Source organism: Melanostigma gelatinosum, assembly GCF_949748355.1.
Source record: "Melanostigma gelatinosum genome assembly, chromosome: 11".
Lineage (NCBI taxonomy): Eukaryota > Metazoa > Chordata > Actinopteri > Perciformes > Zoarcidae > Melanostigma > Melanostigma gelatinosum.
The window spans coordinates 5,963,768-6,100,601 of NC_136644.1; the positions used below are offsets into that span (position 1 = coordinate 5,963,768).

Consider the following 136,834-nt stretch of genomic DNA (forward strand, 5'->3'; position numbering starts at 1 on the left):
TCGGAGAAGAAGTAGCCTCAGCTTAATTGATGGTCGACCTGCTAACTGGCCAAACCAAGAGAACTTCCTTTTGTTTTCAGAACAATGCCATGCACCTGTGCCTTTCACCTCACTCGGCATCTTTGTTAATCAGTCAGTGTGTTTCTGCTCGGTCAGGAATTGAAAGTGTTAATCAGGGGACATAATCCTTCTGCAGGAGAAGCCTGTCAATCAATGTCAGGAAATACTGTTACAAAATTGACAAAGAATCAACAAAGTGAAATACACACTCAAAGCAACAGCAACAAAAGAGAAGAAAAGTTAACCTCAAAGCTGTGAGATCTTGTCTCGATGTCCGTCCAGGGGGAGAGACGGTCCTTAGGCAAATGAGAAAAGCAGGAGACGGTGCAGAGCACGTCAAAGACTGCTTAGTCAACTTCAGCAGAGAGAAAATACACATTGGGATTACAGCCACCACTGAGAAAAGATCAACCAGGTGCATATGAAGAGAATTTGGAGTTCCATTTTTCTGTTTTCGTGGAGTCAGCTCTGCAGAATTCAGATGAGCTCCTGTCTCTGACTGAGAAACCGCCGGGGACCGCAAAGGACTGCCAGCGAAGCGTCGTGAATGTAAAGGATAATGTGAGCGAAAATGAATCGTCTCGGCTGGTGGGATTTGTCTCTTAGAAAGGGACGACGTTCCAATATTCATGTAACACCAAACCCAAATTCTGCAAACAGAAGACAACTTCCTCTTTATCTTGTGTTCTAAAAATCCTGTCGTGGTGGAAACCAGCTCTGAAAAATTTGAACTGAATGTCTCATAATCATTTTGTATGCAATTCACTTCATGTTAACAACAAGACGGAAACTGGGTTCTTTTGTTCCCTCAATAAAGCCTGTCAGGCAGCTGCCTACAAGGCTGTCAATCTTTTTCTAACAACAGGTGATAAGGAAACTGCACCACATTAAATACCCCAGAAAATATATTTTTGTTTCTATAATAACATGAATATTGATGCATGTGCCACATCATGTCTACTGAAAGTTCCCTCACTACTCCATGTCAAGGTTGAAAACCATGGCCTGATGGCAGACACACTTCAGGGCTCTGTTCCAGTGTTCCAGCTGTGGTATTATGATCACTGTTACTTTGAGAACAGTGCAATGGGGAAAGTACTGAGGAAACCCAGCAAGGAGTCCAAAACTGAGCACAGGAGCCAGGAAACAAAGCTGCGTGTGTCCTCCAGTTTGTTGTCCCCTATGGCGCCTGTCAGCTTTACGGGCCAAAGCTGACCCTGTACATCCTACCCAGGGCCATTTAACAGAAGTATGTGAGGAATCTGACAGTAGAAGGTCTTCTCAAACACATGGTAGCTTTTACAGGGTCAAAGCCATTCATTGAGATGGAGGCTTTCCCTGCTCTGAGAGAGGATCAGGGCTGGCCATAGAATTTTTGGGACACATAGCAGGATTTGGTTTGAAGGTTTGCCTGCTCATTGTGACGTGTTGCCAATTCACATTGCACTGAACCAATTCGTATATTGTAAATATTAATTTAAGCTCACAAATAAGAACGTAGAGAATAAAGTTCGACCTAATAGCGAAAGCTCTATTTCTAAATATACTACAATAAATACAATATTTGTCTATCATCCCCAAACAAAAGGGCACTTAGCTTGATCTAGTTTGATGCATATTCTAGAGTTATGTTCAGCCGTGAAACTCTGGTTCTGAGAAGTGAAGCCAATGCGGAAATGTCTTAAACTTGCATTCTTGCAGACTCTCCTGGTTTCAAAAATAAGTCCGATTTTATAGATGTCCAGGAGAAAAGGACCCAACTTCTGACTTGATTTATTACCTCTGAGTTAACATTAGTTTATGGGCTCAATTGCTAGTTTCAAGTCTTCTTCGAAACAGCATGATGTTTATTTCGTAAATTATAGTCCCATTTAGAGTAAAATAGACGATAAAGCAGGGTATGCTTTAGGGCGGGGCTACCTTGTGATTGACAGGTTGCTACCTCTACCAGATCAGTATAATGCATCTCTACGTCATTCCTCTGCAGCCAAAATATGGTGACTTCTGTTCACTGGTTGCAAAAAACCAAGATGGCGCAGCCAAAACGCAGAACTCGAGACTTCAAAACAGTAGTCCACAAACCAATGGGGGACGTCACGATAACTTCATCCACTTCTTATATACAGTCCATGGTTACTTTGGAAAGGGCTGAATCATTTCACCTGTCTTCATGTGTAAGATGTCAGAATATGACATTTGATGCACAAGGAAACCATATAGTGAAGCACACTCGATTGTGGAATGTCTGACATCGTGATCAATGAGAAAGAAATAAGCACTGTTGAAATGAAACGCTGCTACGTCAAACTACATTCAAGCAAACTCAGTTAAGCTTAACTGATTGATTTTCTGAATTTTTGTTGAGCAACTGCTGACATCGCTTAATGTGAGAGGATGACACAGAGCACAGGGTTAACAAGAAGCATCGGCCTGGAAATGGAATCACAGCCTCCTCTGTGTCCCTGCTTGATATCCTTTATCCCAAATCGACATAGCGACCAAAGTCTGCTGAGCCCACAGATTGAACCTTGAGAAGAGAGCAAGGGAGCAGAACAGAGACACAAGATATCACAAACACTTTTCCTGGCCTCACAGCAACTCACCCTCACAACCCACAAACCCTTTATAACATCCTTTTGAGATGTGGAATAAACACAGAGAGTGAAATCGTGTGTGAAATTTGTGTGCTGACAAAAGGTGGGAGGAAAGAATGAGTGATGTTGACGCAAAAGGATCTGAACCTGCAGGTCCAGTTGTTGTTAGGTCTGACTGTAGCTCTGTGACTGTTTCTCACACTCACTGTGACTGTTACAGCAATAAGTTTTAGTAAAACTGTGAGGAATCTGTACTTGTTTTCAGATAAATTGTTTGTTGCTCTGTGGGGTTCAGACTACCACCTGGAGTTTATTCATCAATAGAGAGAAGAACAGCAAAACACATTTCCACATTCTGTCAATATACAAAGACAGTTCATAGTGAGAACAAGCGAGTGTTTTATGGTTTATGGGAAGGATGAGATGAAGGGTAACATGCACTCATTTCTTGTTTTCTGTTTGTGGATTTTGCGTTGGCTATAAGTGGAGATATCATTCTGTTTTCTCCAGCACGGTCTCACTCCCAGGCGTCAAATCAAAAGTTGAGTTTTTTTTTTTTTTTACTGACGAGGTTCTGTGCTACGTCACCGAGTCACATGATGTTCCGTCCGTAGCTTAAGTTTTGTTATAAGCGTAACTTACTTTAATCAAAACCATGATGTATTTTTCGAACCCACCAAGTGGTTTTTCTGCTTAAACCTGACTGCCAACGTTTCACAACACTGACCACCTGTTACAACACTGTTACAACACTGTTACAACACTGTTACAACCGTTTGACCATTTGGTTTTCTCACTTTCTTGCATAATTTAAAGTTCAATTCAAAAATTAAACAAAATGAAAGCTGCTTCTGCTTATGTTATCGTGAAGTTTGCAGTCGGCAAACAAAAAGTTATTGTACAGTCATCATTTTATGATAGTAATGATAATAATATGATAGAAATGTTCTTCTTAATCTATGTGTAATACACATACATTTTGCAGCTACATACAGCAGAAAGTGAAACATAAGATGATGAAGTATGATTTCAGCTTCTGTGCTGTTGCATTATTCTCCACCATCTGCGTTGTTTGCTAATGGCCACATTGTACACGTTAACATTCAGTGTTGACATTTTTCACCGGCACTTTTTTAATGAAGAAAATGCTAATTCAGAGCAACCAGCTGTCCTGCTTTGCACTGAGGGAGAGGATCTACAAGGAGTATACGTGGAGTATATATAGCCGGAGGCTTTAACACATAAACTCGCTAATTGAACACTTACTATCACTGACGACGAGTCTCATTATTGTTTGTATCAATTGCAACAACTCTGTGCCTGAAGCACTTATGAGGCAGGGTCACCTCAAAATAATGTAAGATGTCAACTTTGAAAAAAATGAAATAAAAATGAACGGTTGTGATTAGCTCGGGGCCAACTTTTAGAAATTAAAAAGCAACTTGAAATCAATAAAAATGTGCAGCACTGGGTTTAAAAAGATGTGCTACTTAAATACAAACACTGGCTGTAGTTAAGAGAATAGTTAATAACCTGGTTGGGTTACAGTGTTGACCCAATACAGTGTATATATATATATATATATATATATATATATATATATATATATATATATATATATATATACACACACACACACACACACACACACACACACACACTGTATATGGTAACCCCTCACCCACATTCAGAATAGGTACATTCTTATCATTTCTGTTTGTCGTTCGGATTAAACAACTTCGCTACAACGTGTTAATTAGTGAGCTTTAGAAGTGTTGGGAGAGATGCTTTTAAACATTAGACACAGCCAGGCTAGCTGTTTCCTCTTCCAGTCTTCATGCTAAGCTAAGCTAATTGACTCTTGGCTCTAGTGCCAAACGCAACACAGACATGAAAATGATATGAATCCTCTCATCTAACTCTAAAGCAAATAAATACACAGCATTTAATTAATGCCGATAGGAACTATTCTAGCGACTTGTTTGTTCAGTTTGAATTATACTGGCTTCCTACTTACAGTAATCTCAGGAGTTATTTCCGTTTGCAACTTTAAATCAATTGGATTAAGTTTTTAACCATCTGCTGTTTTTCATAAAAGCAGCTTGAGAACAGAAAAGCCAAACAAGATCTTACTGCTCTTTAATGTTGCTGGGAGAGCGATCGACTATCGGGGCAAAACTATTCGTTTTAAAAAGACTTAAATGTGAGTTTTAACAGAGCCCAAAGTCAAACTGAGAAACTCAGAAATGATAAACAACAGATTGGATTTCAGCAAAGCACAAGTCCCTGAATTATCCCATCAGAGTGTTTTTTTATTTTTTATTCTCCACTTTACTTAAAAAGCCCTCGAAGACTATAATACTGTACGGTAAGTAAATACATTTGGCTATCATTTGGTTTGCTGCGTCCCTTGTGGCAGTTTGTTGCCTCCAAGCCATCTCCTCGTATCCATCTGTACCGTCATGTAGAGCTGTACAGCTGGGCTATTTGTGTCGCATCCAGTCGACACTATCTTCAACTTCCGTCACGCATCTCCTGAGGTTTACATAACCATGCTTTGATTTTGTAAGTTGAATGTACATTGTACACGGCGGGTTGATATGTACATTATTTCTGTTATACAGACCATGGCAACCCAAGGCTACTATAAGTATTTCATGTCGTGTTTCCAGTCTGACTTCATATACCCTCTTTAACATATTCCACCATTTTTATGTCCATGTTGCCTCTGGCTGATCAAAGCGCCTTTCTGCTGTAGAGGAGTCCCCAGCGTGTATGAATAATACCACACACACACACACACACAACCTCTGATTCATAACAATCCCAGCTCATAAAAGCCACGTCTATTTTTCAAGCAGCACACATGAAAATTTTTGGTAAACCTGCTTTCCTGCCACGTCGACTGCAGCTAGTTTGTCACCATTGGGTGATTGTTACACATTAAAAGCTTTTTTGGTTTCAGGTGAACTTTCTGTTGCAAGTGGCAACCGCTGCTGGCACAGTCCCGACTAAGAGGTTACAATGACAAGAGACGACAGCTGTTTGGCTGCCCAGATTAATATCAAAGTTAAAGCATAAAGCTTCAGTTGCGTCAGTCACGGATAAACAGAAGCAGTGTAGCTCCATTAACTGCTCAAACCGGAGTAGGAATATAAAGGTAGCTTTTCATTGGTTTCCCAGCGATGCTGACGAATCATTCGTTAACAGTGTTGAAGGTGCCATGTTGTTGATATACTGGAACAAAACGTCAACATTAGACGGGGCAGCAAAATGCTTTCAATGATTTATTGTAAAAATGGCTTTCGAGCTGAGAGTCAAAATGCAGGTGGGCAACAAGAAAACGTAAGACTCGTAATAGCAACGCAATGCACTGGGGGGGGGAACTAACTCAAGGAACAACTGGGCCGGTATATGTAGGGACTGATTGTGGAAGTGAAAACAGGTGAGCAGGTCAGGTCAGGCGAGTGCAGGACCAACAAGGGACAGGTGAAACTAATCAGGGCGGGGCAGGCAATCAAAAGTGGCGGGAAAACACACAAAGGCAGGAAGTAAAGCGATCTGAAATGAGAGGAGAGTATCAAAATAAAACAGGAAACACTAAACGTGAACGAATAACATGAACGATGACAAACTAAACTAAAAGAAGAGCAGATCATGACAGAGGGTTACAGCTTACTAGTAAAACATGTAAGAAGTAATGTAACTATTTTATTACTTTTCAAGCTATTTCATGAATTAAAAATTAATGTAACGTATTTCTTTTGACTACTTTTGTATCACATTTCTGACACATGTTTTAAACTGGTAAATAAAGGTGCACAGTCCTAAAAATATATTTAGGACATTCAGTTAAAATACTCAAAACTGTTCAAAATACACCAGTCAAATAAGCTGCTCATGTAACCCTTCTTCTTGGTTTGGTCAATACCCAGTGTTTCCCAAACCTTCTCTTCTGGGGACCCACTTTTCACAAGCGGCCTTATCTATAAATGGTCAGAAGAGTGAGTGCGTAGATGAACGTTCCTGGCCCTTTTTACTGCCATTTCCACATTACACATTACACTGCTGTACTGGCTCTACATTTGTCTTGCGTGTAAGAATTAACCAAAATGTGGGAACAATTTCATGAAAGCTACTACAAGGAACTTTCATTTTGTATTCATGTTGGCGCTCCCTGTGGACAAAAATGGCAATGTTTCCGTACACCAGAGTCCCTTTAGAAAACATCTAATCTTACCGAGTTTCTGGTGAACCTGCGTGCCATGAATAGTTTTGTCTATTTCTGAGTTTTTTTCCTGGCATGAAGCACAAACTTTGTTGATTTAAGCCAGCTTTGTATTGTTGCAGTGTGGGTGATATGTGCAAATGAAGAATGTAACCTCTTTCCCTCCGTTTTCCTCCCACAGTGCAACAAAAGTTTCCCCATAATTTCACAACTTATCTATACTTTTGTTAATCTAGTTTCTTTGCTACTTTAGGATATGTTCTTTTTACAGTAACCCGCCCTTGGTCTAATTGTTTAAGTAACCGAATCCATCAATTTCTGATTTGTAATCAATATCATTGAATTTTGTTGTTCAAAACTGTTCACACAGTTTTACACCTCAAAGGCCAACAGCTGTAGCTGTCTTAAAACCAAAGTGTGAAGCTACATGCAGTGAGGGCAGAAGAGTTAGCTTAAAGATGGGCAATTATCATTAAAGACCACATGACCTCATTTTCCTTTCAAAAAGGAGGAATTAAGAAAGTTTGTAAGACGCAACGGCACAGTCTGCAGACATCCACACAGTCCTGATGAGAGGTGCAATCAGGCACATTAAAGTGAAAACATCTGGGTGAATTTAAATCACCCGTGCAGATATACATCTTGCATTAGCGGGGCCTTTAATATGTATCGACTGAAATATTCAGGGAAGTGAAAAAGCACAAGGGACAAACTCTGTACCACAATAACCATAACAATAACCATGTGTCTCTGAGCGCCATGGTGCAAGTTTTTTACGCTTAAGCGAACAGAGCTGCCATTAACAGGATACAAAGTGAGACTCTTGGTAGAAAGAAATTCAAATGTTCCCTGTTCCTGATTGGGTTGTGCTGTCCTCATTAATGCGGCGTGTTGTTCCCTGTAGACTGTATTTTCAAAAAGGGAACTTAACGAGAGGCAACATAGATCTGAACACGGTCATCTCTTAGAAAACATGCGTGCGTTAAAGAAGAGAAAATGTACTTTGATTTAAAATCCAAGATGAAAGTGTAAATGCGGCATATCAGGCGGGAAAGATGAATGAAAGGCTGACATCATACAGTTTGATCAGCACAACTCAACATCAGGTCCTTGTTTTACGGGGGAATATTTTGGCTCACACTCCAGTTTTCAAATTTTCACATGACGGCTCGCTGTGGGTCGGTGTCTGGCTTGCTGGCTTCTTTGTGATGTGGTCAGCGTGTGAAGTGACAGGCGTTCAAGGTTGATTCAGAGAGGAAAGGGACAATTAGCAAAGGATCCTCATCCCTTTTTTCTCATTTTGTGTTGTGCCAAATGGCTACAATGATGCATTAGAAACGTTAGCAGCAGCCTTGTAGCAGTACAAGGAAAAGCTTTGTGTTGCTTTTGTACTGTTGCTCCTTCACTGCAGTGGGGGAGTAAACAGTATAATACTTCAACAGTATCTCAGCGACCAAGCATCAATGCGTAACCGGTCTTAAGAACACATTGATATGTGGTCACTGACGGTGTGTGACCACTGTGTGGCCTGGCTTCTCATTTAATACTGAAGGAAATAAATAAATAAAGAGGCTGGAGAAAGAAAAGAGGGGGGGGGGGGGGGGTTCGCTCACCTGGGGTATCTCTCATTGATTTGCATCCCTTATTGAGCGTCTCTTTTATTTACACGTAACTTTATTTATTCAGGCTCACGTCGGCGCTCAGGAGGAGTCTGCCAATTACCGATGCATTATTGACGAGGATGCCGTCGACCTCTTGTAGCTTCCATCTCCACCTCTCCTCTGTCCTCCTATTTCCCTCGTTCCCTCGCCTCCCTTTACATCTTCTTTCCTTTTCTCCCCCACCCCTCTTTCCTCTTCTAATTGCCTCATACCTCATCACCTCCTCCATCCTTCCTCTTCCCTTTCCTTCCTCCCCATCTATCTCCCATTCCCCCTGGAGGTATTTTTAGAGAGAGACACTAAGAAAGCAACACATCTGAGGGAAACCGGAAACGGGCTCCAACTCCACCTTGATGTGAAAAGCCCAGCGGAGCTCTGACCACATGACTGAAGACTCTGCATGCATCCTCCTCCTCCTCCTCCTCCACTTCAAAAGGAAGTCGGCTTCATTAAAGAGCTGGGCCAGGAAACCTGCTGATGAATTATTGTTTGAACAGCATAAATACGATGCTAGGATTTAAATTCCTTAACAGCCGACGGACCGAATAGGACTGATAATAAGCTCATTAATGCTGCTTCGCCCACGCAGCCTGGAAACACAGAAAACAGACAACAGTCAGACAGAGACTCACACTTGGACTTAGATAGAGAGATACACACAAGTACAAGTACATTTTCTTAAGTTCTGTACTTGTATTTTGCCTGAGTATTTCCATTTTTCGACTACTTGTTACTGCTTTATTTCGACTACTTCACTTCAAATTGTTTTCAGGATAAACTGCTTCACATAAAACGAACCACCTTTTAAACTTCACCAGCTACATTAAAATCTGACAGCATCAGTACAAATAATCCAATTAAATATCGAGATGGCATGCTACGGCACGCCACTACTCAACTCGCTCTCGATTGTTTTCTTAGTACAATATCTCAGTCGAGGCTCCGAGCTGAGCCGATTGGAAAAGATGGAGTTAAAACACTGCAGAGCAACTGACGAAGTGCAGACGTTCTCCTGTGTTTGGTTGCCGATGAACGGATTCAGCGAGCGGATGAAGAAGATGTCGCAGCGGTTTCACGCGGCCTCGCTATGGCGATTAGCCGAGTATCCGACTGAGGGAGTACCATCTGTAGTTGAAGACCATATAGAGAAACAGACCTGGTACTGAAAATGATTTGAGTCCAGGCGGCAACGTCTGTGCTTTGAAAAGTGAATGCGGTACTTGCATTATTTCTACTGGCCATCAGGGGGCGACTCCTCTGGTCTGACTGTATAGAAGTCTGTGAGAAAATCTCTCTATTTCTCACTTGATTTATTACCTCAGTAAATGTTGTGAACATGAGGGTCTCAATTGCACAGTTTGAAGTCGTCTAAAATCTGTTTCCTGTTTGATGGACAGAATAATTAACGAGCAGAACAATGATCAAATTGGTTGCCGATTAATTATCTGTGAATTGACTGATAGATTAATTGACTAATAGTTCCAGCTCTACACACATGTACACACTCTCGCTGTCGAGAGGTTTCCAAATAAAAACCATTCGTGACATCTCCTTCTACACATCGACAGGCGAGTCCTCGCCGCGTTAGCCTGCGCTGCGCTGTCCTGCCAACCCATCTTCATAAAAAAGAAATTGTAAAATCAATGTATCGATGATGAATCATGTCTGTCAGTTTGCATGTACGCTCCTCTGAGTAATTGTTCACTGAGAGCCTTCGTCACGCCTGCGCCTCCTTTAAACAGGAGGCCGATGAGCCGTTTCCACTGAAGGAGGCTTGATTAGGCGTCTCCTTCAGTGATCTGCTATTTTCTGTGGAACCGTTTCCCACTGCGGATCTTTTCTTTGGACTGAGCAGTAGACGTTACCATGATGAAGCTGATGTTCTTAAGGTTTTTAAGTCTTGACGGCACAATCATAATTCTCCTCAATGAATCTGAATTTATTTGTTTTTATATGGACCAAACAAAGCGTCTGGCACTGACATTTAAATCCACTCGTGACATGTTGTCTGTGCTCTATTTGTGTCTTTTGCTTTACTGGTTTGGTTTGTATATTTCTGTTTGGATGGAGCATTGCCTCAAAGTAAATCGTGGCCTGAAGGCATTTCGGAGACTGTTTAGGCTCAAGCTGTGTGGCGTATCTTCCCAAACGGCACACACACACCACACAGTCTGTCTTACGGAAGAAAGTCAAGAGGTGTTGTGATCGGGGGGGGGGCTTCAACAAAAACAGGAAATACGCAGCTGTTGGTAAAATGTCCCATGTTGTTCCTCTGCAGCCATGTATCAAGTGTGAAAGTCACCTTGAGAGCAGATAGACAGACACGGACACGACCGGAAGACACCGACACATGAGGCCATAAACCTGGTCTCCTATGGAAATGCAGTCATATTTAGCTAATTTGCGTCAGTAATTTAATTCCATTGAAAAGCAGGAAGTAGCGTGAGATTCAAATGGTGCAGTTCAAAGTAAAGGTGTGCAGGTCAGAGAGGTACCCAGAAAGCATTTCACTTCTTCAGTGCAGGCCTGTGTTCAAGCGCTGTGTCGTACTGAAAGCAAACATTTTCATGTCAGTTTATGTGAGAGTGGTAACAATGGTCATCTCATCTGCCCCATCAGGTGATAGGAGAGGAATAAACGGTTCCCCTCAAAATGTCTAGCTAATGCAACATGTTCTCAGCTTTTAATCCAAATGAATTAAGATGTGACATCATCACACATTATGCCCATTGATTTGATATATGAGCCTTTCTATTGGCTGCAGCCTGCTCTTTATGTTTTCTGGGTTCATGGGGAGAAAGAAGTGATTTTCTGCACAGGGCCGAAGTGCTTTTTTTATGATCATTGTAAATATTTCAATCAAGAAGCTGGATGAATCACAGAGATGAAAAGTATTCACTGCAATTTGAATTGCCTCTGGTGTTGAATTGAAATGACATTGCGCTGGTGAAAAGGGTGATTTTTCTCCCCCGTGCTGCTGCAGGTCAATGAGGATTTGATGAATCTACTTTGGCATTCACAGTTGTGATTTATTATTCATTTAATTCTTCATTCGCTGGGATCCAGACCAAGAGCTGCTCTGTTTTTCTAACTAAAACAAACACACAGTCTGTGCGAAAATACGGTGTGGAGGGATTAAAGCTAACGTGCCTGAGACGCTACCCGGTGTTTGTCCTCTGGAATATCGGGATCGCACTCTTTTATAATCTAAACAGCATGCTGGGGCTAAATCCAATATTCACTCTCTTTTAGCGGTGTTCTTGGTGCCAACAAGACTTTACAAGTGATTCCCTATGTTTCCCAGAATGCCGATGGACAGCCTCCAGAGTATAAAAAAAATGTAGTTAAAGTAAACCCATATTGTTGCCTATCAGGAAAATACCAGACGGTAATCTGAAATCAGATTCCCCACCCTGTCTCGTTTCCCCCTCCAGTTGGATTGATGGAAATGCAGATGAATGTGATTGTGACAGATGGGTGTAGGAGCAGAAACACAAGATAGGAAGGGCCCGAGTGAAGACCAGACGGAACATAAAACCCACCTCAACACTTTGATCTGTTCGGAGTTTTTTATTTTCCACAATAAAGCCCGAAGGACTCTTTAAAAGACTCTTTAAATAAGCTCTAAAGGCTTATTTATTGAAAAATAATCTTGCACTCTTTACTTTTGTACTCTATCCTCCTCCTCCTTCTTTCCTTTTTGCGACAAGAGGTGATTGCATTGACCGATGCTGCCTCAGACTTTTGGTTCAGTCTGATAAATGACTCTGTCCATCATTGGAGGACGAGAGCAAAAGCGAGGGAGATAACCTGGTTGTCCATCATCCTTTGTCCAAGTGCAGAGAGGAGATTGGATATTGACCCGAGGTTGCCTTCTCCAGGCCAACGTATTTGAAGACTCTGTCATGGAATGACACAATAGTCCCAATACTGAGTTTTTCTGCAGTCACAAGCCTCTTCAAGTACATACTTTCCAACTTAAACACCTAACTTTTGGTGAGACGCAGCTCCAGAAGATGAAATGTCGTGTATTATATCACCAGTAAACCTCTTGTATTAACTCTGATCCTGTCGTCGAAGGTTCGTTGCCGTGGGTAAGCCAGCCTCTTCCTCTGGTTATAGTGACACCTGCTCATCACTGGAGCCCTGTTCTACGAAGTCTTACTGCTTTTTTAACTCCAGCAAGTTACAGTACACAGCTGTTATAACAACCAAAGTCCTCACTTACAACCTGGCAGCTATTCCAGCCTGCTTTTAGCTCTTCAAATCCATGCATGCCTGTTCCTCACAGCTCTACTACGGGTGCCTTCCGGTGTCCCTCCCCCTCAAAACCCTCCCGCCAATCGGAATCGAATTCTTTTGTGTCTGTCCTTCACCTGTCCCGTCATTATAGACAGTCTCTGCACAGCGCCACCTGGCCGCGTCGGAAGTCCCTGCACGGGCAAAGGCGTCTGTATTTGGGGGAGTATCCTGCACAGCTGAAGAGGAGGGGCTCCCGCTGGAGGCTGCACTCCCGCCGCACCACCGAGAAGGCTGGGAGGATGTGATTGATCTCGGAGTCTACCACGTCGCACTGCACCGCCAACCTGAGGGGTGAAAGAAAGGAGGTCTGCATACACCCTAAAATAACAGTTCACCGGATTTAAGTTCTGCCGTGTTCTTCAAAGACTAACTTATAAGAAGTCATAAAAGCTATTTCTTATTTGAGACAAGTAACAGGAAAGTGGAATTGGCGTAACCTCAAAACACATGGAAGGGGAGATGGGAAACAAGAGACATTTCTTCGCTTTCATCACACTGCAGATGCCGATTTAAAAAAGAAAACGACGAAATTTGGTGGAAAAGTGACAAGGAAGTTGGATAAAACGGCGAGGCAAGTATGAGGTGCCAGTGTGAGGAAGATAACTTCTGTCAGAGAACAGACTTGAGCTTTGAGGAGGAGTAAGAAAAGAGAAACAAACGGAGAGCTGCACTATAAACCGAGACCCGAGAAGTAAACACAAAAGACTCTTGGAGGATGAAAAGAGCAAAGCATAAGAGCCGGAGCTGAGAGCAGTCGGTGGAGGGGTTTTTTTGGAGGAGAGACTCAAACACCGGCAGGCTTTCAGTCTCAGAGCTCCGGAAACTTAAGTTTGTGGTTCAGCAGCTTGGAGCTGGTCCAGTAAACTAAATAAGTACCTGGTCAGATGCGGCCCTCACCTGTTCTCAGTGTCAACCAACATTAAGATACAGGTTTAGATGCTATACATTTATGTGGATGAATTGTAACCACCAGGAGTCTTTTAGCTGACAGAGCTGTCAATATTTCTTGAGGGGATTTCGATTTTTGTGCTAGAAGATGAAAAAAATATCAGAAATTGCTGATTTGTTTCCAATTCCTATTTATATTCCATGTAGACATGACTGACAGTGTTTTGATGACATAAGATGTTCTTCAGGAAAAAGCTGAGAGAGTGAATACACCAGACACAGGAGGCCAAAGACTGCAACTGAGGACTTGTCACGATGTCGAAAAGTGTGTACGGATGCAGCTTCCGGCCCCGTGGGGTCCACGTAACTCAGATGGACTTCGGGCTGACTTACCCGCGCAGGGCCTCCTTGTTGTTGATGAAGCGGAAGTGAGCGGGCTCACAGATGAAGCCATCCGACTGGCACGCCTCCACGCAGGACTGCCCCTCTTGAGATACCAGCAGCCTGAGGGAGCTGAGAGGAGGCCAGGCGGGGGGCGCCGTCACATTGGACGCCCAGCCAAGGGCTGTGGAATTGGGCAGGGGCACAAACAGGGCTCCTGTAATCCTGCTGCCACCAGCAGACACCTGTCTGGAGAGGTTGGCTGGAATGAAGGGAGCCTCGAGGGCACAGAAGTCCTTGAGGGGAAAGATATCGTAACCTTCATTTGTGCAATCGTGTTATTTTGTTTCCAGGCAGAATGGTGAGGCAGTTCAGAGGAAAGCAAATGAAAGGATTGGCACACATTTTTGTTGACATTGAACAGTTTTTTTCCTGCTTTAAACATTCCTCTTGTCCATATTGGCATGATGCAAGTGATGGGAGACAAATCCACAGTAATTATTTTGTGCAAAGCTGCATTCCGAAGTTGATATGAAGCTAATAAACAGGCGTTAGCGCTCTGAGTTAGTCAAATCGAGTGGGGATCCTCCCTCTGCCACGGTTTAGCAAGGAAACAGTAAGGGAACAAAAAAGCTCTTCTGAAACATCATATTAGCTGCAGCTTACTTTTGTATTTTTGCACCCATCACATTCAAAATCTCCAAAAACAGGAGCAACCATAACAGCAAGTAACTGTTTCTATGCATACGGACACCGAATTATTGTGTTAAGAGACTTGAAAAATGTGTGAATCTATCCTTTAACAGTAAAGGTCTTGTCAGACAGCGAGCAGTTCCTGGTGCTGTTCCTGTTTTCCTTTTTCTTTGTTTTGGTTTCTGGGGTTGCCAAAAATCACACAACAAGCTGTGGTGGCAATTGAATCGATCAATTGAAATGGCAGCCAGCGGCAATTCACAAGAGCAGCAACTGCCCTCTGGCTCCGTGCTGCTGCTACTTGAACGTCGGAGGCACAGCTGACGCCGTGTCTCCATTGGAAAGAACGACGGGTGGTGAAGCTACGACGACATGGAAAAGCATAGCAAGGAAAGTTGATTCATAAGGCACCTTTAAACAATTCAAAGAGTTGAACAGCACTGATTTACACAGGAGTGAATCATTAAAAAAACAAGAAAGTGTGAGGCAAAGTAAAAGAAGGCGCTAATTGAAACCAGCCTTAGCTGCTACAGCAATGCTAGTGCATAATTATTACGAATGCATATTTGCATAAGTAACACGGTTTATGGTCAATCATGATGAATCAGTTTCTCCTGTTCCTCTTTCAACAGTATAAAGGCTGCAGTAGCGGTTTCTGTATCCAAACCAGCCGCCAGTCAAGAGCAGACGAAGGTTGTTGAGAGACACTGCTGCAGTTTGTCTGACATCTAGGGTGGGATTATAAATACAAATACAGATCGTTCTTTCGTCCCAGTCCTCCATCAAGCTCATGCCCACACTTCTGCTCTGTCTCCTTACTCATCCCTCCTCATGAGTGTCAGGAGACCTTCTGCTTTAGAGCTGGAGGGCAGATATGTGGTTTGTAGTGAGAGTTAGCATGTAGATTAATCACACGTCTACATATGTGGAGTACAGGGATAATGACACACACACACACACACACACACACACTGTGAAGCAGAGCTACACAATGTTCTGGGTGTTGAATGCACACACTGATGAAATATTGAGCAGAGTGGGGAGTTTGAGAGCTGGTGAAAGTATGAGAGAACTAGCGTGTAAAAGAGAGGATCTCTGCATGTGTGCGTGTGTGTGTGTGTTTCAGCGCTCTTTGTACATTTGTCTCGACGTGGACTGAACCTCACCTGATTCTGTATGTAGGCATGTACTCTCTCCAGCATCCCCTCACAGGTGTACTCATAAGGCAGATATGGCTCAACCTGAAAATGACAAAGAAACACAGTCCGCACCCCATTCATATTTCCATAATTTGCACGTCGCAAAATGTACTTTTTGTTGCTGTCAATTCATTGTTCACAATAATTGCAATAAGCTGTCTCTCCTCTTTGTTCATTTCAGCAGCTGGATGTTTCTATTGTCAGATTTCTGCGAGGGCTGCTTGGAAACTCATGAGGCATCATTTGCATACCAACAGATCATCCCCTGCTGTGATGTGCTGGCTGTATCACTGAAATAATACTTTTGATTGTCCTAATTTGTGATGAGCTGTAAATAAATAATAATTAAAAAAAAAAAAAAATACATATATATAGACATATATATGTATTTTCTTCACGCAAATGCTGGACGAATGTAAAATAGCTCCAACGGCAGTGCTTGGAATAATACAGATTCAATTAGCTGATGTAATAGAAGTGCTTTATATTGTTGATATCCTAATTAGAAATCAGCCACACTCCTACAAACATCAATCATAGTGCCGTGATTGACTTAAAGGAAGTTGTTACAAAAGTGTAACAAATGGAGAGACTTTTCTCCACGTTTAAACGCTGCCAGCCGAGATCGAAGCGGCTTGTCTTTATGCCTCAGTAAATGATACACGACTCACCAAATTGCATTTCCAATCTAAAATCTAAGCAGTCGTGATGTTCAACCATGTGTGAAATCAGACTTGGCCCATTTCAAGAGAAAACCACTGAGAAGCGAGTATGCAGGGCTGATGCAATTTACAAAAAAGTTCCGCAGACATGCAAATCTGATCAAAGCCTCGTGTTAATTTACTTTGTAAACCGGAGCAGAAAGTAAACATTTGCACGGGAGGGACAGAAACTCTAACAATCCACTGTAACAGACTTCCTTCTTTTCTTTCTGTCACAATTTACTGAAAGGCAAGGTGACTTTAGAACATGTTCTCATTTACAGGAGCAGCCTGAGGAAGAATTTTACATCAGCAGAGAACAAAGAAGTTGCACTTTCCTCAAAACCAAAACTTTTTACACGTCGTTTTCATCTTCTATCACAGAAAGTATCAGTTTAATCAACGAAAGCATACAATATTGAAACCATAATTTGGCCAAAGATTGTGCAAAGGGGTCTTCAACCGGATGGAGGGAGAAAGACTGAAGGTCGGAAAAGGAGGAACACATAAAGGAAAGGGAATAATGAAAGCACGGATGACAGAGAAAGAAAAAACACAACGAATGAGATGAAGAAAGGATTTATTGGAACATGAGAACTTGTCAGCGAGCCAGAGATTGCTTTGTCCTGCATGACTGAACATGAGCCTCTGCCACACACACACACACACGCACACACACGCGCACACACACACACACACAAATTGTAATGCGTGGGTAAGGCTCTGTGTGCTGATATGCCTGATTAGTGGAACTTCAGTGTCTCTCCAAATGTGTTTATAAATGCAAGGAGAATACTAATATTTGTCTGTGTGTGTGTGTGTGTGTGTGTGTGTGTGTGTGTGTGTGTGTTTGCTGGGGCATCGTGCCTCCAGTGAAGGGTGAAGGGGTCCATCAGCTCTCTCTCAGTGGTCTGACAGTGCAGACGGAGACGGAGCAGTCAGCCAAGGCTGCTGAGCTGTATCTTGTCTGACAACACAGATGAGATGCAAGCATGCACGCATTACCTTTCCTCTCATTTTCATGCACACTTCCTCTAATCTGCTAAAGGCACAAACTAGTACAGAGCCTTTTAACAGATCATGGAGACAGTGGTCTTCATACCGCAGATTATCAGTTTAAATTGATGCTTTCTTGGAGCATTACTGAGGATTTTTCTAACTACAATATGAAACTAGAAAGGTGCACCCTGTAGAGTGCAGATCTAGATGGTCGAACCCCCCATCTAGACCCCCCCCCCCATATCAGACATGTTTTTTTTACTCGCACCTCTCACACAACAGATATGCTCTCATTTAAATTCATGCAGATGTCTGCACCGGCTCTGTGCGGGTGTGCGTCTCAACTCGGTTTCTCAGGCGTAACTGCGACTTGAAGTGTTTTAATTAGGCTTCAAAATAAATCTTCCCGACAATACGCAAGGTTGAAGCCCAATAAAAAAGGCACAGAACAACTGTGCCTCGACACCTCGGGATGTCTTTGAGTGTGCAGCTATAGCTGGCCATCCAAAATATTGTGCGAGATTAGCCGTGTGGACAGACACAAAGGTGCACACTCACTCACACACACACACATGACGGGTTCACATTTGAATGTTTCTCTGTCTCTCTCTCTCTCTCGCTATTCTTTTCCCATTTTCTCCCCCTTTGTCGTGCTTTCCAGAAAGATGTAATCTCCCTGGTTGACTCCCTAATTAACCTCTCCCCCACACTTGGCAGCTCCTACCATCCTCACATTCTCTTTCAGCCCACATGTCCTGCGTGAAAAAGTTCAGCTCTCTGCGCTATTAGACCGCTACCTACACACTGGCACAGTTTGGAGAGCACCACGGTGGCAAAGCTACAGTTCCGTTTGTCAAGTTTAATAAAACGCCTACAGCGCCGACAAGAGGTCCAGTACTTTATTGTAACTTCATCGCAGCTCACTGATGGTAAAGGCAAACGAAAACGAGAAAACAGAACAAGGGCATCGACAAATCTAACCTCAGTGAGTAAAATAATAGTGGTTTGTTATCTGATGTTGCAAAATTGTATTTTCGTTTTTTTTTGCTGGTTTCATGCCGAATTGATTCACATCAGTGAACTGACTGATACAATCCCAGCTAGCCGCCAGTATTAACATTCTAATCAATCAGGAGGATTTCATGAGGTGTCAGCGCAGAACACCTCCTCACATCTACGATGCAGATGACTGATTTGAAGCTGAATGGATAGAAAAGGCATTTCACTTTCAATTTAAAGTCATTGCCCGACAGCTTCGCTGCCTTCAGAGCTAATTGAAAGCTCCGCCACACAACCTACACGTCTCATTTTCTATCCTTGCAGAAACCAGCGGGTTGAGAAGACTACCTTGGTCCTCATGATTTCCCTGATGGCAGAATCGAACTCCAGGGAGTTGTTGTAGTCCACCGTCATGACGTGAGGTTTGCCGATGTACTGCTCTGCATACGGGTGCTGGGAGGACACCTACAGCAACATAGACAGCAACATAGATTGAGTTGTAGAAGGAACGCCATGTTCCAGCCTCTTAATTAACAGGCGCTAACATGTGCTGTCCACACTTACAGTTTGTGCCAGTTCTTTTCAAAGATCTACTGATGAATAAAGTTACTTGGCTGGCAATGGAAACAGCCAAAAAGCGGCCAAAACTATTCTCATCAGTGACTAATGGTGGGGGAGTAATGGACGTAATGAGCTTACCTCTCTAGATGTGGGCTTGCCCCTGAAGAACTCGTGATTGAGTGAGCTGTGAGGCGGGTGGAACTTGGGCTGCAGGAAGATGCAGCCGTTGGCTATTGCTTCCAGAGGGGCAGGGCCTTCGTAGGGGAAGCCAAAGCCAATGAAGAGCTAGAAGAACAATCAGGGATGTTATTTTGTAATTTGCTTCAAAATGTCTTGAGATCAGTATCGTAATGTGGTGTTGAGTGTGTATATCATTATCAGTTTCTGGATGAACGTGAGCGTACTGTTAAAGACAGAACTAATGCAGCAGATGAAGAGTCTGTGTATGACACCAGCAGTGAGAATGTAAGTATGAAGGGAATATTTTCCTCGCTTTCTTGCCTTGGCCTTGCGCAGCAGTTGCTGCAGCTCATGCTGAGGCAGCAGGCCGTGGTTCTTCACGAAGGCCGGGACCTCCGGAGGTCTCTGGGTCTCATAGTACACTGTGCCGTGGACCTCCATGTACCTGTGGAGAATCTGCAGGAAACCATCCTTACCCTGCTGGAGGAGGAAGGGAAAAAGATGAGTTGGTGAGATTGAGGGCGGAGGGTCAAGAGAGGAAGGCGTATGGAAAAGAGTGTGTCAGAAAAGAACAGCAGATAGAGGCATATGATTAAAGAAGCTGTGTCCTGTGCTGTGTTTGTTACATCTCTGATGTTTGTGTGAGCTGTCTGTGTGCGTAGCTGTCAGACTTTGTTTGTACAGTACATCCATGTTTGTCGAAAAAGACTGCATGCGTGTGAATACGTCTTTAAAACAAAACAAAATCACCTTTCACCTTTGAAATATGAACACAACTTGTGTGTATAATAGAGTTTTCAGGTCATTTTTCACAGGAAACAGGAAAACACCAAAGCGCTTTATTTTCCTCCCTTTTCACTTGGAGAACAACAGATCTGGGGAAATCTCAGCAGGTTAAACCACACCCGCCAAACTCATCATTTAGTTGTCATTGACATTTTTCTGTTTCTTATTCGGTTTCTGTCAGACGTGAACAAATACCACACGATTTCCCGCGCTGCGCATTGAAACGGCGATCAAATCTCTTTTTTACGTCCCGCAAAATGCTCTTGACAACCAACATAATCCAAAAGAAAATATTGGCCCAACTGTGTGTGTGGATGTGGCTTACTCAAATTGTTAGGCATGTTTGTATTTAGATGTCCTTGTTCCATCTACTGAGTGTGTCTGTGTGTGTCTTTGTGTGGCAGTCCAACCAGCAAACAATTCCTACTGATATAGACTTCAGAGAGAGATACAGAGGAGACACTAACAGCTGCAGGCTGTGAATGACAAACACTCACATACATGAAAAATACTTCTGTCTTATCCCGGAACCACTCTTTACTACTGCAACTACTCCCCTGTTTTCTCACTGGTATTCATTTTAAAGACACCTTTGGACACAGTGGATACACATTGGATGGTTGGAGCCTGCTTATTCTATTACCTAGTGAGAGTCTTCCCTGCACATGCTTGACCCTGAATATCTGAATAACATTTGTGAAACCGAAAGGCTATTTCCTAAAATAAAAAAAATAAAATGTCATTGAACTCAGCAGATAGGTATCTCCTTTGCAAAATCATTGCGCTAGGTCTTGTTTGGGTGTGAGAGGTGCAATACAAGCATTACTTTCTCTTACTCATAGCTCTGCATTCATCGCTACTCATTATTAGTAGAAAGTCGAGGTTGAGCATTGATGATTGGAAGAGCAAAAACCAACCAGCTGATCAGTTAACAAACAAAACTGAATCATGTAAATGGAGCGTGACCCTGGGCCAGAGTATTGACTCGGCTGCCTGGTGTTGAGGAGCTTACTGTATCCCTGTACTCTGGTCTCTGGTGTCTCTCCCCCCCCCCCCCCCCCACACCCTAATTGGAGGCTGTAGCGATCAATAGCTTCCTCTGTGAGGATTTTCTCAGCCAATTAGGAGATTAGTTCAAGCGGTAAGTGCAGCAGACAACATGAATTAGTAGAAGGGAAAAAAGCGGGTGTGGAGGAGTGCAGATTCCATAACCTGCACTTGCAGCTATCGCTCTCTGTGTGTGTCCAAGCTAACTCTCTCGACTTGCATTGGATTAGGCCTAATAAGCATGTTCTGCTGTGCTGGTTTTAGTCCCTCACCTCATTTCTTGAAATGTAGTAAAAAAAAAAATGAACACGTTGAGTTATTTTTGCACGAAAGGGTACGATGATAAAAAGGAAGCTTTTATACCCCTTAGGGTTAGGGTTAGTTTTTTATTATGGCTAAAGAAAATACGAGTTTATCTCAATGTGTAAAGTCACTCACTGTCCAGCAGACCACAGTTGGGCTCATTATTTGTAACGTTAACCAGTGTAGCATGAAAGCAGGGTGGAATTAGCAAGGTAGCTAGCTAGCTAGCCAGATTTGTACAATGTTATTAATTGAATGCTTCATCCACACACTCTTGTCTCAGTGTAGGAAAGCACATGGCTCACGCCAGATAAGTGACAACTATGTTTGAAACATTTTCAGTAACCGGTGTTGCATGAAAGCATGGTGGAACTAGCAAGCTAGCCAGCCAATGAGTTATCGTGCTAATTCCAACATGCTTTCATCCTACACCGGTTACAGAGAATAAGTCACAGTGCGGACCATCTCTCAATCTCTACAATGATTTAGCCTGCTGAGGTGCAGCAGCCGTGATGGCGGATGCGTTTCGTGGGAGGATAAGCTAAACTATTTGCAACATTTTCTCTCCATCTCTGAAACATTTTGCAGATAGCTCCCTCGAGCCTCGGATCAGAATTTACCATCTCAAATGTATGCAATATTGATTCTAGCATCCAGCACCACAGCAAGATGACATTTCGGATGTGTAACTTTAGCCTACTACTCTAAAGGTGATTTGTGTTTGCCTCCAGTCTTTCCTTTGATTGGCCTCCAGCTGAAACCCTGATGTAATCATGACGTCAGCTGTAAACGGGTCAATTTGATGAGCCTCGCCCTCCTTACTGTTGACACACCTGTCAAGCTTCCCTTTCCCGCATGTCCAGTATGTTGTTTACGAAGAACTGTCCGCACAATATTCTTGTGAATTTAGGAACCAATGGGTCCTTGATTTCAGACAGAGGTAGACAAAATCAAGCTTCTCATTTGCAGTCGGCGAAACACAAAATGCTGATATAATAGCTGTGAATGAGGTGGGAGCCACTTGAGAAGACCAACACCATCATTAGTGCTGCGGTGGCCACATTTTCCGAGGTATTTTCTCAGTTTGAATAAAATTGAAATGAGTGTCTGAACTGACCTTGTGCCTTCTGACAAGTGAAGGGGATGAAAAGATATGCATGTGTGTAGGCTGTGAGATGGCCTTCAGAGTAATATGTGGTGAAAGTAGCAGGCTCTTACCTGAAGCTAGTGAGCATCCAGCCGGATTCGCCACAAAAGAAAGAAAGAGATAAGAAAATGAAATCAGACATGTATTTACATTTAGAATAGAACAATGGGGAGAACAAAGAAGAGAGAGCAGAGAAAATGAATCTTTAATGGTCATGTTGTGCCTTTTCACCAAGCTTTTGTAGATTAAGTTAATGTACTTTTATAACCCCCCCCCCCCGATCTCGCTTTTGTGCTCGTCTCGTTCACAAGCCACAGCTATAAAGAAATCCAGAGAATTAAAAAGTCACACTGTGGAAAGTGCTGCAAATAACATCTTTTATAATCATTTTTATAATGGAGGCACAACTGTGCGGCTCTACAATATGCAGAGGAACAAGCAGGCAGCTTTTGAGAAAATTGCCTGTAAATTAAAGCTGTACAATTGTATGTATTGAGCCGCATGAAGCTGAGCTGTAATGGTGCAAAGCAACGGGGGTGTGCAAAATGCTGTGATTGTATTTTTCCACTGCAATATATTGTGGGGGGCATTATGTGTGTGTGTGTTTGTGAATGAGTCTGTGTGTTTCTACGGTGAAAGAGACTGCCGTTTGAGGATTCAGAGAAATCTTTTTTTTTAACACAGTATGTGTGTATTTGTGAGATGTTGCAGAACGTGTGCATGGCTGTACTTGTACATGATTATATATGCATACATAAAAAGTCATGGTTGCCTATATGTACAGTGTGCGTTTTTGTGTTTAATTGCTATATATATATATATATATATATATATATATATATATATATATATATATATATATAGTATACTTTGTGGCCCTCCAGGAAATTCCTTTCCTTTGTCCGTGTAAACATTGAAAAGTGATTTGTTTCCTGTACCTTCCACATGCTGGCCTCTTTCCCGTACACCACAGCCATGTTGTTGACTTTGTTCTGCTGGATGCTCCTCTTCTCCGTCTCATTCAGCTCCTCCGAAACGAAGCCCATGAATGAGTTGTCTGGCGTGTGTGCTGAATGTGTGTGTGTGTGTGTGCGTGTGAGAGAGAGTAGTAAAGTGAGGCAGGATAGTCGTGAAGCGAGAGAGAGAACAAAACAGAAAGAGAGAAATAAAGTTTCGTTGTTAGAGAGAGACCGTGAAGAAAGACAGAAAAAACAGCACAACATCCTTGTTTGCTTCAGTTCACTGGCTGAGTCGGGGTGATTGTCGACCCCCCAAGTATTCTTAATAGAGATTGTCATAAAGCCAGCTGCTGTTGGCTATGTGAGGCTGCGATGGTTTTGGCAGTACTAAGGTGTACTGAAATGGTTTTTAAAGTACTGACTTTAACTTTACATCATCAAAAACAAGTACATTCATGAAGTTACAGCTTTTCATCGCATCCTCAGTCAATGCAAGTTTTTTTTTGTTGCCATGTGCATTTTTAGAACATGAATAAAAGTAATAAATTATGGCTCCTGCTGCTCTCTCAGGTAGTGAGTATGGAGCCATTTTTTAAGGCTGAGTCAGCTTAGGACAGTGTGAAACGTTGGCGGCTGCATTTGGGCCACGTATTGACGTTATGATGATTCTGCTGTGCCACAACTACAGCTGAAAGAGAGCGACAATGTTGAGTAGTGAATGTGAGCAGAAATTACATTGTCAGTGTTTCAGTCGGGAGCAGTGAGGAAACAGACAACAATGAGGCCTTTGAAAACAGCAGATCAGACATATTGTGTAGCATGGATCAGAAAGAGGAAAGCAGACGTGATGAAAAACAGACACCGCTTGAAGCTGCGGTGTTGCTGAAAATAGCTGCATTAGACACATTTATCCAAATTAATGTGAACAAGCAGCCAGACCTGTCAAAAAAAGTGAAAACACTGTCAAAACTGGTGATAGATCTGTCTGTGTGTGTGTTGTGTGACAGTTTTAACTTTCATGTTTTGTGGAGTTATTAAGTTCAAATGCTTCGGTTTTATAGAAAAGATAGGTATGACAGCATATTCAGGCAATGTTTGGTAAAAAAAAATAATGAAATAAAGTATTACGGAGTCGGGGGGTGGGGGGGGGGGTTATATTTCAAGAAGGAACTTGGAATTTGCAAGATTGATTGAAAAGAACCTCACAATTTTTCGAGAAACAAACAGATTATAAAGCCATACTATATTTGGGAGAAAAAACTCAAAACAATTGTGCGTTTCTAATGGGTCAAGGAACCATATGGCTTCACTTTGGAAGGTTGGATCAACCTCATCATACCACAAATGCCACTGTTAAACACGGCAGTAATGTGAGCCGCCAAATGCAAAATATGTTAATTATATTCGTGTTAATAAAAGAACAAAGAAAGAAGATGAAAGAACACGCCTATATGTATCTTTCTGGACCTTCGCCTTATTCAGAGGCCATCCTTACCATCGGAACACGACTTTAGGCACAACCAAATTTACAACTTTAATCTTTTTCAGAATATTTACACCCTTCCCCCGGCTTATTTATTTATTTGTTTGACCTCAAAAAGCCCTAATATACCATTGTTGGTGGGAGATATGATATGAAAGTTAAAAAAAAGTGTGAATCAATATTAGCAATACTGTAACACAAGCATGACTATACTAACAGTATATGTAGTGTACTACAGAAGATGAAACACTCATGAAATGAATTTGTCCATGAGGTTCTGTTCTTACGGAACATGGTCATGTACTGCCTGGCGTTGAGGTTCCAGTAGCCCCAGTTGGTCCGGTAGCCGTGCAGCGTTGAGTACTCCTCATGATTGTAAGCTGGCTCCGTCCCGAACGTGTCAATCACTCGGATATGACATCTGTAAAGACACAGCACAACCACTTAGAAACATCATGTTCCTATTGTCTCCCATGTACAAAAAATATCAGGACATTGTGTGTAATCATATGTAATTACAAACACCTGTTTATACATCATTATCATAAATAATTGATGATAAACTAAGAAGCGATATAATAAATCAGCAAAATAATAAAAATAATAATAAGCGCTTAAATGCCCTTTTATTTGTTTTTAAGTACATTGTTCTACCCTGAAACTTAAAACCAGGTCTGACACTTCACACAAAGTGGGGACCGGTTAAAATGTCCTCACTCTGAGGTCTAAAACTGAAATTGGTCCTCACAAAGAGAGCTGTACAAGTACAAACACACACACACATTCACACAAAGCTCGATGCCCTTGTCTGTACCAGTGAGTGTCTTCAATCTGGCCAGTCTGTTCGCTCAGGGGGATTAACAGGAGTCCACTTTCCCAGCTCTGACTCTTTTTTGGCAGATAACTGTGTGTGTGTGTGTGTGTGTGTGTGTGTATAGGTAAGTGTGAAAGAGTGAAAGCCAGAGATAGTCCATTGACATTCTTCATTAAAAAAAGTCGCTTAACTGTTTCCTGGCACACCACTGGCCCTGCGGTTGTACATGAGGTATCTATTTTCACACGCTAACATTCTTATATATTTAGATATCTTGAATGAGTGGCGTACTGAAGCCACTTTTCTTCAACCTTGCGTGTCTTCTTGTATTTTAGTGCGCAATTTCCGATCTTTGCTTCAGCTACTAATTAGAAACATGAAGTTGCAATTACCTCCTGACTTAAATAATGTCTTGTTATCCTGTTTTATGGTCTGTTGATGCCGTATATACAGTATATCATGTGTTATTACATTCTTGTATTCCTGGCTTCACGAGAAAACCGGGATAAGATGTCATATTCTCGACATCAAAGGTACTTATTCTCTTGAACAAGCAATATCATCTTACGCGATCAAAATTTCTTCCTCACTTTCAATGTTCACAATTTCAAAGAACAACATTCAGCTTTGCATTTGCAGGGATCTGCTGCCCAGCCAGACACTTGGGTGATTCTTTATATATTGCATTGTGTAAAAATATTGCTCTCCAGTCTTGATAGAGAGAAGGTGACACAACAAATCTTGTTTTACACTTCCAAGATATTTCTGTCGATGACTGCAGCATCCAAGAGGCAAACCAATAAATTGACAGTGATTTATGTCGCAAAGGAGCTTATAAACATGTTCTTATCAGTAACAGAGCAAGAAAAAGGCACTTATCTGCTCAGCCTTGTTTTACGGCATTACGGTTGAGATTCTGCAGAAAAGGTTGTGTCTATTTTGAAAGGATCACAGAAAGCTGACGATGAATTATTAACAACAACCTCCAACCTGCGCCATCAAACATTGTCAGTTCTGAAATGGAGCAAAATTTTCTGTCCACAGAAAAGAGGTCCCCCAAAGGGAGGGAAAACAAAAAGGAGTGTCAGAAGAGGGGCTAAGCGGAGGAGTACAGCTGAGCTGCATATCGATCGGGAGATCAGAGTATGGGGCTAATCTGGTTTAAACGGCTGCTCAGCAAGGCTGAACAGTCCTCCGGGGCGAAGGGAATATGGCAGGGTGGTGTGTTGGCACCCGCAGTTGAGTTTCAGCTCTAAATTCAGGGGAGTTTTCTTTTACTGATGACACTGACGTTTCAAATGTCTGTTGATTTGATTTGGTTGCTGTGCAATACAATAAAGATAAAGAAAGAAATCCTCAAACTTGATCATATGTCCGTTGAACGTATTAACATTGGATTTGATACGGTGTCATCTAATAACATACTACTATGTGGGACTAAATTCTTTAATTCAAAGCTGTGAATAGTTTGTTAAATGGTAAATGGTACTCTAAGGGCACTTTCTAAAGCCATGGTCTGTTTGACTGCTCGGAATCAAAAATGATACTTTTGGTTTGTTTTATATTTAGTCTGGTTTGGTTTCACAGTGCACAAATTAAAGCAACCAAATATTAAAAAAAAGAATTTGCTGAAGGTTGTGCTGTGGAGCGAATTTCATCTTTTTCATTTGGAGAGCTGCCACTTCTCTGCAGGGATTTGCACACAACAATTGCCATTTTTTAATTTTTTTGCTTTGGCTCGGCACTGATCTTTTGTGTGCTCAATTCTCCTCTCCTGTTCATCTTGAACAACCATGAACCCCACTATTTGTGTAACTCACAGAGCGCTGTTCAAAGACAGGTTGCACAGGCATGTGAAGAAACACTATTGAGGAGTGTCACCGTTCGTTTGGGGAGAACCCTGAATGATACAGGCGCACAAAGCTGGAAAGAAGAACATGGAAGGGAATATAGATATTAATTACGTCAGAGGAGCTGTTGAAGTGTTGTCCAGAGGCCTAAAGGTTGTGCCCCTGATTGATAGACTACAGTATATATTACAGTATGTGTTGAGAAATGTGTGAAGTTGACCTTTGACTTTGAAATTAAATCACTTATTTTTTTTCATTTCAAGTGTACGGAAGTAGAAAACGGCCGTGCAAGCAATTGTCATCTCAAGGTTAATTTTAGATCTTTGTCAACTCAAGATAACAATATAAATCATTGCAAACACAAGGTTGTTTCCTCTCATTACTTATTCTGTTCATCAGAGATAAGGAGTACCATGGCAGCATCAATAGATGACTGTGGTCGAGCCAAGATTAGGTTACAACGTTGATGTAATTCACGGTAACTGCTTGGTGTTATTACTATCATAACTATTATAACAGCACTTTCCTCATTGTCTGTTTTTTATGGCTCCGCTCCGGGGACCGCCGTGGCCGGGGGCCTTTTGTTTTCAGGGCGTGCGTGTCGATGTCCGTCCCATTCTCGTGAGCGTGATATCTCTGGATTGCCTTTATGGGAATTTCTTCAAATTTGACGGTCAGGGTCACTGTGACTTCACAAAAGACATTTTTGACTTGAATTGATATGCTAATTATGTCAATTGCACATTGACAACTTGACTGGTTGGCGAAGGGATACGACCACAAGGTGGTAATTCTATTTTCCGTATTCATTATGTTAAGATCTGTACGTCACCTTGTTTTTCTTTTGTCTGTGTGTGTGCGTGTGTGTTTTATGTGTTTCCATCATTGTTAAAACATTTGGATTGTTAGTGAAGCACCAGAAAATGATTGTTGCATGAGGCAGCAAACAGGACCCCCAAGACATCAGCAACTGTTTAGTGGAGAATCTCACCTTGAAGAAATACTCTTAATGAGGTAAAGTGAGTTTGAGCGAGATGACCGTTTACCATAACCGCAACAAACAGCCAGCTACTGACACCTCGTCCTGAGTCCTACAGATTTCTTTCTTTCTTTCAGGCCTTCCCTTGGATATCTTCTCTGATCCGCCTTTATCAGAGCAGTAAATTCAACCTGCTGAGGAAATCCATATGCTAGTCCTGTTATCAGATGAGTGGGTGTGATTTAAGACTATCTTCTATCGGTTTTCAGCATCTTTTACGTGCAGCGGTACACCCTCGGCTGCATGCAATCACAGAAACACAACGACACACCGAAAAAACAGGACAGCATCGTGTTGTCCGGGCATAATGAATGATGTTGTTGACGTAAAACAAAAGTAATTAAAAGGAGCTGAAGAGCCCCGAAGCTCAGAGCACTTGATTAATAATGCCTTTCAGCCCAGAGGGCTCAACAAGAGAGAGAGACACGGAGAGAAAAAGAGAGGGAGAAACAGAGAGAGGGAGAGAGAGGCAAATTAGTCATGTACCTGTCCTAAACCTCTGGGGAGAGTGGAAGTATTGGGTTAAGATAAATGGACGAAGAGGTTAGGCATGATAATATACCAGAGAGGGGAAATTAAAAAAGGGAGTGTACTTTTCTTGCTTTACAGTCGATCAATACAAATGATTGGTCTGTGTGACACGTCATAATCCTTTGAAGCTTCTAATGCGTGAATAAATCTGCACCTGACCAAAGAATCGAATATCTCCGGTGGGCATCCTTCTTCATAAAATTGAAATCAGCAAAGATAGATGTTCCTCGTTCGAATCCGCATCGCCGCAAACATTCAGATAATTCCCTCGGCGTGAGCTTTCTGTGCGAATAAAAGAGCGTCTCGTACAAACACTGAAAGCCATGTTCTGTTCGGGAAAGCAGAAATCACGACTCCGCGCCATAATGACGGAGTTGGAGGATTGCTGACCTCAGCAAGCAATTAGGTGCAGACTGTTGGCTGACTGGCACCCTGTCGGGGGGAATTGTGTGTATGTGTGTGTGTGTGTGTGAGAAACAAATCACGAGAAAGACAGAGACAGCAAAACAGGTTGTGTGCTGGGAGAAATAGCTCCCCAGCCCACCTGTAATGCTTATTCTCTCTCTCATAATTGGATTTTAAAAATACATACGTGGAGCGGCCCTTTCTATGTGGTGCCAGGTCGACTCTAGACACCTTCCACTCCTGTTTTTTTTTGTGGTATCTCTTTTTTTTCCCTGTTCTCTCTTTTCTCCTCTGTTGCCGTCTCTCCACACACTTTCACTGTTTTATCTCTTCCCTTTCATTTGGCCCCCGACTCACACAGGCCCCCTCTCCCCCTGCTATCTTCCACTGTTGTTTCTTTACGCTGGTAGCAAGAACAAGGGGGAAGCAAAATGTCAATTGCATACAGCGAGGTAGACAGAGATGCCAATTTATTGGACAGGGAGAGATGTAAGGGGGACAGAGGGGGGTGGCTGCAAGCTGTTTTTAAGGGGCTGGAGAGGACAAGGCTCAAGCTGGACTTTCAGTCTTGTATATTATGTTCTGAGGAAACAACATGGAAGACCTCTGAAGACACAAGCTTCTATTGCTGTGCTCTGCAGGGTTGTGCAGCTGATGTTATTTTTGTAATTTTTTCCCAATGCACTGTGGCACTCTAAGTTCTTGAATTGGGTGCTACTTTACTGTTTTGTTGCTGCGGTCTCATGACTGTCATGGCCTAGTTTCCAAGTTGTTCCATCTTTATAGCAATGCCAAAAGCCATTAAGCACACTTTGGTAACAGCACAACAAAAAACAACAACCTCTTTTTCAAGTCTCACTAATCTTTCTCCTTTCTCACGAGGCAGATGTCTCCTGTTTTCCTTCTTCCTGTCTCTTCTTCTCTGTGTTTAATCGCCACCCTGCTGCTGACAGTGAGCCTCTGAGTGCGCTCAAACAATAGCAACGATACGCTGCGCAAACGGGGTTTGATTGGAAATCGGGCCACGCTCGAACTCATGTGTCCCAATGTGCATGCATGTTGAGTTGTCAATTTCCCACATGCATCCAATCTCGTACTACTTGTGATATTCATATTATTCTTGCTGTGAAGAGTAATGGTGCCTGACAGGTGGTCCAGTGCCAGTTTCTGTGTGTGTGTGTGTGTGTGTGTGTGTCTGACAGAAACAAGCTGAATGAATTATAATCAGACATCTGGACAGAGACATGTGAGGCTTATTACCGGGAATAATTAATCCATAAACGCAACCATTAAATCCACCGGCCTGCCTGGATTTGCTGAGGCACACAAACACACCTACATACAGTGAAAAAACACACACATATTTATTTATATATATATATATATATATATATATATAAATCCACACAAGCACAATGCACACCCACTAACTTGTGTTTCTTGAGCGAGAGCCCCATGTGCTGCTTCATCTGCTGCATGCCGTGGTAGTCGGTGTAGATGAGGTCAAAGGGCAGCGGGCCGGTCAGCGGGCAACTGCCTCTGCCTGGGGGCACACCGAGGAACCTGCAGCACACACACACACACACACATAAAGGAAACGCAGAGTTTAGACAAGCAGGGAAACATGACCGACAGAGAAGAGAGAAGGTTCACTCCGAATATAGTGTGAGCAAAAAGACTGTACCGCAAGCATTCATAGTCGACTTGGACGAAAACATTCCAGTTTAGTTTCAGAAAGAGAGGGAAAAGAGAAGGTCTTCTTCTGTTTTTAATAGTTTACCCCTTTTCTGGAGTATTTTTATGTGGTAAAAAACCTACCAGTGGAACATTTATCATTATTCATTAATGTATTTAAAAAATGTGTATTAGACCTTTATTATTAGTTTTTCTGCAAGATTACATTTTTCTATTCCGTGTTCACGCAATGCTGGAAGTCAATGTCCACCAGTCCATTATTCCATCACTGGTCATTCGTCAGCCCGGACTCTAATACTAGCGAGTCGAGTCACAGACTCGTAGCTAATTAACAGGAGTGGAAGCTTACAGTCCACATTGTCATTAATAACTGCCGCTGGGCAGTAATCAGGTAAAGGCCGATCTCACACCAATTACATTTAGATGTGCTGACAGTGTTAGAGATCTTTACTATAATAGAGACCCGAGATGTGATACTGTAAGGATGTTCTCTAAAGTTTGTCAAGTAGGGATATGTTGTCGTACTACTGCATTTTTATGGTCGATAATAACCTTTTAATGAGCCTGTTCTCTCTTTCTGTTGCTCTGGCAACTATCACCTTTTGCTGCTTTGTAAAATATGTAGCGGGTTAGTGTTCAACTCGCTTACCGTCGCACTGTAATAGATGCACTTATGACTCCTGGTGACGAGTAGTTCTCTTGAATACACTTATTGTGAGTCGCTTTGGATAAAAGCATCTGCTAAATGACTGTAATGTAATGTCATTTAAAGCTGACCACATGGTTAATTGGCTTTGCTGGCTCCAAGTTTGATGCTTATTGCATACGTTCAATAACAAGTCAACATCTCGCATATACGTAGCTGAATAGACAAAGAGTGACAACTCCAGAAAAATGCTTTTTGATTGACAACTGATCTCTTTAGGGCAAGAATATGGGCAGAACGTTTTTGAGAGAATCGCACCAGAAGTAAATATTTTTAGAAGGCTTGCCCCTTGAAGAAATCAAAGCCCTTAAGCCGGGAGCTGTTAAGCTCAACCCGCTGAGCGACACAAGTGAGAGAAACAGACTGCATAGATGGCTGCATGGGGCCAGAGTTGGAGCACAGCATGAAGAGGAATTCAAGCCCAACATGAACTGTAGTAGTTGCGCTTGAGGTAAGTCTTTGCATTGTGTGCCAAACCGATTAAGACCACCAGCAGCATGGCCTTCAACAAATCGGAGTGACTGCGTGACAAGGTAACCTAACAAGGCGATGTGAAATAATCAAATGCCCATGTTTATCTTCCCTTGCTCTGGGAAAGGGTTACTCGTATCAAAGAAAAAAAAATCGAATTTCCTGGAGCGAAGGGGGAAAAAAAAAGGGCTTTTGACTGGAAGTTGAATTAAAAGTGTGTCTGTGGATCAGATGGTATCGTATGGGTTGTGCTGAGTTCAATCAAAGTCAAGCCAGGGCGCACTGGGGAGGCCTTTGGCAAAATATCATTCAAACAAACAGGATGAAAAGAGCTGAATGCGTAATGACTTGGCTGAATTGAACGTTACAGCAACAACAACAACAGATGGTAAATGGATGGAGGGACAGAGAGAGAGAGAGAGACAGAGAGAAAACAGAGAGTAACTGATGTGTTGAGGTAGTGTGTGTGTGTGTGTCTGTCAGGTGCTTATCTGTATAACCGCTTGTGTGTGTATACCTGCTGTGTTGACACACACACACACACACACGCACCAGTATAAAACAAAGTAGAGAAGAGATGTTCTTTAAGTGTGTGATGTACTGTGTCCAGTTTCCCATCCTTGTTTGACTCAGTTTCAAGTTATTGATCGACTCGGGCCTTTCTGTTACCCTGCCGACAGACCTGCTATTGGATATCTGACCTGTGAGTGGTCTAGCTCTTACTTAGCTCTTATTTCTGTGACAGATGAGGCCAAAGGCTAATGGAGACCGTAATGCGATTATTTTTTTTTTTGGTAGTCGATAGTTGATAGTGTAGCGCGGTAGCACTTACAGGAGCTCTGCTGGCAGCTGCCAAACACCGCAAGACAGCAGTGAAAACACAAAGACAACTTGATGGAGTGATTGAAGTGACAGATGTGGGACTACTGTAACAGCTGCAGTGTAATGGCTCGGGGGTGTTTTTGTCTGGTGTACTAAGATGAGTGACGACGTAGAAATAGGACTAAGTCATCTTAACTCAAGGTCCACTTACTAGCTTTTTCCGGAGATTTGAACTCCATGTCTTTGTCTTCACCACTGAAGACTGTGGGCTGTGTTTGAAAGCTAGTAAGTGTTTTTAGTCAAATTGCTTTGTCAAAAAATGTACTTTCAGAGTCATGCAGTAGTAAGCCTATGAATGTAATGTCATCCAGGTACATTTTGTTCTGTATATATGTATGTGCGTGTGTGTGTGTGTGTGTGTGTGTGTGTGTATTTCTATATAATTGAATGCACCAGGAAGTTTAGACTATTGTTGAAATGTGTACAGAGGAAAACCTAAAGGCACAACTAACATGATCTAGGTGCATTACATCAAACTGTGAAGACTTGAGTACAACTTGACAAAAATAATCTAAAAATGCATGACTAAAATTCGACTAAATTATTTAACTTTTCATTGTGTAAAGCATAAAACTTTTGTCAAAAGTCGATTCGAACATCAGAATCATGTTTTTAGTTTAAAGGTGCTTAATATAAGATTGGGGGCATATCTATTTCCTCTCAATGGCTGTCGGCTAACTGTGCTCACAGCGCTAACAGTGCAAACAATACAAGAACAAGGCTAACAGTGATTACCTGAGGAGGAACCAGAGGGTGGGGGGTACGCTTTGGTGGAAACACCGTCGGTCAGGACGGCGTTATCAGCTGTAAGTGCCATATGAAAGCAGTGCAGAGTGAGCTATAGACAGTCACGCTTCCAAACTATTACATGCAACTATTGTTTTCAAAAAATACTTGCATGACCATTTGCACATTGAAACTGTAATATTCACGAACAGTTTCCCAAGTCCACGTCTCCTACATGTCACCCCTCAGCGGCTTATAAAATCACATCTGCAATGCTGCCTGCATCAGAGCGTTTTAGAGGCTAGCCGCTATTTGCGGTTTGAAGCCCTGTGACACATTATGGAATAGCATGATGGGATTTCAAGTGTGCACTCTGCCTGGAGTGTGGTGCCCCTCGTTAGTCTAGTATTTCCATTGGCGATACAATGTCTGCCTCCATCCTTATAGACAATAGAGAACCCTTATAGTTAGAGAGGCATAGTCAAAGACTCCATTCAATGACAACCAATCATGTTTCAGAAACGACTGGCAACAGCAGGCTTTCAAAAGTGTTATTTACACGCAAACACTTCCTGTGTCCAGATTGTGACACCCTTTGTCCTCCCAGATTGCATATCCCCCCCCCCCACCCATAAAAGAACACCTTTACCATCCCTCTCTCCTCCCCTCCTGTAAAAACTTCATGACTTTGGACTGGAAGGTGAGATTAAAAAGGGCTGAACACAGCCTCAGTCCCACACTGAAGCTTTCAAACTGAGGATGATCAAAATGTGGACGTGATTTATCTTTCACTGTAACATAATTTGATGAAAAAGTTTTGGTTTCGTGTTCATCTTTGTGATTTTACAGAAATGCTGTTCACGCTGACGTTCTCTGCTTCTGCAGTCTTGAACATTTTCTTTACACATTTTACATTTTGCAATATGGAGGTATTGAATGAAAAGTAGTAAAAAAAAATGAGCTTAGACCAGGGCGACAATGTCATTCTAACTGAATGAGCTCTGCATCGTCTAAATCACATTCTGTCTTCAAGAAATATTCTTCAAACAAACAGAAAAGAAGCTTTTCTTTAGGGATGTGGCGTCAAGCTGACGATCTGTGCTTTTGTTGATGTCAATGCGTCGACATATTGGGACGATTGACAATGTTACACTCACTGTCAGTTTATCGATGCCCCGAGACACAACAGATAATCACAAGACAGGGTGAGATCATTTGCTTGGAGTTGGCTTTGACATTTCAGTAACAGTCTCATTTAATGGTCATACTATATTAAATACAAATGTATCACACACCCAATCAAGGACAAAAACACTCAGTGGTCCATTGAAAGCAGAAACTGGAATAGTTTCCACCAACAGAAATTGTTGTAAATTCTTGAGTTATGGCCACATACGTGTTTTTTCAAATACTTATCAGTTCATCTTTGTGTGAAATTTGGGGGAAATTCGCGAAAGGCGTTCCTGAGACATCGCACTCAGGAGAACGGATTGTACGTGAGGTCACAGCAACGTTGACTTTTGACGTCCAAAGTGGAATTCGTTTATTCTTGAGTCCAAGAGGACTTTTGTGCCAAATTTGAAGCAATTCCTTCGAGGCGTTCCTGAGATATCACGTTCACGAGAATGGACCGGACGGACAAACAGAAGCAGGTAATGCCTCCAGCCACGACTGTCGCCGGTGCAGAGGGATAAAAAGCTGTAATTCATCATGATCCCGATTCCATCTCTGGTTATTCATTGCAAGCAATAACATAATCTGCACAATTCATTTTCATTACGCAGTGCTGCAGCTCAGTCAGGCCTTTTGTTTGCCTGCAGATGTCTATCAGACACTCCGTGCGTCGGTCTGTCTGAGAGGACAGGAACAGTGAGTCCAGTGAGAGAAGGCTTGGATAATTCCAGTAATGCTAGCCGGGATTCAAAAAGAATAAAGGAAAGAAAACCAGAAAAAAAAGGAACGAAAAACACAGACTGTACTAACAGCTGAGAAAACAGCAACACAGGTGTTTAGTTATTCAGGCGAATTAGACGTCTGCTCAGACTGAAGGTGGGCCGGAGCTTTGATGGGAATTTACAAGGTCACAAATCGTCATGTACCAATGAGAATGATAAAAGGGTAATTGGTTCCGCCCTAACGGGTTTAACAAAGCTAGCAGGAGACTGAGGAAGTCTCTACACGTCCACACAGTTCTGAGCAGAGGTCTCATCAGCCACATTAACTGTAAACACCTGTTTACGTGTTCACAGGCAAATTCAAGGTACTTTACTTGAGTATTTCCATTTTTTTTTTGCAACTACATACTTTCTAATCCACTACATTTGACTGACAGCTGTAGTTACTAGTTACTTTATAGATTAATAAATGTTATACCCTTCCTGTAAAGTAAAAGCCATGTATCTTCTTCTGGTTAATCATTTTTTTTAACTGAAGTAAAAAGAAAGAAGACGTTTTTCTTTATGTGTTGCGAAAATTCTCCCACTTCTTAAACAAAATTAGCTTTTAAAAAAAACCCAAACTAAAAAAACAACCTCTTGGCTCAGCTGGAAAATGCATTGCTGAAAACAGGGCTGTCTGAGCTCATGACAAGTTCACTTTTTAGAGATACGTGGGTCTCACAAACTACCCAAAAGTAGAAACAAATGGTTAAAATCATAAACATCTACTACAATGCAGAATAAATGCAGCGGTAATATTACTCCAAAAGCATCATAAATAACAGTCGGACAGGGAGCATTATTCTGCATGTACATTTATTTTTGATACTTCGTGGCTTCGGGTCGTCCACTGGTGTCCGGAGTGTGGTAAAGCGCTTTACCGCCTCCGTCACACGTTGGTGTCTGCGACTCTTGATCTCTGGGTCTAAACTTGCTCTTCCGGAGTGAGTTTGGGACTTAAGATTTCGTTTGAATCTAATTCTCTTTTTAGGGTGAAATGTCTTCTGATGCCACATGACTTTACCTGACTCTGACTTTGGGTGTGTCTCTCCGGCTGCAAAGGTCGTCGACTCCTGTGGAGTATTTTGCTGATAATACTTCCATACTTTTACTGTAGTAAGGTTCTTGATTGCAGGACTTTTATTTTCATAGTGTGATATTAGTACTTATACCTAAGTAATCGATCTGAACGCTCCCGCCACTGTTTGCTGCATCTGTTGCCTACATACCCAGATGCTGGCACAACTTAGCAATAGTTTGCAAATGTACATATTTAAAATGTCTTATTGAAAGACTGAATGTTGGGTAAACCAAATACAAAGTCAGTCAACTGATCACAACATTTAACCCAATAAAAAAATCTGGATATATAATTCAAATCCAGTTGGATTGTGGCTCAACTTTTTAGAGACGTAGAAGAGAGTCATACAGCATAAACATTGTACGTATCAACACCTTGCTGTAAATGTACTATATGAAGGCTGACAAGCAGAAAATACCCGATACAGAGTTTCAAAAAAGACATACACACACACACACACACACACACACACACACACACACACACAGGATGGCAGGCATCCCAGACACAATTCGAGTGCCATGCAGGGCCACACAGGAGTCCAATTACCCAAGGTTCTCTTGTCTCCTGGCTGGCGTCGAGTCAACAAGCGCTCAGAATGAACACACACACACACACACACACACACACACGTCATTGCCATGGAGTATGAGAATACATGGATGAGGGCAGGCAGGGGAGCAGCGTACCAATTCACAAATTGAAAGAATATTTTATTTCAAAACTACAAAACATATTTCTTCAAAAACATTGAACTCTCTTCTTATGTACTATGTGAACAACCAACAGTCTCTCGGTGAAATGCTGTGTATGCATGCGTTTGCAATTGTTCTTTGTGTGAGTGTGTGCTACTTATGTTTTCCTGTGCATGGTACTATACAGCTATTCCATTCACTACCAAATGACTGTATTGGTCTCCTAAGGAGCAATTTAGCGGGGTGTTATTAGACGCACAAAAGCGTATATATGTATATGAGCAACAACACACAGTGTATTGCTTGTGAGAGAGCAAATTTCTGTCATTTTGCCCATAGGTCTATAACTGTGTGTGTGTGTGTGTGTGTGTCTTTGTTAAGTGAAGCAGAAATACAGATGTTTGATGCTTTCTCACTCCAGCTATACCCATTCTATGATGTAATGCATAGATCTACGCCTCTCTGCCCATTCCTGTGTGTGTGTGTGTGTGTGTGTGTGTGTGTGTGTGTGTGTGTGTGTGTGTGTGTGTGTGTGAGAACCAGATGATCCATACTGGCCAGAGGGATGCGTGCAACTGACTGTGTGCATGTTATATGTGTGAGCAGAGTTTGTGAGTGCAAATGCATTTCCACAGAATTCAAGTGTGTGTTAAGTCTGCACGACACAGAAGTTGAAGGGCATTCCAATCAGTGCTGTCAGCGAACGTCATCCCCACTGTCCTGGCTGACAGAGGGCGAGACGGGGGCAACGGTGCAAAGAGGATGGAGGCAGCTGGGACTGTGACGAGCTCTGCACTCGTGTTGTCTGCTACAATACCCGGTCTAAATATCTCGACATCGATACTGACGCGATACAAAAGCCAAAACCTCAAACACCAGTAAAAGTAATTTAATAAGAGATTGTTTGAATGTGTTCGTTAAAAAGATTCACATGGTATACAGTCATCTGATGTCCCCGATACGTGAGTTTATGTGGTGTGTTTGAAAATGAATGTTGTAGTTGCACATTAAAAGTTGAAAAAGGCTTTTTTTTGTGTAAAAACAGCACTCCCACGCAACCATTAGTAGCAGTTTAGGCGGAGAGTGATACTGTTGAAGGGGAGACAGCGAGAGGCTTCGAATAGAAAAACCTACAAAACAAATAAATTCAGATGAAGCTCTGTGAGAGGTTGATGTGTAGAAGTGGTGTTTTGCGAAAGAATGTTGGTCTCGCTGCCAGACTGCTTTTCCTTTCAGTCTCTTTCACGCGAAACATGGTAAACTAATAATTCCAATCCATATCAAAACAATGTAATTCGCGGTACTAAAAAAATGGGACATATCGTACCTTTTTTAAACAAATTATCCTAAGATATATACCTTCATAGTCTTTGTATTTATCCTCCCATAAAATAAAGACAAAACAGAGTGATGATGATGTCAGATCCAGATTTTGTTGTGGCCGTCACTTTACATTTACTATTTTGAGCTTTGTACTGAGTTGAGTCAATGCACAGTTTCTTATTATTCTATTATCAACTAAATTGTTGATAATAGAAATTGAGGATTTCAGAACCAAAATAACAATTTGGATGGCGCATTTTCCACTTCATAAAGTGTTATTACATTCAAACTCATTCATGCGAGGAAAGAAAACAAAAACAGGAAAAAAAATGATGGCAATGACTTAGTGGTCAAGCCAAGTGACACTTTACGACAGTAAACATGTGAAGGTTGTAGAATTGCACGTATACAACTTTCATCTGGATTGTTTTGCAGATTTTAGCACGAAACTGAGGTAGAATGGAGACCTGGTATGCAAAGTGTGACCATGTTTACGAGTTTAGTTGACTGTAGACAATTTCAAAGAGGAGCCACGCAGAAGTAAAATAGTGAAACCCTAAAAAACCTCAGCGCTAAATGTCATGGGAATGTTGCCTTGGTGTTGCATCAGGTAACATCAAAAAGTTACTGCCTGAAGAATTGGTTAAAAAGTGTATCACTGTGGCACGATGACAAAATTGCGCAACACCTCTTATTTGCGGACCCCGCAGGAAGCTGTAGGCAGCAAATTATACCACCACTTTAGGGAGACAAGTCTACTTTACATGTCACCTCAGTGATGTGTGTGTGTGTGTGTGTGTGAGCATATATAGATAGCTTGAATATCCTGGCTGAAAAAGTAAATGCTGTTGTAAATCAACATGTTTTTAATTCTCAGTGCAATCAAATGATTGACTCAAACATCGATGTGTCATCAGTTTTCACATCAGCATCTGATTACACCCAGGGGATGCTTGACACACTCACACACACACACACACGCAGATATGTACATACCATTCAACACAATCTTTTACACACAAACACTCACACGCACTAAAACACACAATCACATATATGGCAGAGCGATAAGAAGCTGACAGGCCTCAGTTATCAGCCAAGGCAGGGTGCAGATAAGGGCGACGCAAGGCATCATACACACCAATACGAGAGGGGGAGGGGGAGAGAGAGAGAGATGGGGAGAGAGAGAGAGAGCGAGAGAGAGAGAGAGAAACTGTGAAGGATTGAGCGAGAGAAGATAAGAAAAAGGGTGAAGAGGAAGGAAGATAGAGCAAGAAAGGAAAACGAGACAAGGTTGAAACTGGTAAAATAGGGAGATAACACAATATCCAATAAAGAGGAAGTGTGTGTGTGTGTGTGTGTGTGTGAGTGAGAGAGAGAAAGAGAGAGAAGCAGCTGTACAATGATAATACGAGAGGAAAGTACACCTATTAACCTCCAAGCTCTGACTTTGATCTCTGGATCAACATAAATTTATGGATTTACATAAATGTACACAAACCCAAACACATGCCGACATTACCAACAGTGGACTGTAACACTCCAACCAACTGTGGACCTTTGCTTCTGGTAATTTTGAGAAAAACAACAATGGAATAGAAAATATACTTTTAAGATCCCAGAATAATGCAAAAATGTACCCATTATTTGACCTTGTTTACCATACAGACGTATTTGTTTCTTTCAAAAATAACCCCACCTCAATAACTTCCAAGCTCTGATTCTGATCTCTGGAAATGTGAATTTACATACACGCGCGCACACACACACACACACACACCCTTTGCTAATAAAGCCGGCTCCTGCTTTGTCTCCCAAGGCGTCAGGCAGTCCGCCCTTTTCTCTTTGTCAGCAACTTTTGATCTAATCCCACTAAATCAAGAAGAATAAGAGTCGGCATTGGTTGTGACGGAAAAAGTCGAGGGAATTGAAAACGTGCACACAGCCACACAAACACTCCAGCGAACGCACACGTAGGACCACACAACTCTCACACACACACACACACACACACATATGAAAATGCATATGGTGGGATACGGATGTGTAAATAGATACTTTGGCGCATTATGCTCTCACACATGGTGCAGATCAGATAAATCCTCTTTGCAACCTGCTGCCACCGGCACTCGGGAGGGAACGAAACAGAAGAAGAGAGCCAGTCACATGATACAGATGCCGTTCACTCAAGAGTGGAGCGAACGCACAAATATGGACGAATGTGTCGGAACAAACACTCACAAATCACCCAAAGTCAAGTGGACGTGTGGCTGCAAGCACCCCACACACACACACACACCCACACACACACACACACACACACACACACACACACACACACAGAGTATTCAAGTGAACTCATTAGCACTACCCCGCTGACACGGCACAGCGCCAACTGACAACTCATTTTCAGCGATGCGTGTTGTAGGCCATTGACCCTCTGAAGCCGCCTGAACTGAGCTCGAGGTCACACCTGAAATTCGACTTTCAAACCCACGCTGGCGTTGGAGCAAAACGTTTTTCCGTGGCAGTCAAACGACAGGGAATAAACGCAGCTCTCATCTACAGCGTGCCTCAATAGCACGCAGGAAAAAGTCTGCAGCTTTGTTTTTCGTCGGTAACCATCATGGCTTGACAAGCGTTAATAACAAGTTGCTTGTTCACACGTGGAGCTGATATGACTGGAGCAGCCACGCAAAAGGATGAAAAGTGTTAAATCCGATGGGGCGGTAAGAGACGGCGGCGCAGAGTTAAAGCGACACTGCCAATTTAGTTGCAGGCTGAGAGTTTCTGAGGCCGTCCTACCATGAAACAACGGCAGCATCGGCCATTGAAGCCCTGAATCGGTGAAGGAGCTGTAAAGATGTTAAGAGCGGCGTCTGTCTGCGCTGGACCATTGTCTGCATCCGCAAAAAGAACTGCCAGTGTGTTTTATAACTGCATTTGAGTTCAATATTACCTGGAATGTGCTGCCAAATCCAGAGATAGAGAGAGAAGAAAATGTTTGAGCGAGAGAAACAGACAGCAATCTCTCTCGATTTTGTGAAATCAACACCTTTCTCTGCTCAGGCTAATTTCAAGGCTGGCTGCCCTAAAATGGCCCAATTTTCTCCTCAGGGAGAGCACTGAGATATCAAGTGTATTGACATCAGTTGGAGGCCGTCTTTGACAGCCCGTAGCTTTTCAAGCCATTAGGAAGAGGAAACACAGACAGCATCATTGAGCAAAACGCTCTGGGTTCCCGTGTTAACTCTTAACAACTCCACAGAGGCCTAGTGAGGTACAGTATGCAGGCACCGAACCCAATTACGCTTGAATTCGCTCACATCAGCTGCATTCCCTTTCCAATGAACGAGGAGATAACAAGGGCTCTGATAGAACTAACAAGCACTGTCAAGTTTGCTCAAGGAAAAAGTGGATAATAAGAGATTTCTGACCCCATTTCCAGCAGTGCTTGGCACAGACGTGACGAATAAGTCTCCGGTTTGAATGTCATTTAAATGACTTTAGGTTTTACAGACACAATTATATATTCTCATATATTGTCAGAGTTAACAGAGACCAAGTACACAGATAAAGCTTTAATGCTCAAAACAAAACACTGACAATCGTCAAATGAAATGAACTTGTGGGCTCAATAAGGATGAGACGCCATCATGTACTGCATGGGATCAACGAACTATTACGTTTTCCGATTGCACATAATTGATGATGTAACTATTGATATTGTCCTTTAATGCATGACTGCAGATTTTCCCCATATCGAAATTGATGACTCTGTGCTTGCTCTGCAGGTGCTGCACAGCGATTTATCAGTTGCGGTCATGCACCATTGCACTGAGAAACAATTAGGAACCATTGATAATCCAGGGCTCATTATCTCTCTCAACCCTTAAATGAACTTAGTTCTTTCTGCGTCACGCTACAGTATCTAAGTTACTTCACATTACACCGTCAGTCTGTGTAAAACTGTGTAACTATATACAATACTAGCTCTGATAACCTTGTTGGGCAACACAAAGATTTGACTGGACACTATTCAAAGTACGGCTAATGCAGGTTTAGTGACACATCATCTCGCTGGACAACGTTCATATTTCACATGAGCAGTGCACACTTCTTTACACAATTACTTTAAGTGCAGAATTATTGAATCCTTTCAAAGATTGGGCTGGTGCTTAAAAAAACAACACTATTTCAATGACATTTGTTCAAACTATGTAGTGTGGGTTGCGTCCGCTGCCTCACTTGAGTGACAAGCCAGCAAATTCTTCAAAATATAATTCCTCCACATGTTAATTCTCAGATTCCTTGGTGTCGTTATCATCTGCTCGCCAATGCTTGCTATATCTGTCCACTACGTTTAAGGCCCTTTCCGGCAGAACCTGACACCCATTGTTCCCAATGGCTTGCGCCGCGTCACGGCGGCTTTGCCGATAAAACCACGTTCTGTCTTAAAGGGCCATTTAGCCACGAGAACAACAAAAGTCTAGTTTACTGAGGGGTCACACATAGAACATTTTAGGAAAAGCCAGATATTTTACGACATGCGATTACTCCTCCTACTTCTTGTTTTTAATGTGCTTTTCCTTATTTCCTTTTCTGTCTGCCTCAGGCGGCTTCTCGTGAGGAGTAAAGCTCGGTGAGGGAAAGGAGGTTGATGAATGGCTGATGGCGTTGGTATTAATGGCGCTCGGCTCAGTGTTTCCCCAGGCCTTGGAGTCTATTCAGGGATAAAACTCCCCTCCCCTGCTTCCATTCCCAGTAAGAGGAGATTGAAAAGCCCTTCGTGCCTGGGTCTGGGATGACGAACCACACACACACTTGTGCAACACACACACACACACACCGTCGCTCACACATCCCCTTGATGTACCTGTCTGTCTAGCCTTTTCCCCCCCGCTCACTTTATTCAGCCAGAGCCAACTGTTTTGGCCCGGCAGCCCGTAGAGGCTGACCTCCCTGAGCCTTTCTACACATCGTCAGACAACTGAAGCCACAGAAAGACCATGAAACTGCCTTTACTCTCCACTCCAACCACCCTCTTGGTCAATCGCCATTCTTTTTGTACACACAAGACAAAATAACTGAATGGGCCAAAATGGCTGACAGAGAAATTTGTTTCTCCACAGGGACAACAGACTTTTTTTTTTTTTTGAAATCACAGATATGTTGAAATGAAAAGCACCGGTGAAATAATAATCTTGATAATGACTGCATTCCATTCAGGATTATCAGGCAACATTTACACTTGTCATTTAATAACTTTTTGTTTACAACTTTCCACATATGTGTTAGTTAGGCTGCATCCGCATCAAATCAGGCGTCAGTCCCCGTATTCATTTGAATGTCGATGCAGCGGAAAAATTTGAAACATTCTCAACTTTTGGAGCAACGCAACCCAATGTCACGCTGCCGTGGTCAATCATTTAACCGGCGAATCAGAGCTTTGCAACTCGTGAGGGAACACAAAACGTTAACGGTGGCGCAGTCGCTTGGTGTTGACGCAGCACAACCCTGCAACGCTTTATTTGGTGTGAATGCAGCCGTTGCCAGATCACAATCCTTATTGTTACCCAGCTTCGTTTACCTGGGCTACATGCAAATCAGGGTGAGCACTGCTGCGGTCCAAAGCGTGTGGTGGTAATGCAGCAAAAGATCATACGCTACAACAATTAACAGTTAGCGATAACATTTAGCTGGCTAACAACTGTCCATAAACTCACGCAAACCCGTGGATCTATTACTTTCATGGACCACGAGCAATTTGTATCATCTCATTCAGGTTCTCATCCACACCTCGTTTATCGAGTTACATGCTAAACACGTGTCAAAATAATTGTTTTTATATTTCATTGTATTATTTTTAACCAAAATCTTTTTCCTCTTGTAAAATGAAAAAAATATTGTTGATGACTCATCTTGATCTAGGAGGTGGTTCTACTATTTTATCCAATTAATTGGGATGTGGGAATGATTACCTCACCCGTCCATCATATAAATGTACAACCACACTGTTAGCTAGTGGGTAGCTAGAGTGACATTAAGTAGAAGACATGTTTGGATTTCTTCTAACAAAACTTTACCTTCTTTTTAGTTTTTTTACAAAATATTAATTGATCAACGATCTTCCCCCTCCTGATTTACCTACAAACGAGGGAGGTGTGTATGGAGGTGAACAGTCCTACAGCTCCATATCTCTGCAAAGCTCTGTATCGCACAAGCGTGCTATATTCTCGAATCCCACTTTTTTTTTTATCCAATTAAATATCAGGGATTTGAATCCCCCTCGTTACTAAACCCCGTCCACATATTCATTTTCATTTGGATATAGGTCACATTACTTAAGCTAGAGATGCTTCAACTCCTGTTTGACTGTGATTTCACTCTGTAGCTTTTGAGTAAGGAAGGAATTGATATCACGACTTTATTCATCGTTTTATTCATGTTCGAGAACTGCTCCAATGGTAATGGTCGTTACAAGGGAAGACGTACAGACACAGTCATGTAAGTCCAGCAGGGATTGTGCTAAAGAAGCTAAAGAAGCATAAGCAGCAACTTGTCCCAGTTGTGTCACGCAGACCAATTAGAGGTAGAGATGTGAGTCAGCGCAAAACCAGTCACGAAAAAAAATTCACCCATGTACCACAACAACGGATGAAGCAAATCATTACCAAGTGTGTGGTGGTGTGCGTTTGTGTGTGTGTGTGTGTCTGTACGGGGTTAGAAGTAAGGGTAGGGGTGATGAAATGCAGTAAAAATCTGGGAAGTTGCTAACAAGCACATTGATTTCAGCTTAGAGGGGAACAACATAGAGACAAAGTGAGAAGGAGCCGGACGAAGAGCAAGAGAAAATAACACCCAAGGCGAGAGGGGAGGAGTGAGGAGAGGAACCTTTCAGCAGACAAAACCATGCAGACGGAGCATACCATTCATTTGCACGCTCTAGTGTTTTAACAGAGACAAGCTGACGCTCTATCTCGCATATGAAACACACACACACACGTACAAAAATCATTTCCCACAACTGATTAATGTTAATGTGCTGCAGTTTGTCTTATAAAGGGATCTACCCAGAAGTCTCTTCAGGAGTTTCACACACCTCAACAGCTGCTCTCCAATAAAGAGATCGGATACACCCTCCCTTCATTACTCAGAATTTGGATTTTTTTTTTAATAGGAGACGCTTCTCCCGCGCACTTACAGCTAAGTGTATAATGTTTTGAGTCATCTGCTTTACAAGTTATCGTCCCCCCTAAACCTGCATCGTTTTTGTTGCACAGCGGAGTCAGAAGAAAGAGCAGAATATTAAAGCTACGAAATGAAAATAAGAGAAAGTGAGAACGGCCTAATTGCCAAGAAGAAAGAAAAGCAAGATCGGGGTTTAGAGAAAAGAGGTATGCGTGTGTGTCTTCCTGTCTGCTTTGGGGAGGGATAATAAGGCAGCTCGTAGGCAGCCTGTGGGAGAGCAGCAGGTGAACCGAGGTCACCGACTCCAGTCTCTCTACAGGCTTCACTTTAATGATGGCGGAAAGGTGAGGGAGTCAGGTTGATGGAGGGAGAGGAGACATGGGGATAAAGAGAGAGAGAGAGAGGGAGGGAGAGGGTTTTATGGGGCACAGAGTCACACAGAGCGTGACTGACTTTTCATGGACTTCACAGAAAAACAGAAAAACCTCAGAGGAAAAAGCCGAGCAACTCCCACAACCGCCCACAGATTCACATCTACCCGCTTCTTCTTATGTCTGCGTCGTAGTTCTGCATAGTCGCTGCAGAGTTTGTCGAGCGCATACCTCTAACGTAAACCTCTTTTTTGGGGGGGGGGGGGTTGCCACACAAATCATTGAACAATGTCAGAACACATTTAGTCCACTGATGTTGACAAACGGATGGAAGCGAGACAGAAGACACTAAGAAAACAGAAAAGAGAATTGAGAAACCGATTAAAAGAATGTGAAGTGGCAACAAAGAGAGCTGAGAGCATGCACAAGACAGAGAGCACACACATGGATTGGCAAGCATATGTGAAGCCACACTCTTTCTGTGAAATGGACCCTCTCACGCAAGACAGACGGTGGAGAGGTCTGCTCGCCCGTTTAGGAGTACTGTGACAGATTCACCGGGAAATACAGACTTAACCCGACTTAAAGCAACTGAGATTGCTTTCGTCATGCGAAGGACTTCGATATTTTGACGCGCAAAAGGCGAAGAGAACTGGGATTACTTAAATGCACAGGTGACTATGTGCAGAAGCACATAAAAAAAGAGTTTTTATGGCAAGGATGAAACTTGGGAGTGCAAAAGATTTGTGAACAGATGGCCTTTATAGCAACTGTTAACTGTTACTAAGAGTGCTGTAACAACTGATCATGGTCCCTGCAGAGCACTGAACCATTATGTTGTCTACTAGTGACAAGGAAATGTCTGATGAGACATCATCTTTGTGATGAAACACATGATTAGAACACAGAAAACATTAACTGTAGCAGTAATTCAGAACAATAGCATTTCTATTGCAACTCATTCTGTATCAGGAGCACTGAACAGCAGCTGTACCGCATAACTGCACCATTAACCAAGAACGGCAACCAGTTGCGTTCAGAGGGGCAAAATGAATGAATGAATGAATGAATTTTATTTATATAGCGCTTTTCACAGACAGTACTATCACAAAGTGCTTAACAGAGCAGACATTTAAAAGCATAAAAAACACAATGTGACCCTACGGTCAATAAATTACATACACAGAGTGAATAAAAAATGTTAAAGAATAAAATAAAAATAAAATAAAAATGTAAAACAAATGTTAAGAGCAGGTCTAGGACATGGGTTTACTTTTACACAAACGCCAGCCTAAACAGGTGGGTTTTTAGCTGGCTTTTAAAAGTATCCACAGTATCTGCGAGGCGTAGAGTTGCAGGCAGAGCATTCCAGAGCCTCGGGGCCACTGCCTCAAAGGCTCGGTCACCACGGGTCTTAAATCGTGTGATGAGAGAGGGACAGATCAACTGACCAGAGGATTAGGTTTAAGTTGAGGTTAGTTTTAGGTTAGTCTGGGTTAAGGCTCTTTTACGCCCCAATGTGACAACAATGATGTGCTTTGAGCCGACCAATGGGGCACATAAGTGCTCCACATGCCCATCTAGTGCCCCTTGCAGTGCACTTTGGGACACTTGGACCAACTAGATCATCACCCGGGCACTCAAGTGCACAAAGGCCACTTTATCATCCCCCTTCTGCCTAAAATGTTAATTTTAAGCAGCTTTTCTTTGGAACAAACACAGCAGCATGTTTATTTCAGGTGTACATTAGTCTGTAGAGTTTGGGGAAAATAAATTGGCAAAGAAAAGGCAAGTTCAATTGGGCATATGCATATGCATGAGCAGCGCAAACTATGACATTTCATTGTGACTTGCATTCTTTCCAATAGCCATCAGGGGGAAACTCCTCAGGTTGCAAAAGTAAGTCTGATTGTATTGAAGTCTGCGAGAAAATGACCCGACTTTACACTTGATTTGTTACCTCAGTAAACATTGTAAACAGACGTTTATGTTCTCAATTACTAGTTTCAAGTCTTCTTCAATACAGCATGATTATGGTCCCATTCATAGTGAAATAGACGATACAGCCGGGTATGCTTTAAGGTGTTGCCATCTTGTGATTGACAGATCGCTGCTGTAGAGTTGTCTGTGTTTTCGTCGAAGAACTGTGACCATTGTCATGGTGTGTTTTGAGTTCATCGAAGTCAATTGAAACCGTGTTGGTCACCTGCAAGTGTCTCAATCAGTGTTCGGTTGTACTTAGCTCCGCCCTCGCTTTTCACTTCTGGTTGCGAAAAAAATGGCGGCGGGCAAAATGTTGACCTCCGTTCTTCAAAACAACAACTTAAAGCCTAAAGAACAAGTCCTAGACTGAGCAACACGGAGATGCATTGTTCTGTAGTTTTCAAAACAACACCAGAACTGAAAACCCTTCAAACATCAATGTAAGATTGCTGTAGACGTCGTGTCTGTCCAGTCCCACTTTCCAATTATCGGCTCATTGTCACGTCCAACTTGAAGGTACTGAGTGTAGATACAAAACGCCGAGTTCAGGAGCCAAAAGAGGTAGAATTTAATAAGATAGCCCACAGAGGGAAAACACAGGAACAGACGTGTCAAGAAAACATGAGGCTCGAACGAAGGGCAAGGTACAGACACGCCTTAAATACACTTGAGGCAATTACACAGGTGAACCCACTTAAGGTGAGCCAAGTCCAATCAGTCCACAAAACCTAATTAAGGCGCACTCTGCCACCATCTGCTGGATGTCCTGGGGTCCTACGGCGCAGTCCTGACAGTACCCCCCACCCGACGGCCACCTCCAGGTGGGCCAGGCTGGAGAGGGTGTGCACGGTGAAAGGCACGGATGAGGGCAGGATCCAGGACGTGCCGTGAGGGCACCCATGAGCGTTCCTCTGGGCCGTAGCCCTCCCAGTCAATCAGGTACTGAAGGCCTCGCCCCCTCCGCCGGGAATCCAGCAGCCTCCGGACGGTGTAGACAGGGCCACCAGCGACGACCCGCGGAGGCGGCGGCAGTGGGGCAGGCCTGGACAAGGGCGAGGAGAAGAGAGGTTTCAGCAAAGAGACATGAAACACTGGTCTCACCCGGAGAGTCCTAGGAAGTCTGAGTTTGTAAGCCACCGGGTTGATCCTCCTCTCCACAGGAAACGGACCGATGAACCGGGGAGTGAATTTGGAGTCCGTGCGCAGAGGCAGGTTCTTGGTGGAGAGCCATACTCTCTGTCCAGGGCGGAACGTCGGGGCGCGCCGTCTCCTGCGATTGGCCTGGATCCGATGGGTTTCGGTGGCGCGTGTAAGCGCAGCACGGGCCTTCTTCCAGGCCTGGCGGCATCTGGCCACCGCAGCATCCGCAGAGGGGACCGCTGACTCGGACTGCTGAGAGGGAAAAAATGGCGGGACATATCCGTACTGAACCTCAAAAGGCGACATACCGGTGGAGGACCCACTCAGTTGGTTGTGGGCGATCTCAGCCCACACCAGCTTTCGACTCCAGGCACCCGGATTGGATGATACCATGCAGCGTAGGTATTTCTCCAGCTCCTGGTTCACGCGTTCCGTCTGTCCATTACTCTCCGGATGGTAGCCTGATGAAAGACTGACAGACGTTTCAAACAAGGACCAAAATGCACTCCAGTACTTGGACATGAATTGGGGCCCTCTATCAGAGACAATGTCACTAGGGATGCCATGGTGACGCACCACCTCTCGGACCACCAAATCAGCGGTTTCCTTCGCAGACGGCAGCTTAGGTAGTGGGACAAAGTGGCTTGCTTTGGAAAAACGGTCCACAATTACAAAAATCACTGTGTTACCGTCAGAAGGTGGTAGGCCAGTGATGAAGTCCATTGAGATGTGGGACCATGGCCGATAAGGAACCGGCAGGGGGTGGAGCAGGCCCGCCGGGGCTTGGTTTCCTGACTTCTGTGTAGCACAAACAGAACATGCGTGAACATACTCCTCAATGTCAGTTCTCATGCGTGGCCACCAAAAGCGGCGGCTGACTAGCTCCATCGTGCGGGCAGCCCCAGGATGGCCCGTCACTGGTGAGTCATGCCCCCATTGTAGAACTTCAGAGCGGGCGTTGAGCGGGACATACAGACGGCCCGGGGGTACTCCACTAGGACCTGGATCCTCCTCTTGCGCACGCAGGACGGCGTCCTCCAGGGCAAGCGTCACCTGTCCCACCACGCAGCTGGGGGGAATGATGCACTCAGGGACAGGGTCAGTAACGTTGGCGTCATACTGGCGCGATAAGGCATCAGCCTTGGCATTCTTGGTGCCGGGGCGAAACGTGATGATAAACCTGAATCTGGTGAAAAACAGGGCCCACCTGGCTTGTCGGGGGTTCAGGCGCTTGGCCTCACGGATGTACTGGAGGTTCTTATGATCCGTGATGACTGTGAATGGGTGGCGCGCTCCTTCCAGCCAGTGTCTCCATTCTTCAAGTGCCCTTAGGATGGCCAACAGCTCCCTGTCACCGGCGTCATAGTTCCTCTCAGCGTCACTAAGCTTGCGAGAGAAAAAGGCACATGGGTGCGTCTTGTTGTCCATACCTGATTTCTGGGACAGCACAGCTCCAACACCAGACCTGGACGCATCCACCTCCAACACAAACGGAAGGGCAGGGTCAGGGTGCCTCAGCAGTGGGGCTGACGTGAACTGAGCCTTGAGATGCTCGAACGCCGCTTGCGCCTCCGGGGTCCATCTGAGTTTGGTTGGGGCTCCCCGGGCCACTGCTGTGATAGGTGCTACTATGGAGCTGAAGCCTCGAATGAAACGGCGATAAAAGTTAGCAAACCCCACAAAACGCTGTACCTGCTTGAGAGTGGCGGGAACCGGCCAGTCCAGTACAGCCTGCACCCTGGATTCGTCCATGATTACTCCATCGGGGGAGATGACATACCCCAAAAAGGAGGTGCGGGTAACGTGGAACTCACACTTCTCCAGTTTGACGAAGAGCTGGTTGTCCAGCAACCGCTGGAGGACCTGCCGGACGTGCTGGCGATGTTCTGTGAGGGACTTGGAAAAAATTAGCACATCATCGAGGTAAACGAACACACTGCGGTTGAGGAACTCCCTGAGCACTTCATTTACAAAGGCTTGGAACACAGCAGGAGCATTGGTCAGACCAAATGGCATTACCCGGTATTCATAATGTCCACTGGGGGTGCTAAAAGCAGTCTTCCACTCATCATTCTCTCTGATGCGGACCAGATGGTAAGCATTCCGCAGGTCTAGTTTAGTGAACACTGTAGCTCCTCCAAGAAGATCAAAAGCGGAAGACATGAGTGGCAACGGATATTTGTTCTTTACTGTGATGTTGTTCAGTGCTCGGTAATCTATGCATGGGCGTAGACCACCATCTTTCTTGGGTACAAAAAAGAATCCTGCTGACACTGGTGAAGTTGAAGGTGTAATAAGCCCGTTCTTAAGAGACTCGCTAATGTAGTCCTCCATGGCCTGAGTCTCGGGCCTGGAGAGAGGGTATAGTCGTCCCCGGGGGGGAATAGTGTTAGGCAACAGGTCAATGGCACAGTCAAAAGGTCTGTGAGGAGGAAGTGCTGTAGCTCTAGTCTTACTAAATACTTCAGCTAGGTCATGATACTCTGCAGGGACTGAAGAGAGCTCAGAGGATGAACAGGCAACAGAACACCTCATCACAGGTGTAACATGTTTGGCTGAGATACACTCTGGGCTCCATGATAACAATTCGCCAGTGGACCAGTTGAACTGGGGATTGTGTTTCTGAAGCCAGGGAAACCCTAGTACTACTCTATCATGTTGGGATTGGACTAAAGCCAAAGAAACAGTCTCTGTATGTGACCCAATCTGCAGTAGTAAGGGGTGTGTCATGAAGTCAATCTTACCGGAGCCTAGGGGTCGTCCGTCGAGCGCCTGGATTTTCACAGGATTGGGAAGGGCCTTGGTAGGTAGACCGAGGCGTGTGGCCAGAGCAGAGTCCATCAGGTTTTCCTCTGAGCCTGAATCGATCAGCACCGTGATAGGGATGTTCTCCGGGTTCTCTGGGGTCCAGGTGAGTCGAGCCCTCAGGCAGAGGCGCTTAACTGGGTTGGGGTACTGAGATTGGACAAAATTGCTCACTACGCTGTCCCCTCCTCCTAATGAGCATCCTCGTTCTGCAGGTGTAATGCGGTACCTGCCTACCTCCATTGCCTCCGCTTGAGCGGGCTGAGCAGTGGGGCCCGACGCGCCCAGTGGTGAATGCGCTTGGGGAGGTGCCGAATTGGGAAGCCTGCGCTCACGCCTCCTTTCGCGTATGCGCTGATCGAGGCAGATAGAGGTGGTTATGAGCTCATCTACCGTGACCCCCCACTCCCGACTAGCCAAATCATCTTTGACCGCCTCCGACAGGCCATTGTAAAAAGTGGTCAAAAGTGCTTCACTGTTCCATTTGCACTCAGCTGCCAAGGTGCGGAATTCTATGGCATATTCAGACACAGGTCTAGCTCCTTGGCGGAGCGAGCTGATGCGGCGTGCTGCTTCTCTGCCACTCACTGGGTGGTTAAAAACCTGGCGTAGTGTCTTGGAGAACTCTACTGCATTAGCACAAAGTGGGGAATTTGCCTCCCATAGGGCAGTAGCCCATACTAGAGCTCTACTGGTTAGCAGCGAAATCATAAAAGCGACCTTAGCTTTTTCTGAGGGGAACTGATCAGGCTGCATGACAAAACACAGGTCACACTGTGTCAAAAATCCCTGACAGGTCTCTGGAGTGCCGGCATACCGCTCTGGTTTCTGTAGGAACGTCTTGGCAGCCGGGGGGTTCGGCTGGTGCATTTGCTGGGTTATCCAGGCTTGGATCTGCTGGATCGAGGTTCCCTGGGATTCCACAGCGCCGCGCACCTGGGCTAGGCTGACGTCTCCTCCTTCGGCGCCTGTTACACTCATGTTGGTGGTTCGAGCCTACTGTCACGTCCAACTTGAAGGTACTGAGTGTAGATACAAAACGCCGAGTTCAGGAGCCAAAAGAGGTAGAATTTAATAAGATAGCCCACAGAGGGAAAACACAGGAACAGACGTGTCAAGAAAACATGAGGCTCGAACGAAGGGCAAGGTACAGACACGCCTTAAATACACTTGAGGCAATTACACAGGTGAACCCACTTAAGGTGAGCCAAGTCCAATCAGTCCACAAAACCTAATTAAGGCGCACTCTGCCACCATCTGCTGGATGTCCTGGGGTCCTACGGCGCAGTCCTGACACTCATCTCAGGAACAAAAGAGACTGGGTGCTTTTTGATTCCCCATATACTCCTCTTTCATTTACTGTTTCTGAGGTGTTGATTGGCTGTAACTTTGTGTCTTTCCACCTCAGACCCCAAAAGTCCCAAAGTCTGATCTCCATGGCAACTGAGACATTACCTGCAATCTGTAGGGGTGAGATTGTGAGACTTGACACCTCGAGTTGGGAGGAAGAGACGGAGAGGGAGTGCACGAGCGAGTCGCACAAGAGCACAGAAAGAGACTGAGAATTTAAAAGCCGTGAGTTTGAGAGAGGAGAGTATTAACTTCAGTTTTAAATCAACAACAGGACAAAATCCTCTTGGAAGAATAGAGACTCTAAGGACTAGAATTACAAGGAATAAAATCGATTTGAATTTGTTGCTGGCCAAAATACTCACATAGAATATTGCTTGTTTACACCAAACTTATAAAAAAGTAAACGTTTACATTTACAAAAAAAATAACAAAAGTAACTTAGGAGAAGTAACAAACAAATCATTGTCTATAGATGACAAGCATTCAAATAAACCTTCATTTAACCTTTGTTCATGTTCATAAATAATCCAATAACATCTGATAAATTGAAGATTTGAGCAGTTTTCAACAAGAACTACCAGACTACCCTTGATCGGATTCAGAACCAGTTTGTACGATGAATTGACCAATTACATTGGTCGGAAGTGTTTATAGTTATAGCTACACTGGAAAGTGGATTGTAAAGAAGATTGTCATCGAGAAAGGGTCGGCGCCATACTGGACAGATCTGGGGATGGCTGTCCACATTTTCTGGGAGGCAATCTTAAAGTTTCACTTGGTTGTTCACGTGAAAAGTGCCACGTATAGTCGTGTAACAAATGTCAGATCGCCGGTTTCGGAAAGTTACAGACACAGCACCTATCTGTAGAACGCCCTGGGTGGATTCTAGATGAAACCCTTAAAATATATAAGGGTTCTCTGTAGAACGCCCGGGCTGGGTTTCAGATGAAACCATTGGAATATAAAAGGGTTCTTTGTGGAACCCGATGGATTCTGGTTAGCAGACTTTGAAGATGAACAGCTTCTGGATAAAACCTCCAGAGAGGGTTCTGGGTGGCAGGGTACATCTTTTTTTTCAGGGGTTCTGGGTGGAACCTTTTTAAAAGGTTTCACCAGAAACCAAAAAGGGTGCTCTTCTGAGGACGAAGCCAATGAGCCCTAAAATGGTTCTAGTGAGCATCTTTAATTCTAAAAGTGTACTGTCACAGTCCACATGGCGTGTCCAGAGTGTGCTACACGGCAAAAGGCCATATCTTCCTCTCCTGTGCCGGATTATTAAATGTTTCAGTATTACGTAACCTTCAATAGTTCTCTTCACAGTAGTGATAGGATTAGGCACAAAGGTGCTGACCATCTGCACCCTTTGAGTCTGTAATGGAGAGCATACAGAGCCCCGTCTCTCCTCCTTCTCACACTAATACATTTCAGGTGCCTTGCCAATCGAATCTAATTGGCACCAAATTCAGCTTCATTCCCGTCAAGCTGCTCGGTTAGGCCACATTGTGAGGAGTGCACACTCAGCAGAGACGGGGAGATGCAAAAAAGCTGTATTGAATTAACTTGGGTTCGTGTGCTGTTGTGTGTGTGTGTGTGTGTGTGTGTGTGTGTGTGTGTGTGTGTGTGTGTGTGTGTGTGTGTGTGTGTGTGTGTGTGTGTGTGTGTGTGTGTGTGTGGGCAGGTGAATGGTGCAAAATGAAGGACAGTGCAAGATCCAAAACAAAGGGCTGGAAATCATCAGGGAGCCTTCAAAAAAAAAAGAACTGCTATTTGCATATTTGAATAACACAAGTCCCCGCCCAAACTGCACAGATGCCAACTCAGCGCTTTGCTCTTCTACTCCCTGCTTCTCTATTCACATTTATTTTCTCATCAGTCCACACAGTGACAGCCCTGAGACGGAGATGAATCACAGAAAAGAGATATTATAAATGAATGATTTCCCAAATCAATATGACATGCAGGACACAACATCAATATGACATTTTTTAGAATTCAGTGTAGGAGAGGCTTCACACATAGAAGTATATCGCCTCCCAGTTGAATCAATAGAAGTTGTTTGTGTCCGTATGTTCTGGTTCATTTTTCCCTCTGTATGTTAGTGAGTCTCAGTGTGCTCTGATCATGCAACTCTACTGAATAAGGTCCAGCCACCTCATAGCAGCACTGACTGGAAACTACAAATCAGGGTGTACGTTAGATACAGTAACACAACCCCAGACCAAATCATCCCCTCGGTGGCCAATTACAGCTACCTCCCGCTTCCTCCTCAGACAACTCCAACTCTCAGATGTGGCCATGAGAACAATGTAGCACAGACACAAACAAACATGCACACACACACACACACACACAAACCATTGGGAAGTTGTGGAATTGGGGAGGTGGACGGACGCTGGGAACTTTTTGTTCAGTTTTGTTTTTAATGCTGGTCAGTCTTGCCCCCAAGCAAAGCGATGACATGTTTCTAAAGCTGTATCTGGACTCAACTTCCATCTTTTGGGCAATTTGTGTCTGCGTGCCCGGTTTCCCATTTGTCACGGTCGGCCTGCTTGTCATTGCCATTTGTCTGTATTTGTATCGGTGTGTCAGGCTACATCTTTGTGTGTCGTTGCAAGCACATTATTTGGGACAGGGGGAAATAAGGAAGAAGTGCAGTATGTCCACAAAAATGGGCAATACTGGGAACAAGTGAGGTAGAGAAAGAAATGATTTTGAAATTATACAGGTGAGCTGTAAGAGCTCCTCTTTTCTTGTCCGTTTACCGATCGAACGCTGATAGAACGGTTGCATTTGCTTGATGTGAATACACACGCGGAGTGTGTGTGAGAGAAACAACATTCAAATGCATCACATTGTTTTGTGTTGAGAGAATACTAAAATGCTAAATGAAAAGGAAATCTATACTCGTGCTTTTCAAATCATGAATCACTTTGTGGTTGTGTGTGTGTGTGTGTGTAGCTTTGTGGCAGGAAATATGCTGGATAAATATGCATTTGAACTACAAAGTGTGACAGAACAAATGAGTGTCTTACAGATCAGTACGCCACAAATAGCTAAAAAGAGTCGTAGTATCATCTGTTGGCCCAGAATTGATGAAATGTTGGCTGTATGGTGAATGTTTAGAAAACCTAAGGTCAATAAAGACACCCCATATTTGTGGGGAACGTGAAAGGCGGAGGAGAGACTTTTATTTTTATAATATAACTCCATGACAGCCAAACTGCATTACCACCTTTGTTCGACCGTAACTCTCCATTTTGCTTCTCTTACTGAAGGCAGGGACCAAGGGAAATGGAAGGTGCGAGACCAAAAAGTTGACATGCCAACCATAAAAAAAACCGATTGGACACACTGCGTAACCCTTTTTCTATTCCACTTTACTGCAGCAAACCATGTGGAAAGATCGACATCAGGAGGCAAAGTTGACGTTGCCCTTTCGCACACCAGTGTTTTTTTTAAGGGCCGAGTCAGGATCCGAAAGCAGTTTGAAGAAAGATTAGACTGCTTCTCCGAGCAATCCAGAGCTCAACGGTATTTTTCCTTACCCGAAGCCATCCCATGTGGGCGAGGTGGATGAAATAACTCATCATGCTGGTATGTTAGATTACGCTTCGCAGTCGCCTAAAAACACGTCGTGAGAAAGTGCGGTTTCAAAAACGAAGGTCCCGAGACACCACAGTGACACGCACGGCCTCAAAACGGTCCCGTCATCCATTTCAAGTCTGGCAACTGAGCTCGGCCTTGCGGATGTCCCTGCCATCTCGAAACCCTTTTTTTTTTTAAAAGAATAAAATCCCTCGAGGTTTTCACGCTCTCTCCTGCTCCCTGCAGAGGTGTTATACGTCTATAAAATGACTGCCGAAGGCTGGGGGGGGTCAATACAATACTTCTTCTGTGATTTGTAAGTGTTGTCTCAGGCAGTGTACAGTGGAAGGAGAGTACAGCGGTGTCTCTGTAGACATCATCATATTGATCTATACTCCATACCCGTGTCATTGCAGTGATCAACGATGGCAGAGAGACAAAGGCTATTGGCCCAATCAAGGCTGAACAAAGACATCGCCCGTCTGCAGTGTGATTCAGTTGTCTTCTCAGACACCGTACCTATTCAGTAGTCTACAGTTCGACGTCAGCCATCCGTCTTGGCGGGAGCCTGACAGCCTGTGAGATATATTCAGCCTCGACCATGAAGTAGATATTGCATAGACTGGACGAAGCAAGCCGGAGGGATCTCGCCCAACAGGGTTGATTTACATCCATCCATCCACCCGTCTGTGTGTGTGTGTGTGTGTGTGTGTGTTGGCTCTGTAGATGTATCCGTCAGCAGAAACATGCAAGCGCGCTGACGCAGGGGATAGAAAGACACACGCCGACACAGTCGCACTGACGGGAAGCCATGGAGTGCGTCGATACGGGATCAATGCAGCAACAAATAAATCAACAGGACCTTAGGGCCCTCGTGCACAACAGGACTCAAGTGGGGAAGTGGTGTAATTACAGCGCAATGCACTCTTAAACATTTCGACTCCAATATGCGTATACGTACAAGAGCACATTGGTAACGGGAGGGTTGTAAAACGTCATTGGTTTATAGTCACAGCTGTCATCAGATTCATTTTGTAGGAGACATTTTGCATCCTAAAGAGAATGTGAAATACAGCCGTGACCGGACGTGATTATTACGCGATTATTACGTGATTATTACGCACCATCAGCTGCACAAAACAACAACAACCGCTGACAAGTCAAACGCAGTTAGCTCACCCCTGCAGCTCCTTGAGGGACATGGAGATCTTCAGGTTGTGTCCCAAAACGTGCAGCGCAGTGAGGATGTCGGCCCACTGGACCATCTCTCCCAGAGGACCCCCCTTCAGCACTTTGGGGCTGAAAACATCTCCGGACTCCTCGGTTAGGAAGCCTACGTGGACCAGGATCTGAAAGGAGGACAGGGACACAAGGTGGCAGAGAGATCAGATAAAAGTCTGCGTGGAGAAGCTCACCAACTAAAAGCTCCACTTGAGAAGAACGTCGGCCGTAACAAATGACATATTCAAGATCATTCAGATTTAAACGACTTTCTTTAGAAGAAAAAGCTAAAGTGACTGCGCCTGAAGTTTTACATCAGCTGAGAAATGTATGGAAAGTAAGGAAAAGTTGAACTTCAGTAAGAGGTTGGTGATGGCAATGTCACAAATCTCATTTATTTCCTTTGAGTACATGTCATTATTTTTGAAAACCAGGCATGAATATGTTTCTGAATAATTTCCTCTACATTAAACAAACCATTTAGTGACATGAACAACTCTCCCTGTAACATTGACTGTTTGTCAATGATGTCCTGCAGCTAAGTCGGCTTGACTTTTGTTTCTTAAGTCCTCAGTTGCACACCTTGCATTGTGAAGTGGCAGCTCTGAACTCAAAGATTAGATGCAGTAAAATATCCAAGGAAGCTGGAATTCAATTGATTTATTTACCATTCCCCATTATTTACACACAATGTGCATCTATTGAAGTTCATGGTGGTGCAGTAAGTTATACACACACAATGCACAATGTCATCAAGTACATTTGATTTAATCCGATTTATATTATACCATTTATGCATGTGTGCGTACTGTAAGGCAAGGCAAGTTTATTTGTACAGCACATTTCAACAACAAGGTAATTCAAAGTGCTTCACATAAAACCGTTAAAAGCATCAAAACATAAGGCAAAAGAAAAGGAGATTTAAAAACAATTAAGAACATTCATTGCATGAAAACATTTTTTTTTTAAACAGTGTAAGAAATAAAATACAGGAGTAAAATGCAGAAATGCAGGAAATTTATTAATATATTAATTGAACGTGGTTCAATTAAAGGCAGCAGCAAACAGAAAGGTCTTCAATCTTGATTTAAATGAGCTGAGGGTCTCAGCAGACCTGCAGCTTTCTGGGACTTTGTTCCAGATATGTGGAGCAGAAAAACTGAACGCTGCTTCTCCATGTTTAGTTCTGACTCTGGGAACAGAAAGTAGACCGGTCCCAGACTTTACTGTACAAAGCTAAGCTCCTTGAAAGTTAAGCCTCTGCAGTGCAAACTGTTTTAATGAGTTTGAGGATTAAAATCATTAGAATTTCAGACTCTTCCGACAGAAAATGATGGAAAATGAAAAGCAATTCTTTAAAATCCCCAAATGAATTATCGCCTCATGCTCCAATGGAACGGCACGCGTTCAAAATCCATCCTTATGGATGACTCATTCCACATGCACCGTACGCCTGCACAGGTAACTGCTGTGACAAATTCCCAGGCACTTTGTGTCAAGAAAGGAATTATCACAGTGTATGTGTTGCACTATTGTATATCTTTGCACTTACAGGCTGCAGTCTCGTCGTGCATGTCCACCTAGCTGATGCGTAATTAGTGCAACCCACCGAGACGTTAGCAGCACGTTGTCTTTCACAGCGGATTAGACGCAGCCGTGTCCAAAACGCTGCTCTGCTGGGTAATCCTGATTAGTCAGCGCAGCATGAACACCTTCATGCAACATATGAGTTGAAGGCCAACTGTGTGGAGTTTGCTAGAAAGTTCCCCCCTCTCTCTCTCTCTCTGTCTCTCTCTCTCTCTCTCTCTCTCTCTCTCTCTCTCTCTCTGCTTGTATCTAAGTGCATGTGGGTCCTCTGTTTGTACCCTCGCAGCTTTGAACTGTAGAGGTAATGATTAAAAGCCTCCAAGAGCTTTTCAGAAGCGTGCCGCAGTGCGCTCTTCTAATACTCTCTTCCTGTCTCCATAAAGCCACATGAGCCACGATGCACTAATGTTTGAAGGTTACCGTAGGAGCACACAACAAACAAACGGAAGCACACAACACATTCTATGATCCTTGCGAAGATTATGTCTGAATAACAGAAAGAGAGAAAAAAAAATATTTTATGTTTACTCCTTTCATATAGATATAAACATAGTGATGAAAGGTTCTTTTGTGATATAGCTGTAGACATCCAGTCCAACTGCTCAAGTCATCCCACTCATGTTAACATGTACAAAACGTGTGGACAATGGTGTGTACTCGGCAGAGTCGAGCTCCAGTGAGACTCCAGCTGGCGTGAAAAAATCCCCTGATTTAATAAGCCTGCTCTATTAACTTCTGCTTCATAAAAAAAAAGAAAAAGAAAAGATAAGTGAAATTTAATTACAGTTTGGGTGGCAGATGGCAAGAGTGAGAATTTGCGGCGCCAGTAAACTGCGCACTCTCTTGGCTTGGCGGCGGCGGCGGCGGCGGTGGTGGTGAGAGCATGTCGCGCAAACACTGGCAAGCCGCACGAAGACGGAGACAGAGGGAGGCAAGTTTCACATACTGGCAGCAGCACAGGAAACACTGCTAAATAAATATGAGAAATATCACACCGTGGCAGCAGAGCTGTGGATTGGATTCTAGAAATCTGGCATCCACACACAAATGGAGAGTTAATGGGGAGAGAGGTAAAGGGTGCTCAACAAAACCTGGCAACTTGCACCTGGGATCTAGACTGCTGAGGGGGGATTTCACTCCCTGTGTAATAGGCAGTGTTTATCTCCATTTGCAAATGTTAATTCCCCTGTATGGGAACCGGATTAGAGTGGAGCTCAATGGCACACATCAGAGCAGCGCTGGAGAAGTAACCTTTCCATCACAGAGTAGGAATCAAGAGCTAGGACGGAGAGGAAAACCAGTGCGGGTGGGTTCGCACTGTGTGTGTCATCACGCAGATCGCCAGCGACACGGTCGCGCATATTCGCTTGAGAATGAAGATGAACGGGTGGGAGGAGGAGGAGCCGCGCAATGGGAGGTCGTCAACTGCAGCTAAAGCTGCACTTCCCCATCAAGTCCTGTATCCCTGCCAGCTGCCTCCCTCAGGAATCTGATCTCACACGAGAGAGTGGAGCTCTTTATGCAGCGGACTTATGGCACTCCCAGATGGTGCGTGTCTGAGTGTGTGTGCGCGCCGATGGGTGTTGAATTAAGTTTGTTTGTTTGTTTCCCACTGACATACATCAGTGAACTCTGTGTGTGATCGCCGCGGAGGCTCGTTCCTCCTCCGTGAGCTCGGGGGATCTGAAGCTATACTCTCTGCCGTTACCGTCCCGTGGGGATCGAGCACAAAGGCCCGCCGAACCCGCTGAGACGCTGCGGAGAGGAACCATAACAACACTCTGCTCATGCTCACATCTCGTGCGCACCTGCACGACGTCCCGTCTGCCGCTTCGCGTGTTCATGCACCACCTGCACCACCCCTGTCGCAACACTTTTAAGCCACAAATCAAGGTCTTTTCACAACACCGTCCCTGTTCTGAATGCGTCTGTTTGAGTATATAACGAATGACATAAGCGGTGGAAAAAGGAAATGCATTGTCTTTCATGTGCTGATGTTAGGAACGTGTCATGCAACATGTAAAATCCTTGGAAAGTCCTTGGCGCGCCAGATCTTAAAAGGCAGAGTAGAAGTGGCTCTCAAGTATGTGGTCCCACTTGCTCTTCCCCACTCATCACTAACTGGATAACGACAGAGGAATGCTAATGCTCGCCTCAGCATCTGTTAGCGCAAGACACTGCATGAATGCATGTGTGTTAGAGTGTGTGTGTGTGTGTGACCCGGTTCACTCGTGCACTGTGGCCCCGATGAAGGTCGCAGCTGTCCGATACAAGGCCGACGCAAGCTGGCGCTGCCAACCATCGCTGCCCTACCCTTCATTTCACCTTCTCCGTCATCCTCCGTTTTTAACACTCTACACAGACTTGCTTTCCCCCTCTGTATCTCTCCTCGCGTCTTTCCTCCTCTACTTTTACTCAGGGCGAAATGAACAGTTTGGCAAATGCTGACAAACACACTAAATGTGCGCGCTCACGAAGTAGCCGCGGATGCACACGGAGTCGCTTTCTGAGGCACTTTAAGCGGCTCCAGACAGGCAGTGATGGCGCTGCACCAGGATAAGGTCAGCGTCCTTGAGTCTCTTAAAAGCCTCTGCGTCGTGCCGTGGCTCAGCTCAATATGTCCGCTATGATGTCTAGGAAAAAAAAAAGAAAGAAGGAGAGCTGCAATTTGCTCGACACAAATGATTCCATCAATGGCTGAATGGGTTGACCCGGGCGTTTGATTGAGTTTGATAACGGCTCAAACGTACCATGCTTTGAAAGTGAAGCGCGGCGAAAAGGTTGATTATATTCTCTCTGAGCTCCACGATCACAGAGGAAATAGGCCGATTAAATACAAAATAAGAGATTTGCAAGAATATTTAAGGCAGGGTTCTGCTTCATTCAATGCCTGCATATCAAATCTCTCAAACATCTACCTCTCAAATATATTTGACTGTACGACTTGACTTCAGAATTACATTTCTCAAAGTTTTCACGGTCACTCTCGTGCACACACACGCACGCACACACACACACACCTCCCCGTCTCCCGTCCTTGCGTCTGCCACTGAGAGTTCAAAAGAATCATCCTGCTTTTTCTCTCCCTCTCGATCCTTTTCTCTCTGCACGCTTGCCTCTCCGCTCTGCGAATTTATTCTTTTTCCTGAGTAAACATCCACTCCGCTCACAATCAAAGAGAAAGCCAAACAAGGAAACAGAACTGAACCAACAAAAACCCAGTTGGAATTGTAAAGACTGCACACTCAAGCAGAATGCTAAAGTTGCCACTGGAAGCGAGGGGTTCTGTCAAAGACAAAGGTTAGGCGAGTGCAGGGCCGCAGTCAATTCCCATCAGACAACGTTTTTACCGAGGTCAGAGTTAATTAAAATCAAACACTGTTCTCCTTCTCAATTTTAAAAGTGAGTTTTTTTGTTGTTGTTTTTTTTCAAAGTCAAAGTGAACATAAATCATCTCGCGTGTGAGGACGGAAACAGTTGAGAAATGGTACATTTTATACAGACTGAGATTTAATTCTCAAATAAAGTGTGTGAGATTCTGCCTTCGGCTTTTAGTGCAATGATATCCAATTATCAGTCATGCGCACACATGCACACACACTCTCACACACACACACACACACACTCACACATTTTTCCTCCCATTTCTAATTATTGTGATAAACAGCTTTTGACAGGGAAGGCTAACTCTTACAAACACCAGGACATCTACTGTTTAGATAGCTGCGGCGCGTTGTGAAGCTACATAGACTGTAGAGGATAACACAACCCCTCAGTGCACTGCAAGAGAGGAACACATCAATCTCGGAGACAGGGGACTATTTCCACCCTTGTTAGCTTATTTTAGACAGAGGTGGGGGCAAAGAGAGACATTTTGGGGAGACGGAACAGGACGTGTTGCTCAATCTGCCCCTTTAGATTAACTCATTCATTCGTCATTGTTTTCTTAACGAAGAGATTATGAGCCTATACTCGGAGCGGGGTGAGAAATGTAATGGGTAAGTATTCGGCTCGTGTCGTGACAGATTAAATGCGAAATTTTTTTTAAGACTTCCAAAGTTTATTCCATATTGCTTTCGTTGACATTTACAGAAGCCTTTAAACTTCACCCTTATTTTTATATCTTTAACCACATTTTTAATGAAAAACCCAGCATCCACAGGCACCACGGCCTTCAAGTCTTTTATTCCTTACACACCTCGTGACCCCCCCATCCACCTCCATCAATCATTTCCTAATCCATAATACCTTCCCCACTACCATTTAGCCACCTCTTGCCCATCCTTTTTTTTTAATCGTATTCTTCTCACTCCGGCTCTGGTGCACGCTCGCCATTTCATCATAATCCCAAATAGTTTGTAATCATCATTCCTCACCTTTTAAACCCTCTCTCTCTCTCTCTCTCTCTTTCTCTCTCATCTATTCCGGCATCTCCCACACTAAGCCCCTGGCACGCATGGCTACCAGCAGGAAGAAGTCCATGCTGCAAAGCTTCGGTGACAACCAAAATGAGGTTCAACAATGTAACACCATGATAACGCGATACATTCATATTTTAAAGTATGCAGCTCTGAGAACTATCTTTGAACGGTTACATAAAGACTGCAGTAATGGCTGACAACATATCATTACCTCCTCTATTATTTTACTCCTACCACCATTCGAAGTGAGAACCCTCAAGACGCATCTGAGAAAGGCCTTTTATTCCCATCTACTTGAGTGGAAAACAGTGCTTGCCATGCCTCGGATCTTTGAATTCAAATACTCTGTGCTTTTGTTGCTTTAGCTTTTTTGAACTGGACTATCACTTTTGTGCATTGGTGTAACACCCTTCAAGCTCTCGATCTCTTTCTTATCGCAAAGTCTTTCTGAGCTGCACTTGCCACTGCATGACAACAACAACAAAAAGTTATGAAAGTTCGTGATCACATCTGAAAGAATAAACACTTCCTCTGTCATCAATCGTCCTTTTGCTTTCTCACCTTCTTCTGGTCCCTCCATCGTTGCTCCAGCGTGGCATCCAGGCGGTTGGCGGCCGTCGCCCACTGCTGAGCGAGGCGGCGGATTCGGCGCTTCATGAAGCTGAGGGACTCCTTCCCTGCCCCGACCTGGTCCAGCAGCACAGAGAGGTCAGTGCGGAAGGCAGCCTGGGAAGGTAATGGATTGAGAGTGAAAAAAGGGATGGAAAGAAGTGAAGAGAAAGCGTGAGAAAGTCGTAATCAGGCAGAAAGAGTATACCACAGTGGATTGAAACTTTTGCAGCAGCACTATGGCTGTTAATCTCAAGCTTTTAGCTACGCTAGTGGCCTAACTCTAGGCATGGCAGTGTCAGTGGCTCCACCACTTTGGTCTCTAGACTGAAATATGTCAACAGCTACAGGATGGATTCCAATGACATTTGGCTGCAGATATCTATGGTTCCCAGTGGATAAATCCCACTGACTTTGATGACCCCTTGACTTTTTCTCCACCGCCATCAACAGCTGGACATTCTTGGTTCAGAGTGAAATGTCTCGATAACTGCTGGATGGGCTACCATGTGATTCGGTGTCGACATCCATTGTCTTTTTTGAACTTTGGGGATTATCTGATGTTTCACATCTAGTGCCATCATCAGTACAGAATTTCGTTGGTTTTCTTTAGGCGGTAGAGTTTGGCTTTTATCTTGTATTGACTAGCTTGGCTAGGTAACATTAGAGAAAACCAGCAAGAGTAAATTGGATTAAAACCACCCCAGTGATGCCGGCTCTTTTCCAATGAAAGTAGCAGCAAAATTATCTCCAAAAGTTGCTAAATGTAGCGCGAAAGTCACCACGTCGGCAGCCCCTCCCTTCATCCCTCCAAAGCCACTACCTTCACAATATCATAATGTTCGTAAACAACCAACATGGCTGTTGTTGGTTCATTAGCTAGCAGATTGTAGAAGACACCGGAGATACACAAAGAGCGCGTCCAATCATGCCATTCGTCCCAACACAGTCCTGTGACAGCCGGGGATACCGGAGTTCTTTTTTCTTTATTTTTTCTTTTCTATTTATTGATTGTTGTCAGGATGTAAAGAAAATGTCAAAAAATATAACAAAAATGTTTCCAAAATACATTATCCAATCTAGCTTTAAAACACACTGTACAGCCAGTAAAATAAAATAAAAGATGTGAAAAAAATAGTAATTTTCTGATTCAACACCAGTGGATGTAACCTGTGCAGGTAAACCTTCTACTTGTGTGTTGGTAATTCTATATTCTCTGCAAATGCAGGGAAACACTTACTGATAGTGTTTGTTTTTTTGAAGAACAAACCATTTTGCAGCACGATGCAGTATTAATATTTTACAGAAGTATGACAGAGTCCTCAGAGAACCGTGTTCACTTAGCCATTTGTCTTACTACAGTATTCAGAGGCTGGCTTTAGTTTCCCCTGTCAAAGAAAAATTACAACAGCATGCATTTTCTAACCAATGCTCTCAACACTCAATGCTGTTCTCCTCTGAGAACAACCTTGGCTCAGCCTTGTTTGTGTGCGAGATACAGGAAGACTGTAATCCGCAATCACAGGGTAAGATGGCGATATCAGTCTTCAGTTATCGTGGCATTTTGCAATACCGCCTGAAAAATTCACTGCTGCCAAAAACAAAGTGCAAAAAAGCGAGGTTAACCCATACACACAAGTACATAGTGTGCACACATCACTTTAATAACGACTTTCGCGATTGCGCTGCGTTCCCGAACACACCGTAGAAGGCTGACCACGCCACTGTAACTGGGAACTGTTTCCTTTCCATTTTCCTTATTCCATTTAACGAACATCCACATTCAAAGATCGCTGTGAAGGCCCAGAAGACGCCTTCACTTGTACTTGTGGTGAGGAACAAAGTAGTTCATATATTTTCCTTTCCTTTCTTTCAAGGACGGATGCGCAATATATATCAGGTCGATAAATTAGTGGCCGATAATGGAAAATGTTAATTATTATGTATTATTCAGACGATTACATTGTTGTTGATAAAATGTCGGCCAATAATATGTCGCGAATTGCTTCTACGCGGTCTGATACAATAGGTGGTGGTGTGTACCTTTAAAACATGTCATATCTTGGCCTTTCTCACCCTCAGGAGTACACACACAGGTTATCAACTTCTTTCTAAAATGCATGAATGTGAAGTTATCTTATCGCTTTTCAGTTATCGGTAACGACTAAAAAAAACAGTCCGTATCGCGCTCAAGTATTATTCCACAATTTTCAAAGTCAATGTTGAGGAAAATGGAGGGTGGAGGAAAACAATGAGGAGGATCAGGCCGGTTTTAATTAGCAGAGAGTGAAGAGGGTCAGATGAAGGTTAACTTTTATGTAGCGATGAGGGCGGACTGCTCCGATTACTGAAGTCTTTTGAACAGAAGGACTGTTAGCACTCCTATTCTCCCTCCTTTGAATGGTACTGTGGACATGTGACTGACAACTTAATGACAGCCATTCATCACTCTCTTCATTTATCATTTTCTGTCTTTCTTGTTGTCACAGGCTCCCTGTGAAAGCTGGAAATATAAAAGAAGGCAACAATTTGGGACTAATAATAGAGTGCGAAAAAAATATTCTCTTATGGTATTTGTCATTTGGTAAAACCAGAAAATAATGACAACAAAACATCAGACACAAGACAGTATTTGTCAATTTCAGCAGCTAAATAAAAACAACATCGCTTTGTCAAAGTCTTTTCTTTGCCTCACTCTAAATTAACATTTAAGGTCAGTGATTACTGAACAGAGGTTTATTTAGGTGCCAACAGCACAGAAAAGCGGAGCAAAAAGGGATTCTAAGATTCTACATGTTGGTAACATGTTCTATTCATGTCATGATTGTTTCTTTTACTCTGCACTACTTATTTGGTTGGTCTACAATGAAACACCTGTACTGTTTAAAACTATGAACGGGGTGAAATACAACAAAAGCTACTCCTAATAATCAGCTCTCATTTCCAAACTCACAGTATCATATGAAACCTAAAGGAACTGTTGCCTTGATTCCCCATTGATTTGTATGACTGTAGTATTTCCACATAACCTCTGTTAACTGAGCACACTTGGAAAGTCTGAGCTAGTTAGTGTATTTTATGTGGCATTTTTCAGCAAACGGAGGTGAAAGGTGAGGTATCCGTGAAAGTGGAGGGACCAATATCCTGCTAACAGAGCAGCAGGTCCTCCGCTGTCTTGGCAACAGATCCAACATTATATTTAAATGCAGTCTGTATTATTTCCCCTGAAAGATACTACCGCTGAGTCGGTTTAAATGATTAACTTGTGGTCATAACATGACTGTAATAGGCATTGTTTATGGAGTCAAGCTGTGTTTATGTGGCCTGTGTAAGTAGTTGCTAGCTGCTGCTTTCGTAGTGCATGTAAGCGGTGTTGGTAGTTGCTACGTTGAGGTGGTGAGCCAAACAAAATCACTTGTGTATTTACTGTACATCGTCACTGTCAACCGGTCGCCTTCATCCACTGTGCAAAGGGCTGGGTATCGGTCCAAAATAATCCTGTACTGATTGCATTTGATCCTTTTTCGTGCCTAGATCTAGACAAAAAATGACTATTTGTATGGTTTTGCTAACAGTCAACACCACAAGTGTTCTTCGATACACCCCATACAGACCCAGCTCTAACTGTGGATGTGCGCTCCTCAATATACCTGTATGTCTGTCCGACAGATTTGTTCCTCTCACCTGTCTCTTGGGGGCCGTTGGCTGCAGTACATACTGGGTGGGGAGGCTGCTGTGGTTCCTCCAGGCCAGCGGGGGGCAGAACCACTCCACCTCGCTCAGGTAGACGAGGAAGGAGCAGTCTGAACCGTCCACGCCGTAGAAGGCGTAGCAGGGGTCCGATGTCCAACGTGCACGCATCCACTGGACGGTACCAACAAAATCATAGAAAGGGATTATAAACTATTTTCTTTTGACAGTGGTTACAAATCCCCAGGGATGTGCACGGAGGATTTGCTACTGGGCTGCAAGGAAAATGTAAAACTCAGCAAAAAAAAAGCTACATAAATATGTTAAATTGACAGCTATTTTTGCTCTAATTACCCTAAACTTGGCACGGTTTGTCTCTAATGTGTCTTTCCTCATCACGCCATGTTAATAGCACCTGCTGTACCACCACGACTGAAAATAACAGATGAACACTCACATCTACTTTCCCTGGGCACTCAGGAAAGCGGAGGTCTCGGGGTACTTCACACTGGCTTGACGTCCCATCTCGCACTGCTGAAAAGACACAGTGAGGGAAATTCAAATATTGGTAATGAAACATGCACATACGTTTTTGTAGGCTTAACGCACCGGGATCCACTCCCGTTTTTTAAATATCCAGCTCAATGAAAAATCCATATATAACTCCTGTAAGTGAGATATTTTACTTCACCCACAATCACAATTAGTCTAGGCTTCGCTTAAGTCAGTCGGCTTAATTTAATCTGAAATAACTATTCCAACAGCAGCCAGTGTACGATCATCCATCAGCTCGTTTATCAGCATATGGTGCACGTCAAAGCCTCTTTCAAAAAAAAAAAATGCACATTTTACTTTTTTATTAAAATCATTTTCACAAAGTGACTGGAGACATGAACTCGTCTGACCCGCAGGCTCAACCCCTCAGAACCGGCAGGTTACAGTGCACATTAACGGCTTTGTTGCACTCGCCTGTGAACGTTTTTATGGCGATCCTCGCTTCCTCCATCATCATTAACATCATCGCTTCGAGCGTATGCCATATGCGCCGTCGGTGCCCATAAATCCCTGCGGTTTCCTCTTTCGCAACATCGCATCCGTATCTACTCTACTGCAGTGCACACTATTCACCGGGCCTGACACACACACACACACACCCCGTCTCCCCGCTGCTGCCAACCATCCTAGGGTTACGCTCGAAAATCCGTCTGCTCACTTAGGCTACACTCACTGCATTAATTGCTCCACTGACTTAGTTAACTGCTCCTCTGCTGCCGATGTGAGGAAAAGAAGGGAAGAGAGTGACAGAGATAGGAATTATGTCGTCCAAAAAGAAAACAAATCCAGGTTCAATTTCTCATTGTTTTCCTGTCTTTCAATCCTCCTCCCCCCCACCCCTTTTTTTCCTCTCTCTCTGGGCCAACACATTTGCCTTCTCTCTTAGGTTCCATTCGTTTCCATTTGCCTAATGAAAGAGAGACATTTCTCCACATAAGTCTTCCCCGGGGCTTCTCTCCAATCGACTGCAAACACTCACACACCGCTTTCAAATATGATTACAATAGCAACCACGGTAGGAACAATTGGAAACATGGTCGACTAACTAGATCAAAACTTGACTGCTGTCCCTGCAAGACAGAAAATAAAAGCCTAGTCGGTGCTTGAGGGGAAGGATATTCTAATGGCGTCCTCTTTCTCTCTCTCTCTCCTGTCGCTCCCTCTTGCACATGCCTGACCACAAGATAAATAAACCGCCACTGAGCCGTATGATAATAAAGTCTGCCGGCAGTGTTTCAATTCATCTGTGATTAGAGAAAGCAGCAGTGTTTTCATTTTCCCGTGTGCCGTCGTCCCTGCAGATGCAGTGGGGGGAAAAGAAAAAGGAGATGTAACGCTCATTTATTCTCATGTAAAGAGTTGGGCAATTACCCTCAAGAGAAAAAGTGAGGGAGGAGAATAAGTTGGAAAGAATGATCATAATGTGGGCTGTATTATTTCTGTGTGCAAAACTTAGGTTTTGATTAAGAAATGTGCAAGAGCAAGACAAGAGAAAACAACATGGGTTGGATGGAAGCAATAAAACAATGATGAGATATACAGAGATGTCCCACATGTAAAACAGAACAGTGCTGCCAAGGTGACTAGACTACTCACATTTATCCATCTTACTTTCATAAAAAATGAAATCAATCTGCGATCTGACAATAAGCTTTCCTGGTTTTGACTTGTGTTGAGCTAGAAAATAAATGCTACAAAAGGTGCAACTCTCAGATCGCAATGTTTTCAGAATGTTTTGGGGTTGATGTTTGATTGATTGGTTGATAACCTTTTTATTCTGTTAGATGTCTGAAATAATAATACGTGTCTTATAAAATGAGACGACAAAACGTCATCACGCTGACTAGTCGGCCTTCACAGCCTCGTTTTGTATACTGGCGCTCATGCGACCGTGATGTAGTTTGTTTAACGCGTTTTACTTCTGCTGATTTCAATCACGCTTCAAAAATCCTAAAAGTGGTGTTCATTTGTGAAGATTATCTCCCTGAACAAAACGTGTCAGCCTAAGCATCATAAACTTGTGTTCGCCGCAGATCTTATGGGAAAATCCCATTGGCTTTTATTTTTAGGGAACGAGTGCGATGCTAACTTCAAGCGTTGGCCTACAAAAGTCATCCCTCAGCGCTCTATTTACCAGTGTTGTTTATGGATTCAGTCAAGTCTGGCTGAAGTAACACAGACAAAGCCCAGCAGTTCCTGAACAGCTTTTTATGTTCTGTAACTGTAGCATGAACGCATAGTGGAATTAGCAAGCCAGCTAGCTAAAAAGCCAGCAGCTAAATGAGTGAACTTTGATTAAAAAACCAACAAAACTTAATGGTTCATCCACACATTCTTGTCACAGCGTGGGAAAGCACATTGCTATCACCAGATAATATGACATCAACACTGCTGACCAGATTTTGTAATCTGCTAATATCTTAATTTCAAGTCCACAGAAAAGAGGGAATAGGCTAATGCTACACAGTGGTTACAGAGAACGAGCCAACGATGGACACAACTGGGCGAGTCTTAGCTATTAGCTAGCTACAAATTTAAACTACGTGTGTGTCGCTCTTACTCTACATGTGTGTGTCTGCGTATCTACTTTATAGTCTCTTCTATTCTGTTGGGAGTAACAGCAACAATACAAGTTTAGCTCCAACACAAACTGACAGCTGTGCATGAGTCCAGCTGCGCTTCAAGTTACAACATTGCTGAAGAATAACACTTAATGTAACTTTGTCCTTTGATGGGATGTTCTTAAGTTTAGAGTACACAATGCACTGCATTGTCCTAGTTGTACCTCACTTTCAAGTAGTAGTTGGTATTGTGTTTCATTCTTCGCTGTTTTGGGGCCATTGCTAATGTTACTTTCTTATTCCAGATGTGTGTACTTGGGTAAGCACTTCAGGTTGGTGCTGTGTAGTATTGTGAACTGTTTATTGCTAATACCATACTGTTGCTGTCACTAATATTGGGTGTCTGCCATGTGTGGACTTTGTCATTTTTTATTGCGTGTTGCTTTTAGTGTGTTTAGTGCTGATCTATAGCACGGTGTAGTCTCTAAACCCCCCCAGAGTCTGTCAGATTAGATGCTCTATGTACCATATGTATTACACAGTCTTAGAGTCATGCAGTCATGACACTCGCTTCTTTTTTCAAACGTTATGCTTCCTAAGTCATGTCTTAAGTATACATAATGTAATGTAAAGTGAGGTGGTAAAGGCATTTCGCACCGATGATGATGATGATGATGATTGGTACCGTACCTCTTCCTTGCAACATGCTGTTTTGCAGTATCTGCTCCACCCTGGTAGCCATGTTGGAGACATTCTGAGCGATAGCTTGGATCCTCTCCACCAGGCCGGCTGGTTGAAACCTGCGCACACACACAACAACACACAACCGTAGAGGGAAGGGGGGACAAAGGCGTGCAGAAGTGAGAGGGTAACTCGCATTGTTGTCACATAATGGAAACTCAATTTGGCTAAAAAGTCGAACTCGTCAGTTATTTTTAGTTGCGTCTCATTGTTGTCCGTTCTTTTTTTCTCTCTCCCTTGCCCTCTCTTGCCTCTCATTCTCTGCTTCCCCTCCCTTCCCTTTTTACATCTCGACAGATGTAGAAGTGTTAGTGGGAGATGCAAATTGTTAGACACTTGGTTGGAGCGTGAAATAGAAAAAGACCTGCGCTGTTAATACCACTTCCTCTGCAGGGCGAGAGACTTCCCGTTCACATCATACGATGGGTGGGAAATGTGTCTGTGTGTGTGTGTGTGTTGGTTGTTTGTGTCCGTGTGTGCGCGCTCATTGTAGTTCTGCATATTTTCGGAGCATCTGACTGCATGATTCCACATCACATGAAGCCAAGGCTGCGCGTCCACACATGTCCATACGGCTGTGCCCATTATTCAAATGCCTTGATGTGCGTGTGTGTGTGTGTGTGTGTCTGAGTATGCCTTCCTGTTTCTCTGTTTTGTCTCATCAGAGGATGGTATTAACCCTCATTAAAATCAGAAGATGAAACACAGCATAATAACAAATCATCAGTGATGAGAATTATTAATTGTGTGTGTGTGTGTGTGTGTGTGTGTGTGTGTGTGAGAGTGAGGATGGAATACAAGGCTTAAGTTTTCTAAATGCCAACAGTAACTGCATGAAAAATGAACAAAAAAAAGGGAATAATGCGAGGAAAGTACGTTTGCTGCTTTACAAAGTGTAAACAACAAAAGGAGGCAGCCATCAAAGTCACAGGCACTCTCCACGCTTCATTAACAGGTTTGTAAGTATCACTTGGAAGAATCGTTGCGTGTGTTCGCATTCAGTTTAGTATTATACTACAACAAAGAAGTCATTATTCTCTAGCGCATGTATATTTCGGGGGCAACTTTGTAGGATTGTTTCACAGTTATTTTTCAGGAGTGTTTTTTGCACTTATTTTTTAGTGCCACGAATGGCCTTACTCTCACCTGTTAAAAGACACCAAAGGAAAAATCTCCACGCCGTGATTAAATCTCTCCAAACACGCTCAGCGTGAAAGCACCCTGCTACAGAGTTATCTCAATAAAAGCATCCGACAGAACTAATTATAATTTCACTCCCCCCATTGCGTGGGAGGGAAGCAAATACAGCATACGCGTTAGTGAAAGTGATTACCTTATATTGTCTTATAATGAGATCCAGCATTATATTAGGCTATAAAATGATATTAAAATCCTTATTACATGGAGCATTTCACAGACGTTCCCAGCTGGAGAGAATTACCGCTACTGTGGTACCTAAAAGTTGCAATGTATTTGGCCTAAAGGATAAAAAGCCTTTGCTCGGTCAGCGGAGTAACCCCGGTTACTGTACAGCTCTCTTTGTGTGTGTGTGTGTGTGTGTGTGTGTGGGGTAAGGGGGGGTGTTTCACTGTGACTTTGCAGTTTGGCCTCCGTGAGACGTGACCTTCTAATCTCACCTCCAACGTCTGCTACAATGTGAACTCATCCCCAGAGATGAACACAGCGTGAAGTCATAGAGGGAGAGGCGAAGGGCAGAGAGATGTATGAAAGGCTGAGAAGGAACAGAGAGGACTGCTCAATGAGATCCAAAGGGGACGAGGACAAGAGACAGACAAGAGACAGACAAGAGACACGTGAGAGTTGAGGAAAACTGGGGGAAAAAATGAAAAAGCAGGCGGAAAACTAAAGACAAGGAGATCAACCCGCCACAGCTAACAGAGCAAGAGTAACGGTTATAAGAAAGCATGAATAATAAAATAAAGAGATTCTCTGCGCCTTCGCGTGGAAGCCAACAAAACAGCTTGACTGAAACATCAAACAATGATTATGATCAAAGAACACAAGGATATACATATTTGATGGCCCACAGTTGCGTGCTACTTGCAATGAAGCCTCCTCCCGTCTGATGACTGTAGACAGTTGGCTCTTTTGCAAAGGAGGGGAACAAAACAGAAATGAGGAAGAGCAAAGAGGAGACAAAACGAGAGGAAAGTATAGGGGGGGAGGAGAGAGAGGAAATCCACTGACGGATGCGGGCAGAAGTAGAACGCTCTGAAGGGAGGAAGCTGAGAGGGGAGGCGGTAAGAGAAAATCAATGATCAGGGAGAATTTCTAAGGATACAAAAAAATGTGTTCTTGTGCTCTCCTTCTTTCTCCCTCCCTCCCTCTCGATCTAATGAGCTCATCCTCTTAAGGGAAAGAGTACAGTTCTGACAGCATCCCATCAGCCAAAGCTGTCTCGGGCAAAGAGATGCACGTGACAAGGAGTCGGCATGTCGGTTTGTGCGGTTTTTTGCCACCGTCCTGACTTCTTCCACCCCGTGGTGTGGTGTTAAAGCATCACACTCCGACGCTTACTTTCCACACGCTCACAAAGGCCAACACACGTGCATGAATGCACACAGACGCTCACAACCCAAATCTGTGATTTCATAAGATGGGAGACGTACGACAGCATTATATATAATTTAGAATTCTGGCTGAATAATACGACCGGCGAGGTACCGCAGCGGTCCGTCCCCGTAGCTGGCCCTGATCTGCCTCCCGGGGAAGTATTTTCCCAGCTGCGGGGAGCGAGGCGAAAGGGGCCGCAGGGGTGTTACTCGTTTTTTGAGTCTCATTTGTGGTCTAATAAACAGTAAAACCATCAAATTCATTGCCCCATGCCGTATCGCAATTTTTCCAAGCGGCCATGTTTGTCGAAGCCAGGTCGAGGCTTGCGACACACAGGAGTGGCCGTGGTTTCATCTCACAGCCTTTTTCTTTTTTGTCCTTCAAAAGCGATGCAGCAGGTGGACTCAGTCTGGGGGGTGAAGTTACACTTTAAGTGTCCCCTTTGCTTTGCTGCCTACTTCCAGCAAAAGTGCAGTATGACTTGAGTGCTGTGGACAAGAAGGCCGCCTGGAATAAAGGTTGCTGCAGACGGAGCTTGGATGGGTGCTTAAGGAGGAGAAATAGGTAAAGCCAAGCCAGGGCAGTGATCTTCAGAGAGTGAGCGCCTCAGGGGAGACTTACCAATCTCCCCTCTCATCCGCTGCACAGCAAGATGGAGTGAAACAACTCTGCATCCTCTCCCCTCCTTCACCCCTCCCTCTCTCTCATTTTCTGCTCTAACGAGTGGCTGCCCTGTGGGCGAATCACAGGCTGGGGCCTCAGACATCAAGTCCCATTCGCCGCTACACGGGAGTGTGTCACGACCAATGAAGCTCAAACAGAGAAGAGACTCCCGCCCAGTCTCTGTGTGTGTGTGTGTGTGTGTGTGTATCTTTCTGTGAATGCGTGCCTGACTGGCCTGGATTCGGGATATGTTTTTATAAAGCTCTCTCCTCCCATTTGCCCGTCTCGCCGCTGGCCAAAATCACGCTTTACCACGTCACTCTTTTTTCTCACACGCCCGCTCTCACTCTGTGTGTAGTATTCACCTGTAAGAGTGCAAGAGGAAGATGAGGAGCAAGGTGAGTAAAGGGAAGGCAGAGAGAGAGAGAGTAAATGTAGAGAGGAGACAGAGAGACAGAAACAGGACGAGAGGGGAAACGAGTGATGGAATGGAAAATCATTAGAGTGAAGAGAGACTTTGGTCGTCCCTATGTGTGTGTGTGTGTGTGTGTGTGCGTGGCCATTAATCCTGCAGGCTATGTCCTCGGTCAGGGGTCTGTGCCTTGGTCTCACGCCCATATGGTTTTAACTGGTGTTACTTCTAGTGAACTAATACATGGACAAACACACACTCGTGGAGCACATATTCTCCTTACAGCGGGGAGCTATCAAAGGAACACCATCAACACAAAACGTGTGAGTGTGTGTGGGCGTGTTTGTTCGCGGCCACCGGTTTCCTGAGTCGATATCCTTTTCATTTTGGCTGCCTGAATTAAAACTTTTACTCCAGCTGTTGAAGCTGCTTCGCTCTTTGGATCCATTCAGCCCAAACCCAACAACACTGTACTCAGAAAACTAAAATCGATTTTTTTGTTTTTTTGTTTTTGCATTCAGATTTTGTGATTTTGTTTACAGAGCGTCGCTGTCGAAAGTAAACGACTTTCAAGGAGAACTCGTGGAAGCGCTAATCAAGGATTGTGAACTTGGTGCAGGACGTTTGCCGTGGCTCGCTGAATCATGTTTGGTCTCTGTGGGGGGGTTTGATGTTTATAACCCATCATGCCTTGCATCAATTTGTACAAACACTATTTTAGATGCCATGTGTTGCTGTTTTCAAAGCTTGATCTAGAAGTAGCAGAGAAAATAATTCATCATCCCACTGCATGACAATGTAAACACAGCAAAAGAGTTGTGAAAATCAGCTGAATGTAGGCGTTTCAGGTGTGATCAAAGATTCTACAACAACCAAAACACTTGTCCATGTTGCTTCGTCCTTTCATTTCGTCACGTTTAAAGCTGTAGAAAACCTTTTTGAAAAATTGACCTTAACTTTAAAGTAACTAAATCAGCATTGCAACCTCTGCTCCAGATGTGGGTAATACTGAATGCCAGTTGTGTGTAATGGGGCGTTTAGCCAAGCTGGAGGCTCTGTTGCTGGGGATTAAACCTTGGTCTCTGCATTGGTAGCTCCCACTGTGCCACCAAGGCTCCCCAACTAAACCCTAATAGGATTCTATTTCCATCGTTCACGCTATATTTCTCCCCCGAAAGACCAATTCTGCTGTTAAAACATGCAGAGCTATTCATTGAATATGAAAATGAAACTCGTTAAGGCCACTGCAAACTCTGTCAATTGACATCTTAAATCATCCGAATGTCTAACTTCCGTCCCGTGCGACGTGAACTCGGCAGAAAGTGCGCCGGTATTTCTGGACGTTAATGTAAAAACAATAATAACTAATTGTGGTTTGTTTCGGAATAACGTGCAGCATATTGTGCCCCTTATGGTGCAATTATCATAAACAATGGAATAACAAATGAATCCGAGTAAGTCGATTTTCAATTTATTTAAAGAGACATTATATCTATCTGTTATTTATCAAAGTTGTAGGTTGACAGCATAGTCACGAAGGGCAAACAGATCACTACCCATATGCAGTAGTCCTGAATCCAGCCACACTGCCCCCGTCACGGCAATAACTAGAAATTGATTTCCGCTACAGTAACACATGCATGTACCATCCTGCTTCGACTCCCTCACAGTAGACTCCCTGAGCAGGACGCTTCTCCCCAGTCTTGCCCTCAGAGTTAAACGGCTCCCGCCACATTAAACAGCCCATTACTAGACATTGATTGCAGTTAACACCAACGGCAGACAGTATTAATCGCTCCATCCTTCCGCTCCGGCGCCGATCTGAACCCGAGCGTTTATCCGGGATCGTTTAACAAGGTTCGGAGAAGTGAGGGGGATTTCTGTCGGTGCGCATCACATCAGCCCTCCTGACCTGCGCCGAGTTTAGTCAGTCCGTTTGAAAACCAAAGTGGAGTATGAACGGAGGGAGCGTTCGATAGAAAAAGACAAATTGGATGTTTTTGGTACAAAACGGGGGCGATAAAAGCAGCCGGGGCGAGGTCGTACAAGACTCGTCTGTTTGCGGCAGCGATTTTAAGGTAATAGGCAGCAATTTCCACAAGAGACCGTAAGAGGGTGAAAAAATTGAGTGGAAAGATCAGAGCGAAATAAAATGAGCCGAGGAGTAAAAAGAAAAGAGGAGATAGAGGACATGACTACAGTAGAGACAGCGAGGTGATGTGCAGCAGGAACATATATCAAATATGATGTGTATGATTATAGTATTTCATGCCATAAAGGATAATTCATCTTACAAAGCTCCACCAGCTGCTCCCTGTATGTATCCAAGCCGAGCAAAGAACTCCTGATCATAAACGTTATCTCTCTATGTCTATATTATCCTTTTCCATTTGTAAGGGGACAAAACAATGCCGACACTATGACAGCCATATTATGCATGTTGTCTCTGATGATGTATGTATTTACCACAGCTTTGCTTAAAGTAAGTGAATCTGAATGTTTACGACGAAATATGATTTGGTGTTTTCAAAGGGAATGTCACATCTCACCAATAGCACAGTGACACATTGTTGGCCTTTCATGTTGCCGCTGTCTCAACCCATTCCGCACAACCTGATTGGACGATGCCTTTATCCGCGACGTGAGAGCTCAGGAAAACTTCACAACGTCACTTTTTCGCAGCGTGATATTTGTGTTCTGTGTGAAAGTGCTCATGACAAAAACAATGAAAATGAAAAACAACATGCAAATTGTTTGCCTGAAAAAACACGCCCGTAGGCCTGAAATGAGAGCATTAAGGTGATGTGTATATCTTAGTCGTGCACATGCCATACATTTACAATGACAAATTAGAAGCCTTGCCAATTGTGTGAAATACTTCCTGATTATTTCAACATCACAACCGATATTTGCAATTTGGTTAACATCAATGTGTTGTCAACAGATGAGGACCAAACTACACTTGTGTAATTCTGAACCATTTAAAGAAAGTTTCCAAATTAAACTGTTTTTGTGAAAAAACGTGAAAGTGGCCTTCGTCTCACTATAACCTGTTACATCTGCGGAGACTGATGAATGTAAATAGAATTTTGGCGATTACCAAAAACCAGTTAGACACGGTATCAAACTGTGAAACGGGACTTCAGCGTACCTGTTGATAGCAGAGCTGAGCTCATCCAGGCGCCGTGCGTCAGTGGTGGTGGTGTTGTCCAGTTTGGACATGCTGTCCATCCTCTTTAGAATCACCTCCAGCATGTCACTGATCTTCCTCAGCACACCGCGGGACTCCACGCCTCCCAGCACTGCAGAGCGGAGACACAAACACGGGAGGAGGGGACGGCAGATGAATGAAAGGCTGGACGGCGGAGCAAACTAGCGGAACAGCATGCACATGAATTACAAAGCCTGCGGCTCTTCTGGCGCGCCATGCCGCAGTTGATTTTTGGCCGTGCTCTTGTTTTGGACAACTGTCTCTGTGCACGTCACTGTAATGCAGATCCAAAGAGAATTCCCTTCCGTTTGGTGCCAAACGATGCAAAAGTCCTCAATTAGACGACAATTCATTTCCCCTCTGATTACCTGTTTTCTGCCGGCTCAAGACATTTCATGACTGAAAAGAAATGGACAGTTCCTCTGAAATTAAATAAATTCACAGAGTCAGGCTGTGATTTCTCAAACCTCCCTCAGGATTGAGTCGGTTCTCGTCAATATCCCAGTTTTTTGTTGACCACACGACCTGGAGTCTGATGCCCTGAATACGGGCGTACCTTTATATCCTTTGATACCCTTTGATATGAGAATAACCTCCAGCGAGACTATGAGTTATGAAAAGCAGGAATTAATTACGCCGAGGCTCTTTGGTTTTCTTCTTGCCTCTCTCTTTCCGTCGTGTCTGTGGGGTAGCCATTAGCTGTATTTTATTTTCACTCAGCACAGCAGAGACGGCTGTGTATGTAGGAGTGTGTGTGTATGTGTGTGTGTGTAGGGAGATAAATAAATCATTGACCACCAGAAATGAAAAGTGAGTCTTAACACATACGCGCAGACAGTGAGGGAGATTGAGGGAGATTGGTAGAATATACTCTCACTGGATAAAAGGTCGACATGACCTCATTAGGATAATTGCACCGGCACTGCCAGGGTCAGGGTGTCTGTGCATTCAGTCATAATGGCCCAGGACGGGGGAGGTGGCTGAAAGGTGGACACACAGAGGGAAAGCTTTCTCATTTAATGTCTTGGCAGAACACATCTCTCCCACATACGTCGAACTCATCATTTTTAAGTCTTCATAGTAAATAAGCGACAGGAGAAGCTGACGATTTAACAATCGCTGGTGACAATGAGCGGGACAGAACATTGTGGCTCAGGCAGTGGCGAATGGCGACTTCCTTTGAGCAAGACTGTGTTTGGTGTTTTATTTTTTTTATCCCCCCTCCAGCACATACAGTATACTGTATAATGACACTGCATAAAGGTGCTTTTGTCCTTTCAAGCACCAGAGTGACCCATCTCAATAACTTTAGAGAAAACCTTTCTTTAGCAGTGTTATTGTTTATATTGCTACAATTCACTGTGTCCTGTACACAGGTGAGGTTGCTTTCTGTTGGACATGGGGACATGAGAATGAAGGGATAACATGCTCAACTGTTACTTCACCACTTTCTTCCTTAAACCCTGAAAAACACATTTTCTCAGCTCTTACTCTAAATGATGGGGTCTCACATGGACACACCATCTTTAAAATTAGAACAGATTTGGTTGTTTCACATCAGAGGTTTTTGTGTGTATTTGTTTCGGCAACATATGAAATAGAATCTAAGGACAGCTGGGCTGGCTGCGCACGCCTTGAACTGCATGTGAGCGGGCGCCACTGGCTAGCTCCCGGCTAACGGCTCTGCACTGCGCTCATACGTTACAGCTGATAACGCCGTCCCGACCGTCGTCGTCGTCGTCGTCGTCGTCGTCATCATCGTCGTCTTTGCGGAAGTGTATCGCCCACCCTCCATTGCCCCTTTGGGTCAACACTTTCAACTCCGTCAGCACTGTTGGCGCTGTTTGCGATGTTAGCACTGTTTGCTGCTCAGCCACCTCCATGTTGAGAGCTGCTGACAGGTAATCAAAAGGCTAGATTTATAGATATGTATAATGCAAATGCAATTAGTAGGTGAACACAAACGCAGGAAATGAAAAGACTAAATTGCAAATGGTTGTTGGCTCATGGTACACAAGCCAAATGATGTGTTCAAGACTGCAAAAACAGAGGGAAGGGAATGCTGATAATCTGTGTTTTGGTAATGGCAATCAAATTTCAGTGTGTATACGGTGGATGCATTTTGATGTCAGTATGAATGTAAGTTGAACCGAGGTGCATAATGAATCCATATACAGTCACATTATAATGCAAAGTAAATCGGTCTGGGGGAATTTGTCCACTTCAATTTGATGCCATCATTTAATGTTCACAAATTGCAGTGAACGTCATGGGACACAAGGGACACACAGGTCAGGGTGTACTCTGCTAGCCTCCCATCAGAAGACTTGGCAGGGCCCATATTGACACTGCAAACACCTGGATTACGCTCTCCGACCACTCTGTCAAACCCCGTGTCTGCTGCTTGACAGGTAATTACGGCCAATGGGCTCCGGTGCCAACGGCGCCGGTGCAAGGTCATCGTCTGCCTCGGTCTCCTCCAACAGCCGAATCCCAAGTTCAGTGACTTATCTCCTCAGCGACAGATGTGTCTCAGACTGGCAGTGTCATGTCCTTTGCTCGTGATGGATCGCCGTGCCAGAGTGTGCCGGTGGGGCTGGTGAAGTCTTTGTGATAATGGATCTCATCGGTGTAGTAGGGCCAAGCAAATTGAAGCAATGGTAATGCTGAGAAAACGCTCATTTATTGTTAGGGTTGAACAAATAGGGGCTTGTTTGATATTCAGCATTTCCCCCAGAAATGATAGTCTTGGCAAAGCCTCTAAAAAGGCACTTAGATGACACAAAGTACACGCACTTTTATTGAAGTTTGTTTATTTTGCAAAAATCATGCAGTACTTGGATACTGTTTAATTTGGGTGATTCTCTTTGTACTTGGCTGCTAATGAATATCAGATAAGTCGAATTAGGAAAATTAAAATGACATTACAAAAGCCTTGCTGATAGATATCAGCCACAAACTGCTGTGATGTTCAGCAGTGCAGCAAAGGGGTAAAATGGGAGTCAAGAGATCCAAAAGTTAATGAATAGATCTTTGTTACAATGGTCTAATGTATCATATATAATTTCGAGTCAGGGGGCTAATTGTTCTGGGACTCTTTGTTTCTTGATGAATATCTGTGTCAAACATGAAGCCACAGAAGCCGCACTCCCATGGATGGCAAATGACCGGCTGTAATAAATGAGCTCCATCTTTGGAAACGCTGATCCGTGTTGCGATTTCATCGCGTACCTTGATGAAAGATATACGCTGGATCTCTTTTTAATGCGTTTGACTGCGGCGACCAAACACCAATTTAAAAAAGGACAAGCAACAATATTCCCAATAGCTTAAATGGTATCATTACTTAGAAAATGACCTTAACTGCAGATGGAACCTCATTCAGATCTCACTGGTGTAATTCATCCGCAGGTGAAGGACACTCTGTCAGACACAAACGGAAAGAACCTTTAAACATAGTTTGACTTGCTCCGTCTCAAAGGGCAGAGGAGTCAAAAGCGGGAAGCACACAAATCAAGATACAAACAGATAAGGACGAACATGGTCGAGAATCAAGAGCCCAGGAACAACCAATTCCTCCCTTTGAGTATCTGTATAGAGTCTCAGGATATTGTACGTAAGCTCATTCTGATCCGTCTCTTTCTGATCACAGATCCGATGGTAATTAACGCCCGTTCACTGTTCCCAATGGTTAGGCGATATATTGACAAGGTCTAACTGCCCGGTCCAATACAATCACCAGGAAAAGCAAAGAATCAGCTTTAAGGGGACGTTAAATTCACTCCATTGCTGATCAGCGCAATGCATTTTGATGCAGCACAACAGCTTCTAAATACATCTGACTGGTCCTGAAGCAGCGCAACTTACTGAACTCAAAGGAACCAAAGGTCAAAGGATTGCGATAAAAGGGACTGAAGTGTATTTAGGAGGTTCCTGACCTGCAGCAGCAATTAATACCTAAATGCTGTGAGGCAAAGACGTCTGATAATTGATGTCTACTTTGCATAACTCCACTTAAAGCACCTCTGATCTTGCAACAGATCAAAGGAGCGTAAACAGACCAAAGACCACAGTGTAGAGGAGAACAAGCCAGATGTTTGATCCATCCAGAGAAGAGCTGCCTGATGACAAAGAGGTTGTTAAGTCTGCCTCCCATTACGGTTAATGCCCAGAGCCGATGGTGTTATCTCTGCTCTCACCTTCTGTTCAACCTCGCAAAATCCAATTCATTCCCTGAATAAACATTTTAAAAGTACATTTGGAAGATTACAATTGCAAATGCGATCATAAACACGCATGATAAATATCCCATTACTTCTGAGCAAGGTGGCGAGTTCACTTACACCATAAACGCATCGAGGTTGTATTAAGGTCCCCGCTGAAGTGCGAGTTGGATCAGCTTTCAACAGTGATGCCTCAACGTCTGCCTCAAGGTCTAAAATAGCACATTTGGGAAGTTTGAGCAAAATAATATCATTAATCTTGCCGACGGCATCACCAAACGGACAGACGGCGAGAACGGTGTGTCGCAGTCAACCCCGTTTGTGAATCTTGCCAATTACAACACATTGTTCATGACAGACTTCGTGTTGAATTTGCTCACCTTTAATCAGTGCATGCATGTATTTGATGAAAGCTGACTGATGAGTCACTGCCCTGCAGTTCTAATTATGCTGCAGTGGCACTTTTGATCCCAACAGAGTTAAAAAGCGGAAGATTTAAAATGGGTTTAAAGTGTTGACTTTCAAAAACTGACAGAGTCAAAGCAGTGCGCTAATAGGACAAAGCTGCCGGCATACTAGTTCATGCCATGTTTTAGTTCATGCCATGTTTAGCCTCCCCCACTGGTGGGATAAATCACACTCCACACACACACACACACAGATACACACAGATACAAACTCACATCACACACACTGCCCTTCTTCATCCACCACATTGGACTGAATATTTAGAGTCACGGCACATCATATTTCTCCTGAGGACCGAAATGCGTGAAGCGTGAACAGAATTCTTGTTAGTGTCTCAAAACAGACTGCTGAGAGCTGAGAGGGAGGATGTTTGTGTACGGTATGTGTGTGTTTACTGTCCAGTGAATCTCAAAGTGGGGTCCGTGGCCAGTGTGAGAGGTCTTCAGATTCATTCATTTCAATCATCATTTTACTTCTGTTCTGTGATTTGACTCGTCTTGCAAACTTGTTGAATATTAAATGCATACAAAGTTGTCACTGGCCAGCCATGTTGCAGAAACTGATGAGACGGCTTCTGCTTTGTGCACGTACATAAAAAGTGATGTCATCCCCGTAAAAAAATGGGAAAAATATAATTTAGTGCAATTGTGGTTGTATAAATGTAATTCATGGCACTGTTAGATTGCCCCGTTAATACAGGTGTGTGCAGCGAGCGGTAGAAGATGTTGTTTAAGAACGGCTTACAAATATGGATTGAAGAGGAATACTTTGTTACATAAAAACATGTGAATTTTGTAAATCATGTTTTTTTTCAATAAATGATGATTTTGTTGATGTTGATGTTTGAGAGAGCGTAAAAGGAAGACTGTAAGATCACTTCGGTTCTAACGTCAATATTACTGAAGCTTTAAAGTATTGGGTACAGCCCTAGTTATGGATATGATTTGGCATATTATATAAAAGATAAGATAATAATGTTGAACGGTATATGATGTAGTGTAGTCACACCACGTGACAGACTCAAAGACACTTAAAAGTAATGTTACATATTTTAAATTGTGTGTGTGTGTGTGTGTGTGTGTGTGTGTGTGTGTGTGTGTGTGTGTGTGTGTGTGTGTGTGTGTGTGTGTGTAAAATGAACAGAGGTCACAGAGAGGGCTCTCTCAGTTGCATGAATGGGCTTTTGCTCTGTTTTTTTTTTGCATGGCTAATTGAATTAGGCTGAAATACACTGCGCAAACTATTGGTGGATTAGCAAAGCCACTGAACGGTTCAATGTTGACAGTCTAGAACTACAAATCAAGTATTGCGTGATACCATCAAAATAGCATTTAAAAAATGATCAAATCTGCTCTCGAAAAACTCCGCTGAAAGAAGTGATGGATGAGTATTCAGCAGAGCTATGGGGCTTTGAAAACACTTGCCTGTCTCGACATATCAAGTGCGATCGAGCTCCGTTATTGAAAATGAAACTGTCTCGAAGCAAACTCTCTATCATTTGACATGTGGGGGTTTGTGAGACAGCTATGAGCTATAATCCTTCCTATTGTGAGTCAGCCAATCATTTGTGCGTGTGTGTCGATAGCATGTACGTGCGAGTGTGCCTTACGATCCTCGCTTTAAGCGCGGCACACTGTAAAATGCGTGCATCTGTGTGCAAGAGGTTTCGTCTGTGCCAGAATAAGATGGTGCTCTGATTGGCTGGGGGGAGGTTTGCATATTCATGAGAAGAAAATCATTTGTGGTTTGATGAATGCTGACAGAAGGCTAAATTAACTGGAGAGCGATGCCATTTTGTCAAAGCACACACACACACAGAAACACACACTCACACAGACACACACATAATGGAAAACAGCACTGAAAGCTATGTAAATGGGAAAATCCACCCCAAAACAAAGATTTTGACATTATTCACACATAGTCAATATCTTAAAAAATTAATAAAACTGTCTCTCTTGACTGGAAAGCTGAGGATCGAGACATGACGATGTCACAAGATACAAAACGGACGTGTTTCATCAGTGCTTGATACTTTGGGCTCGTAAATGTTGTATTTGAGATATTCCACCCTGATGTGAACACAGGGCTTCCAGCTGTGGCTCAGAAAATGCAGCTGAAACCCAAGTAAAAATCACTACGGTGGTGCTGTGGTGGTTCCTATCAATCACCATCCGCTCCGGGATTTGTTTGAGACGACAGTATGGTCCCAATCTGCCTTGGCTCCTCGGATCAAAGAGGGACTTGTTTCGAAATCGGTCAAAGTGAGCGGCGCGACACAAACAAAATGCTCACGTAACGAGAACGGTGCAATCAAAGGAGCGCAGACGCCAGGTGTGTTTGCAACAACCTGCTGTATTGTGTGATTGAATAAATCCAACCCACAACTGTGGGTTGCAACGGGCAGACAGACAGACAGACAGACAGACAGACAGACAGGCAGACAGGCAGACAGACAGACAGACAGACAGACGGGTGCTTGCCCTGCCACCGCTCCAATCTCCAGTACATCTCCTCTCCTCATTTCCACACCCACATGCAATTACTACAAATGACATGCAGTTTAATTATGATGGCGCAGGAGCTCTTCTGTTCATGAGCTAAAGAACGGCAGGACTGAGTGCAGCCAGAAAGAAAAAAAAAAAAGAGTGGGATGTTTGTTTTTGAGCTGCACGATGAGAATGGAAGTGTACCGCGGGAGCGAGGTTCAGGCAAATGGGAATGCGGCGAATGAAGCGTGAAGGAAGTGAAACCTCCCGCTGGCAATAAAGTAAACACAATGAACGCCAATGATCTACAAGACAATTCAATAAGATATAAGAAGGCACGTGATGGGGATCAATAAGCTATTTTCTACCCTACAGAATAGAATGGAAGCAGCTGGGTATGGCGGCATTAAGCCCGCTTTGCTCCATCTTAATTTCCCCCCTCTTTGTTCGGCTTTTGAAATATTTATTGTCCATCTGGCTTTGACATTGTCTCACCATTTATCCAGAGATGTCAGGGCAAATTGGTTTCCATGAAGGGAGATGGGACAGATGAGAGGATATTAAAAGACACAAAGAAAGACGGACAGCTACAATGCCTATTAATGCCGACAGTTTCTGTCACTTCTCTTCTGAATGCGTCTCCGTTTCCAAGTGATCGAGGAGGGCGCCGCGAACGAGTCTGTTTGGCTGTAATCAAGCTCTTTGTGTCTCAGCAGTTCAGCTTCAATTCAACCCTCATCCTTCCCAAAATATGCTGATACAAAGCCTTTGTAAGCTGTTGTTTTTCGTTTTGAAGATGTCACACCCAAAGTGGACGAGATCTCTCCCTCTCTTCTTGAAAGGGTCCACCCTTTGTCCGTCTGCAATACCCCGACTTATTCTTCCCGTCTCATCTTTAATTCTCTTTAACTCTTTCTTTTCGCCTTGTGACGACGACAGAAGATGAAAAACCGGCACAGATGAGCTCGCAGACACACAAAGGGACTTGAGAGAAATAAAACTATATTTGAACAGAGACCAAATATCGCAGACACGAATCTGCAGAATGAGAGGACTAATGTGAAGACATGTGCGGCGCGTTTGTTTCTTGATGAAATTGTGATGAAACGGGGCAATAGCGTCGCCATCGCCATTTCAAACCCCCAATTTCAAATGGAATACAAAACAACGGATTCCTTCGTCAGATGGCAAGAATGCATTATTCCTCTTTGGAATCAGACACGAGCAATGCAATGTGTTTATCTCCTGAACAGAACGGTGACATTTACGACCTCCCTTAGGATTGCTAAGCACACACACACACACACACCAAAGGAGAGCACGCAAAGCACACTCGTCCTCATGCACCATCCCGACTGGCTTGACAGACACAAGCTCTGGCCCTCATTACCATTTCCAACACCTGCTGAGGTCGCTGTCTCTCAGAAAGCATTTCTCTGTTGATTTTCACTGCTTCAGCACTCCGCTGTTCAGAGCAGACAGACGGCCGTAGGGGCTCCTTTCACCACAGCCACGTCGATGTACGTTAGTGTGACGGGCCGCTGTGTTCTACACCCACACTGGCGGAGATCCAGAGCTCGAGTTTAGAGGGTGTGAGTGTGCATGTTAGATGGGGTGGGGGGAGGGGGGCGGTTACAAGAATTTAGATGGGGATTATGTGTGACATGACCTTTTCGCTGTTCTGTGTGACGCATTCTAGTGTTTTCATAAATGTGTGTGTGTGTGTGTGTGTGTAGGGCCCTACATGATGCTTAGTCTCAGAGGGATTTCCTGGAATTTGTTTTTGTTTAGATGAGGTGATGATTTGCAAATGTGCATAAAACTCAACAAACCTTTTGGAAAATGCTTCCTATTTAATGGCAAATAATAATAACTCGAACGAGACATGAATAGTCCGGTGGTTTAGATTTTACCCTCATCGTCGTTCTGGCCCTTATCGACTTCTATGTGCACAAGCAAAGCAATAGATGTCAAGAGTGAAAATCCCAGTTGGCGGATTAAACTGCTTCCATTGAAGTCAAAAAGAGTTTCAAAGTGAGACCAACATCTGTGAAGCTCGCTTGGCTTGAGAAAAACACTGTAAAACTAAAGTCTTAGTGACACACAAATAGATGCGTCGTAATAAGATGGTTCAGTAAGTTGGTGAAAGTGTTCATAGATGAAAGATGCTCATGTTTTGGACGTGCATAGCTAACCCCTCAGCAGTAATTGCATGTGCTGGATGGTCTTTGCCTCTCCATTATCTTTCACTACATCACCTGAAGGCCTCCCATCAATCAACATTACAATGGAACGTGGTTGCATTGTGGCCCTGAGGGAAGGACGAGGGAAAGATGGAAGAGCAAGAGAAGGACAGCAGTAAAACAAGTGGATTCCGCTGGTCAACCATCGGTTTTTCGATAAAATAACACGATACATGCCCGAGGCCAGCGTCACATTTGCATGTAAAAATTGGCATGAATGGGACTCTCCCCATTGCCATGGTTTTCTTTCTCTCCTCGTCTTCTCTTCTACTTGTAATAGAATTAATTTCACACAAGCACTCGCTGTCTATTTGTTTTTTTAGTCTCTAGAGATGAGCCGAGCTGCAGGCTTTTGTGATGACTAACAGGGGTTCATTCTCAGCTTCAACCTACCTTACACCGTTACTGCAGACATTTCAGACACTGAGTTTTCGCACCTGTTGTATAAAAGTCAGAAGAAGCCACAGGGCAGTTTCTATCGTGATTATGAGGAATGCATTCATCCTGTACAGATACTTAAAATGTGTAAGATCTGGCCAGAAATGTAGTTTAAAACATTTAACATTTAACAGGAAGTAAAGAGGTTACAGTGTTGATGTGACGTAAAAGACCTGTTGTGTTGCAGAGATATTTACTACATTGAGCATGCTAACCAGCTGGCCCCTCCTGTCTTGTAATACCGCTTGTACCTCGAGAGGCGATAGTGAGTCACTGTAGTGTCCAGTCTGCCCTCAGACCACCATGAGATGTCACAGAAGTAGAGCGACTTGTCATGTAGACGGTAGGGATGCAGCGATGCTACCTGGGCTTTGGGAATCTGCCGGTATCAAACACCGATCCAATACCAGTGTCATTCTTTTATGTGGAAGGAAACGTCAGGCTTGGCTTAAACATTGCTTTCCTAACGTTTGTAAAACAAAGCTGTAACTAAATACATAGATATAAATCTACTGAGTTGTTATCCATCATATGAATACTAAATCGTACACCAGCAACTTGGTGAATTAATATGAACCGTCTACTGTCTTCAGCCGAGGTTGATTTACAGTCTGTGTTACATTAAGACGTAGAACAGTTGAGCAGTTCAGACAGCACATAGCTCCAGGCCCGGTGTGTGTGTGTGTGTGCGAAACAGCTGGGCACATCCAGCTGTGCGTCCTCGGGGCGAATTAAAGAGCAGGCGAGAAAGCAGACAAACAAATGTTTTAATTCAGAATTGATGCGTCATCTGATCGGCTCTTCTGATCTGCCTTTACAGAGACCACCGATCCAACTGTGTAGAACGACCATCGGCAGATAGCGACGGGTTATCGGCGCAACCAAAATTGAGTCGAGTAGAAGGAAAGCGCCTCCTGTCTTTCACGTCATTTTAAGTTTTTTATTTTTAGTTGCTGGTTATTGGGTGGCGGGCTATCGAAAGCAAAATTAACCAAAACCGACATCCCTGGAAGAAATCCAAAGTGGCTCACTATTCACAAATTCATACGTTCCCCTTTGAAGCCTCTCGCTCCCTATTCTCCCTAAATCTTATCCAACAGCCCCTCCCTGCTTCTCTCTCAGGACCTATAAGTGTCCGTCTCTATATTTCAGCCCTCAGCAGATAAATTAGCATCTGTCAAGGCTTTGCTCTGTGCAGAGAGCTTTGGCAGAAGCTGCTGTCGGTTTTTCTTTTTTTTTGTTGCTCAAAGGCACACTTCAGCACCCTGGCACATTCAGTCATCCCGTTAGTTACTCTGACTCACAGGTAATGGAGCAGAGGACCGGTGAAACCATGTGTGCGAGGAAAGACATACCACTCTTGGAGCCAGAGTGGACATCTGGCCTTCTGATACCGGGAGGCTGTGTTGGAAACGTGGGATATGCAAATGTTTACAGTCGAAATGAACAGCTGGGCTCGGGGCAGTTTAGGTGTACCGCGCAAAAGGTGTTTATCTCGAGGCTTTTAGCCAATGGCAACAAACTTTGGAGGGACGCAGTTGTTGCCTCTAATGCGGGGGGGAAAAAAAGTCGTTGACTGCACATATTTAATTATTCCATACTAAGTTTGACCTGTTCAGACTGGGAAAATGAGATTTCGCTGAATCCCAAGAAATGTTTTGTGGCTATTGTACATTTTGTGGGAGTGCGGGAGATGAACAACAGCATTTTGCTAAAACAGCCGTCGATGCTTTTTTGCAAGTGCACGCTCCCAAACTTTCAGTCGCTGATGGAATTTTAAAGCAGCAAATATTGGGTTTTCTTTCACCCCCCCCCCCCCCCCCCAAGATGAGTGCAGCAGAAAACAGAGGGAATTGTTTAAATTTTCAGAGAACACAGCTCAAAGCCGCACTAAATAATGAAACGCTTCTATTATGATTTTATGTATGAATGATTTTCCACCTTATTATGACAAAGATGGCACATCTCCAAGCAAGGTTGCAAAATCCCTGTAAAATATACTGAAGTCGGTTTCTACTTTGCACATTTGTTGCAACTAACAAAGCATAGTTTGTTTCTTTGTCGGTAACAACTGAGGAAATTCTCCAAATGACTTCAGACTTGCTCTGTTTTTGTAATGACCTGCTTTCATTTTCTTTTTAACTTCATTTGTTGGTGAACACGATAGCTAAATCCCAGGACCCACCGTTTTGTTCATGACTAACCTCTTACACTTGCAGCAAAGTTAAAACCGTGAAGCAATTCATGGCGAGCGGAGGAGCAGAGGAAATTCAGAAGCCCCCGGCGTCATTGAAGTCACATGTTTGGCTTCCTGTAACTAATAATGACGGGATGAGGGTGGTGGACAAAACTGTTACAGTATGTAGGCGTTGTTCAACGAGAAAGACATACGACAACGGCAAAACATCGGGCATGTCCACACATATGACGCACCACCATCCTAGTCCGTCAGCGACGGGGGCCACGGCATAAGAACAAGAACAACTTATCACCGCGGCATTTAAAAACCATTTGTGGCAGAATCAGACCAGGCCAAAGCTATTTACAAATATATTGAAGTCTTTATTGCTGCAGACATGAGGCCATACCCGATTGTGGAAAACAAATGGATTTCAAAATATGGTTAAAGTGCTTGAGCCACGCTACAAATTCCCCTCACGCACCCACTTCTGTGTGAAGATTGTTCCAGGCCTCCATGAAGAGGAAAAGACTGTGACCGGTCACTTCATCACGGCGGAATGGAGATTCATAGTCCGGTGCTGCAGACACGCCCCCTCTGTGAGTCACACAGACACAAGTCTGGCACTACCCAGACTTGCTTATTTTAATGGAAAGCCACTATTTGTCCACCCCCCTCCCCCCCTTTTATTTGCTGATCCAAAAAAGTATCCGATCCGTGACTCAAAAACCGCGGTGTGATCCGAACGGCGAAGTTTGTGATCCGTTGCACCCCTAGTACCTAGGCTTTGTCCATTCTGGGAGTTTCAAAGTTAATTATAACCTTTTTATCACCCAAAAATCGGCCCTCAGCTGTACTTTACTCCACCCCCTCTCGTGTCACTTCTGGTTGCAAAAAACCAAGATGGCGACGGTCCACAGTCCACAAACCAATTGGTGACATCACTCAAATATGTCCACCGATATTTAGAGTCTGTGTCTAGCTCACTCACTAAAACATGCATTCTTGTGGAAAAATTGTATTAGACGCGAAGAAATGTGATTTGTCCTTCACACTTTGCATGCAATAAGTGAGGAAACTCAAGGTTGAGAGACCTTGTAGACGTTCCCGACTCTAAAAGTCCGGACCAAGACTTACAGAAACGAGTTAAACGAGATTCTGAATGACGCGGGGCATAGAGGACAAGTCTGGGTGAAACTTACATTACTTTAAGTTTCTGGTATATCTCAGTCCATAAAGGACAAAAAGCTTCTCTGATCAGATTTGTGTTGTAATAAACAAGGTTTTATTCGTCAAAGTAAAGATTACCTTGAAGTACAAGTTTTCCAACACATACACACACTAAAGCACGGCCTCTGATCCGTCTCCCTCACAGCTTAATCCGACAGCGGCGTCAGCTTCAATAAGCCTCCGTTTGCAGCCGAGGCTCTGCGGTCTCTGCCTAAATGCATTATCTTCCAGATACCTGAGACACGACTGTGTTTTATTCGACCGACGCTGACGCAGGGATGAGACTTTCGTTATTGAAGAGGGAGATTTGGAACTAAGTGCGCGCCGTGTCGACAGCATTGCAGTCCACTTAAAGGTTATAGTGTGGAATCATTACAGGTGGCCCGGCAGAGACGCGCCCACGCAAAGCCACACTCACAGTCGCACACACCATCGCAACACCATGCATGCAAACAACACACCAATTAAATCGCACAGGATGGCAAATGAATAATTTACAAGGTCCCCTGTGCCGAGGATGTTGTTCTTATGAAATGTTGATGACAGCGACGAGACAGTTCCAAGTATGCTTGTGTTGTTCCTTTGTGTGTGAATGTAAAGGCTGGTAAATATATAATTGTATCACCAGTTCTTTGCGTGGCATATTTCATTTAAAGATTCTATTCACATCTATGAGCTCCAATATATGCCCTATATGCAAAGTTTGTTTCTCTTAAAGCCGATGTCTATCAAAAGCAAAAATGTTGATCTGCTTGCTTGAGTGCTGTTAAAAGACTGACCCACTTTTTTTGCCATTTCATTTCTTTACAGCAGCCTGCAGCTTTCTGTGTAACAATGCCAATAAAGTCTCTTTGAAGAACAGCCGTCACACACAAAGGGTACACAAAGTAAACGTAAGTTAGTGTGATATTACTTTCATGTGTCTAAACCTTTGCTGCTTCTTTGGACCGCACTCTAGAGACTTTAACAAAAGAAGGCGATCAAATCCATTTCCCGGTTGGTCTCGGACTTTTCATTTTTATTCATTTCAAATTTTGCTGACTTCCAGCGGTTTAAAGGGACAGTTCTCCAAATCAAAAACACATTTCTCACCTGACCTGTACTGAACTAGTCTCGTGAAGACAGAGACATACTCCTAAGTCATGTTTGCGGGCCCGCTCCCCTTTAAAGGCGGTGTTTTGAGGCTGATGTCTCCGTGCATAACGCAGCCTCCGGACTTTCGTAACATAAGCAGTGTGCACTGGAGAAATGCCCGCAGCTCAAGTGTGACGGAACAGCCGCTGAAATATTGGCATCGATTCCTTCCACACCCCCACCTTTATCCGGCAAATGATGATGCGTGGTCTCTTGGACAGGCACAACACAGCTTAACCTAAACAGATTTAGTTTGGTCGTTGACAGCAGTGACACTGATTGGTCCGGTAACGATGGTCAGATATCGATCTGTTCCGCTGCAGACAGCAGACGTTTAGTTTGAAACGGTAGAGCCGGCGGTCCCCTGACAGTACGTTTTTAACATTGCAGCAACAGACGCCTCAAAGACGTCCATGTCTTTTACATGGCAGATGGCAGCGGAGACAGAACCACGTGTGCATTTAGAATGTAGCGAAGAAGACAAAGAGAGGGACTTGTGTATACTTACAGGAACAAAACAATGGACGCCACGGACAGGGGGTAAACAGATATTTACACAAGCAAACAATTTCACAGGATCATATGAAAAGATGCACTAAGTGCTGTACAGCTGGGTGCATTTAAATCTAGATGTGAAGTACATTTAACTGCTGTGAACATCTTTTTTTCGAGATGTGAATGCAGCATGGATTTTATTTGCAGAAAGCTGTGCTGAGGGGCTCGAGGCAATTTCCTCCATCGACTTGCTAAACTGTCTGAGCTCAGCTGCTTCAAAAGCTTGTGGGTATAGTCGGCCGCATGAGTGTGTGTGTCTGTGTGAGAGAGTGGCGGTTGGCGCATATACTATACCTCATGTCCTATGTATGCTGGGAAACCATCCGACCACTGGTCTGTGTGTGTAAATAATCTACAGCACTGACTAGCGGTTTAGACGTAGTCCCAGCTTCCCCCGACCACAGGACGCTGAGTCGGACACATTTCATTTTTCTCAGACCGATAAGTTCGATGGGAGCCACAGAAGCCCGACAGCGCCTTGAGTGGGTCCATTAAGGAAATGAGAGCGATCAATCAAAACGGATTAATCCAACTTGATCTCCCGGAGGCAGATAAGAGAAATTTAAATCTGGACCAACACACCCACATGGCAGCGGGGACAAATAAGACATGTCGGCACGACGCAATGAAAATGTAGCTGCGTGCACACAATGAAGTCATTTTGAGACTGCAAAAAAAAAAAGAAGCCAAAAGCTATAATTATATAATTAGTAACCTTACAACATTGTAAGTGTTTCACAGCTTTGCCTCTATGACTGCAACTCAACCTGTGCTTGAAGTGAACAGCATTAAACTCACATTATTATTTGTAAATCCCAGGAAAGCGGCTGTACTCCACCACGTCGACTGTGAGGTGAGTGCTTCCGACAAGGAAAAATGGTTGCGCTTGTTAAAGCAGTTTCCGGTGAAACGCGATGCATCTCTCAGGAGACAGATCTGCTGAATGCTACGTGACAGAAACAAAGAATGAGAGATTTGGGAAAAGCTTCTTTTTTTTCAAAATTGCTTTTTCTTTTTTGTTGCGCTTCGGCACGTCTTTTATTTACTGAGAAACGGATGGGCCCTATCATCCGAGTTGACAGGTAAATGCCATTTTAACTTTCCCAGAGAGAGGAAGAGCCCAGGGCTTGGCGCCACGGCACACACGCTACCAGATCAGCTCAGGAAGCTGCTAAAAAGATGCTCGAGTGAAAGAAGGCCGTCAGCGGGCGTCTGGGTAAATCATTGAAGTGCCTGTTACCATTCATTCACATTAAACACAGGACTTTCACCCAGGAGGCCGCTGTTTGTGTCCCGTGTAAAACCAAGTAAACATTGTCACTTACGCATTATATGTAATGCCAGTTACTTAACAAGCACTTATTCGATGTAACAAACTTATTCTACATAACAAATACAGCTATTTCAAAACAAACCATGATGTTTTCCTGAGCCTAACCAAGTATTTATTTTGCCTTAACCCAGCAAAGTGGTTTTGTTGCGTAAGTAAAAACTAAGTAAAGATACGTTGGAAGTCAAAGAGACTGTATGCATGTAACAAGCTGAAACTTTAAGTTTCACGTGAACAGTTCATGTGTCTCTCTTACCCCTCTAGTGTCAAAAACTGACATTAGAGGGGTACAGCGTCATCATTTGAAGCGTAGTTAGGAGTCGGAACATGTTGCCTCTTAGAAGCTCGAACTAACAGGCGTATTGCTTTGATCAAAGCTTTTCTTAAAGCATAGAAATAGAACGTTAGTGTGAGGTTAGTACTATTGTAAGTGGATAAAGGAATTTCAGCTTAACGTACGATGAACAAATCGTGGTTTGATACATTTACGGTCAATCTTATTTCTGTAACATCAAAGTCAAGTGAGAGGGGCGATCATGTGGAGAAAAACTGCAAAATTCTTCTTCGCCTCTTTCAACGATAACATTCATCAGCAACCAAACAACTTCACCGAAATGGGTTATTGGACACGGATGCTGATGAGGCAACCATTAGAGAGAGCTTTCGGGGAGTGTTTGTGTGTGACAAGTCCGGCGGCAAACAGCCACAGCTTCCTGACGTTATCGCGCTCTGCTGACAGATGTGCAACATCACGGCTATTATCATCGCTGCTGGTGTGATTATTGCTGCAGCGTGATTATTGGGAGCACAGGAGAGCTTGACACATCTGTATGTGTGTGTGTGTGTAACGCGTGGTAGAGAAAAAGAGAGAGAGAAGGGGAGGGGAGAAAAGAGAGATGCAGTGAAGGTGACCGTACTTTCAACTGACTGCGTGACAAGTGCGCAAAACACAGTGTTTATGCATTCGTGTTCTCAGCACACATGCATCTTAATTTAGCTCTGCGCCCATGTGCATCCCCTCTTTCAAAATGAAAACATCTCAACTCTCGGCAACCGCTCTCAGAGGGCCTTCACACACAATGTGTACAAACAAACCCAGACGAAGTTAAGTCTGTCGCCTGCTGGGAGAGACTCACTGGAGCACCCTCAGAATGGGATGGGAATATATACATTTCAAATCATTCAACCAGCTCCACCTGGAGAGTCCAAGTGGACGTTGGTGCTAAATCTGAATAAATTTGCTCAGGGCCTTCCTGAGACATCGCCTTCCTGAGACAACCTGACAACGCACAAAAACTCTGGCGACTGTGTTGAAGCATGAGAAAAAAAAACAAGACGGAGAAAATGAAAGCGACATATTGGCAGGACAGGAATGCAAATTGAACAGGAGTGTATTGCAACTGTGAAAGCAGAGCAGAGCTGTACGAATCCTTATTACAGGGACCTCTCTCATCCATTGTTTTCTGTCCATCTTTGCTGCGTCTCTGCTGCCTGAAGAGAAATGCCGCTTCCTCCTCGCAGCGCTTCCTGAAATGGCACCTGGGCTGTGTATTTTCCAACAGATAAGACACTGTGGCAAAAGACAGACACTTGATACACAACAAGGTGCGGTGGGAAGGCCCCGGAGGCTCCAATGTCATCGCAATGGTCTCTTTTGTTCACAGCTTGTATTCTAATATCACGAGACAAAAACAACGAGGATTTGTCCACGTTAAATGTAACATTGATGCCATCAGCATCGTATTATCTCATGGGTGCCTTTGCGCATAATATCCACCTTTCAAAGCATCTCACGAAATGTCCTTTGAGATCTTTTCCAACTGGTGGAGAGACCACACAAGAGGCAAGCTTTACTGCGCGTGAGAAAGGACTGGCTCTCTGATATCGTCTCCGACTGACGGTTGTCCGCTAACAATCGGAAACTTCATGATTTAGAGTCAAATCTGTCACCTTGAAGAAATTAAAATGGCTCAGGAAGCTTTATTTCTTCGCCTTTTCATCGCTCTCCCGGTACTCTTTGTGTCAAATCAATGAATTCCCCTGCATGATCATTGCTGTCACTTTTCAGACAAAGGCAGGCGTGGATTTTTATTTTTTTTTCTGGCTGTGGAAGAACTGTCCGACTGCATTCAACACAGGTATGCGTGTGAGAGCAGGAAAAAATAAAGAAAAAGGGGGGGGGGGGGCAAAGGATTACGCAAGAGTGAGCTGAGGAAACAAAGAAAAAGCTACAAGTAGTATTTGTCAATCGGCATCGATGAGGGAAAGAAATGAGCAGCAGGAAGAGAGGTAGGAAAAGAGGATCCTCGAGGGAAAGCATTCATCTCGAGTCCTGCTTGGTGTGCTTTTATCACCTTATCAGCCCACACCAGCGAAGGAACCAGACAAATACAGCTGCCTTTTTTTGTCAACACAGACATAATACAACCGGTAGTCTTCCCAGAATTGTCAAGCAACACGGGCCGCGGCGTCGTAAGACACCATTAGTGTATATCTGCGGAAAGAAAGCGCCGGCATGCTGGAGTGTGACGCTATCAGCACCCGGAGAAAATAACCAGCGGAAACGATGAGCGAGCGACCTGTAGACAAAAGCCTGATGCAGGCTGGGTAATTGAGATGGCATATTGCTGCAGAGTAACCTTCCCAGAGACATAACCATAATATAATGTGCAGTGGAGAAATTTCTCATTTACGGCCGGGTAATAGCACTTAGGTCAGAACAATGCCCCCCCCCTCTTCTTGGATATTGGATAGGCTTTCTCATTAATATGTATTGGTGTTGGGAATGGGCCAAGGATGGAATAACACGGCGAATGGCCTGAAGTTTGTACTGAGGGGAAACAAAGTTGGGGAGTTATAAATCGTCATGAAAGTACAAAAGTACAATGTGTAAAATAGATACAGGTACAAACGATTTGTACTTGTGGGTAAAGACAAAGGGCAACTGTGAAGAGCTGCATGCAACCAGTTTTTAAGCACATAAAATAATACTGCTTTACTCAAACCTGTTTTTACCTTTCACAATAAAGGCCCTAGACATGTACGCTGCATCACCTCTTACCGAGGAGAATTTAAATTCACTAAGAGCTCCACAGAAGAGCGTACAATATGTATTTATCACAAAAACGCATGTCTGTATTAATTATGAATGGACCACCAGCCAACATTTACACGTATTGTTGGTACCCTTCTGTTAAAGAAAGAAAAACCCACAATGGTCACTGAAAAAAGTTGAAACTGACAAAAGCAATAGTAAATAAAAATGTACTGAAAATGAACGAATACAAATCAGACATTGCTTTTGAATTGTGGTTCAACAGAATCATTTAAAAAAACAAACGAATGAAAATGGCCTGGACAAAAATGATGGTACCCTTAACGTAATATGTTGTTGCACAACCTTTTGAGGCAACCACTGCAATCAAGCGATTTCTGTAACTCTCAATGAGACCTCTGCACCTGTCGACAGGTATTTTGGCCCACTCCTCGTGAGCAAACTGCTCCAGCGGTCTCAGGTTTGAAGGGTGCCTTCTCCAGACTGCATGTTTCAGCTCCTTCCACAGATGTTCAATAGGATTTAGATCAGGGCTCATAGAAGGCCACTTCAGAATAGTCCAATGTTTTGCTCTTAGCCATTCTTGGGTGTTTTTAGCTGTGTTTTGGGTCGTTATCCTGTTGGAGGACCCATGACCTGCGACTGAGACCAAGCTTTCTGACACTGGGAGGCACGTCTCGCCCCAGAATGCATTGATAGTATTGAGATTTCATTGTACCCTGCACTGATTCAAGACACCCTGTGCCAGATGCAGCAAAGCAGTCCCAGAACACAACCGAGCCTCCTCCATGTTTCACAGTCGGTACAGTGTTCTTTTTTTGTATGCTTCAGTTTTGCGTCTGTGCTTGATGTGATGTGACTTGCCAAAAAGCTCCAGTTTTGAAACTGGAATTTGCCAAAATGCTCATTGACAAGCCACAAAGCTTCTGGGAGAATGTCCTTTGGACAGATGAGACAAAACTGGAGCTTTTTGGCACATCGGCTCTATGTTCACAGACGCAAAAATGAAGCGTACAAAAAAAGAACACTGTATCTTAAAGATTAAAAAAAACAACAGAAAACCTATATTCGTTTACATATCTTGAGGTGAGAGGTCTGGTTTTCTCTCGCCAAAAATCTAGTCAAACGTTGGAATAGTAATTTGCCTCCTACCCGCTACATACAGCCTCTTAAAGACAGGGATGTTGGCCGGGTTTGCTAGCGATGCAGCGGTTCTGAGAGGGTTAATGTCAGATTTCGGAAGATTTTCTTTCTATACTCAGGAATTCACAAATACACCAACTCAAACAGAAACACACACACACATTCCAAAACCATTTTATATTTTTGGCACCAAGTTGATGGCGTTATCCAGTGAGAGTGAGAAACCCATAACCTCCCCCCCCCCCCCCCACACACACTCTCACACACACAGTCCATTCAAACTCCCCAGGCTATGAGAGCACAGATAAAGTGCGCTTCCCGACCGACTCCCCTGCTGCACCTTGCACCAGCGACATGCAGGAGATTGTCATGCCAGATTTGTTCGACATGAAGCGATGGGAAGGAAACATAACTGCAGGGAATGTGTGAGAGAGATGAACATCCAGTGTAAAAAAAACATGAAAGGGGACCACAGAGCGGGGGTGTCTAGTGTGCTCAACCGGTACCAGCTCCTGCATACTGATGTATTGATATATACACGCACTTCATCATAATCAAAGAAATGCATATGCACTTAAGCTTCCGTTACTAGTTAGTTGGCATTTCTCTCCGTTGAGGTCCTCTTGGGACACGTGCAGAAGGGTCTTTAGGGAATGTGACACATTGGCGTAAGTCCTTTTCTCACTGATGACGTGGTAAGGTTCAGACACACACACACACACACACACACACACACACACACACACACACACACACACACACACACACACACACACACACACACACACACACACACACACACACACACACACACACACACACACACACACACACACACACACACACACGAGTTTAATGCGAGTCAAACAAACATTAGTCTCGGCTCCTGCTCGGATCGGCGCACATCAGCGTTTCCAAACAAGAGTGCTCTCCTCGCGGCGATCTGCCATTTCATAAATCGCTGTCTTTGATTGACGGTAATCTCAGCCATGAAAAAACCTCCAGAGATGAGAGAACGGCGGCCATTTTAAACAGAGCCCGACAAATATGAAATGATGTCGTCTGTCCCAGCAGGGAGCGACCTCGACAGTGAGAAAGCCGCGGGTCTTTCAGCTACAACAAACACCAGCGAGAAACACGCTTCGGGTGAAGGGACTGTCATGGGTCCTTGTTAATGGAATAAACTGCAGCGTATAAACAAGCTCCATAGGGAGGGCCTTTGATCGCGCTAACATCTCCCTTACGTCTGAGGTCTTTGAATCTAGAGAGAAAAATTGGCGTTATGCCCATTTGTATCCCGCTTTTTCGTCATTCTCTTTCTTGAGCAATGCAACCTCTAGAAATCTCATTCTCTTGCTTAATCACACACACACACACACACACACGATCTCCATTCTACTTCCACCTTCGTCTTCCTCCCCCACTTTCTCATTTCCACTATTGAGCCCCCCCGCCCCCCCCACCTCTCCATCTCCGGCTCGGGGCTCTTGATGAGTTTGTGAGTCACTGAGGAGAGAGACGGGGATTTGACAACCCGGCACTCTGAACCTCCAGTGGAAGCCGGTAATCCACAGAGGCGAGAGGTGGCGACGAAATTCCGCTAATGCCCACAAACAATCGCTATCAGCGCAACTCCCACTGTAGTGACAAAGCCCGACACTAAATGTGCCTGTTGTTGTGTGCAATAAGCAGGCTAATGTCTGTGTAATAATGACAACGGCATGGTGCCAGATGAAATCCTGTGAATCTGGTTTGTAGACAGAAAAGCGTCCCGTGAACATGTGTTCCTGATGGCCTTGTTGCCAACACGTAACACATGATGATTAGTCTTAGATGACAGCTGCTGACATCATCAGACATCCTCAGCTCAGGACATAGAAAGCCCCGTTATATAATACATGTATAATACATGTAAACACCTTTTTGCACCTCAATCAAGAGCTTTTAAAAAGGGGCAAAGCTTAAAACAGTTCTGTGCTGAAAACTTCCCTTTAAATATGCAGACGACTCTACCTGCTACAGTAGCTACCGCTCTGAACCTGGCATGAAGCATCACCTATCGCTATTTTACTGAGAGACAGGCATGCAGAGAGCGCATAAGCAGCAAACCCTGGCCTGATGATTCCATGATGAATCACCCGTCATCGATTCCAGACTCATCTCAATGTATCGCATCCTCAGTCTTCTAAATCGCTGCCAATTTTTCATCAATACAAGCAGTCAGATAAATCTGAACTCTTTTTCAACACCAGTATCTGTGTGAATCACTTCAGTACTTAAACATTACAAAAACTAAACGTAAATCCTTTTGCAGTGCATTGCAAGTGTGGTGTAATCCAGCAAACGAAGGTTTCAACTAATAGGCAAAGAAACCATCAATCACCAGCTTACATTTTCACTTCCTATCGCTTGTCAAGACACTGTTAATGATGTAAATTGTACGTCTTGCAATTTAAAAATAGTTCTTTTGCAAATAAGAGTTCAATATAAACACAATTAATCGTTTCTAGCTGCTCCCGAACCAGAAATGTCTTGGCAGCTAATGGTCACAAACATGGTGATAAAGCAATGGTGCATATTTTCACATGCCAGATATGACATGTTCATGAAACACGGGACTGGGACTGGGACTGTGCGTGTGTGTGCGTGTGTGTGTGTGTGTATGTGCGCTCTGCAGGTGGTGACTGGAGGCTTAATGAAAGGGCCAGTTGTTTTCGCGTGGCTGATCTGCACACAGCAGATGGATCGGCCTCTCGGCCTCTCTGGTCTCAATCTTGTCCCACATTGCTGCTGTCGCCCCATTTAACAACCAATTTCCTGCCAGCTCATCACAAACACACAAATACACACACACACACACACACACACACACACACACACACACACACACACACACACACACACACACACACACACACACACACACAAGGGAGAAAGCAGCAGAAACAGCGAGAGGTGGTAGACCACAGAGACGAGCATAAGGGGAGAAAAGAGGGTGACGACAGTGGGGCATGCACGAACAAATGGGCCCTGGCACACTGTTGATGATAGAGACACAAGCGTGTTTTGTGCATAGACGAGCACAAAAGTATTTCAGCACATCAGGATACACACAAATACATGTAGACAAGCAAACACACACACACACTGTTAAATCCTATGGGAAGGCACCAGTGGACACTGTGCAGTTTTTAATGAGCTTGCACCAGATGTCTTCCCAGGCTGCGGTGCATGACTAGTTGATTAATCAAGTTTTTTTTACATTTTATTAAGAAACACTGACACACACGCACTAATCCTAATTTATCACACAAACACAGTACTCTCAATTTATCACAAACACAGTAATCCCAAATGAACCCCACCCCATCCCCCATTATCACACACACACACACACACACACACACACACACACACACACACACACACACACACACACACACACACACACACACACACACACACACACACACACACACACACACACACACACACACACACACACACACACACACAGTCACTGATTTTTATTCTGCGCATCCAGTCAAGTCTGCGATTTTCTGTTTTCCATTTCCACCGGTCCATCATGACAGATCAGAGCGCATGCTCACGCACGCCGATGCCGGACTGATTCACACTCGTAGCAGAACTCGCTCTGTGTTTCACGTGCACCAACGCACGGCGACACACACGCCGTGCCTCAGCGCCCCTCGACCCGCAGGATTTGTTATTCCGCCCGCGGCGATGAGTGGCTGGCCTCGACAAAATGGCCTCTGACTTTCAATCTTGGCACCCTGTGCGGCAGTGGCACTCTTTTATCCTCTGCCTCGCCACCGGCAGTCAGCCTTCACACACGTGGGGCCGACATGTTAATGACATCTCACTGGTGAGATATGGCTTGGCTGGAGGCAGGCTTCATTGTCCACGCGGCACATGTACGGCAACCAATGTGCTGTGTGGAAACGCATTGGGGTTCGATGAGCATGCTGAGAAGGATCTCAACTACGAGGCTTCGCCTGCAGGGAATTCTAATGCATTTCATTTTGCTCCCGGTTTCAATTTGCACGCAAAGTCACGACTCTAACCTCACTCGCTCTCGCCGATCTGTGCATTCTCAGACCTCAACATTGAGTTTAATTTCCTGCCCCCATCTATAGCGTCGCATCCAACCGCTTTCTCCGCTTTATTTGTCTTCAGTAGTCACAGCGCTCTCTCTCCCACATCCTGTTCCTCCTCCTCTCTCAAGACTGGAACCACAGCCCCGGGCGGGGCTCAGCGAGACATCCCCCATCCCGAGTCTCACTCCCTGGGTTCCTCGACGCCTCCGGGCCCGGCATTGATCCCCGTTCGACCCGCCGTTCAGTCCGCCCCTAAACCTCCCTCTGTCATCCCTCCACACCAGATCCTCATTCAAGCCTTCAACGTGATTGCCAGTGGCTAATGTAAGTCCTTTATACTCACTGGCTCATGGCATTCTCGGGAAATGTAGAGAAATTCAAAGCGTCATACCACATGTGGTTACAGCAAAATGTTATATGGGCTCGCTTTAATGGACGTCCGGTGATGGAGAGTCTTGCGGAGGATGCTGCGAGCATTCAGGGGAGCTGTACAACGCATTTTAGTTTCTCTAAATTCATCAAAGACAGTGAAAAAAACAGTGATATTATGTGCAGAATGCCTGAAAGTAGTGAGGGTGAACCCGCCCTGCTGTCACTGCCGGGGATCGGACCAATAACTTCCAAGCTACTGGCTGGCGCCACTTCCTCACCTCCGACCCGCCGTATCAATCTTTCTTTACAAGCGTCTTGATATATCTCTCGCCACTTGACCACAACTATAGCAAAAGCAGCTTTTCTGCTGAGGCTTATGTGAAGGAAATGTACTGGTCGTGCTGGTCCTGCAATGCAAGTTACATTTATTTGGCGGTTTCTTCGCCTCGTCCCGCCATTCTAGGCCATTCTATGTTTCCTGTGACAGGTGGTGCCGCTTTGACAAAGTGGCAAACGGCAGTGAAGTGCCAGCAGGACCGCAGAGACTTACAGCACAGCAATATGCAGTGACATCAGAGCATTTCAACTCAGTGGAGGAACTGTTCATACCAAAACACAGACACACACACGTCAGTACCTTCTGTGCGGATGGTGAAGGGGGAGTCCCCCAGTCTCTTGGCTGAGAACTGCCCCCCCAGAGAGGTCATTAGAAAGCACAGGCTGAAGAAGCCTATTCCCACCACGAATATCCTGCAACACAGGAGGGGGGAGGGGACAGATACATATTATTTACAGGGAAGGGCAGGTAAATAGACGTTTTCCGGCGACTCATCGGGAAATATGAAGATGAGGGGAGAGAGAGAGAGAAAGAGAGAGAAAGACGGCAGAAAAACGAGTGGATGAAGAGTGGGAAGCCAAAGAAAAAATGACGACAGACGAACAAGCTGACAATCGTTTGCAGCAAGAAGCAATCGGCGGCAAGAAGCAAAAAGGAGGGAGTGAAAATAGAGACGCAAAGTTGACGGAGTGAGGGGAAAATGTGGAGGAGAGAGGAAGAAGAGGGGAGGAGAGAGAGAGAGCCGTGGAGAGAGTCGAGAAACAGCAGGCAGCACATCCAGGAGGCAGAGCACAAACAGAGCAGCGATCACACGTAGAAACGTCGAAATTTGAGGCCAAAGGGCACTCGAAAACATTTTAGCGTTTTTGACGTCATCGGTTGGCATACATCGAGGACGACGGCAAAAATGAGCGTGAGCAGTTTGTCCCCAAGGGCAGGCAACTGTTCAGAGGCGTGCAGAGGGGACAGAAGACGGGCAAAAACATTGAAGCATTTCAGGTGATAATAAGAGTGTAAAGATAGCGAGGATGCCAATCAAAGTCTCCGAGCACAGAAACTCGTCTCACTTAGGCCTCTGTCTGAAATAAACAAAATTAGAGCAACAAAAATAGGCTATGCAGTAAGTAGAAGTCCTGACTTCACAGTTCTCTATTTAACTGAACTAGTATGAGGCTTCGGTTGCCAAATCAGGTCAGTATGGATAGCAGGAAGCATTTTAGCCTCCGATAACTCGTAGGCATGTCAGTGTTGTGTAAAGATAGACTTGAACCAATCCTTTAAACTGGCCACTGGTGCTCGTATTGTAGAATCCACCAGGCTGTAGTGCAGATCTTGCTTTGAAACATAAACTTCTTCCTGACCCCACTTTGTGGCACAGATCTGATATTTGAGACGACGCTATCGTGCCTCAGAAGGGAAAAAGAAAAAGAGACTGTGTGGATTCTCCCTTGTTAGACAGCCATGAGAGAATCAGATCTTTCACTTAAAACAAAATCAAAGTTGAAAATCAGGTCTTTTGTATCCGTGCAAAAAGTCCTGCCCTAGTTGAGCTGCTGGGTTCACTGAATATGGATCGGAGGTTATCTTACAACGCCAAGACTCTTCGGGGAACCAGAGAGGCAAAGCCGTCTGTGATCCTCATCCGCTGGACGAAATACAAGTCGGCCTCCGTGACTAACAAGTCCCACTTTAGAAATGCTCGCTGCTCTGCTGCTAGCTACCCGCCAGAGAACATTCTTGGAAGATTTTGTAGATGTAGCGCAGTACAAAGAGGGATTGATATGTGGAAAAGAAAGGCAAACAGTCCTCTACTTCTGAAGCCGTTTCCCTTAATGTCCTCATCGTGTACATTTGTTTGGGTGAATGCATTGTAATTTCATATTCATATATGGCTCCTATAACAAAGAAGCAGTTCATTGTATCCAGCACATGAACGTACCTAAAGCAACAGTGCGGTAGTAACGCGATAAGACAGCAGGAAGAAAAGGTACTTTGGTGACATAATTATCACCAACTCACTTCATAATTTATGGCCAACTTTGCACCGGCGACCTTTAAACTCATACCGTCTGCCCCGGAGGTTGGGAAAATTGAATGTTAACAGAACAAACAAATGCATTATTCATAACTGTTGCTTTCTCTTCAAAGCCAGGCGGGGGCTGTTTGCCTTAATACACGGGGCCCCACTGTGACATCTGACAGCACTCCCCCGAAATGGTAAGTAGCTCCAGTCACGCAGAGTTCTGAAACGAAAGGGGGGTCTTCATATTGATGAGGCCGTGAGCAGAGAGTTGCCATCGACGGCGTGGAAGAACGGCCACTTAAAAGAGCATTTGCCGGAGTAATCCGATTGAAAGGGATGCTGAATAATCTGTTAAGTGTAGAGTAGCGTGGTGGTTTGGCAAGCCGGCCCCCCCGGGTGACTTCATGCTCCAAGACGAAGCCGACCTCGTCCCGAGTCGTAACTCAAGGACAGACAGTGGGAGCACGGGGAGATATTGACGGAATATAATCATCATCATCAAGGCTCTTATTTCATGGGCTGCATCAAACATGATTACAGCTATGCAGTGGTTGCAGTTAAAGTGGTCATTTATCCTCGTTTCGGAAGCAAAGTGATCAGATTACAGTTTTTGGAGCTGGATCTAATCAATTACAGCTTTGATTGTAACGAGACAAACGCTCCATTTTGCATGAAATGTACACTATACCCTCAATTTTGAACGATCAACTAAATTTACTGGTGGGGGACTGACGAGCACTGATCATGAGGATTGGAGCGACACGCTTCAAGTCAAAGTGGCAGCATGTCGGCACCGATTATTGATTTACACTGAAAGCATGGGGATGTTATGGTGGCACTGTACATTTTACATCAAGATCCCAGCATCCAAGCAGCACTGTGGTTCCTCATTTAGCTCTCTGTCCCCTCCCAGGACACTGTAATATTATGAAATAACAATAAAAAACATTAGCCCCTCCCCCCCCCCAAATGAATTAGAATAGCTCAATCACTGTCAGCGGATTACAGAGCTGCGATACAGTAACTGCTACGAGTTCAATCCCAAACAATCGTCACAATAGAGGGCTTATTTGCCTTGAATACGCCATGATCCATGGATACTTATACCTGCATGGATTATGCACTTACATATACTACCATATGGTCAGCAAGCCAAGTAGGTGGAAGCTGAAAATCTGTGTTTACACATTGCAGCCCCCCCCCCCCCCCGGGCATTGTTTGTTTTTCAGTCATCGTCAATGTCTGTCATTGCCAGGCCCAATGACAGGTTTGAAAAAGATAAAGGGGTTACAGAGGACATGTCGCCAAATTGCCTGATTTTACAGCTCACCGTGAATTTGTTTTGTTTTTATAATACACTGTATCTATAATCCCTGTGATCTGCGGATTAATAATCCTGCGTGTGTTTGTGTGTGTGCGAGCGGGAAAGCAACTCAGTGATTGATGGGAAGAGAACGGAGGAGGAGAAAAAAGAAAGATGAAAAAATATTCCGCTCATGTGGGTGTGTGGAAGCCGGCCCGATGCCGTCCTCGGGCGATCGTTTCCTCTCTTATCGTTTCACCGTTTTCCAAAGTGGCGTTAGGTGGGTGATATGAGAGGATTAGGCCCCGGTCCTGCCTGACGAGTCCTTAATTAACAGGCTTAAAGTAAATGCTCTGCTCCCCCGTAATTGGATCAGAAGGAGTATCTGCTATCATCTAATTGGCTTCCTCACACATATAGACTCATCAGATTCTGCCTCCAGGTACGTGGAGATGGTTTTGAAGCGGAGAGGAGCTCTGCCAGGCGCGGTGGACAAAGATATTAGTCGTGGTGTTTTCCAAGAAAACTTTTTTCCTGGCACATGAACTAGCCTCAGCCCAGGGATCCCTATAGGAACCATTGTTACATCCAATGTTGCTCTGGGGACATATTTAGCTGGTGCCAGTGTTGCCAACTTGGCGACTTTCTCGCTAAATCTGGCGACTTTCGAAACCCTCATGGCGATTTGTCAAAAGCTACCAGTGACAAATCGAGCGACTTTTTCTGGTGTTGTTGGAGACTTTTCTGGTGTTTTGACTCTGACGTGAAAGCACGTACCGTTCTACACTGTTGTGAACGAAACAAATAATAACCGTAGCTGTGTTTCAGCTGAAGGACAGCAGTGAAGGCCCAGGTATAAAATGCACGGCCCGCCACTGCTATTTACAATAACCACAGTTCAAGTCCGGCCAAGCAACTTTATATGTCCAATAAAGTCACAAAATAATCACAGTGAAATGACTGAAAACCACCATCTGACTGAGGCGAGAGATCCGTTTCAAGTTTGAACATGACACACGCACACAAATCACCGGTGACAAGCCATCGCTGCCCGTGTTCGTCAAGGCCAGCGTGGCTTCGTCACAAAGGCTGAGAGGCAGCAGCAGGTGAAGTAAATCAGTGCAGCAGGAATGGAACCATCACACCGGCTCCAACATGGCCTCAGCCCTCAGGAGAGATTGTTTCGAATATCTAAACAGTATTAGCAGGTGGGGGGAAAAACAAAGGTGGATGGCTGTATCGGCTAGCTTTGGGTACCACTGATAGACGCTGGTGAGGTTGATCTCCAAACTACCAGAATCAAGAAATAGAGGGATTAATTCAAAGCCTGCCATTATTCTATACCTCTCGGGGCAAATCTAAATAAAGCAGGTTAACGCAGCATGGCTCAATGCACTGTACAGCATATAAACTGTTGAAGTGGTTAACATGTGGAACAGATTTCCCTTCAGGGCTGCACAAACAAAGCTACACAGTGATAATGGAGCTATCCACGTGGTAATAAACTAAAAGTTAGAGCTCGCCTGACTGCTAGTGCGGGCTTACTCACAACGGCTCTTACATGATGTATAGCTGCGTTATCTAGTGGAGAAACATCTGTGTGCGTGTGTGCATATGCCTGCGCAGCACATGTTGGCTCCACATAATGCACACAAAGCCATAAACACATTTGTAATGAATACTATCCTACCACACCGCCAGAGGCTACAACGTTAAAGAGAGAGAAAACCTGGTTGGAGTAAATAACGTCGTCAGCTCTTTGTCTCTTACCTGAACGGTTTGAACGTCACGAGACATCTTCTGACCATAATTGTACCGTCGGTGCAGCCAGTAATCATTTCCCAAAACGAGCGACCCCTGACATTGTTGCTAATCTCCCGACGTGGAACTTGACGTGACCGAACATTTTTTATTTTTTTATCCGCGTCCCATCCAGCGGTGCACAGCGGCGGTCAGCTCCGTTATTTTATTTTACAAGGGAAACCACGAGTGCTTCTTTATTCCTCCGGAGGAAATGGTGGAAAGTTTCATTCAGCAAGTGTTTGAAAATGACATTCAAAGCGTTGTTCCGGGGTCAGGCAAACACTCTGAATCGGAGGTGAAGTCGCGGTTGTGTCGACCGTCCGAGTCATATCCGATGTGAGTTCTTTGTAAAAAAAACAACAAAAACAAATGGCGTTGTCGTCAAACATCTGGGTAAAAGTGTGTGTCGATTGATGTCGACGTCGTCCCTGTGGAGGATTCCACGGAGAGGAGAGCTGGTGTCATGGACGTGTGAACTTCCCGGCGAAGCCAGAGCGAGTGTGGCAAGTGGCCGCGTCGTACGAGTTCACTTCTCAAGAGGCAAGCTAGACAGCTTTAGTTATATCCGGTTGATATTTACGAAATAAAAGCCTTGTTCGCGAGAGTCAATCTCTCGGAACGGCAGGAGGCAAAGCAAGAAATATGAACAATCATGTCAAGTCGTGTCATTTGTATTCATAAGACCCTAAATCACAAAGAGTTCTCCAGAGGAATTTAGCAATTCACATGCTGTGATCCTACCCTATGGTGTCCACAAACAATTTTAAAAAGAAATGCATTTAACTTCTATAGGGGAAAGCATCCTAAACACAATTTTTTAATGTAAAATTGGAACATATTGAACTAATATTAAAAAGCTTGAAGCATACGCAAACCTGGGGGGTAAATTGTTAAACAATGAAAAAGTCACAATAAAACTTACTTTGCTTTCTGTTTGATCCTTTGGGCTGTATATTCGCCAGGATCCTTTTATCACTGTGTCTTTGTGATGTTTGATGTTACTGTAAGTTATAAACACAGTTTTCTGCAAGAGTCCCATTCATAGAAGATAAAAATAAGTTTAGTAATTCATTTCAATGGCACAACTCTAGAGGTTGGAGGCTAAATCACACGAATTAGTGAGAACTGAGTAGCTTATTATTTGGAGGAGAATCCCCACTATTCCCTGTCTCGTTGTCACTTCCCCTATAGCTGATTTGACGCTGTCCAGCGGCACTGATTGACAGATCCGGATGATCTGAAGCTCTCGGGAGCGTATTCACCTCTGTATGGCGCCATATACGGCTTTCATGTTGTGACATTAAAAGCAGTCAAGTAGCACTCAAAACCTCAACACTCTATGTTGCTGCCTCAGTGCTAGAAAAGCATTTACCAGTTTAGTACCGCCTGCGTTTCTTCTGTGCAGACTGTCAAGGGACCATGACATTTATGGGGCTCTAAACTGTAGCCAAGTTGGAGTGGATCACCGGCTCCTCTGGTGACCAGGGGGTCTTTGGAGGTGGAATGAGTTATCCGAGTCTTTCATGTTGCTTTAGGCAGTTGTCGTGTGTGTGTCTATTTGCTGTTGACTGACAGGGGAACACTGTGGGAAGCTCTGTGTTGAGCATCGCAGTAAAAATCATTTCAGCACCTCGGACAGCGAATGTGAGCAGGATGCAACAGCGGCACCCAGCGGCAGGTGTTGGTGTAGAATTTAGAAAAAAAAAAGCCCCGTGCTATTTCAAACTTCAAACCATTTTATTTGTTCAGTTGGATTATTTGCAGTCAGTTTTTGTCGCGGTACAAATTATACAGTCTTTGTGTCCAGCGGAGCGTTGGAGAAGAAATGGAGGCAGAAGGGGGGAGATCTGCAGGGGACCAGACTGAAGATGACAGTGCGATCTCAAACTCCCTTCATGCATCGCTTGCCCTGGTACGTGTGGATTTGACTGACAGCCCGCCGCCCGTGCAGGCTGTCCCTCTCTGCGGGTTGCGGGAATAGTTCTGCTCCATCAGCGGGAAAACCACTGGGCAAACACGGGATTTGTACACCTTGTGTTTGTTTGTGTGCATGCATTCTAATACACACAATTGCATAAGCACACACACACACACACGCATACATGCAGGCATACACATGTAGGTACACGCAGTGGTAGAAACAGCTCAAGTTTAAAAAGCATTTTGTCAGACAGAGAGAACACCCCAAGGGCACACCTTGCTTCACCCTCCTACAAAGCAAATACAGACATTTCACCCTGGCTCCCCTCAAATCAATCTGTCATAAAATCTTGTACTGTCTGTATGATAGATGGATTTTAAAGAATGGGTTAGAGCTGCCCACCGCAGCAGTGAATGGTATTATGTCATTGGAAGAACCGCAGAGGTATTACCGTGTAGCTTCTCGAGTGGACAAAGTGCTGCAGGCTCTGTCACAGATAGAATATGCAGCTTTTTTTTTTTTTTTTTGCTTCTGCTGGTCCAGTCCTCCACCTCAGTTGGTTCAGTTCCAGTGGCGGCTGGTCAATAGAGGGCCATGGGGCATGGCCCCACCATGAGCCACACAAAAAAAATAAAAATAAAAATAAATTATAATAATCATAAATTATACAAATTGTCAATATTTGTGTTTTTGAACTATGGAATGTACCCAGTAATGTGTGTAAAATATGATATCTGCGCAAAATATATGCTTTTCCTGCTCGTGCTCTCCGCCTGTGTGCTCCTCTGCTCGTGCTCTCTGTCTGTGTGCACGACACTCTGAGAACGCGCAGCTTGGGGGGCCTGATCGTTTTGGCCCAAAAGAGGCGGGTCTATCAAGCAGTTTAGCCAATTGCTGATTCAAGATATAAATGAGTGACATACAATTTAGCCAATCAGCGCCCTCAAATAGATTCAGCTTGGGGCCAGAACGATCAGGCCCCCTCGCTGCGCGTTCTCGTCAGGAGAAGTCTCTACAGGCGCCCGTGCCAGCGCGAGCACGACTCCTCCAACCCCCGTTTGAGAGGAGAACTTTGGCGGAGATTCTGCAGCCAAAGAGCTGATATCAGATCAGCCTGACCTCACAATCAGACAGCAGACTTGCGGGAAAGGGAAGCAGTACATGCGAAGCTTCTGTACTAGCTGTACACCAGACAGGTTAGCTAGCTGCATGACGTCATGCTAATCATTTATTTAGCTTTTTAAAACAACGGGGACGGATCCAGCACGGACAGTTACGGGAGTGAGGGATGAGGAGGTAAGGAAACATGAGAACACCAGGACACACATGAGAACTCTGTCAACATATTAGGCAAAGTGAACATCTTTTCTTCTACATAGCTGTCCTCAGTCTCATCTGCTTAACTTGGTCATGGAGGCATCAACATGTAATAGAGATGTTAATTTAACAGTGAAAACTCATCATAGCTTAATTTAACATCAGTATTCATAATTACACTTCATGTTTATGTCTCCTGATCTTTACCTCCTATAACAAGGTCCATAGGACATCTCAATAAATAAACACGTTATATTATGTTATATAAGTGTTATTTACTGATTGTCTTTGTGTTGGAATACATGTTAAATATTTAACTGCCAAGTAGTAATGCGTGTTTGATACTTACATTTTTTTTTGCATGAAATCACACTGGGATGTTTGCTGAAATTGATAGGATGGCCCTACCTAGAACATTTTTCACCAGCCGCCACTGTTCAGTTCCCTCCGCAGCACTTGCCACTATTGTTAATAAGCTGTCTACCTTGAAACAGCATCTATTTATATTTATATTTGTTTTGTATTCGGTTACAAACTTTGCACATTGTAGCTATGCTATAATATAGTAGAGGCTACAGAAAAATAAATAAAACCGGCACTGTACCACTGTTTCCTACAGGCCCGACCATCTTGAATGATTGGTTTAGTTACAATCAATAATTTATGTATTTGGGATCTGTCAGCTAATCAATATGGCATTTTGGCAAATGTGGTCCAAATATTTTAGCAGCCAAAGTCCCATCGACACACTCTTTCAGGAGGGATTCAACACAGTTCCTCTCTGCTGTGTGACGACGTTTACAAATGGAATTTTAGGGGGAAAAAACAAAAAGAAATGTCAAACACTGCACCACACCATTTAGCAAATACAACACAGCAGAATACAAAGATACCTGTGAAGAACACACTAACAGGCAAACACTGGCAGAGAGACACACAGCAAGAGATGTAAAGATGGAGAGACAACATTTATTGGCGATGGTATATGCTTTACACATTTTCTTGGAGGATGGATGACTGAACTAGAAGGCAGGCATGATCCATCTATCAACAGACAGACAAAGGGAGGACAGCATACAGGGACATTTGTTTCAACTGTTTCACAAGAACACAAAGTTGTTATCAGATTACACAGCTGGCAGTCTGATTGTCTTCTCCACTTCTTTTTCAGACAGACTTGTGGTGTGTGAGGGTTTAAGAAATCCCTTTTGTTTGCAAATGTCAGTGCACACCCCACAGGATTATCTAAAGCAGCGGTTCCCAAACTGTTTAGGCCGCGCACCCACTTCTACATCCCGACCGGGTTCACGCACCCCCAATCCCCCACACCTTAAAAAAAGAAGAAGCAACAGAGCCTATTTATAGCGCATAGAAATCGGACCAATGAGAGAACAGTTTGCTCGCGCGTGGCGTTTGTTTACAATATTTAGTCCGCTGTTAAATGTTGCAGTGTGAACACAAACCGAACAAAGGGTCAACTGCAACATTGTATCATATTAATCCCTGAATCAGAACAAAGCAAACGAACTGGAAGTGTGAAAACGCCCTGAAACACTGCAACAAAGTTTCAATAACTTTCAGTTACACAAGGCGTCACTTTTAAAGAGCAATAAGGATGGCGAGGATACAGGCTCAGCGGCAGATTGCATCACATTTCATTTACAATTAATTAACCACACATAGAATGAGACTGCAGTTGTTTTTGGCTGTTTTGTAACTCCTCCAATTTCGATATAAAAAATGTAAGGGGCTATGTTCTATAGATTTCAAAGCTTTATGTTAAAGGAGCAGTGTGTAGGATTTATTAACATTTAGTGGTGATGTTGCAGATAGCAAACAACTGAATACCGCTGTCACGAATGGAGTTAAGATGGGGACAACAGACTCCAAAGTCTGATCACGTAGACAAATCACATATCAGTGCCATCTGCATCTGTGGCAGCCAATCAAATGAATTTTTCTCTGGCAGTGAAGAGAAACTGCAATAAAGGAAAACAACGTTAGTGTTGCAGTTCTTAAGATATGGTAAAAATCAGCCAGATGGAAAGATACATCAAGAGTCAGCACACAAAGAACCCAAATAAACAAGCCCGTCCAGATGCCTGGACAGTTTAAGTATCAAATCTGCTGAATCACACTTAAAAATATTGGTCCTCATTTCTAAGCCAATTGCATTTCTGACCACAACCAAATGAATGAAGTCATTACGGGTGTTTTCATCAACAAGTCAAAGGCAAAGCAAGAATAATTCACCCATACAGAGCAGTGCAACAGCAACAGCAGGTTTTTTGCCCTCATTAATTCACTTTATATTATTTTTCAGATGTTGGAAACTACAGGCCTGTATTCGTTTTAACAACCATGTCTAAGGTTTTTGAACCATTTGTGTTTGAGAATACTCTAAGGAACATGCCTGGATGAGCAAATAGGCATCTGAAAATATTGCCATATCTACAAATTTAAAGGTGATTGTACACTTATGTATTTGCAGCTTGTTTCCGAGTGCAACACGTTTCTAAATGTTCACTACACCACAGTTTCTCTTGTTTCTCATGCTGAAACAGTAGAGCAGACACAGCACTCTGTGTGATCTGTGTATACTGCTGTTGTTCATTGCCAGAACAACTCAATCATTCAATGCACTCATGCTCAAAGCCATTCTTCTGGTCTACAACACAAAGCTTTCACTTTTCTGTGGATCAAACTCCTGTGCTACTCCATCAAATTTGAAAACTTCTTTTGACAAATACAGGTAACATGTTTGCGACAGGATTGATCTGAACCAGTTTCTGTAAGTCTGCCGCACAGAAGTTCAAAACAAAAAAAGAGGAAATTAGACCAGGCAATGTAATAAGCCTCGCTTTGTTAATCAAGACCCCCTCAGTTTTGGGATCAAACTCACTCCTTCCATCCTGCCTTGCCTCTATTGATGACAGAAATCAATAGAGGAATAGGCAGCAGGCACGAGGAGAGAACATAACAATAAGGGAGATGGATTTATCGGTAATGAATGAGGGAAATGGCTCAGCATAGTGATTTCATCCAGTCACGTCCGGGTTGATTGCGGCACGTTTTTGTGTGGAGGGGTTGAAAGGCGATGGAGTGTTGTGCGGCTGATTGACAGCGCAGGTCGACACAAGAGAGTCGATTTGCATTTTCATTACATTTGAGATTGACTTCCTTCTCCTCTGTGGTATGACAGTCACACACAAACACACTCGCACACACACACACAGTGTACAAACATGGACAGATCATGGACGGCTCTGTCTCCGTGCAGAGTCAGACCCTCGACATCACCGCAGCGTGTGAGTGACAGCTAAACAATGGCCCCGTGTGAGTCGGTGTGGGTTTTGGCTCTCCAACTAGACTGAATGGAGTCAAATTATTTGCTGTGAACAAACTCTTATTTTGAAAAAAAAGGTATTATTTCAACATTTAATCAAGTGTTCTATTTGTAAATGGGAAAGGTTGATGTGAATGTGATGAAGCCACACAAACACACACACACAAACACACACACACACACACACACTCTTAAGTTTCGTCTTTGTGTCAAGCAGACAGTTTTGACAGCCAGCAGCCCTCAGACTGAAAGGAGCAGTCATCTGAGTGTGGCATCACCAACTTACGCCTGCAGGGGAAAGGCCTGCAGGGGCCACTGAGGGGCCACTGAGAGCCCTCGTCGTGACACTGTGACTGACGGACCTACAGTCCCATTCTGTGACAGTGGGGCATGGAATACACAGAGACAACAAGCTCCCGAATCCATCTTCCCCGAGACAGAAAAGAGCTGATCCCTGCATTGTGATCCAAACAGGACTTCTCTCTGTGGCTTACTGTCTCTCAGAAAACATACCAACTGCCAACAGCACAGACATACCATGAAGAAGAAACCATGGTGGGACATAAAAAGTAAAAATTAGATTCTTAAGTTATGCACACACACACACACACACAAGGCAGAGCTTCTCCTTTCTCTTCTTCATTTTTGCTCTCTGTTCGCCAGTTAATTCCTTCTATCACTCAGTGGGCAGAAGTAAATACACTGTAAAATAAATGAAATGAATAACTCACGTAATTTAGCTTGACAACATACAGGACTTATACTTTTCTCTTCTTCTTTTTTTGTCTTTGATTTGTTTTGCATAAATTGTTTTCATTTAAGGGAATAGCATGTAACTACATTGTTGACAATAGTTTGCTGGACAACAGTTCGAGCAAGCACATATGGATTCATGGCAGGGCCGGCTGGCCATGCCGGGGGAATCCCCGGTAGGCCGACGGGGTTTTGGGCCGAATTCCCTGTGTGGGTGACACAAATAAGATGTCCTGATGTGTTTGTCAAAGTGTTATTTACTGCTTTTTTTCATGTTAGAATAAAAGTTAAATATTTAACTGCAAAGTAGTAATACATGTTTGATACCTTAATTGTTTTGCATTAAATCATTCTGGGATGTTTGCTGAAATTGATTGGATGTGGCACAGCCCTGTGTGTTGTAATGTTGCACATATTTATGCTTCCCATACTGCGCAGACACACTCGCAATAAAGAGAATTTTCAAAACCACGATCTGCATGGTGGTGAAGTTTTCAGGTAATAGCAGAGATGAGTGCGAAGCCTGTGTTTCAGGTTTATGTTGCCTCTCCAAATAAGTCGGTGAATGTCCCCGCCTGTGACTAAACGTCATTGTTTGCATACGTAAATTATACAAAATTCAATCTTGATACCCGGGATGTTCTGGTAGCAGACCATATGTTTGAACACCCCTCTCTCCCCATGTTTCCTGTCCGGCTCGACTAAATGAAATACCCCAGAAAAAGGGTTTACAATGTGACACAATTGCCCAGTTTGATATGCACGGAAAATGCAGTTTTCTTTCTGAAGAGGGCCACTCCACAGAGAGGCCGTGCAATGGCATTATTTAGCCATGCTTGACTGCCAGAAGTAAAATAAACCAGGACACTGATTTGCAATTGAAAAACTGAAGCGAGTGAAGCCTCTTCACATTTCCCGACTTTATTTCCATTTGACTTTATTTCTATTTGACTTTGAGAGACAAGTGGTGGAATCAAGTCCTGTTTGAAGTCACGATGTCCTGCCTGCCATTTGACTTTAAACAACATAGCATGGCATCGTAATCTGTGACCCATCAGATTCTGTGATGTAAGGATCAATTTTAGATAAAAAAGCTGTGAGCTGTAAGGACAACTCACAGCTACAGCATGTCACAGTTTGTAGTAACAACATTGTGATCGTTGTAAAAAAAGAAGAAGATATATATATATATACTGTATATGCTAATCTGGATGTCACAGAATCGGATGGTTCACATTTTGTAACATCAGAAACAATATATTTATAAATTAACAACACAAAGAGTCTACACTAGCCACGCTAGCAGATTTGTCATACATTGAATGTGCTGTAATTACATTGAATGTGCTGTAATTACATTGAATGTGTTGTAATTACATTGAATGTGTTGTAATTCACTATCCTGTTCTACACATGACATCATTGCACTTCTGTGCATCCTGGGAGAGGGATCCCTCCTCTATTGCTCTCCCACAGGTTTCTTCCTCTTTCCTCCCCGTTAAAGGGTTTTTTTTGGGAGTTTTTCCTGTTCTGATGTGAGGGTTCCGGGACAAGAGGATGTCACATGTGTACATATTGTAAAGCCCTCTGAGGCAAATTTGTAATTTGTGATTTTGGGCTATACAAAAATAAATTGAATTGAATTGAATTGAATTGAATTTGAAAGCTGTACTCTTAGCTAAATGCTAACGCTAGCAGGCTTACATTATACCTGCTGTTTAGCAGGTATAATGTTCACCATGTTCACTTTAGTGTGTGAGCAAAATGCTAATAGTCGCTAATTAACTCGAAACACAAAGCAGAGTTCAGGCTGTCAGTAGTTTTGCAGGAATAAACCAAAGTGTTGAACAAATTAAAGTTTGGGCCTGATGGAAGAGGAAAAGTCAAATCAACAACGTTTCTTTCTCCGGGGACCACGATTGTCACAATAGGCAAGCCATTCAAAAGTTGTTGCGATGTTTCAGTGGTGGACTGAGCAACTTTACCATCCCTAGAGCATGGTTAAAAACTGAGCCAAAGGTCTGATGCACCAAACTGTGGTCCACAGAAGAATGATATGTTTTATAGTTTCTAAGCAAACCATCCTGTGCTCGTCTGCTGTGAGAGTGACTCGGCTCTTTAGTTTGTCACAGGTTTCCCCAAATAGTGGCACAGTTGGGACTGTTGCTAGAAACCTTACTTTCAACAACAAACTCTCTCCAGTTCATATTTGACATATGATGGGACTCCACTATCGACTATAGAGCCACTGAGGCCTCTGCCTGTCTGTGGCAAATGGAAGAAAAGAGGAGTGATTGAGCTTATCCACTTTCCACCTTATGTGGCAATAAAAAGACAGACCGGGCCAAAATCAATAGGTTCATAAAGGTTGCAGTTGAGCCGTGACCACTATGAATTAAACAGAGTCAGGTTGAGGCAAAGCAAGACAGGAGTTAAAGGCTGGATAACCAGACAAACAGGCCTGTTTCTAGATGACACTCATCAATATGTCGGATTAATAATCTTTGACCAGTTTCTCTGATATTCCAGCGACGGGGGTCAGATGAGGTCTGTGACGAAGGCGGCGTTTAAGAAAACCGGTGAATTGGGGAGATGACCACGCACAGTTCTTCAGAGCAATTCAACCTGCGCCGGCTCTGCTGTATTTTACCAGCTCGGTACGCAACACTGCACCTCCGATATCTAATTGTCTCGGATGAGAGAGACAGTGTCCTAAATAGGACGAATGGTGCGAGTGCTCTGAGAAGGCAGCGATGTGTCAAACCCTGCCATGGCTGGTAAGAGGTTGGAGAGCCGGAGTGATTAAAGCAATGAATCACCGGTGGGGATGTCTCAGCTGCTGGCGTCATCGCACACGCAAGCTGACGTTTTAAGGCGCCTTACAAGCAGCAACAGCAGTTCTTCACAAAAACTAGAGAACAAAGTGTGTGTGTGTGTGTGTGTGTGTGTGTGTCTGAGAGGGAGAGATGTGTCAATGTAGATGCATTGCTTTTCACTCCGATGTTTGTACAGCACTGTATAACTGTGTCCAATTTCATTCTCATTCTTCGCCAGCCGAACCGAGACTCATACATCGAGATAGAGCATGAGCCCGAAGCCACTTTGCAACGCTGTGAGCAAATGAGTTCAGGTGTTATACTCGCAGGTGCGGAGTGGAGCGGAGAGAGGCTCCGCAGTGTTGGTTACGCTTAAAACGGCGAGATTGAATCAAGATGTTGTTATTCTAAACCAAAAATATAAGATAAAGATAGCAAAAATAAAAACAGACTTCGTGGCATGCAGTAAATGCAAAGTCTTCTCTGCGTGTAAAGCTGCAGAGAATCAGAGAATGCTTGAAGCTAAATGCTACACATTGGCAATGTTGACGTGCTGAGTGATATTTCCGAGCCAATGCTCCGGGCTAAGTGCAAGAAAGTACAAAGAACTGACCAAAACTGAATTTAAAACTAAGACCCAGCGAAAAGTGAATCCCACACCACAACCTTGGATAGAGGATGTAATAAAGAAAGAGAAAAAGCACTACATAGCAGAAACAAAGGCAACACAACTAACTGTGGTCCCGCTGGCCACAATGACAGACACCGAGCTGATCCATCCTTCATTCCATGCCTCCGATTGCATCGTTTGTCCTATTCAAGTGAGGCATCAATGCCAATATTTGGCAATAGGAACTGTGATTGATGCTGACACCCACAGTCTGGCACAATCACTCTTCTCTCCACGACAACAGGATACTTAAATCCTGCTTTAATTGACAGAGCAGCAACAACACAGCCGTCCCGCAGCTGCCATCCGACACCTGGCAAACTCACAGAGAGGAAAATGGTCCAGTAGCAGCCACTGGTACCGTCAACAAGCAACATTCAAATGTACACATACATACATGTAAAATGCATATGGAACATTTAAAAAGAAATCCAAAACACATAAAAAAGTTATTGCTTTCAAATATATTCATATCACTGCATTCACGATGATGCATATTTATGAAATATGCAATTTTTCTTCAAATTAGTTTTTTTTTATCATTTCTAATGGAATTTTTTGCCATCTGCATTCCTCTTTAACCTGCCAAGACTACCTCAGTCATCAGCCTTTCAAACTAAGCCAAGGCTGTTAGAACAGTGTGGGTGAGAAGCGTCGCTCAACTAAATTGATGGCTGGCAAGCAGCTTCTTGAGTGAGTGTCTAACATACATGATGTAAGACTAAAGGAAAGGAAAATGAAAGAGAAACGATGTTCCCGGCCACCTGCGGATAATATCAGATCCCGTGCCAAACGGGCCCGGTCGTCGATCTTGGAGATGGACACCTACAACGAGCAGCAAGACTCCTTCTTCACAGCAGACGATGTCAGACTCAAACTGAACGGACAGCTGAGTCTCATTCATCTGTTGATATGGCCCAATCCATAGCTCACCAAAGCCAAGACAGATTTTGCTGTTAAAGGATCTAGTGTGCCTCAAGTATTACACATTTTACTTTTTAACTGACTCAGCGCAAGAGGGATGGAAGCATCCAACTATGAAGCAAGGAATCTCTTTCTGTCTGTATGTGTGTGTGTGTGTGTGTGTGTGTGCGTGTGTGTGTGTGTGTGCTTTGTATATCTCTATCAGATACTTCAGACTTGGATGTATTGCTGTGCAGTGCCGAAGTTGGTGCAATTTCAACACGGGACATGCTTTACAGTAATAAACTTTGCATAAACAAGCGATGGAGCTCGGTGCAGTATTTACAGGGCTGTGGCTCATTGACTTCAGTTCACTTTTGCTGCTGGATATGCTCAGGCTGCAACTGAGGGGGGGGGGGGGGGGGGGGGGGTCAAGCAATCGGCTGGTTAGGAACGGCCACACCCTGAACAGGCACATGATGAAATTCTTCCGGTAGGCACGGCACGTCTTGTGTCCCGGCTTTGTACTGTAAGGCCGCGTGCATCAGTCAGTTGGCAGGATTAACTTTATTTGTGACGACGAATCCCAGACGGAGAGAGGATGAGAGAGTAGGAGAGATGTGGACTGAGGCCAAGTCCATTGCATTTCAGCAGCATATCTTCGTATTTGCTCAAAGTCAAAGTAAAATCGAAGTGGCTTGGAAATACACAGGGCCTGTGGAGCAGTGTTAAAACCGGTCTGTTAATTGTGTACTGAGCATCACACTCACAATAAAATAGCAAGTTCGACTGTGATGATGGTACTGGAGAGATATCTGTGAAAAAAACGACTTTGTGTCCTATTGGGACAAGCTGTGTGTGTGAATTCAGCTCGCGAGGAGTAATAACGGGAATGGAGAGGAAGAACCATTGACGGATGGAAGGAAACCAAAGCTGAAAAGTCAAGCCTTGAGATATCGGATTCACACACCTCGTTTCCTTTTCAAAATAAGAGTTGTAGATATACTCACTGAGGACAGTGTTATTTTTCTGTGTTTGTGTGTGTGTTGTACCCGTCTTGTGAGGACATGACTATTTTTACACAGTCACGTTGTGGGGACTCACCTTCCTCATGGGGACAAAATACAATGTTCCGTGACGTAAATCCTAACAATTTAGAGAAAGACTTGGTTTAAGTTTAGGGTAAGGGTTAGGATTAGTCTTGAAGGGGTTATGGTTAGGGCAAGTCTCTCTGGGTTGGTGTCTACATCACCGTTTTACAAAGGTCCCCAGTTTCCCCATCCACACAACAACTCAACCCCGGAGTTTTTGAACGAACACGCCGTCGGAAGCGTATTCAAAGCCTCCGTTTTTGGGGTTCTAAAACTCTGGAGTAGTGTGGACGCTAGGCCTAAACTTAGCAAAAGATATGCGTTTTAAAACGTAAACGTAGTAGATGTGGAATGTAGCCCGAGTTGTCGACAGAACTGTTGGTTCTGTAGGCAAACTGCAGGGGGTTGTTGACATCTCTGGCTAACTTTTGAATGTCCGACTCGTATAAAGCCTATAAAGTTAAGGAAAAACATTTGATGGTTACATAAACTGTATTGCTTTTCTATTACAGGATATAGTATTATAGTACAGTATTATAAGAAAATAACACAATTCAGATATTTACGATACAATTGTACTTGGACACATAACACAGGTAAGTATTATTCATGTTATTTCCTGAAAATATTGTTAAATAAACTCTTTAGATCCTCAAGGAGAAGTTCATTGTGATTCATCAATCTCACTGCTTTTCATTGAGTAGCTTCACTGAGCCGACTCAGTTTGATAGCTGTGTCTTTTGATGATTGACAGGCCACTTCAGAGAGATTATTTACAGTCTTTATTCTCTCCTTTTGAAACCAGAATAATGTGAGCGCTGAGCTTTTTTCAGCAGTGATAGGCTTTCGTTTTTAAACACCATGTATAAGCTGCTACTGTATGTCCACGACAACAATGTGCAGGCTTCATTTTTGTATGTATTTTCCTCGGAGTACCAGATGCAATGTCAATGTTATTATACGATTGGAAAAACGATGCATTTCACAAGATGTATTCAATCATCAGTTGAAAGAGCGGCTCTGAAGCTCACTCCTGGGGGAGGGTCCCTGACAACAATGATCGATCACTGGGGGGCCACCCATCAAAAGGTGACATTGACAAGTTGAAACAGCTTTTTATATATTTTTCTCTGAGATGAATGGAAGTCTATCTTTATCAAGTTGAACTAAGTCATATCTTTTCTACATTTACAATGTAGTCCGTGTCCTACATTCTGAGGGAAGTCATTTCCGTTTCAGTTCATTTTAATTGTTTACGTTTTTATTTAAACCACAGCAATCAATTGTATGATTTGTTTTTTTTACAATAGGACTTAACACAACATATTTTTTTATTTGATCATGTGACCAAAAAAAGTCTCAGTTTAGTTTAAGCAAACTGTAAATATGATTATCTACCTTTTACAAGGTAGTCTTTGTTGTTGGAGACAGCACCCTGTTTTTGCCATTCAGTATTGTTGGCAGTCAGCGTTGGTTGGCTGTCAACATTGGAGGAGCAGGGAGACAGAAATAAATTGATTATATTTCCAGACACCTGCTGTGTGTCTAGACAACCTAGATATGCCAATACTTGATCTGGCACACTGTCACCGGCAGCCTTTCTGCCTAAATGTCTCTGCTGGCCAAGACAGATTCTACTTGAGCACAGAGATGTTTTGTGCCGCTGGGTTGTTTGATGAGATGAAAAGAAATTATCTTCTCTCAGCTTTTGGAAGTCTCACATGCTGAGGGAGAGAAATGCCCACTCTCTCTGGGCCTAGAGGGGGTGTCGTCACGCAAGGTTTGCCCCTTCTGCTCCTAGTTCTGGTCCAGAAATACTCAACAACACAATGTAGGCTTTGCCTTTTTGTGTGAAAATTTTAAAGTGTGCAAAATACCACCTGCCGCCTCATAAAGCCTTGCATGTCTCTTGGCTCACAGTTATCCTCTTCCCTCTGGCTGCTGGAAGTGTCTTTTGCCTCTTTTGACTGCATTAGCGCTGTTGTATTCACACAAAGAAAAAAAACGAAAAAAAACATCCACATTATTCTGCCCAAAATACTCTCAAAGATCTTGGACAGTAAAATAATCCCTGTGCCAAAATCAAGAAAGATCTCCTGCCACAACGACTTCAGACCAATTGCTCTTACATCTGCGGTCATGGAGACGTTTTAAGCACAACATCCTCTCCTGTTTGAAAGCTATCACAACCCATCTGATTGATATTCATAATTTTGCCAACCGAGCCAATAGGTCTGTTGAGGATGCTGTTCACATAGCCCTCCACCACACACTGCAGTCTCCCAACACATATGCCTGCATCCTATTCGTTGTCTTCAGCTTGGCCTTCCATACAAAAAAAAAGCCAATTCAATCTCATCATTAAACATGAGCATTGACCCCTGCATATGCCAGTGGATCAGGAGCTTCCAGAGGGTTCGGATGATTCGCCTTTCACGTCGCCCTCTGACCCTCAGCACAGGCGCCCCCACCAGGGTTGGGTCCTCTCACCCTGGCTCCTTTCCTCCAACACAAACCACTTCACATCCCGCCACATCTCACTCATCATTCTTAAGACAAGATACCTTGAGCAGGTGGCCCAAGCAACCACTCGGAGCCTTTATAACAACCTCCAGCTCACCACATCTAAAACACGGGAAGCTATTACAGATTTAAGGCACAGACCCCTGCCCGTGCCCCCCATACAGGAGGACCAATGGCCATCAGTGACTCATTCTTCTTGGCATACACATCGGCAACCCGCTCAAATACATCAATACAAATCACGTTGTCAAAAAAAGCCAGTTCTCCCCCCCCCCCCCCCCCCAAAGACAGCAAAAAAAATTCAAAGCAAAACAAAGCTTCCTCCTTCACTTTTACACGGTCTTCATTGAGAGCACACTCAGCTCATCCATAACAGTTTGACATGGCAGCACGGACAGTCGCACAGGCAAAAGAAAACTGCAGCGCATCGTCAATAAATCATCCAAGATTATTGAGAGCAACAAAAACAATCTGACCACTCTCACCCGGCCCACCACCTCCTCCAGCTGATTTCCTCTAAGAGGTGCTAATGGTCCCTGCCTGTCAAATCATACAATTTTCCCCATTTTTTTCCCCACAACAAAAACAAATCTGAACACTTCTCACTAACCTTGGTCGTTGTACTGCTCTTAAAACCTTTGTTGTATCTTGTAAATACTGATGTTGATGTTCTGACACCGCTGTAATGAGCATAGCCACCATGCTGCACCGAAGCCTAATGCAACAGACCTCTGCTGTGTGGTGATTGATTGATTGATAGATTGAGGCAATGCCAGTGTGTAATACTGTCAGACACGCTGATCGATAGCGCTTTCATTCCTAACAAAGTAATCAGACTCATTCTGAAACCCATTGTGAGAGGTGAGGCATGTCTACGATTACTTTCTTTTAAATATATAAAGTATAAAAGATAATGGACCCATTTGAATGTGCCAATATATCTGTATTAGCACGTTAGCAACACCTTTCTCTGTTTTCGAACACCGATGATTGAATGTAATGGTCATTTTTAATGATTGTAAATAACTCTTATACTTCATCCGTTATCCTTCTTTCTACCAATGAAGTGAATTGAATGAAAATGTGCTTCTGTTCCAAATGAACCAGGAGTCTTTAAAAAAGTAATTTGCAGTGCGTTGCTCGAAAAGTCATGAGTCATTCCCCAACCTCTACAGAAGTAATGTGTACACCTTCAGCCAGTCAGCAGAGGGGAAGAGTGGAAAACAAAGACCGAAACCGTCCAGCTGGGTGATGTCGCGGTGCCCTGCCTGCCTGCTCCTCACTCCCTCTCTGTTTAAACTCCGCACTTAATGACTCTGGTATTTCAGACAATTTAAGGCCCTTCTCCGGCAGGAAAGGACTGCGCGCTAGAGCGTGGCGGAGACCTAATTGAAGTCCGCTGACACCATTAGCAAACTGCCATCCAGCAGATAGCCGGGCGTATAACGAGAAGCCGAGGGGCCGGCGAAGAGAGACAGCTGATGATGAACAACAGCGCTGATTTCTTTCTCACAGGTCGCACCACGTCTCCCATAGCCAAAAAGAGGGAGGATGGATACAAGGGCAGCTCCGGACTGAAATGCACACACACACACACACACACACAGGCCCAGTGCTCTGCTACAAGCAGGATAAAAATCTGCATCAGTCGCATCTACAAAGGTCATTAAATGCAGTGACCTGCTAGCTTCTGCCACACGCTGGCCTTTATCTCTGTGGCAGATGCTAATGCACCATGAGACGGTAGCCTTTGCTGAAAAGACGAACAAGAGCAGTGTTGCTGAAAAAAGGGGCTTTGTTGTGGAGTTTTCAAAGAGAGGATCGTGAGATAGGGTTTGTGTTATTTAGCCTTCTAAGCAGGCGTTTTTACAAATACAGACAATAAATAATAATGCTCAATGCTTCTTTTTTTTTATATGTCTGGCAAATTATCTTTTTTTCAAGTAATTCCCAGCACCATCCTCAGGCAGTTACCCTCACGTATGCAGCCCTGGAGGTGTTAACGATCTTAAACCCCCGGTCCGGCTCGAGAAACTCCGCAGAAGGAACCTAAACGCCTGTTACATGCTGATCCGTGGCATCCTCCCCCCCCCCTCCACGGTGATGTGAATTTGATTTGGTTGAGACTATCTTTTATTTCCCCCGGGCTGCAAGTGCTATCACAGTGAGGCGAGGAGGTGAGCCATCTTGCTGAATTGAAATGCTCCCATGGATGTGCAGTATGTGAGAGACTCGCCCTTGGGACCAATGCCGGCTAATGGCTATCTGATTGACTGGGCAAAGAGAGGAAGAGAGAGGCGAGGGAGTGGAGGAAGGTGACAAGCCTGTCTGTTTGTCTTCCAGAGTACTCCAGGATAATAGTATGTAAAGGGGGTTGATGCACGCTTATCAGTCTTTAGTGTATACGAGTGTGTGTGTGTTCGGTGTGTCTCCCCCCACCCCATGTCTTTCAGCCTGTGGATCTCATGAAGGCTGCTTACAGCATAATGAGAGTTGTGGTCAGATAATGGAGGAGGTAATTACTCCAGCGCGCAGCAGCCGCTGGTTAGGAATTACATTATCGATCGGCCAGATGCAGCAGCATGACAGGCCGGCGAGGGACGCAAAAATAGAGAAGGGAGAGAAATCAACTCCTAAAATAAACAGCTCGTTGGTCTGGCTTCCAATCAAGGCTGGGGCGTGAGGCACATAGGTGAGTGTGTGTGTGTGTGTGTGTGTGTGTGTGTGTACGCCAAACACAAACAGACTCCAGCTGAGCAACTTTCCTCGGCAGGGGAGCATCTGCAGTTATGTGATTGTGTACTGATCCAAACGGCTCCACTGAGGAGGGAAAAGTCTGGGCTGCAGCTAAAGCTAGTTAAACACAGCTCCATCAGCCTGGAGTCATAAATTCATAAAACATTTAATTCACATCAAGTTCTGTACACCTGATTCAATTTGCTCTGGGTGGCATTTGAGGAAACTACACTTAATCTGACGGCTTGGCCCAGAGCCACTGCACTGCCCCGAGCAGCAATTTACACAAGGCACATACGGTGCTTCTGCACATACTTCATTACAAAGTGTAACTGCAGTTATTGTTGGCCCAAACTGCAGGGGTCCCTCCACAGACACATTTGCTTGTTCGAGCTTTAAAAGTGATTCAGCGGACTGAACTAGCCTGTTTTATGGGAAAGAATCCAGAGACACGAAAGGGTAACATGTTTATGGATTTGATCTCATACTGCAGGGGTTGTACGAGGTACTTCTAAACAGCCAGTGTATTATCTGCTATAGATGACGGTCGACCCTCCCCCAGCGTGGAGGAGCACATGACTGCTCAGAAGCAAAGCAATATACTGTTGTGGACGGGGGACAGCAAAACATATTATAGTTCACCAAAAGCAAGGCCCACCTTTGTTCAAGTGTATGATATATTTTGAATATTGTCGATTTACGTTGACATGATGCTGAGTTCCAGCAGTACTGTCACACTGAAGTGTGGTGAGGGATATACTTAGGCCTGGCTCCCATCTTTTCTGTGTCTGTTGCTTTGGAGGAGGAAAGGAGAAGAAGCTTGGCTGAAACCATTGCCCTACTAATACATCTACCCTTCCCCACGAAGTAAAAGGTGACATTGTTCTGGAGCATTGTATTTGAAAATCGTATCTATTGGTGTTATAATATTATTTGATTATCTATAACACCTTATAGAGGTCAGATAATCAGATACTGGGAACCCCTGCTGTGTCCCCCGATGACAAACACTTTATAATCCTTATTTAGAAGACTCAAGGGTTAGAATATGCTCTTTAATTGCCGGTCTTTCCCGGGTTTTGGAAGAAGACATATTGTGGCGGTACACATTACAAATTCCAGTGCATCACTTTTTACAGGTATAGCTACAAACAGTGTGTGTGTCATGGTCTCGGCCATGACTCTGGACTTTCCCTGTGTTTCCCAGTGTTTATTCCCCTCCCCCGTGTCTGTGTCTGTGTGCTGTGGGCCTGGTGCTCCTCTCTCCTCGCTTTCACTACTGCCGACCACCCACACCTGCCTTCCATCGAGCTCATCACAATGCAGCTCAGCAACCCTGGTTCTTCAGCCACTCGTCAGCAGATCCGTGTGGCAACCACTGTGGTTTTTGCAAAGTATTTCCTTGTGCTGTTAGATTTTTTTTTTAGGGTAATTGCATTTATGTTCCCCAGGCTCACTTACCTCCGCCTGCCTGCCCGCCGCCACACGATAACTCTGAGCTCCTACTTTGGCCACGCTTCCACTCCCATCAGTCTGCCCAGATCAGCTGCCCTCACTCATTCACCCCTGATTTCTACAATAAATCCAATCATTACTCTGCACTCTGAGTCTGTGTCTACATTTGGTTCCACCGGCACCACTCAAAACAGTATAACAACAGCGTGCATAAAGCACCATGTAAAACTCATCAGGCAGTACACTGTTTCTAAAAATCCAAAGCAGCTGCTGTACAGCATTAGTGTAACTCTCTTCGTACAGCAAATTGTGGCAAAACATTATTGACAGAAGCCCCTTAAAACCTCATTACATTCCCAGCCATACATAACAGCAGCACATTGTGGCCAAGTAAATTATGCTCGAGCGTGCTGGTGTGGTTGCAGGCCTAATGGAAAATGTCAAAAAGCTTTTTGGCCTGAGAGGAAATTAAAACTACGGTGAGCTTCATCTCAACCCTTTTGGTAAAGCACGCTAATGGGCCTGACAATTCTAGTTGTTTCCGATACCAATGCCAGTGTTGGACGCACCTCCAATAGAGCCTGAAAGGCAGAATCAGCGAGCATTAAGAGCATTAATGAAGCAGCAAACAACGATTTCCTATGTACTGAACGAGAGGACTAATGTCTCCCTGAGCAGAGAATGAAGTCACTCTCCCTCTGTGTGTGCTGCAATCTGAGCTTCTCTTTGCTTTGTTGACATAGTGGGCCGGCCAGGTCATGCCGTGAGCGTCCCCCACTGGCCTTATCTTATCAAGTATGTGCTAATTTGCATATATTTCCAGAATAGAAATCTGAATCATGGAGAAAGCCAGGTTCAAAATTCAAGTGTTTTTAAAGAGGGAAATTTGGACACTTCCTATTATAACGTCGTCAATCAGAAAATAATGTCAACAGCCATAAAGATTATATTGTCATGTTTTTAGGAATACAATTTTCTATAAATCAGGCCATGAATGATGAACAGTAAAAAAAAAAACTCAGAAGATCGGTAAGAACGAAACTGGAACGTTTGCTACTGAAGTGGGAATTTCTGGCTCAGAATCTTTTTAGTTTGTTGAGAAAACGGCCTTTAAAGATATGTCAAAAATAATGAACTAATAGATATGCATGAAACTTCCTCTACAAGTCCTACAAGGACCCAAATAGTAAAATAAACACCGAAATGTGTATTTTGGATGAAGACATGTTATGGAAGCTAAACAGGACATTATCTCAGTGCATAAAAAAACAATGCTTTGTCTCCCCTAAAGCAAACTGTTTGAGTTTGCTTCATACCAAAACTCATAAATCTTGATAGCATCTGGTATTTCACTTTCATGAGAAAGAACATAACAAATGTCCCAGACAGTGACGAGCTTTACTGAATACAAAGGCACTGGGAAAACAGTAAGTTATACAATGTAGAGGAAGGAAGGAAAAGCACGGTGTTTGACACAACCGAGGTCTTTAATCTACGTTAGGCAGGAAGTCAAGGTGTCGCAGAGACAATAGCTTTCACTACAGGAAGTGACTCAGCAGTCCGCAGCATCACTGCTTTGTTGCAGATGTAAGTGGAGGAGCAGCGATCGTGGGTGGGAGATAACAAACAGTCCAGGAGAGCATTGCAAATTAGATGATTCAACAGCCATCAGGGAGAAAAGGCACAAGGTAAGAGGAACATTGCTTCTGTAATTAGCAAGCTGGTGTCAGAGCAGCAGATAAAACCATCATGATAGAAGTAGATTTTACTGTGATGCCGTGTGTATAACCACAAAGCCGGTATACAGCGACAGCCTGAGGGACAGCAACAGCAGTCTTGCTTAGCACATACAAAATCCAGGAGATGACGAAGATTATGGAGTTAATTTCTACTAAACAGCAGGACGTGATCACAATCGGATAACTTAAACGTCCTCCTGGTATAAACAGTAAGTGAAACTGGCAATTTTACGTTTTGTTTAACCTCAAGCACAGTTTAAAACCTTTCAACAATCGATGAGCGTTCCTCATGTGTTGGCAAACTTTCATCATGCCCTGAAGCCGAACAGAGGACTTTCTCAACTGGATTAAAATGACATTTCTGATGAGTTTGTTTTGGCCCAAAATGGCAATGGAGCTTTACTCCATTGAAACCAAAGTAATATAGCAGACTTGTCCTAAATTGACTTTCTCAGCAAGGCACACTTTCCAGCTTTATATAAGAGCGATTTTAAAGTAGCGCTTGGTCCAAACCTGGTCCAATCTTCTCTAAAGGGTAATCAACAGGAGAGGTTTCATGAAAAAAAGAAGCTGCCTGAGGTTCTCTCTGGCAAAATGTCAGTGTTCTTTAAACAAGGAATGTGACGTGGCCTATAAGTGTTTTGGTGTGGAAACAGGAAGCAGTGTTCTAAACATGCAATGTGACATTTACCTGAACTTTGATTTTCGCTTCCCTCCGCTCCCTCTTCAAACGTAAACAAAGTATTTCCTCATTCAAAGGTACAGTTGATAACAGAACATGATAGCAGCTGTCTTCCACAGGAAAACAAAAAAAAGGAAGGAAAGACGTGCACGCAAACGAAACGGTGAGAAAAGTACAACATCAAGCTTGTGTAATCAGTCTCACCGGGGTCATTTCGATGGATCTATTGTGATTTCTAATTCTTGTGAGAATGATTTACCTTTTGACAGAGATCACAAAACTCACGTTTGATTGGCTGAATAAAGCAGGCTATCTAAATCAAATGAGATAAATCGAATCATTGGCGGCTTTCCAGTAAGAGTTTCAGTCACATAAATCCAAATGTGTGTTCTGAAATCCCCCTCTCTCCAGTCTTTTTAATACTAACTCCAAATAATGTGATGCACAATCAAATTAGTGTCAAACATGTACAGTTTAAGCCAGAATCATTTCTTTAAAGCAGCAATTAACAGATTTTACGGCCACTGAGGGGCAGCGGAAACAAGCTGTGAACATTCACATTGCTATCACCATTTAAGTTGATGGTGAATTTCCAAGCAAACTGTCGTGTTCCTGAGTATATTCACTTTCCTTTTTGCAGTGTTTTTATGATATATTATTAATATGAATACGTTGATTAGCCTATAGCTGTGTCTCTTTGTTCACATTGCCGGGCCGGCTGTGCACGCCTTTTACCGATGTTCGCGCATGTTAGCGTGCCACACCGGCTAGCTCATGGACGCTGGTCTGCACGGCGGTTGAATTCCCGACCAACTGCGTTTCTTCGTCTTCGTCGTTGTCTTATAGACTAATCTATAATACAAAATCTATAATACTTACCAGAGTTCAACACTGGGAGAACCTTTAAAGATTTGTTTGTCAGGTTGTCACATTGCTTCATACTCAAAAAAAAACACTTGTATGAGCAATTGTCAACACTTTCTTCTGTTTCCCAAAGAAAGGGACAAGAGTCACGTGACCTAATGCTCTTTCCTGCCTGTGTTTTCTCCATCTTTACTTTCTGGCATTTCCTAAAACAGCCCTGCAGCTGTGGCTGTCAGAGGGAAATGTAAAAGGCAGTAGAGAGCATAAGCACCTGATTCACAATTCACTATTGATAGAAGCCATATTCATCTGCAGACTAATGGCTCATGTTATGCACTCTAACAAATGGACAAGGCCATCAGTTATGAAGGATAATGCCTTTAAAACGGACATCAGTGGAGGCTAATGATCTGACCGGCACTCCGTTCGAAGCAGTGCTCTGTTGGATGATATTTACACTCGCACCTTTACGAGGCGCGTTCGCTGATGAATGCTAAGCTCATCAAAGTGTGCTGAAGACTAAATATTGTCAAGAAGTATTATTTTCACCATTTAATTCACGATGGAGATGCGTATCCGACAGGTAAAGGAAAACAAATGTGGTTTCCACTGTTTACTGACGCCTCCCCTGTGAATTATCACTGTTGCAAAAGTCCAGATATACACATGGAGACTTCCTGCTTCCCCCTTCCAATCCTGTCCTCTTTCATGCACTTAATAACTCTTTAGGAATCACATGCATGCAGGTTCCTCACACACGTATGTTCACTGTCGACACACCCTCTTCCCCCCCCCCGCTCATCACTGCCAGATTAAGGTCCCCACAGCACCCTGTAAACAAAAGCATGAATCACTTGCGCTTCTCTTCAACTGCCTGGCTGAAATTCATGGGTCCAAGCCGCACTAACTCACAGTGGGCGAGTGCCCAGGGGAGGCTAGGAGGCTAATACACACTGCCCATGAATACCATCGGCGGCAAGGCCAGTCCCATACGTCTAAATATAGTCAATTCAGAGATGGATGGGCCTAAGCTGAGCAGCCGTGGGGAAGGCGAGAACACCTATAAGGCTGCAGAGGGTTTGATAATTGTTGTCAAGTCAAGTAAATCTAGCCCAATAACACAAATGTGGGGCTTTACAATGTGTACAGAACACAACACCCTTGATAGAGTCTGTGAAAAGGCCCCGCGCCCCTATGTAGATATAAATAACTCATTATGACAACAGGATTATGATACAGATTCTTAGTTTCCGGTGATTATACACTATTATATTACATTTCAACTAATAGATTCCCCTAAATCTTACACACTTCGCCTTCAATATGGAGAAAAAACGGAAAGGATCCGCAGAGAGAGCAACAGGGGATGGAACCGTCTTCCAGGATGGATAGAAATGTAATACGCGTGTATAAAGAATCGACCAACATATGCAGCGGATAGAGCAGAACCTATTTAGTCTGTATGGCCGTGTCAAGAGCATCAACATGCTATTTCCCCTTGGAAAGCACATGAAGTCCCTGTGGGTTATTGCAGTGTTATAGTTGTATTGTAGCATTGTAAAGGTCACACACAGTATCGCTTTTGTCTTGACAACAATTGGAGGGATTACCGTGTCATTTTGATTGGTGAATGCCGATCCGCGGCTCTCTCATCTAACGTTATCATCAGATCAAGATTAAAATTTTTGCATGGCAACCAAAATACCTGCAAGATTATTTCAGCCACAAAATGTAATATGAAATCTCAAGTGATTAACGTTTTCACTTTGCTCCTGACACCGTCCTCGTAAAAACAAACGATGTAATACGGTCACGCACATCTCATTCCAACATGATTAAACCCCTCCGATGCAATTCGTCAAAGACCTTTATTTTGACACTGCCCTCCGGCCAATTATTACATTTGCTTCACCGTCACTGCTAAAAACTTTACAGCCTCACAGAGCCGCTAGCTTGGCTTTAAACCCTAATTATTGCATCGTTCCTCCTCCTGGTTCCTCCTTTGCTTGTTTTTAATGTTGCAACTGGGATGCAGACTCACCTTGCCCGATTCAAGGTGGGGCAGTAAAGCTTAATTAAAGGAGCTGCATTGTAAGCACCAACGGATATCTGTACAGCCTTATTATTAAAGTCATTATTATTGAGTCATCCAGTAATGGATGACTCATGAGGGGATGAAATGCAGAGAGATCTCTGAGTGCTTCCATTGTTATCACCACAGTCATTACCTTTTTTTGTAATGAAAGCGACTATATACCACTTTAAATGTCTGGCAGTGTCTCTAAGCCCTTCAGTGTGAAGTGGTTTCCTAAGGATTAGTGACATTGGGGTCATCTTTTTCACTAAGGGAGTTCCAACCACATTTAACTTCTATCATAAAACACCTTTAGAAGCTAGAATCTCATCCGGGAGTCGTGCCAAAACAAGTCCAGTAATGCTGCAATAACACATCAGCAACTGCAAAGTGCAAGCAAACAGAGGAGGCTAATCCTCTGCGGTAGCAAACATTGCTGTCAAGTTTGAACACGGCTCTGCGTTCGCCAAGAAGGTATAGGCCAGCTATACCCTGTATGCTCTGAGCCAGATTAGCTTCCCGATTCAGCAGAAAACATGCCTCTGATCTCCTCAGAGCTGGTTCCTCAGTGATGAACTCTCACTCAAACATAATATTTGTCCGGCATCAAAGCTGCTGACAACACCACCGGGATTACGATAAACATGGGATGAGTAGCCAAATATAGTATTTCACCCGTTTACAGTCCAAACAAAAGATAACAAGACCTTCCTTAGAGATGAGAGAGAATTGTGACTCAGATCAGATAAATCTGATTCTGCGGGACAGAGTAATGAAATGAGACCCTGTGCATGTATAGAGCTTGTGGAAACTGACACGCCGCCACTGACTCGTCCAAAGCTGACACTAGAGGGGTACCTAGAGCGTCATTTATCGAAGCACAAGCTCACCAAGCGTCGGTATTCGATAAGTTGAGGATGGTTTCATTTCAAGTTTGTGGTCTTCAAATTGTCTCAAGTGGCATCACTTAAGCCAATGAATTCTCACAGCCTCCGCTTGAGCCCCGAGGCTTTATGCTGCTTTTTTTTTTACATATGCACAAGAACCCACAAGTCTAAAATCCCTCAAAGTCCTGTTCCTGCCAGCTGCAACAGGCAGCTGCACTGCAATCAAGAGCCTTCGATCGCATCTCTTTAGAAGCTTGGAACAGCCTGTAGATTACAATGAGATTGATGTATCATAAGGCCACAGATGGCGAAGCACAATTCTCCTTAATGTCTTGATGTTCACGTCGTAGTAGCTGCGGCTTTCTCGAACCACATTAGGGGCAGTTTTTCTCCAGCGCAGCGTCGCTTTATGTAAATGGCTATAATGACAGGCCATTTCTAAGAACAATGCTGAGCCCTTTGGTACACGTTCAACAGAATGACCTTTAAAATCACACCATCCCAGAGGGTGATCCACTTATCTGCATTCATAGCTGAAAAACGTTCCATTTATCTGAAGGGCTTTGTGGATTTTCCCACTCAGACGAGCTATAATGTTGATGCATTGCATGTTAA

At 43.9% G+C, this 136,834-nt stretch overlaps 1 protein-coding gene across 1 annotated transcript; it reads right to left on the minus strand.

The window, feature by feature from the left end:
• Nucleotides 1-12,930: 12,930 nt before the first annotated feature.
• Nucleotides 12,931-110,496, minus strand: LOC306784092 (alpha-1,6-mannosylglycoprotein 6-beta-N-acetylglucosaminyltransferase B-like; the record flags this gene model as incomplete). Its single annotated transcript, XM_079277929.1, has 17 exons — nt 110,410-110,496; nt 105,614-105,726; nt 79,940-80,090; nt 73,089-73,198; nt 69,740-69,816; nt 69,277-69,456; nt 65,545-65,709; nt 58,934-59,103; nt 31,242-31,373; nt 25,459-25,592; nt 23,668-23,798; nt 19,768-19,923; nt 19,405-19,551; nt 19,054-19,170; nt 15,974-16,048; nt 14,127-14,410; nt 12,931-13,129 (listed from the first exon to the last, which is right to left on the minus strand). The coding sequence occupies exons 1-17, from the start codon at nt 110,475-110,477 to the stop codon at nt 12,931-12,933; spliced, it is 2,409 nt and encodes an 802-aa protein (XP_079134055.1). The 5' UTR covers nt 110,478-110,496.
• Nucleotides 110,497-136,834: the final 26,338 nt, after the last annotated feature.